General features: G+C 35.6%; 4 protein-coding genes across 5 annotated transcripts; 3 read left to right on the top strand and 1 right to left on the bottom strand.

Annotated features, from left to right (window-relative positions):
* Positions 1-23,200: 23,200 nt before the first annotated feature.
* On the bottom strand, positions 23,201-69,569 carry LOC142341452 (solute carrier family 15 member 2-like). Of its 2 annotated transcripts, none has more exons than XM_075392405.1 (16): positions 69,093-69,569; positions 53,775-53,911; positions 52,563-52,789; positions 47,517-47,709; positions 46,207-46,344; positions 45,037-45,228; positions 39,567-39,823; positions 38,847-38,928; positions 34,862-34,993; positions 32,668-32,859; positions 29,269-29,315; positions 28,304-28,414; positions 27,775-27,904; positions 25,604-25,747; positions 24,487-24,597; positions 23,201-23,564 (listed from the first exon to the last, which is right to left on the bottom strand). In XM_075392405.1, the coding sequence occupies exons 1-16, from the start codon at positions 69,154-69,156 to the stop codon at positions 23,331-23,333; spliced, it is 2,391 nt and encodes a 796-aa protein (XP_075248520.1). In that variant the 5' UTR covers positions 69,157-69,569; the 3' UTR covers positions 23,201-23,330. The 2 variants fall into 2 exon arrangements, with proteins under 2 accessions (XP_075248520.1, XP_075248521.1); XM_075392406.1 differs by lacking the exon at positions 69,093-69,569 and adding an exon at positions 63,529-63,701.
* Positions 69,570-77,934: 8,365 nt separating this feature from the next.
* Positions 77,935-82,187, top strand: LOC142340721 (uncharacterized). The gene is made up of 2 exons (XM_075391420.1): positions 77,935-79,644; positions 81,778-82,187. Exons 1-2 carry the CDS (start codon positions 78,902-78,904, stop codon positions 82,046-82,048), a joined length of 1,014 nt encoding a protein of 337 aa, XP_075247535.1. The 5' UTR covers positions 77,935-78,901; the 3' UTR covers positions 82,049-82,187.
* Positions 82,188-83,361: 1,174 nt separating this feature from the next.
* Positions 83,362-85,511, top strand: LOC142340659 (uncharacterized). Its single transcript, XM_075391349.1, has 3 exons — positions 83,362-83,725; positions 84,268-84,363; positions 84,876-85,511. Exons 1-3 carry the CDS (start codon positions 83,681-83,683, stop codon positions 85,509-85,511), a joined length of 777 nt encoding a protein of 258 aa, XP_075247464.1. The 5' UTR covers positions 83,362-83,680.
* A 37,398-nt stretch (positions 85,512-122,909) lies between these two features.
* LOC142340720 (polynucleotide 5'-hydroxyl-kinase NOL9-like) lies at positions 122,910-139,676 on the top strand. Its single transcript, XM_075391419.1, has 3 exons — positions 122,910-124,492; positions 124,757-124,840; positions 139,422-139,676. Exons 1-3 carry the CDS (start codon positions 122,911-122,913, stop codon positions 139,601-139,603), a joined length of 1,848 nt encoding a protein of 615 aa, XP_075247534.1. The 5' UTR covers position 122,910; the 3' UTR covers positions 139,604-139,676.
* Positions 139,677-144,179: the final 4,503 nt, after the last annotated feature.

The following is a 144,179-nucleotide window of genomic DNA, read 5'->3' as shown; positions in this document are numbered from 1 at the left end:
GCTCGGAAAATTTATCTGTGGAAACGTTTTCCTGACTACTTGCAGCCAATAATTTGCAATATTTTCGTTGACGCACCACAAAAAGTTCTCTGTGCTTGCAATGTTTTGCACTCAGCAAGTGTTTGATGTACACTCAGTAGTTGAGCTCTGCACTATCATCGGCAGAAATTTCAGTTGTGCTGGCTAATGGGCTCGCATCAAAATGTGTAGAGTCTTGAATGCTTCTCGGAGAGGTGAACCTAGCCGTTGAGCGATATTGTGGTTGAATTGAGCTTTGCTCATCTTCTTCTTTCTAGGCATTCGCCTCCTGCGTGGTGGCATGCCCTCCCTTCCCTGACAGCCTCGCAAGTGTTGGGCCATATTTGTTGCTGATTGGGGTACTTCGCAGTATACACACGGTACGTACTTCGCTTTGTATACTCGGGCCTATCTCTTCTCGATTCCTCCGGTGGGGATTTTGGATAAGCAGCTTTTCTCATGATTGCGAAGTGCACTTTCCGTTTTCAACTCTCTCCCGCATCTCCTCGAGTGAAACTGCGGGAGGAGTCTGGTTTTTCTTAGGGGAGGGTTGTGACTGTGAAAATGCGCTCTTTTCTTTTATTTTTGTAAATGTGTCATTCTTTCTTTGATCATCTTCCATTTCTTTCTGTCTTGGGCTTGGTCTGCAGCTTCCTGCAGGTTTACTCCGGCTTCTTTCAATAGTTTCTGCCAGATGAGAAGCTTCTTCCGTTTACTACCGCGGGTTTTCGGCAGCTTTTCGAGTTCTGTCAACCATCCCAGGACCGCAATCTTCGTTGGTCTCTGACCATCCATTCGTAGCACGTGTCCCAGTCTTTCCAGGGTTCGTTTCTCCACTTTCCTCCACCTGATCGATTTGACATCTAGGATGTTTTGTATGTCCTGCATATTTTTCCCTTGTTCCATTTAGATGAGTGGAGGTGACTTCTGTGTACTCCAAATATAGCGGTTAATTATATCCATCCAGGATTGCAATTACTTTATTTCCTTGTTGTACCAGGGACGGCCAGCGCAGTCAAACAAGAGACCGCTTTACACACAGGTTTGAACAATTTGCGCCTGCTTTGTTTTTGGTAGTTTACTTCCCAGTAGTTGAGCTCTGCACCGCGACCACAGCATACCAGCCCTCTTCTTTCTCTGTTTAAGGTCTGCCGTTGGTCCTAGCCAGCTCCCCAGCATTCTTACCTCGTCAGCTGAGTTTGATGTCATCAGCACGTGTTCTTCTTTGTCGTTATTTCGTTCCTCAGAGCGGTTCATCACCTCTTTTATAATTTTCACACCTTGCGCCAATTCACTGTGTTCGCCCAGTATCGTCGTATCGTCTGCGATCAGGGAGAGAAGGTAAAGTACAGAATTTTTGAAATTATTTGCCCAGAAACGTTGTTTTGGAACTGCAGATGGCCCTTTGGACCGTTTGTTAGCAAAACCGAAAAATTTTATTAACTTTTTGATATTTAGTAGGTTACCGTAAAATCCATCTATGGCGTTTTATGGTTGGTAAGTTTCTTTTATGGTGGTCAACCCGGGTTTTCGTTAGAGTACATTTCAGTGATGGTTTTTCATTAGTGGGTCGGATGATATCCTTATGGGATTAATTTGCGTTTAATTTTCTAGGTACATTAATGTACTATGAATTTGTAAATAGTGAGAGATGCGTTTGCTGCGCCGAATGAACTGCTATCGCTTAATGAGAATTTGGATCGAATTTGAAATCAGAATCTTAATCTTTGAGAACAGTTTTTTGCTCTATGTCTTTGTGGTCTTTTAGAGGGTCTCAAAAGTCTATTTAGCTGCTATTGTCCTTTTTGAACTGCCGGAGTCTTATGTTTATGAATATTTATGTTTACTACGTTTCAATTTGGTGCAGAAAGTTTGGCATACTCAAGATTTTCTAGTTCGCTGTCATCGGTCAGAGAGCGCTATTGTTCGTGCAGTAATTTAAACTATAGCAATTTCTTCTCGATTATTTATTTTATTTAGTGGAACCAAGTTTGAATTTAAATTTACTATTTTTGTATCTACAGAAGTATTTTCAAGAAGCGGGAAGAAGTAACATTTGTGGATTTTTCGTCGAAAAAGATAGTTCTTCCATCAATGAATGAGATGTCTGGTAATTGAATATGCCCAATTTGGGCAGTAAGCTAAAAAGCCAATAATGTAAGTATGATGGAAGCAGTTCAAATCAACAACTCTATGATATGTCTCAACGCGGCGACATTTACATGCGCTTGCATTGCAAATTAACCCGACATTTCTGCTTTCTCACTACGCCATCCATAATGCAGTCACGTGCTTTCATTTTTGCCAGAACTCTATTTTTACAAAATTATGCGAACGAATGCGGAACGCTATCCGTTGTCATGCCTCTCACGGGTTATCAGGTCCAATCCGGAAACATCAGGTGTAATCCATTTTAAACGACCACTTGGACAATGCTAGATTCTTCTTTTACCCAGAATAATGTATTTAATTGCCCTCGAACCAAGTTTGAAGCAATTATTGTAAGCGTGCGTGTCTTTTTATGCAAAATTTACTCTTGACCATTTTCTTCACATTCTTAATAGCCGCCCTCATCTTCTCAGCCGGCTATTATAGCGCTCCTATTTTTTTGTACGACTCGAAGAGGTGTATTGGTTTCCTCTCGGTCTTTTCACGACTCGAAGTGGAGTATTGGTTTTCTATCGGTTTTTACAACTCGAAGAGGAGTATTGGTTTTCTTACGGTTTTTTTTTACCGGAAGTACTATTCGTTCAGACGCTGTTTTAACCTAAAAGCGAAAGTGAGTAAAATTGCCGTGTGAACTATTTTTTTCTGAGCGAGAGAAGATTTTTGATCATGCGCTGCGTTTAGTGAATGACTTTTTGACTTTGAAAAGTAGTGTTTGACTGAATGGCACATATAGTTAACCGTTTTTAGCCATTTTTTCTGTCTAAGTGGCCCAGTTTTTTTGCTTTTAATTTGGTTTTTTTGTAGAAATAATATTTATTCGATGCTATATTGAAACGTAAGCCTCGGCAATTGTTACCGCAGTGTTTTGCGGAGCCTTAAAATGCGTTTAAAGTTCAAATTGGCACAAATTTCTTGAATTTTCAAGTTGATTTTTGGCTTTGTTTCTGTTAATTTCTTCATTTTTGAATGTTTAAGCCGTGTTTTGGTCAAAAGTCATTTAATATGGCAACTCCCTTTTGATAATTCATATACTCAACGCCTCTTTCTACCTCGATGTAATTTTGTTTTATAAAATTGTACATATGCTAATGCGATTTTGGTAGCATTTTTTTCAATTTTGTCAGTTTTTTTGTTTTATTTTGGTTTTAATTACTAGGAATAGTCTTTTTGTGCAACTTGAGGGACTTTAATTTCGTTCCAATAAAAATTCATTTATTTTTTAGCGTTATGTTTTTTGAAAAACAGTTAAAATTGTTTAATTGTTTTCATAAATGCAGTCTTAAAAGTTTTTTGACCGTTTTTTTGCAAAAGGTTTCGTATGTTTGATTTCTGCTTTTTCTTTTTTTGTTGTGTTGATGACTCGTTGTCTTTTCGATGTCTCGAATGCTGAACAGTGAAATGTATTCGCGTTTTTCTTGATTTTTTAATTTGATTTTATTTCTTCAAAAATCAAGGTTTAGTCTTTTTGTTACGGTGTTCTTTACATTGTGTCCTTATTCTTCAAATTCTAGTTTTTTTCATTCTAGCTTTGTCCTTGCACCTACATTTACATTCGTAATATTGATTTTTTCAGTTGTTATAAAATTGAATGATTTCGGTTTTTTATTCGAATTTCGTCATTTTTTTGGTTTGCAATTGGTTTCTTTCAATATAAGGCAGATCTGAGAGTTTGCTAGAAAGTTTTTTCCGATATTTCTACCTATCAGTTTTTAATGCAATGTTTTCCGGACTTGGTATTGTTTTAAACGGCTTTTTGCCTTTGAATATTATTCTGTTGCTTATGTCTTTTCTATGATTAATTTACTTTTTGAATAAGTATGAAATCATGTTGTCGAGCATATATACAACAAGGAAGAAATATGTGTTGTTTTTGTCCTAATTGTAGTGATTAGAAATCTTTTTGTAGTGGTTCTCTGATTTTTAAATTTGAGCTTTCTTTTTGTGAAAAATTTAACTTAATTTCTAAGATCATTATCTGCCGTTTGCTTTTGCGCTCTGTTTGAGATTGAAATCATGAAATATTTGAGTGCAATTGATAGCCCTGTAAGTTTTTTCAGCCTATCAGTATTTTGACCATCCTATTTATTGGACTTTTTTAACGTTCCTAAATGTTTTCAAAAAAAATTTTGCTGCATTTTGTTTCTCTTGGTGACAGTGGTTAAAATTTCAACTTTTAGATCAGACCTGGGGAGGTAATGAGTTAGTGGTTTAATGTAAAAGGTAATGGCTTCAGCTGCAATTACGGTTCTTTGTAAAAGTTTAACGCTTCGGTTCGCTTCCGGAATTCTTCCGGCTATGTTTTTTTTACAGGAAGTAGATTTGTTCACGCGGCATTTTGACCTAAGAGCGAAAATGAGAAAAGCTGTCTTGGTGAACAGATTTTCTCTAAGCGAGAGAAGTTTTTTGATCATGCGCTGCGTTTAGTGAATGACTTTTTGTTTTTGAAAAGTAAATTTTGACTGAATTGCACATATAGATAACCGTTTTTAGCCGTTTTTTTTGTCTAAGGGGCCCAATTTTTTTGCTTTTAATTTGATTCCTTGTAGAAATAAATTTTATTCGATACTATATTGAAATGTTGACTTCGGAAATTGATACCACAGTGTTTTGCAGAGCCTGAAAATGCGTTTCAAGTTGAAAATTGGCACATGATTCTTGATTTTTTAGTTAATTTTTGGCTTTTTTCTTTTAATTTCTTCTTTTTTGGATCTTTTTACCGTCTTTTTGTCGTAAATCAGTTAATATGTCAATTTCTGTCTGATAATTCCTATACTCAACGCTTTTGTCTACCTCGATGTTATTTTGTTCCATTAAATTGTACATATGCTAATCCGGTTTTGGTAGTTTTTTCCGATTTTCGTCAGTTTTTCGTTTGTATTTTGGTTGTAATTGCTAGAAATAGTTTTTTTGTGCAACCTGAGGGACTTTAATTTCGTTGCGATTAAATTTCAATCATTTTTTGGCGTTAAGTTTTCGAAAAGCAGGTAAACCTTTTTCATAAATTCAGTCTTAAAAGTTTTTGACCATTTTTTTGCAAAATGTTTCAATGTTTCGTATTTATGAATTCTGCTTTTGCCTAAATTTTTTCTCATCAGGAGAATAGATCTTTGTATCGGATGACTAGTTATCTTTTCTATGTCTTGAGTGCTGAAAATTGAATTGTATTCCTTTTTCTTGAATTTTTTAAATTGATTTTTAACTTTCAAAAATCAAGAATGTCTGTTACGGTGTTCCTTACATTTTGCCCATTTTCTTCACATTCTAGTTAGTATCATTCCAGCTTTGTCCTGGCACCTATATTTCTTTTTGGTATATTGATTTTTTTATTTGTTTAAAATGAATGATTTTTGCTTTTTCTTAGATTTTCGTCATTTCTTTGGTTTGCAGTTGATTTCATTCAACATACGGCAGTACTGAGAGTTTGATAGCAATCCTTTTCCAACATTTCGAATTATGACTATTTACTGCAACTTTCTTTCGGCCTTGGACTTTATTGAAATGATTTTTTGCCTTTGAATATTTTTCTGCTGCTTATGTCTTTTCTATGATCAATTTAATATTTGAATTAATATGAAATCATGTTGTCTAGCATATATGCAACAAGGAACAAGTGTGTGTGGTTTTTTTGTCTTAATTCCAGTGATTAGAAGTGTAATTATAGGTGTTTTCTTATTCTTAAATTTGAGCTTTCTTTTTTGAAAAGATTTAACTTAGTTTCTAAGATTATTATCTGCCGTATGCTTTCGCGATCTCTTTCAGATTAGAATCATGAATTATTTGAGGGCAATTGATAACTTTGTCAGCTTTTTTGGACTATCTGTTTTTTGACCACATTAATTATTTGACCACACCAAACGTTTTCAGTAATATAAAATTTTGCTGCATTTTTCTCTTGGTGACAGTAGTTCAAGTTTCACCAATTTTTAGAGCAGACCTGGAGAGGTAGTGAGTTAATGGTTTAGTACAAAAGGTAGTGGCTTCCGCTGCAATTACGGTTTTGTTAGTGAAGTTTTGACGCTTCGAGTCGCTTCCGGAATTCTTCCGGCTATGTTTTTTTCGTTCAACTTTTTTTCGCTTTACCATTTGGCCGCTTTTTCGACATTTTGCGTGAAATCTTTTTGACTTCTTCAGGCTTGTTTCTCTCTTCTCTCATTCTGCTAAAAGTGAATTTGAACATCAGTTGCTCAGCAAAGTAATTCAAAATGAACAGAGTCAGAATAAAAAATGAAGTCAGAAACAAACGGGATAAACCCATAAAGCCCAATTTTAGATGCCAGCTATTTGAACGTCGTTCCTGTAAGTCTTAGTTATCATCTCTTCTGCTTATTGGTATTGATAGTAGCCCATGTAGCCTTTCTCTAAGAAACAGAAGTATGTTCAACTACAAAGAAATGTCATCAAAATAAATTGGACTTAAAAATGTTTTTGAACAAAAATCTTTTTTTTTCAATGTATTTCGATCCCAATCATGCTTACTGGAATCAACGGCGGCTTTTTTCCGGCAATCTGCCGGGTATGTTTTCAATTTCTTTTAAGTGATTACTTACATGTTCTCACACGAAGTTTGTAGCACTAACATTAGTCCTGTGGTCTTTTTATGCGATTTTTACTTGACCAATTTTTTGTCTGACCATTTTGACTTTTTCCCTCTAAAACAGGATAAACAGGCAAAGCCAGGAGGGCACTAGGTGGCTCAGTTGCTCTCCTAGAGCTGGAAGCGTTTCTAATCTAAGTATGCAATTCGCCGAAACTGAGACAATTTCATGGTGTGAAGGGCGCAGCTTGAACTTGAGCTTGACACCCCCCCCCCGCCCACCCCCCCCCCCCCCCCTAACATTGCCCCGTCCATTCTCCTCCGCCTGGTGATTTGGACCCCCCGTCGTCTGGCCCTCCTCGCTCTTTCACTCATCCAACCCTTCCCCCTACTCGCTCACCACCATCAAATGCTACCATTCCTGATCCCCAGCTGGCTACTACTAAAACCAGCCACTCGCTGGTCGTTTGATAGCAATTCGGCCGACGTTTGTCGGTTATATTTCACAATTGACGTTTTAAAGTTTTGACTGATTTGAATTGCGCGCATTCAGTTAGAAACCCTCAGCTGGTACAAGTTTTCATTTTTTGCATCGTTATTCGCTCGCGAGCAATTCGTTCGACGTTAGTCCTTTTTAATAACCGCCGTCAGCCTCTCAACGGCTATCACTTAGGCGCTCTCCTTTTTTAAGTTTGCTCGATCACGTTTTTCGTTTTGCATAAGTCATGTTTTTCACGTTTGACTTCTGACTTACTTCGCTCACTGTTTTAAATTCTTTCACGCATTGAATTAAGCAACGTAGTGAATCCGATCAATATCAAAAGAGCAAAATCAAAAGAAACGAGATTTACATATAAAGCCCGGTAATTAAGTCATAATGCATTAAGTTATCAAAGTTAATTAAAACAATTGCTAGCTGGAATTAGTATTATGCTTAATAGCCTTCAGTTTAGAACCCGACTTAAGTGTAATTTAACCGAATATGCAAAACTCCCACACCAAATAAGGTCACTTTTTTGACACTTTCTTCAAATTCTTTCATTTTCTATCTCTAATTTTTTCTGTTTCAATTCCATTGTGGGTCCACGGCTGATGTTTGCCGGAATTTTGCCGGCTATGTTTATGATTATTAGCCGCCCTCATTTTCTCAGCCGGCTATTATAGCGCTCCTTTTTTTTACGTCAACAAAAAAATGTTTCGCTTTACCTCATGCCGCTTTTTCAACATTTTGGGTGAAATCGTTTTGACTTCTCTAGGCTAGTTTCTCTTTTCTCTCATTCTGCTAAAAGTGATTTTGAACATCAGTTGCTCAGCAAAACAATTCAAAATGAACAGAGTCAGTATAAAAAATTGAAGTCAGAAATAGAAACGGGATAAACACATAAAGCCCAATTTTAGATGCCCGCTATTTGAACGTCGTTCCTATAAGTATTAGTTACCTCTCTCCAATGCTTATTGATATTGATAGTAGCCCCTGTAGCCTCTCTCTAAGAAACAGAAGTACGTTATGTTCAACTAAGAAGTGCCATCAAAATAAATCGGACTTTAAAAATGTTTTTGTATAAAAATCTTTTTTTTTCAATATCTTCTATTCTTTCAATCCCAATCATGCTTATTGGAATCAGCGGCGGATATTTTCCGGCAATCTGCCGGGTATGTTTTAATCTTTTACCCGGTTCTCAAGCTCATGGTCATTAATAGTAACAAAATAAGTTTTTAATTGCTCTCGAACGAAATTTGAAGCAATTATTGTAAACTTGGTCTTTTTTTATGCAAAACGTTTGCAAGTTATTCATAGATTTTCTACAAACTTTTCTTTAACGCGGTTATTTACGGGGTTGAGCTCCTGTTTGACCAAGCTCTCATACCTGCTTGGCACACCCTTGAAGATCAAGAGGTTGAAGAGGGTATCAGACAAATTTTTGAGCAGTTTTGTCGTCTCATGAAGCAGCTCTGGAAATACGCATGTTCCTCTAGACGCTGTTTCAAAAAGTCACCACTGTCGCGTTTTAAATCTTGTCACCGAAAGCTTCCAAGTTCCTCATTTATTTCTGGTGAGCTCATCTAATAGTCATTTGTCATAGGCACGTAAGTTGTCGAATTTTGAGCTATTTTCTAATGACACATTTTGTTTATATCTCCGACTGCCTCCTCATGCATGTCTCGTAGTGGTGATTGGCAGAGAACCTTTTTCTGCATCATCGCTTCAATCCGCGCACTGCAGGTAGGTAAGATCTTTGCTTGTGTTGATTTAGCGTTGTCATTGTCTGCAAAACAGCCCAGGATGAAGTCCGCGACCCAAGACAAGTATGGGCCAGACGGACCTGGGTCGCGGACAGGGGGGTCCGGTGCGACCGAGCTCATAGTCTAGACAAATTTTCGGTCGCGCTGCTCCGTCTGGCCCATACCGAAATTGGGTCTGTTCTGTCTGGCCCATACTTGAATTGGGTATGCTCGGTCTGGTCAATACCCAAACATTGGTCTGTTTCGACTGGTCCATACCCAATCTTCGGTCTGGCCAATACCCAAACATCGGTCTGTTTTGTCCGGTCCATATCCAATCTTCGGTCTGTTTTGTCTGGCCCATACCCAGTCGCGGGTCTGTTCGCTCTGGCCCGTATCCAATCGTTGGTCTGTTTCGTCTGGCCCATACCCAGGCTTCGGTCTGTTTGGTCTGGCCCATACCCAATCCTCGGTCTTCTTGTGATAAACTGGAGATCTCGAATTCTCTTATGGAAAGCTGTCTAAACTCATCCATTGAGTCAGAAAAATACACTAAATGATATACTACATAAAATTTGATGTCAACAGTTGGGTTTTGTTTTCTTTGGCAACGCATTCATAATTGGTTTTTCCTTAGATAAACCAAAGAGTGCAAACATTAGTTTTTATGAAATGAATATATTATTGCAAAAGGGTAATGCAAAATGAATATATACATCCGGCCCAGGTCTTGGGTCTGTTCGGTCTGGCCCAGTGTTGGCCTTGGGTCTGTTCGGTCTGGCCCAGGTACTGAGTCTTTTCGGTCTGGCCCAGGGTTGGTCTTGGGTCTGTTCGATCTGGCCCAGGTACTGAGTCTTTTCGGTCTGGCACAGGGTTGGTCTTGGGTCTGTTCGATCTGGCCCATGGTTGGTCTTGGGTCTGTTCGATCTGGCCCAGGTACTGAGTCTTTTCGGTCTGGCCCAGGGTTTGTCTGGGGTCTGTTCGGTCTGGCCCAGTGTTGGCCTTGGGTCTGTTCGGTCTGGCCCAGGGTGACCAAGGTCTGTTCTGTCTGGCCCATACCTGAATTCGGGTCTGTTCTGTCTGAACCCCCTGTCCGCGGCCCAAGTCCGTCTGGCCCATACCTGTTTTGGGTCGCGGACTTCATCCTGGGAGTTGCAAAAAAGTTTGTCTGAAAAAAAATTGTCTGGTGTTTTCCATGTTGAAGTATGATTTTGAGAGCCTTAATGCAGCTAAAGTTTATTATGGACAGCTTTTATGTTACAGACTGAGCTCGAAGTGCAGAAGGAATCCACGAACTACGCTCTAACTTATTTGAACCCAAATATTTCCATGTCTCGACGTATGTAATATTTGTTCACGATATTGAGATACTTTGGTACTCAAAATTCCAGCATAACCAATCGTAAATCAGTTTGCTCTTCAAAAAATCAAATTTGAAGTAGTCACGCACTTTTTGAGGTAGCTGAGTTTTGTCGTTATTCATGTGTTCTTTCAGTGGTTTTACAATGATGGTCGAAATCAGAATTACGCTCTACTTTCTGGAAAAAAATTACGCTAAAATCAATACCGGGAGAATGTCAGTAAAAACAAAGGATCACTCAAGGGCTTTTGTAAATCTTAAACCAATTTTAATTTCAATTGGTCTTGCTTTAAGGTTATGTTTTTCCAGCAAATTTTGTCCGATTGTGTCCTCAATTTATAGCGCCGGGCTTACCAACCAGAGTGTTTCAGAACTGAACTTAAGTTTTTCAATATTAACTTGTAAAACCAGTACTGAAACAGCTTATTTAATCAAAAAAGTAATGTGATTATGCCTGTGGTGCGATGCACATTCAGCGCTGAAACATGTTGAAAACAGTGTGTTTTAGCCTGGCAATCAGATCTGAAACAAGATTGAAACAAAATGGTTTTACGCAGACAAGAGTTATACAACAATGTTAATTAGGCTGATAATCGCATGATAATAGTTAGGAACAGATCAAAAACAGGATAAAATCAGAAGTACAATTTTATTCTGAAAAAAGACTGATCAGTTTTGATTTTGTTTTGAACAGAATCTGTACAAGTCTAATTAAGTCTATACCGTCTTTGGATTTACAAAATGGACATAAAGTTTTGGATGTAATTGTTTTAAAAAATAAACACTCTTTAGGTTTGCATTCTTGTTATTTTTGTATATATGTTACCTAGTCCCGTTAGTTACAGGTCACAAATAATCTATACCGTCTTTGGATTTACAATGGTTCAGTACTGCAATGCTCTGGGTGCTCAGACCGGGACACAACTTGCAGTTTTGAAAACTTCTTAGAGGGATCACCTGTACATTAAAATGCCGAAAGTCTCCAGTGGTAGAAGTTAAATTACCAGAAACTCCTACTTATCCAGAATTTGACTTCCATTGACTTCCGTCATTCTAAAACGTTTTAGTTTTGTGTTTTTAGGCATGGTTACGTTTTTAGGCATTCGAGCTCATGGCTTTTATGACTTTAAAATATTTGCTTTCGAAAAACACAAAAGAATTTCTTGAAATTACTACTTTTTCGCTCTTTGTCAACTGTTTACCTAGTCTCATTAATGAGAGGTCACAGACCACATCACTAGCATTCAAAGTAGGTGCAACTGAAGAAACTGAACATTTTTTGAGGGGCAGTATATGGCTTTGCGGCTTCAAAATCGTTTTCTCACAAGTTCCAATTGAATTTTTGTTTGTTGTCTCTGTTTGTTCTTTTTGTAACTGCAAAAAATGAAAAAAATAGGTCATAATGCCCTCCAATATATGCATGGATGATTAAAAAAAGATTTGAATAAGATCAGTTGATATCTAATGTTTTTCATTACTTTGAAATTAAAGGTTTTTAAAATATAAGCGAATTAAAAATATAAGCAAGTTATATAAGCGAATTAAAATTATAAGCGAATATAAGCAAGTTAAAAATAAGCAAGCTGTTTTTGTTCTCTTTTGTCTAATTGTAACCGAACTTTTATATGGTTTAGTCCCATATGTTTTCTACTAAAATGCAAGTTATTTTGCTCAGTTTTAGTTTTATCTGACGCTTTATTGACTTTTTCAACAAAATGGACATAAAGTTTTGGATGTAATTGTTTTAAAAAATAAACACTCTTTAGGTTTGCATTCTTGTTCTTTTTGTATATATGCTACCTAGTCCCGTTAGTTACAGGTCACAAATAATCTATACCGTCCTTGGATTTACAATGGTTCAGTACTGCAATGCTCTGGGTGCTCAGCCTGGGCCACAGCTTGCAGTTTTGAAAACTTCTTAGAGGGTTCCAGTGTACATTAAAATGCCGAAAGTGTCCAGTGGTAGAAGTTAAATTACCAGAAATTCCTACTTATCCAGAAATTGACTTCCATTGACTTCTGTCACTTTAAAACGTTCGCGTTTTGTGTTTATAGGCATAGTTTCGTGACTCGACTCTGCAGATGTGACCTTAAAATTCAGATTTAATATCTCGACCCGCTTCGTTGTTTTCGATAAACGCCAGAAGTTCATTTACTTCAAGCAGATACACGTAATCCTTACTTCATCGCTTTGATAATCTGTGAAACTTAGATTTAAATGTTCTGGTTCAGTTGATTGTGGACTTTCAATAGCAGTAAAATTGGGGTTTTTTCTTTTTATACTCTCATTAAGAAGCGTTATTAAGCATTGCTATCAAACCCAATCAGAACAACGCGTCTTTTTTTATTTTTCCTGCACGCTCGTTTCAATCAGAAGTGGATTATGGCTCTCAATCTTGCTTGGCTGATGTCATCTGCTCCGAGACTTTTGCTACTTTTTGGTTCTTGATTTTATCAAATCTTCAAGTACCTTCTGAATATGCATGTTGTTCACAGTATTGAGCTGCTTCATTGTTTCAGTTTCACTTTTCAATGACTTTTCTTTGTTAGAAAAACGAGTAACCTCATTTTTGCCATACATGTTTCTTTTAAATTTTTTAATAGGTTTTGTTCGAAACTGCGGTTTGTATGCATTGACTGAACGAGTCATAGTCCGAAACTGATGGCTTATGACTTGACCAAACCAGCTCCTTATGACGCGAAGTACTGAACTCATCTCTCGCATTAAGGCGTCAAAAAGTATGGTCCAGTCCATGTTTTAACCTCTGGGAAGGTAGCTACCCACTGGCATTGAATTTTCATATTTCTACCACTTCTCCCCAGGATTTAAGCGCTCTGTAGTAAAATAAAATGTTCAAGCAATTTTTTAAATTTTTATGTGTGTGTAGCAAATCCACTCTTGTAAAGGAGTACCCAGTGCAATCGACAAGACTAGCACATTTTTTGTGAGTCCACCCCACCCCGTCCCCTCCAATAGCACGGCCCTATTAGGTACTTAATTAGGGGTGATTTGCGATGTAATATAGGATGTGTTATAAGGATGCGTAGATCGTAATAGAAAGCTAGATGCTGAATTGATTCAAAAAGTTGATAATTAATTGATAATTAATAAAAGTTGATAATTAATAAAAATAGTCCCAATTTAAACATCGAAACTATTGTAAATATAATCTACAAACAATTGACGAACATAATCTGTGAGTTTAGCTTCTGAATGCATTGTTTTTAATTGATATAAATTAGGACAAAACCACAAACTTATTTCAAAATACATTATTTGGCGGAAATTTTGTTTTAATGAGCTTAGTATTAAGGGGTTTCTTTGTTAATTGATGTGCATGTGTTTGACTCTATATTTAGTTCGGACTATTTTGTCTGAGACTGTTTTGTCTGTTTTCTTGGGACTTTTTTGTCTGGGACTGTTTTGTCTGAGAAAATTTTACTATTTGGGACTGTTTTGTCTGGGACTGTTTTGTCTGTTTTCTTGGGACTTTTTTGTCGGGGACTGTTTTGTCTGAGAATATTCTACTATTTGGGACTGTTTTGTCTGGGACTGTTTTGTCTGTTTTCTTGGGACTTTTTTGTCTGGGACTGTTTTGTCTGAGAATATTTTACTATTTGGGACTGTTTTGTCTGGGACTGTTTTGTCTGTTTTCTTGGGACTTTTTTGTCTGGGACTGTTTTGTCTGAGAATATTTTACTGTTTGGGACTGTTTTGTCTGGGACTGTTTTGTCTGTTTTCTTGGGACTTTTTTGTCTGGGACTGTTTTGTCTGAGAATATTTTACTATATGGGACTGTTTTGTCTGGGACTGTTTTGTCTGAGAATATTTTACTATTTGGGACTGTTTTGTCTGGGGCTGTTTTGTCTGTTTTCTTGGGACTTTTTTGTCTGGGACTGTTTTGTCTGAGAATATTTTACTGTTTGGGACTGTTTTGTCTGGGGCTGTTTTGTCTGTTTTCTTGGGAATTTTTGTCTGGGACTGTTTTGTCTGAGAATATTTTACTATTTGGGACTGGTTTGTCTGGGACTCTTTTGTCTGAGAATATTTTACTATTTGGGACTGTTTTGTCTGGGGCTGTTTTGTCTGTTTTCTTGGGACTTTTTGTCTGGGACTGTTTTGTCTGAGAATATTTTACTATTTGGGACTGTTTTGTCTGGGACTGTTTTGTCTGTTTTCTTGGGACTTTTTTGTCTGGGACTGTTTTGTCTGAGAATATTTTACTATTTGAGACTGTTTTGTCTGGGACTGTTTTGTCTCTCAGAGTATTTTACTATTTGGGACTGTTTTGTCTGGGACTGTTTTGTCTGAGAATATTTTACTATTTGGGACTGTTTTGTCTGTTCACCAATTAACTAAAGTAGACTCAACAGCATAAAATTACGATGGGAGGTAACAAAAGCAAGTTTAAAAAAATACTTTTTTTCAGAATTGAACATGAAATTGAATTTGATTTGAGACGATTTTGAACAGTTTTCAGTCTAAGAAGAAGTAATTTTGACCACAAATGATTCTGAAGAGAACCAATTTCGAATGTATTTATGAAATATAAAAGATTTCGAGTGCCTTTGAGTGTGGTCGGCACAGTGATTCTAAATTTCTGATCAATTAATATGTGACAAATTTCTCTCAAATTTGTCTTATCAACACTTATCGAATGACGCATCGCCTGTCACATTCTTCGTAAGACACTTTTGTTTGATTTCGGAAAAAGACTAAGTTTAAAAGTTTTTTGTTGAATATTGAATTGTTGCTGAATATGGTGAACTTTCGTGGAAGTTGTGGTTTTTAGCCATGAATTTTGATCCCCAATTAGATGTCGTTGATTCCACTGTGAGGCCAGGAAAATTTGCAGAAGAGGAAACAATTACAAACTTTTCATAATATCAAAACATGAAATCTTTATTTTCATTTCCGCGTTTAGTGGCAAATATAGAGGAGGAAAAATACAAGTTGAGGTGTTAGGTGCTGCTACACAGGAAGAGAGAAAGAGCAGGCTGGGGAAACTTAACTGGCTTCAGGCTGCTCTGAGGGTGGGGGTAGTATCGGAGGTAGGTCTACATATGAGATCGGATGCAGGGAACAGCATTGGAGGCTACGGTGGCTAGGGAGGGTTGAGGGCGGAGGGTAGGGGGGGGGGGGGGGGGTGTTGTAGATGTGAGATATGGATTAAATAGTGTTGTTTTGGTAGTTAATGCGGCGGTAATTAAATTCCATTATTTGGTGTTGGGGTGGGTGTCGAATTTAGGATGGTGGTGGTAGTGGGATGATGGTGGGAAAGATGGGAAGAGAGGAGAGGGATAAAGAGGAGGTGGAAATAGGATGAAGAAGGTGTTTATTTTCTCACTTCCTAACGGGTAGATTTGGGAATTTTAATTACTAACTTGTCAATTACTTGACACATCTTGGGGGAATTGAGCTGTGCCGGATGAAGAGGGGCATTAACACAGGACGTTCTTATTAAGGAGTAGGCAAAGCCAAAGGCTTTAATCAAATATCTTCCCCATCTTTCTAGATCTCCCCCCTACCCCCCCCCCCCCACCACCCAACCCCCTCTCATTCTGATTCTGACACTTAATCTTGTACTCACTCTAAACACACTTTCAGCCGCAGTTCCTCAGCTAAATACCTTAACTAAATAACTATATAATTAGATAAAGTTAAATTGAAAAGGTATAACCCTTTCACTTACTAATCACAATGACAAAGTTGCGTATTTAGTAATACACACTAAATTAGCCGAATTGTTAAGATAGAATAGCAAACAAATAATTATTTTCTGTTTTAAGTGTCTAGAGCTACTTTAACCAACAAATAGGAATCTTTATGAAAAGACTTTGTAAATCTTTTTGTGAAGTCTTTTCATGGGCACAGTGAGGGTCTCTTAATATCAAAATAGGGTTGATCGTTGTCTTTTCATGGGCAAGAGTTTCTTATCAGACAAGGAAATGATTGCTTTCACATTATTATTTATTGTTTCACTGCTTCAATTTTTCAAAAAAAATCTTTAAAAAATTAAATTCTTGAGTTAAATTATTTGTTGCAAGTAGGCTATATTACTTATTTCTTTGGCTGAGCAGAACAACGTTCGTATCGTAAGCGATGATTTTAGTCGCCTATTTTTCTGTCATCACAATAACCGCAACTTCTGATAATGATAATAATATCAGCACAATTACCTGATTATTTAAAATTTCCTGAAAATTGGAACTATTATTGGACTATTGAATTATTGAATTGAAAGCAAAACTTTAGGTCCAGCATAAATGTTTTGGGTCGAGTTAAAACCATAACTGCAATGAAGTCGACCTAAAAGCGAGCAGTGGAAACTTGGGTCAAGCTAAAGTCTAAAAGATCAATAAATTTGAACTAAAATCTTTTCATGGACAATTGTAGTCGAGCATGATTTTTCCATGCTGCTTTTGGGTCAAAGATTGTCTTTTCATATGCCGAGCTGAAACCTGGGAAAATCAATCTTTCTAGAATTGTTAAGATGTTGGGAAAAAGTTGAGTTGCTTAAAAAATCTTCAAGAATTGGACAGTTTAACGCACAGGAAAATAAAATGCTTGTTAGAAATAAATTCTCCATTTGTTGGAGTGTCAAGGTATTTCTGTGTTTTTTGTCTTATTCTCTGTTCTGCTTGTAATTCTTTATTAGCAAGAAAGACTTCTAAAGTGAAAACTTTGCAGTTTGTAGTTCTTTCTTTTCGGGATTAAGAGTATAATTCTAACAGTAATTCTTCGGCCACCGTGGAATTAGTTAAGTTTATCTTAATCCTGGTGAACCATTATAAACTATTTAAAGCAATCATATATAAACAACGTAAGTAGTCTGTGCAAACTTAAAAAATGTCGGCGACATGCTTTACAATAGACTCTGTTCCGGTCAATACGCTAAAAACTTTATTAGTACAATTTTTTTTACTGAAAAAGATTTTATGTGATTTCCCATTTTTCCTCAATCTCATGGATAAGACGTGAAAATAACATGCGCAGAATTGTAGAGCCATTTGTATCTTTGTATCACAGATTGCAAAAAGTTAATTTACTTCGATAAATTAGAAGTTGGCAAATATTTTTGCATAATTTATCAATTTATAAATTTTAATTATAAACGGCCAGGAATTTTGTGTTTGGATTCTACTGGAGGGCTGCAGGTGTATTTTCAACAAATTTTGGAATTATTATAAAAACAATTTTTGATTACACAAAAAAATTCAACAGTCATAAATTGCGAAACATTTATTATGATGACATAATTCATTATCTAAAAATTTTTTATCCGAAATGATAGTTTTCATGCTTGGAAGAAAAATTCGCAATCAAAATCTGCTGAAATAGTTATTTGTACAAAAAAACAGACTGGACTGGTTAAGATGTAGGATAGTACCTAAAAATCGTACTGCAAATTTTTAATAAGAAACTGAAAAGCCGAATGAATAACTAAAAATGGTTGCTCACTGAGCTCAAAAAAGTAAGAATTTTTACCTTTTTGCTTTCGAACACTGTTTTGGCACCGATTAATTTTCTAAAACGGACTGTTTTTCAATTTTTCACCTTGGTTTTTCAAATAAAATTTATTATTTTTTTCCGTTATCCAAACTTCTGGTAAACATTTGGTAACCTTCTAGCAAATTATAGAGACTATTTTGGACAAAAGAAGAGGAAACGTTTTCAAGAATGAGTCTGACATAGAGAATTGATGTTTCTCAACATTTTTCAGAAACTAATGCAAAATTGTAGACATACGAGTGACTCAATTTTGAAATATGCGCGATTCAAGTCCTTTTGATAAAATGCAAGCCTGCTCACTATTATATGATTTTAGTATTTAGCTATTATGAGATATCAAAAAATGAGTACTAAGAATGAACCATCAAATTTGTAAGCTAAACTTAAGATGCAGTTCCAAGATTTCCCAAAATTGATGATGTGATGCCGCGTAGACATTTCGTCTCTCTCAGTGAAACAAACTTTTATTTATTTCACATTTGTGACATGTGGCAACAATTTTTCACACGGAAATCGCAAATTATGTTCTGCGGAAATCAGGCAACCCAAATATAGAATATTCATAACTTTTTGCACCAATTGTGCCTCTGAACATGATTATAAAACTGTACATATAATTAAATTTAAGGTATTCTTGTTCCTAGTGGTTGCAGCTACAATTTTTTCGTTTAGTATTGCAGAAGAACACAGAAATTTAGCAGTTGCAGAGCAGTTATTTTCTGTAAATGAATCAAGTCGAAATCTTCCAGGTGCAGGCTTAACTTCCCAGTAGGTATGCGGACCCTATCATTCGCATAACCCTTTTAAAATTTGTCCAATTAAATAATTCAACCTGTCAACTTGTGTTTGTATAAGTGATTTGTTTTTAGTGGAATGCGTTTTAAACGCTACTTTTATAGTCCTATCAAAAGTATGCTAAATAGAGCATGCATCTGAGCGGAGTTGGAATAACTACTTGTTTGCACTGTACAAAATGTTAATTTTCACTTCCGCTCGGGGCATACACAAAACGTGCACTTACTTAAGGAGGATAAAGGGGAAGAAGAGGGGGTGAATTGAATGAGGGGGGGGGGGGGGGTTGGGGGTAAAATAATTGGGAATGGGAAGTGTTTGTTGGGTGTTCCGACAGTTTGCGGAAGGGAATTGATGGCTAACAGGTTATGGCTGGCAACCCGACACCCTAGCCCATCAAGAGACCTCCCCACCTCCTCCCTCTATCCATCTGTCTGTTCACACCTAACAGGCAACCCACTGAGAGAAGAGAGATGAAGATATACAGAATTACAGCAACTGTTGACAACCACATCCTGTAATTAAATAACTGTCTATTCACAGTCTCACACAGAGCCAGTGCCACAGAAGAGCAACACATTTTCGATTTGTTCAAACATCTCAATTTGGTCTATCTATAGTCAGTCGCATAAAGTTGCGACGCTATCGAACGTTTCAAAGGTCAAAGTTCACATTTAAAACATGCAGATATCTAGCAAAACATTGCCCATTTGCATGCCCCGAGCTTTTCGAACGTTCGCTTGCGTTGCAACTTTATGAGACTTACTATAAAAATGCTCTCAGATCGCAATTAGAACTCTTCTAAGGTCTCTATTAATTTTCCTTCAGGCCCAAAGCTGTGCGAATGGCGATGAATGAGATATAATGTTATCTCAGAAAAGGTATCGAAAAGTCGCCAAAAAAATTGTCTACCTCGGTAATTGTTGCTTCGAAATCACCCATAATCGGATTCCGATCGGGATTATTTGCTGATCATTCTGATACTTCCCGCTCATTTTCATTGAAACAAACGTCACAATCTTTGATGTATTTGCGAGCATCACCTTGTTGAAAAATAAGGTCTTGAAAATGTATGTTTTCGACATAATTTATTAAAATTCCCGAGTTAACTAGAACTGTCAGCTTGTTTGTACGTTTCTTAAATAGGTTCCACTAATCTGATTGTATCATACCCCAACACATAATTGATTGCTGGTCCGAGCTTGAATTTTTTGTGTTTTTTTTTCAAGAAATCTTGTTCGATTTCTTCGAACAACTGGCACCGTTCCTTCGCTGGAGACGCCTGGAGCTTGTTGCTTTTTTTGATATCATTGGAATGTATGCTGTTTAATAGATCGTGATTTTAAGCCGAGTTACTTTAAATTTCTTTAGTGAGAATGGGACGTTTTGAAACGCATGAGCTTGGCAAACAGCTGGAGAATGAAGCAACTTAACTATCTTATCTGTGTAAGCGGAGAAAATTAGAATAAAATCTCGTTTTGAACTTCAAGATATCACGTATTTTTTCAAGATTTTGCGCAAATCAAATGTCTTCACGCTTAAAGAGCACAAAGTGTGCTGAAAGTAGCTTTTTAGGATCCATATTGCATATTTGACTGTGCGGCGTGCATTAAGGTTTCAATGATCAAATTGATTTGAAAACGCCAAAAAACAATAGTCTTGAAGAAAAAAAGTCACTGATGAAATTCAAAAAGGTGAAGATCATGGTGTCTGTTTAGTTTAATGTCGTGGAATCTCTAGTGATAAGCACATTCGAAACTTGCAAGAATTTTGCAGGATAATTCAAAACTTGCAACATTTTTGCAGGAAATGAATCATGTCTACTGAATTTAAAGGCCGTTTATAGTTCTGAAAAGGGCTGTCCAAGCGGAATTCAAAATCTTGCAAAAAACCTCAACATTTTGCGTTCCCAAAAATTTTGAAAGTATTTTTTCGCAAGAATATTTTTGGGATAAAAACAGATTGAAAACCTCTGCAGTGTCAGAGAAAGTTCACATTACTTTCAAATTTGACTAGTTTGGAAATCAAATCTTTCAAATGTTTTGCATAAATAATTGACAAGCACTGAAAATAACATGAATTTAACGTGTATAAATCTGATTCAAACTGCTTCCACAAGCCTGCTTGCCATCTTTCAATTTCATATGGTCAGAATGGTTTTTTTGTCGCAGACGACGTACTTTTAAGGTGTCATAAATTAATCTAAAAAACTAAAAACCAACCGATTTGTTTATTATGCTCAAAAATAGATGATCAACTTTGTCAGGACTATACACATCACTCAACGTCAATAATTTGCTTGGTGAATAACGATTTCAGTTACAATGGCAAACCACATAAAAAATAGATTTGAAACTTTGTTCTCATTTTCTGAAAAAATTACATATATGGAAAAAAAAACTGGGACGAAACTGCTTCCTTTAAATTATCGCGGAAACTTTTCAAAGGAATTAAACTAACAAAAGTTCCAATTGGAGGAAAAATTAAATCAATTAATTTAACCTGTATACTCTTTTGCAACCTCGCATTGGTTTTTCCTTTGTCTAGTACGTTTTTGAATTGGAAACAAAATAGAAGCTTGTTGTTCGAAGAACTATTCTCCGAGAAACTCCTTGACCCATGTCAATGTTGTCATCTTATATTTTTGAAAAATACATCTTTTAGAACTGCTTTTGGTAAAGGTATCTGTCAATCATATTGCGCTAATTAAAAGCCCTAGAGCAAATAATTTGGAACAAAATTAGCGTTTTTAACCAACAGAATTGAGGTCACTTAGTGAGCTATCTTGTAAGTAATAAAATTTTTAAAAATGTAAAAAACAGACGATATCTTTGAGTTTTAAAACGATTATGACTTCTAAATTGTAAAACAAGATGTTTGATGGTTTTGCAGATATATCGAGCGTACTCGAGCTTAACTTAGGCCGCTTCTTTCAAAATGGCAAAAAATTGAGAAAAAAGTGCCAAAATTTAGAGTCACAATTTCAAAATAAAAACTTTGTAAAATTGTAGACCAATTTATAATCACGCATCTTGTAAACAGATATAACTAAACATGATTTCCAAACGTGATCTTTTCATAGACTCTTTTGCTGTGCAAAAAATATACCTGAAACAATAAACTTTCAAAAAATGTAAGCTTAATAGGTTGATTAACATCACCATGAGATTAAAATGTTGACTCAAGAACGTTTTTCAATTTCAGATGATAAACTGTAGATGTTTTGGAAATATTTTTCAGCTACCATGAAGAAAATAAGAAAAAAACCAATGAAAGAAAAATTGAATGTTGGTCCTGCTTGTACGTTTAAATGAAGAACCAAATGTAAGTTATCACTACAATTTAAACTTTAAATGTGTGATTAACTGTATAGTAATTGGAATTAACGTATGAGTAATAAATCTGGTGGTTATAATATTGTTTTTTTTACGATAGCAAACATATTGGCTTGCGGGCCATGGGTACTCTTTAGCAGACCTTGGGACTTAATACGAAAATGTCACAATACAACTGTTGTATTGGCTATCTCCGAATACTCCTATAGATCATGGCCTTAAGGACTCAACACTTTTATCTCCAGAACCACAGCCTGACATGCTACCATTGCACCAAAACTCTATTGAAGTATCAATTTTGTTAACTTGATATACCACAATCTGGTTTTTCACAAAAATATTGCTACCAAACAAATTAACACAACCGAATTTAGATTTCAATATGGGGGTTTCTTTGCCTTAGAGTTTATTTGCGTGAGGGTTTTTATTCCTATTAGAGCCAGACTGCAGTTTTTCTGTGAAGAGTAATTTCCCCAGACCAGTTTGCAAATTTGAAAAAAATTGTGTAAAATCTCGCTGAAATGCAATAATTTTCAGAATTAGTTTTTCAAGTACATTTAAGGTAAAAGTTTTGTGCAACACGTTTCATTCCATGGAAACAAAATGCGACAAAAAAAGAATTTTTAAATTGTAAATTGAACTGCCCTCAAAACTATTAAAATTTATTTAAAATTTGAACAATTAAAGCAACATTATTATGAACTAACGGACAAAATTAAAAAGATCTATAATTGAGACGTAAGATTATTTATCATATCGTTTTGTTGATGATGAATTAAAATGACAGACTGTTGGTACTTATGTAACTTTTGCGACATAAGTATTTTGTCATGCTTGTAACAATTTTTGTTATATGAATTGAAATAGTGAGGCTTAAAATCAGCAGCAAATTATGGTCACAAAAGCTAGCAAAGCTGCCATTTCGTTCAACCAACTAAGAGTAAGGGAGCAATTTCACGCGTGAATAGAGCTCCCTTTTGCAATTTGAACTATTCTACAGAAACTGGAACAGTTTTTATAATCGCAAGTTAGTATCCATCAAAATAATTGTACTATTTCGGGTAATCATGATTTTAATTAATGCAATCTAGTGACATTGTTACCGCTTTCTTACTTTCTCACTAGAAGATCTTGTGAGATAATTGTTGAAAGCCATAATTTTTTAATCTAAAGACTGTTTTGAGTATTTTTCAAGAATATAATGATGTGTACGAGACCACATAAGAATCTGGCAAAAAATTTAAAAGACAGCTAGGTTTTTTCGACCACTGTGCTGTTTTTATATCTCACCTAAGCTTCTAATTTTAAGAAAAGAATGAGGTTGAACGAAAAATAATCGTAATCATTTTAGGGTTGTGATAATCCCAATGCGGTCATTATAAGTTATCAAGACGCGGAGGACCCGTATGGCTTGCTGTCCCCGTAAGAACTCGAATCGGCCAGTTTTCCCTTCACATTGTTCAACTCATTAGCAGCCATTAAGTTTGACTCCATAATCTCGTTGTAAACTTCAGTGCTAGATCTGGACTGTGGCTCGTAGGGTTGGTAGAAACAGGCCAGAATTATGAACAGAATGGCCCCAAGTAGAATGATACCGGCTACTACGAAAAACTGGATCACCTGCAACAAAAAACAAAGGAGACGTGTATCCAAGTTTTAATGAGATATGACAGAAGTTCTTATCAAAATTCGATTTTTGCTAAACGAAACTTTAATATTGTTTTGTATGTTTTAGAAAGGTTGTAAGTGGTAGAATGTAGATAATAACATAATGTAAATTGTGCATAAGATAGGCTTGGCATAGCTTGTCAAGATGCTCTACTTGTTCAACGTATACTTGACTAGAGAGATGAAGCCTCGAGGAACAAGAAAGAACGAAAGAATGGGTTATAAGAGATGCCCAAGTTCGATAGCTTAAGACTAACTGATGTATTTTTACCACACGAGAACCGCAACGAAGAGATGGAGGTTCGAATCCAGTACTTGTCCATTTTGACTGTAGTTGCGCCTGCTTAGAATCCTCTAACCATATATAATTCTTTTTAATAACTATGGGTTGTGTTATCCTTTGGGATTGAATTACTATAAATCTTGCAAATAGTCTACTATATGATGCGTGGAGTATTTCTCTGGAATCATGGCATCACAATGTCTTAGCATCAAAGCAAAGAATGTCAACCAGGGTTAAGAATACGCTAAAACTCAATTGAGGCGGGTTTTCTTTCGACAATTGATTGATTATAATATTATGCATAATGGAAGCCTCCATGTGTGAGGACAATTTATAATCAGAGCCAACACAAACAATCTCATAATTTGCTAACAAATATCTAAAAATATCGGATTACTCCTACTAATCTAAAGTTGCGAAAGACTGTTGAGGAAAACAGTGGCTAACCCAGGCTGAGATCCCAGACAGAAATTAGAACTCAGCCTGGGAAGTTAAGTTTCAGAGCAAAAATAGGGTAAAGTGTCTCTGAGCAATTCGTGCACATTGGGTTCTTGATATTGGGTAAATTGTTAAGTATCTTTGTTGACTGACCATTGTGAATTGTCCGAGAATGGAGCTGAATAGAACAATGTCGATGAGGTTGCCCACTGCGTCTCCTAGCAACCAAATAGCCTGGGCACATGACTTCACTCCTGCACCCGCCTATAATGAATATAATAATTCAAATCGAGTTTAGACCTCCACTTACGAAAAACGTGAAACTTCCAGTTTGGAGGTTGGTTCGTTTTTTGTCTCGTTTTTTTCCATTTTTTGTTTTTTTTTTGTCTCTGAAGCAAAAATATTCGTTACTCAGAAAGACAAAATTTATTGACATTGAAATAAACATTGCGACCGTTTGCTCGTAAAATATTTAGGCTAAATAGTGACTTTCTCCTTGTATTCGAAGTCCAGATCTAGAGAATGGGTTTAAAAAATTCATCATATCTGGTGTATGATTCTTGATCGATTTTTTTTTCTATCAAATATAAGTGTGAAAAATATGCCTTATTAGCTTTCAAAGCTTCTGAAAATACAATTGAGAGAATTCGAAATTATCCAAGATTAATATCACAGAAAATTTTTTTAGATATTTTCTCATATAATTTCAGCGCTTTTCAACGCAATATTTTACTTAAGTTTCGATAAAATCCTCTACCCGGGTGAAGGCGCTCCTTACTAGAGCCAAGATAAGTCCTAACTAATAAGTGCTATTTGTTTTTTTATAATCGATTATTTGCAAAATATGATCCAGGAATGTTATTACAGCAATATCTGTTTAGTAGTGAAAAAAAAGTTTTGATGTCTAAAAATTAAATTAAAAATATATATGGTATTGGTACGGAAATATTAATGATAAAGCTGCGAATTTTGAATTAAAGCAATCTGTGTGGTCTTCATTATTAAATAATCTGGTTTATCTTGACCTAAAATTCTGCTGATTATTGCTGATTATTGCCAATCTTAATGATTTCTCCTATCTTTGATGTTTCTTCCTCTCTCCCTCAGCCTTTTAACTCTCGTTTTTTTTAATTTCCTCGCGTTAATGAACAGAGCTGAAGTCCCCTCCTGTTGGATGACATTGCTTAAGAAAAGACTCCCTCTCATTGGGTGAGTTCGATAATAATTCGGGCGTGTTTTAATTTCGGTCTCAATGATAAATGTAGCATACCTCATTATAAGCGAAGTCGAGTCCAGTTACAGACACGAGTACCTCTGCGAATGTGATGATGACATACTGTGGAATCTGCCAGTAAATCTTCACACTCTCTGCCTCCAGCACTGGGAACACTTGCACAATCAATTTGTCATCATCCTAAACACACAAATGATTCAACACAAACCCTCACCCCCCCCCCTCTGTCACCTCATAGCCCCCTTTCATACTACTAATAATTAGATTAAGTTCATTGCGTTTTGAAAACCACATTTGCTGAAAGCGGTGACAAAGCGAACATTGCAGAAAAAATGTGAATAATCGAAACTAAACTTGTTAAATCCTTGATGCGAATTTTAGTGACAGTAGCAATGCATAAATTGGCGACTATTCCCCCCGAATCGAAGGACTAATTAAGAGTCGGCGACGAGATCAAAGGATTAGAATCAATAACTTGTCACCATTTTTACCCACACTTAGGATGCAAAAACTACCGAGGTAAATACCTGTGTTTGAGCGTGTCCGCGTTTTTGCACTCATTTACTTTCCTGATCTTAAAACATGTGAGCTAACAGCAATATGCGCAGTAAGATGTGGTTTTAGTTTTCTAATGCCCTTCCTGAGAGCACTGGAAACTTATGAAAACTTTTGTTCGTCATTTCGAGCCAAATATACATTACAATACAAAAAGCACAATTGCTCGAGTGTATATACTCGGTTCGTCATAGTTTAACGCATGTATCTTAAGCACATGTAATGGGATCGTGCAAGTAAGCGAGCGTGAAAAGATCCTACTCTAATCTAGTCCTTTGATTTTTGGGGACTAGTCGCCAATTTTTGCAGTGCTATTTTCACTGGAATTCGCAGCCGAGATTAGCAAAGAGGAATGGCAATTGGATCGGCGGTTTTCGCATTGTCGCTCATTTTGGGCAAATTTTCTTAAATACGGAAAACCAACGAGATGTAAATGAAGGGTTACTTTTTCAGGCAGAGGTAAAAGCGAGAAAAATTTGACCAAAATTTACAATTGGCTTCAAATTGTAAAAAGTAAATTTGGCATTCAAATAGGCAAAATTTGCGAATTTAGCGTGCCCTCTCTGATCCTAATGGTCAAACACAAAAAAAACTGTGATAAAAATTATCAACCAATTTGGCAAAATTCTTAAAATTGACCCTCGTAAAAAATGGTGCTGAATTAATTAAACACTAACTCCCTAAAGCATATAAAATTAGCAATTCATTTTATTGAAAAAAATCTTGTTTCGATCCCTGTGAGGCAGTATGAAATGAAACCCGCTAAAAAACTGCGCCTCGCACCACTTTGACCTTATGTCGTCTCAGAAGCTTTGTTTTTTGTACACTTAAAGACTGACAAAGCTCTAAAAACAACTGCGTGGGGACTTGCTGCTCTGCAAGTTTTATCTGTTCATCTTGTTTTTGAGGTCGGAAAGTCGACTTGTTGGAAAAACAATTATCAAACGAAAACTGTTGGCACAAAAATACCAGCAGGGTTAATTTGGTTTGTAAAAATAAAATAATAAGAACATTCTAAAACAGTTTTTCCGAAGAAGCAAGAGCAGTTAATAATTTTTTGGATTGCATGCATGTAAATTCAGGAAACATGATCAGATGGTTACTTATTTACATGTTCATCTATAAATTGATAGTAATTTATTTAGATAAATCTGTAAATATAACTGCACATTTAAGGAAATATAAGTTCATCATTTTGGTTATTCGCATTACAGGTAAAAGGGGCTAAATCACAAATACCTGTCAATTCAAGGGTATTAACTTATGCTGATTTAGCAAATTGGTTGTTTAAGTTTGTTTGAATGTTAATCTCTGTCACAAACGTTAGATTGCAGATTTGTTTGTTGGTTCCATTTCTGAATACTTTTCAATGTCAATAGTCCTTTGCAAAAAAAGTCGTTCGGAAAAATTTGAATTTGACTGTCATCCAATGACAAAATTTTCTCTTTAATTAACTTTTAAAAGCTGCTCTCAATTTTTGGAAAATAGTCGCATTCTCCTCAAGAAAATTGACGATCTATGCTCTCTGAATAACTTATAATGATCTCAATTTCAACATCAATTTTTTGGACCCAGACAAAAACAATTTCTGCAGAGTAGGAAATTGTCGATGCATTGGTCATAATAGAATTTACCATAGTGGGTATACTTACAGTAATGGTTTTGGGGTTTCGGGTCATTGTGAAGAGATAGATGCCTCCGTATTTGGCATTTAGAGGTTCGTTAGTTTTACTCTCAGCCGGAATGAACTCATCGAAGAATGCCTCAGCTGACACCGATTGACTGAAAACAATTAAATTACCATTTCTTACTTCATACTAAAAATGACCGTCGGGTAAAGTGCCGATATATCATAAATACGCTCCCTTTCTGCAACTATTGCAATCGTAATTGAATACTTTTTTCGGTAGATTGTTCGTTCCATTACGAAACAACTTACAGTGTTAACATAGTGTTCTGCAATGTTGCAATGTTAAAATACAATTTCAAAATACCGATTAAAATATAACATTATTTCATGTTTTTTCAATAGAATTGGCGTTTAAGTCTTTTCTCACTGAATAATAATAGTAGAATGACGCATAAAAGACGCAATAGTAGAATGAATTTCATTAAGAGAGTTTTAAAACTTAAAACTTTTGAGATTAGCTCAAACCCTTAAGTAACAAAAATTGAACTGACTTATTGCCACTTTTGCCCTCCTGGTCGCCCAGCAGCATTTGGTCCTTATCCACTGTGAATGTCTCATCGCCCACTTCAAACTCTGTACTTGCATTCAACGGAGAGAAAAATCTAGAATAAACAGTACTACTATTGTAAAAGTAATTAAAGTAGGCTGATTTTGTTTCATAGTTTCTTATCAGTATACCACGCAGGGATAACTTGTAAGAGCCTTATAAGATGGAATATTAAACTTCTAAGAACTTATAACTTGGATGGTTGACTTCCAAGAACTTGTAAGGTTTAGTTAGAAAACTTGTAATAACTTATAATTTCGTTGGTAAACTTATAAGAACTTGTAAGTTAAACTTATATGGTGATGCATAAACTTATAAGAACTTGTAAGAAACTTGCAAGTTCTTACGAGATAACCATCCGGTCTCGACCCGGGACGTAAAAAAACAAGTCTATTTTAAAAAAAAATGGCTGCGACTTAGACCAATAAAAACATTCTATATAATCTAAATAATGTATAGGTAAACTCGCCTGCACATTGTGATGAAAGGTGGTGTGCAGGCAACGCATTTACTAGTTTAATTTTGCTCAAAATTGTTTACCTCCATCGCATCCAGGTTAATTGCATGAAAATTTTATTTAAATATGCCAGTAATTTTACTTCATTTTTCTGTTGTGCAGGTGGGTAAATTAAATTGCACGCAAATTGTACAGGAAGACTGCATGGAAATTTTCAGGTAAATTTACAGGCAATTGCAGTACGTGCAGGTGCCTTGCAGACAGCGTGCAGGAATGACAAAAAATATTGCGCAGTTCAGGTAAGTGTACCATGAATTTTATATCATTTTACCTGCGCTTTTGGGCGTTTTAAAAATTGCTTGTGTGTTTTAATTGCTAATTGCTATTGACAGTACCGGTTGGGGGGGGGGGGGGGGTGAGTGAGTTTCTTCATGTTATGTGAATGAACTTACGAGAAGTAGCAGTCGGCAGAACTGGGTGAACTTTCCGCGCTGTTATCCTAAAAATACAAACTTTTAAACGCTCTTAAGATACTTTTTACAGCAGCAGAACATATTTTCATATTTTAGCCAAGATTCATAACTCGCAAAAAATGCAAGCTTTGAATCGTGTTGCACGAATCTTACAAGTTTTGAGTCCTTAATCAATTTTTCATCCTGTTGAGTTCAAAAGCAGACAAAAAGTTAATAATGTCAGTGGCAAATACAGAATTGAAGTTCATTATGTTCATATGAAATTCAGAATTTTACTATGAAATTTCTAATAAGTGTCATGATCAGAACCCTGGTCAAAATAAAAATCATAATAGAAACTATAATTCAGTACTGAAATATTATGACACACAGATCTGCTAGCAGATGATAGCACTGATAATTCAAAAGGATATCAAACATATACAGGTTTAAATTGAGCATTCGGATAATACTTGATTCTAGGATTACAAATAAACACAACGTTACCAAAACTTTTCTCTCGCTTTCGCGTTTCATCGAAGGTTCTATTAAATTTTATGCTCACGTTTCTGTTAATTAATAGATCTCATTAGTTATTGTAACAGTTTTTGGAGCTATCGCAGTTTTGATTTTGATATTCTAACATTTTGCGAACTTGTTGAAAATTACTGCAACATATGCATAACTTCTCTTCATTTATTCAATATATTTCTTCCGTTAAATTTCTTATTTAACATTTATTGTTCCAACCAAATTTAGTCAATTTTGGCCGATCGATTCATTCATCGTACATGGTTGTGAGTGGTATCATTAGACAGCTTGTTAGTCATAGAATTTCAATTTAAAGATCTTTTTTGTTGAGTTCCGCTTTTTCCGAGGAGTTTCGGAGTTTTAAAGATTTGTGAACGTTAACCTAACTTCTTTTGTTTTGTTCACATTTTTTGTAGCTTTTGCATAAATTTTGGTCAATTATTCTTCGAATTTGATAGAGTTTATAACGATAGTCTCATTGCGTTTACGCTTAGAGATAGAATAGAGTCGATGAATTGCTTGAAATAACTGTTTTGTCAAAATTTTAGGCTAAGTCTTTGAAAATTCGGCTGCTTTTTTCCTCTTTTTTTTTCATTAAGAATGGCTTAAATTATGCCTATTTGGCCCACTTTTTCCAGTTTGACCGGTAGCGCAGACAAATAAGATGCTGACACAGTCTTTTTTTACTCGTATATGGGCTAATTGTACCTCCAATTCTTAAAAAAGTTATCTAGAAATATCATTTTTGCAGTCTTTTGGTAATTTAATCCCACAATTAAAAAGAAATTAATTTTGATATATTAGGATTTTCGTTTGCCAAAAAATTAATCAGCAATTTTAAAACAAAACTGTGTTTTAAAGGAGTCACGCGGCAATACCGAGGCCAGTTGTGGTCTCATCGACGACTTTTGCAAGGAAAAATTTTTCAGATTGCATTTTGGGTTCGTCTTTTTTGAATTTGTTTAGCATTTTCCATTTTTCACCTCAATTACAAGAAAGTCTTTTTGTTCATATAGAGATTAACTTAATACGATGTCACTTTATGTTGCAGAAAACTCCATTAACACAAAATTTGGTATGGTGAGTAAAGCTTACGTTCTTAATGTCTAAGACATATTGTTGTCTTAAATTTTTAGTGATTTCTCTAGTTTTGCTAGCATTTGATGTTCTTTTTCCAGTCTTATGACTGGGCCTATTAATTAAAAGTCTGTTTTGTGTCAGAAGAAATATTGAACAAATTGTCCACTGATTTAATTTTATACAACCAAAATAACCATAAAAATTGTAAATCGATAAGTAACCAAAATTAGCCATGTATTTTTGATATAGTATTTTTTGGTATAAGGTATCAAGCTATGTTTATAAAATCTGCAACATTGTATTGAAATTGCACAAGAACGAGTAGTTTTTGTCTAGTTAAGGAGCAAAGTGATGCCACAAAACATACAAAAGAGTATCGTGAAACATACATTAAAAAGCGTATGGTCTTCTGTCTTCAACATCTTTTTATATAAATTTATTCTCGAATTTTTGAGTTCTTCATGTATTCAGTGTCAATGTGTACTCTTTTGATTAAGTCTCAGAAATCATTCGCACGATTGGTTTATTAAGCACTAAGAAATTAAATCATTTATCTTTTTTATTTGAAAGCTTTCTGTTGTTTTGTCATAAGGTTTTAAAAAAATTATTTAAAAAATAATTGTTTTTTCTCAGATTTACCACTTTTCAACTTATTTTTGCAACCTTTTAGCATAACCTTAGCAAAAGGAGAGGCCGTAGTGTTTTTCTCAAGTGAATGATACTTAAGTTTTCATTGCTGTTTCATTTTTTTAAATAATGGTTTTGTTGCGTTGATACTTCGAGTTTTCATAATTTTTCTCAATACGTTTTTGAATGTTTACAGCGCTTAGAGCTTAAAGCAATTTTTTACTTGGATCCACCGATTAAGTTCGAATAATAAAAGATGATTTTTTTGACGGTTTTCTATCTTTTCCGCATTTGGTTCACAATCAAGCCAAAAACGTAGTTGAATGGGTCGGAACATTATGTGCCAGGGCACATTAGCGAGCCTCCTTGTCAATTTTGTCTTCGAATCCAATTCTTATCTGATAGTAAGTACAATTGTCGGTCACTGCTTATCCCTGCAACACAGGATCTTGCTCTACTATCTATCGACAAGGCTTGTGCAAGATTTTTCAAAAATGTTGCAGGATCATGCATGACCGCCGGTTTTCTTAATATTCGTGCAAGATCTTCCGTGGTAGCAGTGAGTTTGACAAACGATAGGCTGTTAAAAGACATATACCAAATAGTAATAATAAACACAGCTGGCAGATTGCCGGAAATTAGCCGCGATAGACGCTTGTGGCCTACCATGAATTGAAACAACTAAATAAATAAGATTGAGAGATCGACTGCCAGCTTTTTAATAGACTACTAGACTTTTTGGGTTAGATTCGGACTGTCATTTTTATGAGACATATTTGCTCTACAAGAAAAAAGCCCTAATGGAGCTTTTTCAAAATTAATATTCGATGGGGGGCTGTAGCCTCGAAAGAAAAGTGTGATCAAGGAGGGGTTTACGAGTCAAGCATGAAAAAGACCATTGTGACGTGATATCAGAAGAGCTTTCTGGAAAAACGGTTAAGAAAAAATATTGCATAAAATGAGTATTGCAGCAATACTTCGTTCAAGAGGTACTCCGTACAGGCAGATTTGCTAATGTTTGTTGACACTATAAAGACCGTACGAATTTTAATCAATTGTTTTGTTTCCATGTGCCTAATATAAGAGATATGCACAAAATTAGAGACTTTAGTGTCGTCAAATGGTAAAAGGAAATTAATCCCCCCTATTTTTAAAAATTACCTGTTGTTCGTAGAGTATACTTTTGAACTGTTCATCTGTGTAGAAGTAGAAGTAGGAAGTCCTCTCTGAGACTGAGTTTGACTTTGTTATGTTGAATGGGTCTGCATTCTCAAAGTAAAGACTGCAGTTCTCACCTGGCGTGAATTGCATCAGTACCTCCGCATTTTCGTGGTACACGTATCTTATCAGGTTCTGAAATCAGAAAGACTAAATTTATGATGTTGGTTTTTATAATTATAATTAAATTTGCATTTTATTTTTAAAAAATCGGAAAGATTTGTCTTAAAATAACCGCATGGTTAACGCTGCATGCTGAGAATTATTGAAAAATGAAAGATTAATATGTTTTAAAAAGTTTCTTCTGATGGTATACAGTTTAAACTTATGAAATTGATCTATAATCTAGCTTAGATGTTCCGGTTTCAATCGAAATCTTTATCGCTTATACCTTTGCTCCTCATTGCAAAGAATTATCGATTTTGAGGGTCTGTGATTATTACATACGTTCAATTCGCCGCATTGCAATTGAGACATGGAATATTTTGAAACTAATATTGGCAAAATGTGTATTTTACGTAATTGCTATTCACATTTACTTTAAACCGCGGAAATTACATCCAATTAATGGTAACAATTCACACATATTTCAGAAAAATAATATTGGTTTCATAGTAACAATTGTGCTGAGAGAATTCAAACTTGAGAGAGTTCAAAAATTATGAAAAATACTATATACGAAATGAAATAAATATTTTGGTGATTTGATTTCGTGGTTGAAATGAGGTTGATAATGCTTGCATGATCTATATCTATTTTTTTTGTTTTGAAGATATCATTATTCTAAATAAAACAATCAACGGTAAAACGCCTATAAATGCTGAGGATTATTGGGAAATCAAAAAGGGATATCACAGAACAAAAATGAGGCTTAGCAATAAAATTTTTTACAGCCAGAAAGATATTAGTCATAACAATTATCAAAATAATTTTGGTCACTCGCATAGCCAATTGAACCTCGTCATTAAAGAGGTCAGATACTGATGGTTACGATCCTTTTGTTTATCTAGCCAAATTCAATGCTGATCTACGCACTGTTTTGATAAATGAATCGACGTCAATTTTCCGATATAAACTTTATCCACACTGATGGTCACCTTTCGAAGATTCACACGATGAAACCTAATCATCAATATTAAACCCCAGATACCCCATAGATGGGTTTACCAAGTTAAAGAAATCAAGTTTGGCTTTATTCATTATTGTTTTTGTTATTATTGACTTCGCTTAAGTTCATATTGTCAATTATGACTTGTCAAATCTTAGCAAATGTAAGAACATCGCAAAAATGCTGTGTAGAATTCTGCTATACCCTCCTATCCACAGTGTCTGTTGAGCGCTAAAGCTTTACCCCACTAATATTTGCATTAAAAAGCAATTGTCAAGCAATTGTCAAGTGGAAGCAAGGTGACCGGACAATAGATCGAAAGGACAACAGATCGAAAACAGAAAAATTGTGACAATAGATCGAAAATTAATCTCTGTTCTTATTGGTTGAAATTAAGCATTATTTGCGAGCTTCAATATAATTATCACTTTACGGCCATGCCTTAGCGGCCCGTGGGACTTGATATGAAACTATAACAACCGAACAAAAAATCACAATAGAACATGTTATATGGTGTATAATAAATTAGCGCTTAAATCTGATTGGCCGCTACGCAACTTGAATTATTTAATTTTCAATCTATTGTCCCAATTTTTGCTTTTGATCTGTTGTCTTTCGATCTATTGTCCTAGCACCGGGAAGCAAGACTTGAAGATCCAGTTGCCCCCAATTTAAACTTGGAGTTTGGTACGCAGAAGAAAAACACATTAGTCTAAAGGGCTACATGACAACTTACTCAATTCCATTTTACCCTATGCAGTTTTACCCAATTCCATTTTACCCAATGCCAACTTACCCAATGCTCGTTGATTCTTTCTTTCATTTATCCGATGTTCGGTTGTGATAGTTTCATACCAAGTCCCATGGGCCATTTAACTATATAGTTGGCCAAATGGTCGTTCTGCTAATTTTAACAAAAGGGTAAAATAAAATTGACCTTGGGGAAATGACCTTGGGTAAAATGACATTGGGTAAAATGGAATTGGGCAAACTGTCCTGACACCAGTCTAAAGATGGATTCAGAATTACCTGGTGAGGAACTCGGATCTCCTCTTTGAAGTGTCCGTCTTGGTGGAATCGGATGTCCATGTGACAGGGGAGGGTGTTGACAGCCCACAGAGAGGCCTCCTTACTCGTCAGGCGGGTAAAAGGAAGTGTACTCTAGAAAAAATGAAAGTTATCAAACGTGTAACAGATTTAATTAACACTTTAAAGGTAAACATTCTATAATAGCTGGATCCATAAATTCTTGTAGCCAAATGTGAAACGGTTATCAGCCAACACGAGTTAAGATGGGGGCCAGAACGTAGCCCAACCCAACAACCCCCATTAACATGAATACCTTTCACAGCAGCTCGATTTTAGTGGCGAGGGGGGGGGGGTAAAACCTCTAAACTGCTAAAAAACCATAGTCTTTCAAGCGGCGGGTACTTCACTTTTTTCCGCGAGTTCTCAATATGTAACTTAGTAGACACTGATCAATTTTTGCAACGAAGCCAGAAAAAAGCAGTTCAGTTTTTTGTTCATCCCATGATAGAGGTCAGGAATGACAAAATTCCCAACAAAAGCAAAAGCTACAAAATGGCAAAGTTTGAAGCTTTAATTTAAAGCAGTGAATAATGAGTTTAGTATTATGGTCGGATCTATGCTGCCCTGCTGCCCCCCCCCCCCCAGTTTAGTTGGAGGATATGTTTCATGACCCCCAGGCGCAGGTACATTATTTTTACATAGTGACTTGCTATATAACAACACATAATTTGTAACTGGGGGTCATAAAAATACTGACAGAATCGATCCTTATGTTCAATCAACTCTCGGATCTATTCTGCTTCGTCCCCCCCCCCCCAGCTTAGTGAGCAGAAATTTTTTATGACCCCCAGGCGCACGTGCTATTTTCATACATAGTAACGTGCTATATAACAACATATGGGTCTTTCCCATTATAGCCCCCCCATGAAAATATAGCCCCCCCCATTATGGTATATTTACCATGATTGGGGGGGCTATAGGTTATCTGACCACTAAGCTGGGGGGGGGCTATAATGGGAAAGACCCCAACATATAATTTGTAACTGGGGGTCATAAAAAACACTGGGGGGCCGAAACAAAATAGATTCCAACTCTCATTGGGATTACAACAGTCGTAAAAAATACACGTCTCTATCAAGCTTATTAGGCCTTTTCTTCTCACAACTTCTCTCTCGTCACTCTTCGCAGCAGTGGTGGGAAAAAACGGCGAGGTGAATGTTACCACTCGGTTGTTATTGTCAAGCAGAAGTTGCAAACAACGAGTCGGGGCTGAATTGTCGAATAACTTTATAAAGGTGATAAGATAACAACCGCCGTGTGATGATTTCTTTAATCAACTCCAGTTTCAGTTATAACACTTGCATAACCTTAAATAGAATACACACTCCTCACCCCTCCCTCCCCCCCCCCCCCCCCCCACTTTTTCTCGCCATTTTTCATATAGCGTGGCGAGAACAGTGGAGAGAAAAGAGTGGTGGAACAAGATAGTCTTATACACAGAAACAAGCCAAGTTTCTTCATTTATTCAGATTTTCGTCTGAGTTAAGCGAATGCTAATATTTATATCTTAACAAGAGTTGTTCAAATATTAAAGCAAGCGCTTGAAACCCACTAAATTTGAACGACAAAAAAGTGAGATAATTTCAGCGACAGAAACGTAATTTAGCCTTTTCCTCATCTTCAAAGGACTCAGTTTCAATTTGAATTACACTGAAAGAAAGCCAGTAGAACACCATACCAAAAAAAAACTATTTTGTTTTTTTTGTGTTTCCCTCCGCAGCACTAAAATTAATAATACAATCTACCCAATGCTAAAAACTTAGCGGCCGCATAGAAGCATTCCAAAATCATTTGTTCACGACACGCATACTGACAACATGAATAATTTGTATAACAAACAATAAACAAGAAATTGCTGAAGTGTTTGGTTCGCAATCGTAATATAATCAATAAACGGAATGAGAATCTGATTTCTCAAAATTATAAGCATTACTACCTCTCTAGTTGTCTAGAACAAAATATGATTTGCAACAATAATACAAAACATAAAAAATACACTGGTCTAATAATAAACTTCCACAAAATAAACACATTGGGAATAAAAATCCACCGAAATAAAACCTTATGTTAGCATTAAACTTCAGTCGTGATAGTTTGTTCGGTTGTGATAGTTTCATGTAAAATCTCAAGGCATAGTCAAGGCGCGCAATGCATGGCCAGCTGGACGCGCTAAATGCAAAACCTCAAGATCGCCTTTCCAAATTAAAAATTTATATACATGTCTCCGACATCAAGATCCTGGTTTTCATCACATTTTCAAACGCATTATCTTATTCAATTGCAGACTTAATATTTTCTATGCATGAATTAATTGTCTGTCGGTGTTCTCGGTTTCTTAGATTCGGTGTTTGGTTTCTTAGATCGGTATGTTTGATTTCAATCGTAATGATTCGACTTCATGTTTCATCTCGTAGACTCGTCTTGATTGGTTTCTTAATTTCCGTAGGTTCGGTTTTTGAACGTAAAAAAATCTTCTGTATATTCCGTTTCCTAGACTGGGTATGTTTGGTTGCTTAGATATGGTATGTCCAGTTTTAAGCGGTAGACAATCTTTGGTATGTTTATGTTGCTTGGATTCATCATGTTTGGTTTCTTAGATTCGGTACGTTTGGTTTTAAACGTAAGAGATTATTTGTATCAAACGTACTCTTGCAAACAATTTCTTTGAAAACAGTGAAAATTGGTTAATTTCACCTTCCACCATCTATAAAACTAGTTAACCAAAAATTAACTTTTTGTTAGTTTTTCAAGAAGAAAATTTAACAGAAATGTTGAACATTGATGGGTATTCAATTCAATAATGGCAAATCACACTCACTGAGTCTTGATATTATCATGAGAAATCGAATACATAAGCTATTTTCTCATGATTTCTTGTGGTTTGAAACCGACATCGTCAACTGTTTCTTACCTTTAAAACCAAACATAACGACAAAAAACTGACTTAAAGAACTAAACATCCCAAATCCAAGAGTCCGAACATGCCCACGGTTTGTTACGTTTAAAGACCGAACAAACCGACAATCCAGAAAAAAAAGTAAGGGTTGTCATCGTTTTGTCTAATTAAATCAGAAAATTCCGGCTGTTATATTTTTTCACAATTTTACAAAAAAACTATTTATTCAAAAACATAACCTAATTTAAGCAAGTTTTTGTAAAGGTTCGTCTTCTACCTGTCCGAAGTAAATAATTTTTTAATTGCAACTGTAGAATACAAGATGTTTCAAATATTTACTCAAACTGTCGGCTTTTTATTGGCTCCACTGAAATTGTTTGTCGACTTCTAACTAAAATAAGAGCTGTACGAACCTAAGAGCTGTAAGCACTTTCAAATGTTTACTTTGGTTCTTAATTGATCTGATTTTAAATAAGCGCAAAATAGTTTGTTGGCATTGGGTAAAAAGACAGGTTGTGTATAATGCCATTGTGCAAAATGGTATTGGGTAAATTAGAATTCTGTAATTTGTCTTGACACCTTAAGTTACACTCTAGATCTCCTAGATTAGATTTTTTGGAAATTAGTTACCTAAAGTTTGCTAAGAATTATTATATGATTTGCACCGCTTTGTTACTCGTTCCCGTAAAACAGTAATAGAAGACTTTTCAGAAACTAGGCTACAAAGGACCTACTTTCCACAATATTACGTAACTTCTTTGCGCGTGGGCAAAAGTAGCCAACTTTTATTTTGTTTTACCAATATAAAAACTTTTCTCAAAGTATTCCTCGACCCGGGTGACTATTACCTATATTCCCGAAATAGTTTTTTTTTGTAATAAAATCCGGCTAAACATGGTTGGTGGGTCAAAACTCGCTGAAATTTGACAACTTGAGAGAACTAATTGTTATGATCAGACAATGATCACAGTATAAAATGCAGTCTTGAGACACACTGAATCAGTACTGGATGAAGGTTTGTAAACTTACATCTATTTTGAATTGCAACATGGCAGCCATGACAAATGCACCACAGGCTAGCAGCATTCCCACACTCATCTTCTGCAGTCGTCTGAAACAGCAAATTAGATCTATGAATTTTGTTCTGATTCAGAGATAATGCAGAAAAATTCCAGTTTTCAAGTTGTTGAGAGTGAACTCATAAAACCTCAATTCACAGACATTGAGAGGCGCTATGAGTCTTGTCTTTTGAAATTGATCTCAGCCAAAATCGAGTTCCCATTTTTGAAATCACTTTGAAACTGAGGGGAAAGACTACGGAAATCTTTTAGGTATGATTAAACAGGCATATTTTCCGCAAATGCATAATATTCGTTAAAAACGTATCATCCCCCAATTATCGCAATTACCGTAAATATAGCATAACGGGGGCTATAATTTCGTGCGCGCTATAATGGAAAAACCCGATTCATCATAGAACAAAAAATTTCTGACATGAATCGCATTATGATTCGGTAACCATTCTATTTTTACAGATTATTATATTGATAGCAATACTGATTAGTTTATTTAACATTTTAAAGCATGCATGCTTTATAATGTTAAATAAACTAATCAGTATTGCTATTAATATAATAATCTTTAAATTGTGGCTGTTCGTTCTCATAGGTAAAAATAGGATACGAAGGCTCCTATTTGTCTATTCTGTGGATGTAATTGGCTAAGAGATTAAACGAGAATAAAACTAACGTCCGCATGATATGGCACTTAGCAAGTAGAGGGTACACAATGTTGTAAGTGATTGGCACTAGAATAATGACAAGGAGAGAGTTGAAGAACTGCATCTGGTCAGGGTACAGGGTGATGAAACCCAGTTTGCCATCCATCTGCTGTGCCTGGATAGTCCAGGTGGAACCCTGCTGGTCGAAACCCATGAAGAAGATTGCAGTCGGCATCGTCATGACGAAGATTCGACCCAGTTGTATCAACTCATCCAGAAAGTGACGCTGAAATTGAAACAGATCGAACAGTTACGAACTCTGTGAAGTAACCATATTCGGATCTAAGATTTGATCATACGGTGCGGAAGAAGCCTAAAACTAAATAGTCACTAAGCTTTTTTTTTGGGGGGGGGGGGGGGGGGTAAGGAAGTGATAAGATGTGCAACTACTAATAAAAATGCTATCTAAGAATGCTTGCAGAACAGATCTCAACATGTCAAATTCCATTATTATCAGGTGGTAAATTATGCAATTATTCAAATGAAACTTGAGCAAAAGATGCAACGGAACCTATCGCGTCACCAAAATCTCGTTCTGATTAGGGGGAACAAATAGGAGTTTCCAGTGGCCGCTATAGGGGCAACTATAAATCAAAATATCCCACCATTACCCCCCTTGTAATCTTACATCGTTTTACCCCACATAAAAAATTACCCCCCTACTCTTACATCAGTTTTGGGGCGATCAGTTGGGGTAATTTCGACACGGGTAGTCTCCAGGGGGTTTCTTAGAGCTTAAAAGAACAGTCTCAATAACGGTTAATTGGTGCAGCAGGGTTTCCTATGGTTTTATCTTTAGTCCTAGTTCAAATTCAATTAAAACATCCACGTGCACATTTTAAAATGGCGAAAGTCTGCAGTGGCAGAAGTTAAAATGCCAGAAGTTGATACTTAGCCAGAAGTTGACTTCCCTCGACTTTCGTCATTTTAGATCGTGCGCATTTCGTGTTTTTAAGCATGGTCCGAATTTAAGCATGGTCCGAAAGCATGGTCCGAATTCGTATAAAACAATGCATTCGAAGCTTAACTTATAGATTATGTTTGTTAATTGTTTGAAGATTATATTAACAATTGTATCAATATTTTATTTGGGACTATTTTGTTTGGGACTGTTTTGTCTGGGAATATTTTGCAATTTTGGACTGTTTTGTCTGGGACTGTTTTGTTTGGGACTGTTTTGTTTGGGACTGTTTTGTCTGGGACTGTTTTGTTTGGGACCGTTTTGTCTGGGACTGTTTTGTCCGGACACGGGTTACCTGACTCTGCAGAAGTCACTTCGAAATTCTCAGTGACTTCAAGCAGAGTGGGACGAAACCATTACGTAAGTGTGATTTGATTTTGAAGTTAAGCATCCAATTGCGTTAGATTCGCCAATTATTTTTTGAGTTGTCAAGAATAATCAGTTGAGTCTTGGTTATCTCCTGTCAGTGGAGGAACATCTCTTCAATTGTCTTGATCTTCCAATCAAGTTTAACAATGTTACGAGCAATATGACACGACCTAGCAATAGCATTTATTCAGATTTTTGTCTCTTTTTAGGATCAAGAATCCTGTTCTGTTATTTGAGCCCTATTTCAAGCCTGCCCTGTTTCAAACTGCCCTATTTCAAACTGAGCACAATTTCAAACTGCCCTATTTCAAACCTAAGGTCATGTTTGCAGAAATTTGCAATTTCATTTACACACTGTTTAAAATAAGGAATGATATTTGCAAAGAGAATTTGAAAAATTGCGGTGGCCGCTAGTCAGACCAATAAACTTTATCTAGCAAGATCTTCATTTTTTCCTATAACGGTTTGATTGTTCGCACTGTTGTTTAGCCGCAGTTTTTGTTTTATTGCTGTTCAACTGTTTTCTAATCATCCATAATATTGTCCATAGTTTTCACATTAGTCCCAAAAACACGCATCGTGAACTGCAGCGCCGCCGAGAAAGGATTTATCTAGAGTATTGGATAGAGAAAAACTTTGTTGCCTTCACCAAACTCGCTTTCAACAGCATCAGTAATAAACCGCTGGTTAGTGGGGAGCAGTTTTATCACTTTTCTAATGTCAGAAAAAAGCGCAATCATGCTCTGACGTAATTGGTCCCGTTGGTTCAAGAGTATGTTTAGCAATGATCCGATGTTGTAATTGACACAAATCTCTGCCGAGAAACGCTTCTCAACGATTCTGAATTGTTTTGGTAGTTGAGTCGCCGGAACTTTATGGGTCCGATGTTAAACATCCAGAGTTGACCCAATAATTCAAAAAGTTATAAAATTACAATTTCATATTATGGCGTCTATGCAAAACCACCCAGGATAAGAATTGTCAAATTTTTAGAATTTATATGAAAACTTGTAAAATAACAAGGCGGCTCGGTAATGTGCGATCGCACATAAGGTTCCGACCCCGCTCATCCACAATTTTGGCATAATGGTCTACAAAATGATGAAAAGATGGAAAAACACAAAAAATTCAAGTATTTTTCAAAAAAAACTGGTGTATGAACGAAAAGATAGCCTCCAAATCAAATATTTCAGTGGAATAGAAATGATGCATTAGATTGATGAGATATGCCGATATTAAGAAAGCGAGCAAAGACGAACGCCAAAATCAAACAACAACAACAAACATTAATTACATCAGAAAATTTATGTCCAATTTAAAAAACAAAACGTAATAACAAAGCCAAAATAGCGTCAAATAAAACTGAAATTAAACAAAAAAAACTTGTAATTTACCAGAAAAAAATGGCTATTCTCCAGTTCATAATCAAGCTTGGTAACAATTAGACAAAAAAGAACCGAAACTTTGAAGTTAGAAAATTCGCTGAATATTTTTTAAAAAAACAATTAATTTCAAAGTAATGAAAACCATTAGGAATCAACCAAAATATCCCATAGGTTTACAATTACCAATGCTTCTATAGACGGGAATTAAGGACTCTTGGTATTCAATTTTTGTGGAGCTACAAAAAGAACAACAAATAGACAACAACCTAAAAATCAATTAAAACTTGCCAGAAAATGCTTTGGAAGCCGTAAAGCCATACTTTGGCTCCAAAAATTATGTTTGATTGCACCTTCGTCGAACACCGATAATGTATTATGTGGCCGTTCTTTATTGAAAATATGCAACAATTAGACAAAAATGAAAAAAATGCAAAAACTATATAATACTTGTTTCTTTTTCGAATAAAATTTATTTCCAAAGACATAAAAGTCATTAATTCAAATAGAAAAATTAAAATTCGAAAGGAAGCCCTTGAGACCTGCAATTTTCCAGAATGTGTCTTACGTCTACAAAAAGAGCGTCAAATATGACAAAAATCAAAAATTCGTTTATTTTTTTGTGAAAAACCCGTGTGGAAGCCAGTAAAGTCATAACGAATTCTCCTAATACATTAGATTTTGTGACACGAATCCCTTTTGACACCTTCCCTTGAAATGTATTATGTGACCTCTCATTAATGAAACTAGGTAACAATTATCTGAAACTAGGCAACAATTAGACCAAAAAGAAAAAAGGCAAGATTACGTAATACTTGTTTTTATCGAAAAAATTTTTTTCCAAAGACATGAAAGCCATTAATTACAAATTGAAAAAAATGAATAGGTTCGTTTATTCTTCCAAAGGAAGCCCTCAAGACCTGCAATTATCCAGAACAAGTCTGATGTCTATAAAAATAACGTCAAATATGACAAAAATCAAAAAATAATTTACTTTTTTTTTGTGTGAAAAACCATTGTCGAAGCCAATAAAGTCATAACGAATTCTTTAAAAACATTAGATTTTGTGACACCAATCCCTTTGACACCTTCTCCTAAAAAAATAATGTCATCTTAAAACATTAATTAAGAGACCCGGTAACAAACAGACAATAAAAGGAACAAAATTGCGAAATTGAACGGTTTTTTTTTTCATTTAGGAAAACAATTGTTTTCAAAGTCTTGAAAGCCATTATCTATCTTCTAATATCAGAACATCGGCTCATCTACTCTTCCAGGAAAAGCCAATCAAACCGGGTTAATGAACAGGAAATTAAATATGACTAAAAAGACAAAGTAAAAACGACAGTTAAAGACAACATTAAAAAATTGAATTAAATTCTTCGAGAAAGTACTGTCAAAGCGGTAAAGAACCGCAATCTATATCTTTGAGGATTTAAATATTATCAATAGTGCGTTATTTTGAAACTGAAAAATGTGTTATGTGAACTGACAATAACGTGATAATTTGACAAAACTAGAAAACATGAAAAATGGGCAAATACCTTAAAATTAAAAAAAGTGTCAAACCTAGTAGTATCAAAACCAGAACACCATAACTTAAGGCGTAAAACTGCAATAAAGGTCAAATTTGTCTCCAGCAGAAAGAACGAGCACTCTTTGCACATTGCTGACACGAAGCTACAAGTTGACCAAAGTAAGAGAAAAATGGAGGCAAAATTCAATAAGCCATTTTTCATTTAAAATTTAAAGATTTCGAAAGTCAAAACGACCATAAGCTTTCAAACAATTAACTGGATAAATTAATTCCGAGGTAATTAGGAAGCCAATAGGACCTATCACTAGTGAACTTTGATTTGAAATGTTCTATTATTTAATTAACATAAAAAAGATCGAATTTTTTTTGTAAAAAACCGACTGACGACAATCCGAATTATTTTTGGATTTTAACGGTCCAAGATTGGTACATAACTAGTCCTACTAATGATGGTTGTCAATTAGGAATAATTTTTTTGGAATGTCATTTATATAGATATTTAGTTAAAAAATCATAAATGCTGCGTTTTTGATAATCAACGAATAAAGTTAGCAAAAAACGGCAAAGTTTTTTTATAGAGCACTCTTAACGGAAGTTGAAGTGGAATTAGCCCCTTTTTCAGTCTACAAAGATTGTGTTAGTGGTGTTTGGGTGTGCACGTCCTGCAAATTTAATCAGAGTGGACTAAAAAACTTATTTCGTGCTGTTTTTGATGAAAAAGTCTGAATTTGTGAAATATTTAGCCAAAATTTGTGACAAAAAAATTCAATTAAAACAGCCGACAATATATTTTGCCTTTAAACGTAAAATCAACAACATTTTTTTGTAAAATTGTTTTAAATTTTATCAAAATTGGCAAAATTTTCGTCGAAAATTCCGAAAAAAGGAGAATGAAATCAGCGGAATTCACTCTATTTTCTCGAAAGTTTAAACCTCGGTATCTCCCTGTCAAAAACGAAAATCAAAAAAATCTTTTTAATTCCATATTCTACGCTGGACAAGCTTTCTAATGATACCAGTCTCAACTCTCTACGATGAATATATCGATCGGCCAAAATTGACTGAACAAAAAAAACCCATTTGAGTATATAGTTCCTCCCCCCTCAAGAGGGGTCGGAACAATTATGATATTTCGGAGTGAAGAGAACGAAATTGAGCAGGTTATGAAAAAAGATTTGAATGACACTTACATCATATTTAGGAGACGCGTGATAAAGGAAGTGTTCCTGTCTTTTCCCACCCTGTACTCTGTTTTTGAAAGCTGAGCCAATAGCCCCAAACGCCCTCACAATCATACTCTCTCCTGTTACCTTCTTAGCCGTGTAAAGAGGAGTCCCAATCACGAACAGCACTGTAGCTACCAGGAACAACCCAGCTGGAACCTAAAAAAGTTGAATAACCTGCTTTGTATTTGTTAATTGATAATTAATAATCAGAACTAGTTTTAGGAGTTACAATATAATGCATTAACATAAACAAAAGATTTGAGAGAAGAAAATTGATTTATGGAAAACAGTTTCAGATTGAAGTAATTCCCCAATGAAATGAACCCCCTTAAAAGTTAAAGAGTTGCCGATTTGGCGCATTTTGCCATGCTTCGCAGGCGATGGCCATGCCTTAGCAACCCGTGAGACTTGACGTGAAACTATCACAACAGAAAAAAGTATTGAGAGCGAAGTTCAGTGTTAGGATGGTGGTTTATTTACGCGTGGGTTTATTTCCTAGACGCGATGAAAACAAGCCTGCTTGCCGTAATTTATCCCATTATAAAAATATTTTCAAAGTAATTAATAATTTTGTGTTGTTTACACACCTTGTGTAAAACTAGTATAATAAACTGCCCGGAACTATACATAAAACTGTAAGTACTCGGTAATTCTGTGGTTCTTATATAATATGTTGGACTGAAATGAGCTGAGATAAAAAGTAGTATCTATCTTAATTCTCCTCTATGAGGTCTTCCTGGGTTACCACGTGATGAGATGTACGTTTCTTTGGTAGTACCTCCAGGCAGTTTTTATCGAATTATTTTGATTGATTGTTGCTGGTTAATTTCCGTGTCCGGACAAAACAGTCCTAGACAAAACAGTCCTATGAGTTAATTTTCTGAATGTTTTGTTTTTAATTGATATGAACGAGGATTATACCAAAAAGTTGTTTCAAAAAACATTTTGGCTAAAACTATGTTGTAATCAGCTTAATATTTGTTCAATGAATTGCAATTATATGAATAACTTAAGTGGTTCCTGTGTTAATTGGTGTGCATATGTTTAACTCTATGTTTAGATCGGACTCTTTTGTCTATTCACCGTTAATTTCAATTCAAATTCAAGAAAAAAAGAGCAAAAAATGTTACTGACTCCGAATGCGAGAGTGTAGCAGTCTTTGTCGAAGCATTGCACGTCTTCTCTGAGGATGGGAGTGATTACCATGGAGACAAAAGCACCTATGTTGATACTGACGTAGAACACCGAGAAAAACATGTCCTTCAGGAGAGGCTGAAACACAATTCACAAATTCATTCACAACGCCAATAAAGCACTATTTGATAGTGATAATAAATAAAATATTCTGGAAAACTGCCAAAAAACATAGCGTAAATATATTGGTACAGACTTCAAAATTTATGGTTACTATAATCTGAATAATATCATGCGATCTAAACAGCAAACAGAAACAAAAAAAATACAGAGACATTTCTCTAAGTTGAAATGCCAAACATGCATTTTATATAGGAGAGTATACCGTTGTTGGTTTGCACAAGTTTGCGACTAATTTTGTCCCATTTGAAGCCGATTTTTTTTACTGGAGTTGCGGAAATAGATAGCTTGTTTAGTTTGCCTTCCATAAACAATCGTGAACAAGAAATGATGAAGTATTTTTTTTAAAAAGGCTTTGTATCTCAATATTGATTCCACATGAAGGTTGATTCCCTGTCCAATGAAGGTCCACTAACAAAATATTTACAAAACTTTTATTAAAGGATTGTTGGAGAAGTTTGTAAACTGTCATTGATGATTTATTTTCAGCTAAGAAAACAACAATAATTTTTTTCGAAAATTATGATTGAATTTTGCTTAGATTTTCAATTCTGTTAGATTTTGAGGATCGTGAGCAATTTGGCATGAAATTGTAGTTATAAGTTGGCGGATACTGGGTGAAATTTTTGAAATGCAATTATTGGCTAGTTTGTTATCCAATAACTTATACCTTGACCAGAAAAATGTCCTCGTAGCCTCAGATATGAGCGATGTCAGAAACAATTTGTATGGCAAACCTAAAATGATTCTTCGCCGGTATAAGTTGTTTCGCTTCATTAAACGATATCATAATGATGAACGAGAAGAAATAGTCCAGCTATCATAATGTTTCTCGACCAGTTTTGCGAGGTCGCCTGGCCTGATGAACGATTTTTTTTTCAGTTTGTACATCTCAATTTCCCAGACGTTAAATTGCGTAAATTGAATCCGAAACCATATCTAGAGACGATCAGGCCTGATTGAGAAAAATGAGAGAAGGTCCCAGGCCTGATTCAGATTCTGATCAGGTCAAATACAATGCTGCTAAGAGAACTCAATAGTTAACTCATTCCCGTCAGATTTCTCTGCAGTTCCCACCTTTATTTGAGATGAATTGAAGCGATTATTCAATTAGAGTCGCAACAACAGACCTTGTCATTTGGTATCTGGTCCCCTCCGAAGGCACAAACACATGGCTTGATTCCTCCAGTGCCGAGTGCTATCAGACTGAGTCCCATAACTGTTCCAGCCACCATCTCATTATGGTTGAACCACACTGGTACTGTTGAGACAGCTTTAACCACGTGACCAACTGCATACACCAGCGAGAAGAGAATTATCGTTCTAAAATGCATTAAAATAATGATAAATAAATTTTAAGTAATTAAGAGAGTTTAGTTTTTAACCCACCTTAACCCCTGAAATTTGACTGAAAGTAAAAAAAGATTCAGTATTTTTTGTATTCATTATCGCAGACTAAAAATTAATCAGATGTTTTACCCAAAAATGTCCCTTTCTGTCCCTATTCAAGTAAGCCAGTATTGAGGGCTTTTGTTACCACAGTTTAAAATACCCGGCAAAACGCACCCTTTCTGCTTCCATATTCTTGAGAACTGGTTGTAAAATCTTTGTGGTTTTCTAGATATGTCCCACGGGTTGAATTTCCACTAGTGTCCACCAGAGATACACTAGTATTCCATTAAACTCCCGTTCCCAACTACTTTCACTTCTATTCCTCTATAATTTCATAGTTTTAGATATTTTGAATCAAAAATATTGAATGACCTCAAATTTCAGTAACGTGTCATAATTTTCAAGTTTCTGGCTGTAAGGCAGTGTCAACTCAATAAGAACACTTTTTTCTTGTGAAAAAAGACAAATGTTGCAATTCGGAACGTTGCAATTTGTTAAGGAAAGCAGAAACACTGGCCCGAAAGCGGTCTCTGAGGTATGGGGGCTTGTTTTCTAGAATTTTGCAATATTCCACCATGAAGAAGAGGAATGCAGTCATTTTTTTCAGATTGTTGTTAATGAGCAAAATGGCTAGCCAAATAATGCCAAAAACATCTGGGACGCATCCTGTATTACCTGTTGTAAGTTTTGATGTCGAATTCAGGAAAAAAAGGCGATCGAGCACATGAGCCGGAAAAAATGGGTCCAGTAGGAGAATACATGTTTGCTTTGATTCCTTAAGTACTTAGAGAAAACACGCCATGGTATATATGGTTTTAACGCTCGTTACAAGAAGGATTTGATGAGCTCGTTAAAATCAGTTCAGTGTTTGAATTTTTTCCGTTTGTGCCCCCCCCCCCCCCCCCCCGGCTCAGTGGTTGCAGATTATTTGTAACCCAGAAGCACGTGCCAAAACTTTACATAACGATTTACTGTTTAATAACACGTGCTCTGTAATTGGGGAACAGTAACGTACCGGAGGGCACAAATGGAAAATTTCCCTATATTTTAAAAGTTATTAACCTCATACCTCTGTAACTGACTCGAGGCTCACTGCTCGATCGTTAGTTTTCTTTTTAACAGATATTGGATCTGTTTTGTTTGGGCTCCCCCTTCTTTTTTATGAACCCCAGATACAAATTATTTGTTGTTATATAGCACGTTACTATGTAAGAAAAAAGCACGAGCGCCTGGGGGTCATAAAAAATTTCATGCTAACAAGGAGACTCGGTAATGTGCGTTCGCACATTAAGTTCCGACCCCGCTCATCTACATTTTTCACTTAATAGTCCACCAAATGAGATAAAAAAATTAACATATCAACATATTGTTCAACAAACTACTAATAGAATAAAACAATCTATTCTAGAGAGCCTATGAGATCTGATGGCTGCCATTATATGACTACCAGAATAGACGGCAATAAAAATTAATTAGTTACAAATATTAATTACGACCATAACTCCTTGTTCATTTTTTGAAAACCATTAATAACCAAATCAAAATGGCATCAGATAAAATTTATACAAAGAAGATTAACCGGTACTTTTTAGGAACAAAATAAGGGACTTTTCCTCAATGCGTTTATTAAAACATCGCTTTTAAAAAAAAGAATTAAATTAGAACTGATTAGAAACAATAGGCATCAAATGAAATCATTCAGAGAGTCTTTTATACCTCAAAAGAGAGCGACTGAGGGCTTTCATTATCCAGTATATGTCTTACGACTACAAAAAAAACGACAAATACAGGCAAAAACGAAAAGTTTTCACGAAAAATTATGCACGAAAACGATGTCCCCCAATCAATTAAATATTAAGCTGATCACTAAAAACAAAAAAAATCTTCGTTTGCATTTTTTGCAGGTGACATCATTTGTAAATCAAATGGCGTCCATTATTGTGATACTATGAAAAGAAAACAAAAACCTACAAAAAAGGGGCAAAAATGCAAAAATCACGAAAATTGGTTTTATGAAAACTGGTTGTTCCAAGAAGATAATTTATTTGAGGAAAATAAAACCGTTATAAAGAGCAAATTGTATTTCAATAGATAAATGATGTGAAATGTATATAGAGATGCTTAGCTACAATTTAACAGAATTAAAATTTTCAGATCTCAAAAATCGTACTCTTTTTTTATTAGAAACAGATATTTTCAAAATTCATAGCCAACAAAAGCTTTCGACTAAAAGAATAGACAGTTTGTCTTGCAACTACTAGGAAAACTAATTATGATTGTTTCAATGATACTAAAACATAAGACTATAAAATAACATTAAATACAAGCTGAACTAATAGGTTTCACAAAAAAATTTACGAAACCACAGTTTTGAAGCCATTAAATTTATAACATATTAACCGCGAGAATATAACATCTTCTTTTCTGTCTCCTTTGGTCATCATAACGTCTTTTTATAAAACGACTATCACAAAATGACAACAAAAAGAACCACAAATCTGAAAAGTAAAAAAACTTCACAAAATTCTTCTGAAACAAAATGTCTAAGCCCGGAAGACATCATTTAAAACGTTTACACAACAGAAAAATTATTGTTTGATTGAACAAAACAGAATAGCTCTAACATAAAAGCTCTGAGTAATTAGGCTAGTTTAGGAAAATGATACAACATTGAAAAAGTCGAAAAAACGCAAACCAGGACAAAAAGGGATAAGCTGAAGAATACTATTACTCTTTTTTTAGAAATTTAATTTGAAAGTCAAAACAACCATTAGCTTTTTACGATATCAGTTATGAAGTACAATTGTTTATCTATAGTTGGCCACTGAGACCTTTAATTAAACAATATTTGGCATATGACAACAAAAAAATTACCACAAATAAAGGGCAAAAATAAAAAAAACGCTACCAAATTCTGCAAGAGAACGGTGTCGCAGCCCTTCAAATCATATGTTATGAAAACAAAAAATATGTTCAGTTTCAATTGTTGTAAACCATTTAACAATTAGATTGTCAATTAATGTGACAATTTACAAAAGAAACAAAAACAACAGCAAAAATGGACAATTATGCACAAAAATCTGAAATTTTTGTATGAAAACTGATTATTCCAAAAGCGAGAAAACCTTCTGTTAAAACAATCGGCCACAATATTAATTTGTATTCTACAAGGAGGAAAAGTTGACCTGTACTTACTGGGAATAAGCAAAATATTGACTAAAATAATATAAAAAAATTGACGTGTTCGAAAAATCACAGAAATTTCCTTAAAACAAATACATTCAATAACATTTGAGACATTAGGTAACAACCGAATTAAAAGAAAAAAGTTCACTCTCACTTCTTGAGGAAGAAATTTAGATCTATGAGTGGTTGAACTTAAAAATCAGACTGCCAAAAGAATAACAATTGAAGGCAAAAGACAAGAATTCAGTTAAATTTTAATAAAACTCTTTCTAAAAGCCATAAAAACCCTTTGGTTCTCTGAAAACAAACTATATTTGAATTCCGCCTCAAATTTACTTAAATTGGTGCTGTCATCAACGGAGCCGTCATAAATTGGTGCTGTCATAAATTGGTGCTGTCATCAACAAAAAATATTGTCAGTAATTAACATTAAAAAAAAACAATAGCAAAATATTTTGAAAGGCAGCATCAAAATAAAAACCAAAAAGTCTCTGTTTCTAAGAACCCATGATATTATCGAACCTCTCCCTGATTTTGTCGGGCGCCAAGCACACCGACCAGGTGTTCCAAGTGTTTGCGAATTAGAACAATTGTTGAGTGGAATTCTTCAAATATTGAAGAAGAATTCAAAAAACGATGCTTTTTGTAAAAATTATCGAGTTAAATCTGCAAAAAACTGGAAAGTTTTAATTCCAGGGGACTTTCATACGGCGCGCAATTGCAGCTAGTGCTCTTTTTGAGATTAGGGAGTCTGTGTTAAGATTTTTCGGTCACTAAGTCTTTCAAACTTTAACAAAGTGGACCAAAAAAGCATATTTTGTGCCATTTTTGATGAAAAAAGTTTGAATTTTGAAAATTTTATCAAGAATTTTAGCCAAAAAACTACAATCAAACAATTTAGCAACGCTCTTCTATCTCTAACGGTAACAACAACACTTTGCCGTTCTCTGAAAATGTGAACAAAAACAGTCGAACTTTCACAAAACTTTAAACCTCGATAACTCCCTGTAAAAAACGAAAAATCGAAAAAATCTTTTTAATTCCGTATTCTACGCTGGACGAGCTTTTTAATGATACCACTCACAATTCTCTACGATGAATATATCGATCGGCCAAAATTGACTGAACAAAAAAACCCATTTGAGTTTATATGTGGGCAAAACAGAATAGATCCCAGATGTTTTATCATCATAACTGGTTAATATGAGTTACCGTATCAACGCGCCAAACTTTTAAGCCCATGATGAACGTCAGGTATGCACTGTTCGAGAAATGATAAGCCCCTCCTGGCAGCTAATGCTTTTTATTCAAACTTATGTCAACAAACTAATGCTTTTTTACATCAATAATGCTTTCTGCAGCATACAATAAAATGAGGTTATCATTAATACCCGTATATAGAGGGTCATATAATCTACCTGAGTGGGACAGTTTCAATTTATTAAACAATTTATTAAACTTTTAGGAAACCACTTCCCCAAAGGGAAAACCCAAAAACGGAGAGAATTTCGTTAGTTTACCGTAGTTGAAATCCTATAAATATACCGAATACCTTTTTGGTAAAAGCAGAATAATTAATGAAATGATTTTGTACTCACTTGTATTTACCCCACCAGGTGTCAGCAATGATAGCCCCGAATATGGGAGTGAGGTAGCACATCATGGCGAACGTGTGGTACACACTGATAGCTGTTTCGTGATTCCACATCAACACTTCCACAAAGTAGAGAGTGAGGATGGCTTTCATTCCATAGTAGGAGAACCTCTCACACAACTCATTCAGGAAGATGAACCAAATACTCACTGGGAAATCCAGGATCGATTTCTGGGAAAAAAAATTATGAAAAGTTGGATCTATTCTGTTTTGTCCCCGAGAGGTTTTATGACACCATCTTACAAATTACAAACAACAAATTATGTGTTGTAAAATGACTTTTTGCGATGAAAAAAATAGAGCGTTCAAGTTAAAGTTACTGGGGGTGTAAAATTTATATGACCACTAGACTGAGGGGGGGGGGGGGAGTGGGAATGGATCCGAGAATGCTTTTTGTTTTATTAAGATCATGCAGTTATTTAGTACTTTATTCGGGTTGAGGTTTCATTGCAGAATTATGTAAGAACCTCGGAAATATTTGGGTGAAATATGTAAGAAAAAATATTTTCACCCAAATATCATTCATTTTTTAGCTGTGATTTTTACACAGTGAAAGTAGTCGTGATATTTAAAATGGCATTGAGACCAATTAACCGTAATTGTAATTCTTGCACCGAGCTTGTTACATTTCAGTTTTAACTGAATCTGATACTGAGTTATATGTCAAATTTGCGCTTATCACATCAACTTGAAAAGGCTCTGGACTTGAAAAGGCACAGAGTGAAACTCTAAATTAGATATGATTACTTTAGAGTTTCACTCTGTGCCTGTTCAAGTTCAGAGCCTTTTCAAGTTGATGTGATAAGCGCAAAAATGACATATAACTCAGTATCAGATTCAGGTAAAACTGAAATGTAACAAACTCGTGCAAGAATTACAATAACGGTTAATTGGTCTCAATGCCATTTTAAATATCACGACTACTTTCACTGTGTAACAATCACAGCTAAAAGATGAATATTTGGAGTAAAAATATTATTTTTTTTTCACCGAGGTTCAACCCAGTATTCGGTACCAGAATCAAAAATCAATTATGTTGAGGCCCAAAAAAAGAACTCACGAGGGGGCATCATGCGCTCAAAATTACATGCTAAGAAAACCTCGAAAAAGTCGCGAAAGTGAACATTTTTGGGTTAATCATCAAAGGGGTGCTTACACATCCGGCGCCCACTTCTTCTCGCTGGATCTCTGCCTCCTCTTCTGGTGTTGAGGTGACACCAGACATCGTGAACTTGTTACTGGACCTTCGGGACTTGCTGCCTCGTCTACCGCCTCCCATCTCACTCTCGTCATCTGTACATAGCGCGTGCAGTGAAATATCAGTGTAAATTCAGTGAAAAAAAGTCTGTGCAGTGAATTATCAGTGTAAACTCAGTGAAATAGTGTCTGTGCAGTAAAAATACAGTCAAACATTGGTGAAAATACACCAAAAAAACAGTAAAAAATACTGTGAAATATCAGCTAAGACAGTGAAAAGTCTGAAACTGCAGTTAAAAATCAGCTTGAAAAACGGTAAAAATTTGCAAGCATGGTCTAAAAATCCCACTAAATACAGTGAAATCAGGGTTATTTTAGAGTAATTTATAGGAATAATTACTATGTCTCTGTTATGTCAATTAATTCGTGAAAATCTGCTCGACGGGCACTGATGACAAATGAACTATTTGTAATTGAACTAATAGTCAATAATCAAATGAGTAAACTAACAAATGGCTCTTTAAAGACTTTTTTTCTCTCATGAAGAAAAGCGCGCTGAATAAAGCAGGTCACAAAACTTGTTTTATATTGAAGAACTTTCTGCTTTTGCATTTTAAAAAATTTAGAAGTCAAAATATCAAGTAGCAGACTAATAAAATATAAGCAAACTGATGTATCAAAAATTGAGAGTTAAAGCTGTTATACAAGAGACTAACTGCATTCAGATTTGTGTACTCTTTTTTGGTGAGCTTGAAATGCTTTCAATAATAGCAAAACTTAAAAACGCTAATTAGTTTGATTTCATATATGTTTAATGTTGGGTTATGGACTTTCGCAAGCGGAATAAAAAAGCGTTTTTAACTAAGTAAAAGAATTAATTTCTCAAAAATGAGAGAATAACAAAATGATATTTTACAGTAGAATTTAGAGATTTACAGGAGAGATCTGATTATTAGATCAAGATGGTGATTTGAAATTGGGGATGAAAAAGGACTCAAAAATCAGCTGTATATATACCCATTATCAGTGTGAAAAAGTCAAGATACAAAACTAATCTTAGCACCGTGATTTATAGTGGGGGTCTCAAGGGTTACCCAATATGGTTTGCTTCTGCAAATCAGTCGCAAAGGGAACCATAAATGGAATGCATTTGCACTTTTCTAAGAATTCATTCACACTTCCGGAGATATCATCATCATTTAATACATGCTGGGAAGATTTTACATCAATTAATCTAACTCTAATAATAGTTATCTAGATTCACCAATTTGAACCGAATATTGATTCTCAGCACCATTTCTTGACGGTTCATTTATATAATTTCTTTGATCAAAATCAAATTGCTTGTCTTTCTAATCTGGTAAGTCAAACTTTCTTTCTAATTCTCACTAAGTTTAAGACTATAGTTTGATCGAAATTCTAACACCCCCACTCAGACTTGAGCTGATTGTGTAGAGTCTGTTCCCATCAAAACTGCTCTGAATGTTTCCACTTTCGAAACGGGTAAGGACTTTGTGAAGATGTTCGCTGCCATTTTGTCTGTAGGAACGTAATGAATTGAAATAGTCCCATCCTCCGTCTTGTCCCGGATGAAGTGAAACTTTGTTTCGATGTGCTTGCTCCTTTTGTGCATGACTGGGTTTTGGCAGAGTCTGATACAACTTTGGTTGTCTTCTCCAATTGCTATTGGACGTTTCTGTTGGATGCCAAAATCCTCTAGAAGTTGTTTCAGGTAGAGTGCTTCCTGAACTGCTGCTGCCATGCCCTGATATTCTGCTTCTGATGAAGAAAGAGCAACTGTGGCCTGCTTCTTGACACCCCAGCTGAGTGCTGCGCCACGTCCGTTGAGCTTGAAGTAAAAGCCCGTTGTTGATTTTCTGTCGTTCACGTCTCCTGACCAGTCTGCATCACTTTCCCCCACTAAATCATAACTAGCCTCTTTTGTGTAAGTAAGTTTTAAACCTTTTGAACATTGAAGATATCGCAGAAGTCGTTTTCCGCACATCCAGTGTTGATTGGTAGGTGCATTCATGTGTCTGGACAGAATGTTGACTGTGAACATGATGTCTGGCCTCGTCTGTTTGGCCAGATACAGAAGTGATCCAACCAAGCTTCTGTAGATCCTCTGGTCCACTTCTTCGTCTCCGTTCTGTGCTGTCTGAAGTTTCAAATTCAAATCAGCTGGAGTTCTTGAGGGTTTGCATTGATCCATTTGAAACCGCTCAAGCATTGTTTCTATGTAGCGTTCTTGGTCGACTGTGACTTTGCCCTCTTCTCGTCTGATTCTTAGACCCAGAAACCAGTGTAGTCTCCCTCTGTCTTCCATGTGAAAGGTTGCTTCTAGTGCCTTCTTGACATCAGAGACCACTGTCATACTTCTTGATGCTGCTATGATGTCGTCAACCCAGACCAAGATGAAGGTGTGATCCTCTGCTTCTGATCTTGCGAACAAGCAGTGATCGTTCCTGCTTCTGGTGAACCCCTGTCTCAGTAGGAATTTTGCCAGCTCTTTGTACCAGTTGTTAGCAGCCTGTTTCAAACCATAAATTGATTTATTTAGTCGACATACTAACTTCTCCCCATCTGATCCGCGTTTTACAAACTCCTGTGGCTGTTCCAGATACACTTCTTCCTCGATTGGTGAGTGCAGGAAAGCAGTCTTGACATCAAATTGGTGCATCACATGGCCCTGCTTCGCTGATAGCTGAAGTAGAATCCTGAATGTCTCTGGCTTACAGGTAGGCGCAAAAGTCTCAAAGTAGTCCAGTCCTTCCACTTGTTTGAAGCCTTTCGCCACATAGCGCGCTTTGTATTTGTCCACTTGACCACTGGGTCCCAATTTCACTTTGTAAACCGATTTGCCCGGTATGACGTCCCTGTCTGTGGGTGGTCTCACTAGGTTCCAAGTCTCGTTTTCTTGGAGTGCCTTGACCTCGTCCTTCATTGCCCGGTGCCACTGGTCCCAATCGTCACCTTGCTTGGCTTCGTAGACTGTTTTGGGTTCCACATAGTCGCCCTCAGTCACAGCAAGATGGGTCCTGACTTCTCCAAAAAATTGCGGAACATTCCTTGCTCGTGTCCCTCGTCTGGGCTCTGCTCTGTCCGCGTGTTCCAGTGCATCTTCATTGAAGCCAACTGTCTCTAACTGTGAGAAGTCTTCTGTGTCACTGTCTTCCAGTGACTCTGAGTCTCTGTGACTCCCTCTTGTTGCTACTAGATCCTTCATCTAGTGCTGTTTCTCCAACATCCGAGGCCTCTTGTCTCAGTGTTGTTTCTTGTGTATTCACGCTCCCTGCGTCATGCCACTCCTCCTTTATTGCAGTAGATGTGTCCTGTCTGTCTCTGTTGTCATCATCTTGATGACCATCATCTGGGTGCCAGATTCCCAGTTCCGACCCATCATCTAGTAGGTCCGCCGTTTCTTTGTTGTCAGGGATTGAGCCTACTTCAGACTCCTTGATGATCACATCTCGAACTGCCATCACCTTGCGTGTGTTGGGTATGTACACCAGGTATCCGTTTTCTCCTTCAGTGTAACCCACAAACTTTCCTTCCAGTGCCTTGGGTTCAAGTTTGCTGACTTCTCTGTCCCTCTTCCTCATGAAGACTGTGCAACCAAAAATAGATAATTTACTAATTGAAAGCTTAGGTTTTATACCTCTCATCAGCTCTGCTGGGCATTTTTCTTCTCCTCGTCTCACTACCAAGTTTCTGATCCTTGCTGCGTGAAGAATTGCTGCTCCCCACATCATCTTGGGAAGTCCTGAGTCAATGAGCAAACATCTTGCCATCTCCAGCAGTGTCATGTTGCACCTCTCAGCTAACCCATTCTGTTGTGGCGTTTCTGGTATGGTCTTTTCCTGTAGAATGCCTGCATCTAAGCAGTACGTCTCAAACTGCTCTGAGAGAAACTCCTTCGCATTGTCTTGCCTCAGCTTCTTGGGCGTCCCCACACTGAGAACAAATTTCTTCAGGCTGGCCAGTGCTTCACTCTTTGCCTTAAGCAAGTCCACAAACACAAACTTCGTGTATTGGTCTGCAAACACTATGCAGAACCGGAACCCTGACAGTGACTCTACTCTGAAAGGTCCCATCACGTCTGTGAACACCCTCTCCAGCTTCTCTTCTGCTTGGGCCTCTGCCACTCTTGGTACTGGAGTCTTTGTGATCTTGGCCAATGCACACACATTGCATACATCATCGAGTTCCCCCACTGTCTCTGGTGCATTCCTGACCACATCTGCTTGATTCAAATGACCCAATCGTCTGTGCCACTTCCTTGCACTGTCAAGTTTCACGCTGTTGGAACTCATCTTGAATTCTAGAACGCTGCAGGGTAAGTAAAACAAGTTATTTTCTTGTGTTAGTTTTACCCGAGTTCCCTTCTGGAGTTTCATGCAGCTGTTTTCTCTCTCGAAAGTGCAGCTATGTCCCCACTCCGTGCATCTTGAGACTGATAGGAGGTTTGAAGAATAGTCCGGCACACACAGAACATTTTTGAGTTCGCATTGGAATTCCCCTTTGTTTGAGGGTATGCTGATCCTCACACAGCCTCTGCCCACCACTCTGGAAGCCTCTCCGTTGGGATTTCTGACCACTGATTGAATGGGCACAAAGTCCAGGAACGCATCGATGTTCGTCACTATGTGATCTGTACAACCACTGTCCACTAGCATGCCTGCTGTCTTCCACTGGGTAAGAGCTGCCCAGCATTCCTCGTCTGGTGTAGCCAATGCTGGACCCATTGCCACTGACTCATGTTTGCCTCCATCTCTTTGTCTCTTGCATGCCCTGTCTAGGTGACCCTTCTCACCACACTTGCTGCATTGTGCTGTCTCCTTCTTCCTGAAGTCCTTGGCAAAGTGTCCAGGGATCCCACACACAAAGCAGTTTCCTTTCTTGGGTCCCTTCTTGAAGTCACGCTTCACTGCCAGTGTCACTGAACCACTTTGTCCCTTGTGTCTCTGCACCGTGCTCTCATGAAAGTTCTGCAGCCTTTTTCTCAACTCTGTGAAGTTCGTTGCCGGGTTGAAGCTTTCCTGTATTACAAATCTTTCATACCTCATTGGCAGACCATTGAGGACCAAGGCGTTGAAGAGGGTCTCTGAGACTGCTTCCCCTGCTTCTTGTAGCCTTGTGAGCAACTCCTGTCCTCTGATGAAGAAGCTGTCCAAATCCTCAGAATCCTCGAGCTGCAGTCGAGCAAGCTGTGCCACTAAAGTCACCACTGTCGGCGTCTCCACACTCTGAAATCTCTCTTGCAAAAGCTTCCAAGCCTTTGCTCCATCTCCAATGCCGTCATCTCCCACACAGTCATGTCTCATCAGCATGAGGGTTGTTGCATCTAGAGTCAGTGCCAGATGGCACCACACATTGTTCCGTTTCTCCTTGATGTCTGCAACTTCCTTCTCATATGCATCCTTCAGCACCTTGTGGTTCTTCTTTTCATCATTGGTTGCCCCATTGGCCAGTGGCGCAGGCTCATTGGGTTGCTCCTCTGTCCCCAGTAGTGATTTGTAGAGTCCCTTTGTCTGCATCATCGCCACAAATCTTGTGCTCCAGATTGGAAAGTCCTGTGCCTTTCCTGTGTAGGTCAGCAGCTTCACTGTCTGTTGATCCATTGAAGTTTGAGCAGGCAAAACAGTTGTGAAAAGAAAAGGTACTAAGCAGAAAAGGATTATGACTGTCAACAACAAATTAGTTTTGTTTTGGAAATTAATTTTATGACTTAAAAAATTGCTGGGCCCATAACCTGTTAGGGGGTCTATTCAGGTGCAACTACTGTGAAAATGGACCAGTACTGGATTCGAACCAGCATCTCTTACTTGCAAGCCTAGTGTGCTACCCAATTACACCAACTGGTCTTAAGCTCTCGAACTTGGGCGTCTCTTATAACCCGTTCTTACGTTCTTTCTTGTTCCTCAAGGCTTCATTTCTCTAGCCAAGTATACGTTGAACAAGTAGAGCTTCTTGTCAAGCTATGTCAAGCTTATCTTATGCACAATTTACATTAGGTTGTTCTCTTTCAACCTTCTAACACTCCCCCTTAAATTGCGCATCCTCTCTTTCACAGTTTCTAACTATATTGTCTCTCTTTTGCGGTTAGCTCAGAGACTAGGGTCATGAATTTTTTATTCATTAATGACAAAAAGTCTCCATTTAAAATTTAAAGCAAAACTTTGCTTGTTCTCAAATTTAAAACAAAATGTATGAATGTTTTTGAAACTTCAATCGTTTCATTTCAGAGTTTATCCACAGTCACTTTTTTGGTGGTTTTGACCAGGTTTGTTTTCAGAAGAGGGAAAAATTTTCAATGGAACGAGTGAAAAATTCAAGACTAAAAAATTTTCTGTTTGGCTTTTTATGAAAGCACTGAAACTTTCCAAAACAGAAAATTTGCAGAAACTGACAGAACGAATGGACAAAAAAGTAAGGAGGCTCGGTCAGGTTCTTCGTATATATTCCGTCTCTTTCTAATTTGCAAAAATGAGATTAGTTTTTCTTCAGAAAGAGTACGGAATATGCATTTTTCAAAATAAACACAGGTTCAGTCAGGTGTGAGACTCAAACCCGGTAGCTTCTCTGGAAATAAAAATCTGAAAAGCAGTGAAAAATTTTTGTTTTCGTTAACAGGGAACAAACGAAAAAAAAACTAAGCATTCATGAGCATGATGGACAAGTTTGCTACTAAAATAGTCAAATATCAGACTATATAAAACCCCTTAAGCAAATAAGTGAAAAAACTTCGGGTTTTTGTGGTTTTTAAATTTAAAAGGCTTTTTAAAAAATGACAGATTGTCAATTCAACTCTCATTAAGGTCTTTGTTTTTCGGATCAAGTCAAATCAGTATAAAAGTTGAACTCATTTAGCAAACCTGATGTTCGCAGGAAAAAATATTGTTGAATCAAAGCAAAGTACTACTATATTCTGTTCAATTCCCTATCTAGCATTATTGACATTTTTGCGGAAATAAATTTTAAAAGTCATAAAAAAAGAAAAGAACGGGCTTCACCTAACATGGTTGTTAACTATCAAGGAAAAAAAGCAGTTACTGTTTTCATGCACAGTGAAAAACAACCGCTGTCAAAATATAAAGTTAGGTATTGTAATTACGACCATCGATTCTAAAAAGCAATTTTAAGAAATCGAATTTATATGACCAGTATTTTTAGTAAATGATTATTTCACTCCACGATTTCTGACTAACACTGTCAATTTCTAAGTTAGGTACATCAGTTATCATTTATTTTGTTTTGACTTGCTAATTTTAATTGAAGACACAGGATGAGCAGGTTGTCTGCTAAATTATTAAAAACAATTTTAAAGCTAAACTGCGCAATCAATTTAATTCATCAAAAATATGTTCCCTTGAAAATCGTTTGATTTTTAATAATTGCAAGAAAACTGACTACCTTTTCCCAAAAAATATGTCATAAAAAACAATTTTATCGTTTTCGAGTCGTGGCTCTCAACGTAATTGTAATAGTAAAATATCAACTCATTCAGCTCAAGTTGTTTAAATTTGTGTTGAATTATCCAAGACTTTTCTACATGGGTTTAAAATGTGACATTTTCAAAGATAGGGTTCTGCAAAATAAAGTTTAACACTTTTTGTAGCGATTGAAAAATGAGTGCAATAGGGGTCAACTGAATTTTATGGATGAAAATTTCAATACTGCCTAATTTCGACAGAAAAAATGGGGGAAATGTCTAAACTCGGTCAATTTTTGCCTACAATTTGAACAGCAATGAAAAATAAAAATAAATCTAAAATAAACCCAGTAAAAACAATCTGATTTTCCCATTAAAACACTCCAAAGGTTATTCTTCACTTTTTGTTTTCAAATTTTTTGAGCCACCACAGGAATTGTGATTAAAAATGATTAGAAATAATCAGATTACCTCGACTGTCCGAAATGTAATGAAATTGCCGTTGGTGATAAAAACTAATTGTTGTACTGTTACACTTCCCTAACCTGGATTCGGAATTTATTACTCAAAAATCCGCTATATTGTTTGGGTATGTCCACAAGTAGGCTGCAATAACTATTTCTTCACTTTTACTAACTTTATTTTATTTCCAATTGAATCTCAAATGTTGTTCACAAATTTGCAAGGAAGTTATTACTTTAGATTGAATTTATATGCGTGTTGTTAATGACCATAGATTTAATCACATGATAATGAGTGCGAAGATTGCAAAATACAAGAAATTATATCTTGACATCATTAGGGGGCATTGTTTTTTGCCTATTGTTCAAAATTAAAAATGAAATAATGGCCGACTAGATTTAATAAATATACATACCTAAATAATTCAAAAAGACTTCTGAGACCAATCCGTTTAAATTAAATCATTTCGTCGAAAATGGGGTACAATTTTTGCAATTTCTACAAAACTTTCGGCAATGTTTTTTTTTGTTGTTGAATCGGCATCATAGTTCTGTTTAGCGAATCATTAAAAATTCGGTTAAGATAAAGCCAACTACTGCTTTATATATGTTAAATTTTATATCTAGCAAAATTGACAATTTTGCGGAAATAAGTTTTAAAGTTCATAAAAATAAAGAACAGAACGGGCTTCACCTAAGATGGCTTTTAACTATCAATGCAGTAATTACGGCGATTGTTTTTAAAAACCATTTTAGGAAAGCCAGTGTATTTGACCGCCATTTTTAGTAAATGGTAATTTAGTTCCAAGCTGTCTGACTCACACTGTCAATCTCTAATTCAAATACTTCAGATGCCGTTTATTTGGTTTTGACCTGCTAATCTTAAATTAGGGCAAAGGATGAGCAGTTTGTCCGATAATTCATTAAAAGTAATTTGAAAGCTAAATTGTGCAATGAAATTAATTCAACATTGTAAATATTTAATTTTTGATAACTGCAAGAAAACAGAGCGTAATCCGAGAAAGATAAATTGAAAAAGATCAATCTCATCGTTTTTGGATCGCAGAAAAAAAATGTCGCAAACGGTCACCTCTCAACCTCTCAGCATTTAATAGCATAAAATTCTTTTTTTTTACTAAACTATAAACTATATACGGTCAAACTGGTCATAAATATTGACTGCATATATTGAATATTTCCCCCAATTTTTTACCTTGTTCGACTGATACCTTGTTTGACTGATAATCTCAAATGAAAGTTCAAATAAAGTGCAAAAGATTTTCTTTTTGACCTATTGAAACATGACCGTGGCTCTAAAGGTAACTTTAATTGTAAACTATCAACACATTCTGCTCAAACTGTTTAAATGTGAGTTGAATTATCAAAGATTTTGCTAAAGAGGTTCAAAATTTTCCCTTTTCAAAGACAGGGTCCTGCAAAAAGATTTTAATACTTTTTTGCAACCATTGGAAGTTGAGTGCAATAAGGGTCGATTGAGTTTTCTGCATATAAGTTTCAACACTATGTAAATGTGACAGAAAAAAAACGTGAGGGGGAAAACTGTCCAAAATCAAAAATCAGCCAATATTGTTGGCAAAAACAGAACCTCAAAATCTTTGAAAAAAAAAACTGAAACCACCCCAATTCAAGCAATCTGATTTTCCAATAATACCACCGCAAAAAAATTGTTTCACCTTTTGCTTTCAACTTTTTTATGCGGCTACAAAAAATGAGATTAACAATGTTTAAAAATAAACATGGCACTTCGACGGTTCGAAATATGACGAAGAACTAATTTTGTACTGTTACACTTTTCTTACCTGGATTCGAAATTGAGCCGTAATTACTCACAAAATCCGCCATACTGTCAATGTATGTTGACAATTAGGCTGCTATAACTATTTCGTCAACTTCACTAAATTTAAGTTATTTCCAATAAAATTTCAAAAGTTGTTCACAATTTTGAAACAAAGTGGTTGATTTAGTTTGAATTTGGATGCGTGGTATTGTTGACCTTCGATTTAATCACATGATCATGAGAGCGTATAGATAGTAACGATTCAAGAATTTATAACTTGTCGTCATTAACGGGGGGTATCAACTCTATTCCTATTGTTCCAAAATACTGAAAGAAGTGATGGCCAAATAGACTTGATAAGAATACGGCAAATGATTCAAAAATTGGTTTGAGACAAATCGGTTTGAACTAAAATAATGCATCTAATTGGGGGTACAAGTTTTGCAATTTCTACAACACTTTATGGAAATGTTTCTTTCGTTTTTGAATTTGCTTTATAGTTCTGTGTTGCAACTCCGTATTAACGACATTTTTACACATGCTTGAAAGTTACTTGATTATGATTACTTGAAATCATGATTAAGTCAAGATTACTTGAATTATGCTAGCAAAAATAAATCTATATGATATATATCTATATATATCTACATATGATCGGCTGATGAGTGCCCAAAAAACTTTTAATATTTTCTGTTCTTATGAATGTTCCTGTTCTTTTCGTTCCTGCTCATATGGAGAGCCAAAATTGCAAGCACACGACACTTTCTCCAAACAAACAATTGAACCAGTTTATTATATCTAACCGTGTTTTTATTTCCGTTTTTAGTTTTTAGGCAAACTAGGACCTTAAGCCGAGTCAATTTCATTGTTAAGCAAGTCTAATAGCAAGCCTAGATATCGGGTCTGATTCGGAACTAAGATGTTGCTTTTTTTGCACTTGTCAATCTTGGGCAATTTCTGATAAAATCTGGTCAAGTATAAAACCTGGTGTTGACCATATTTTGGCAAGTCTAATTTCAGGTCAAAAATTGTGTTCTTCCTATTTCAACTCTCAAATTTAAATGGGGCGAGGAACTTTATGCTACCCTTTCTTTTGTTGAGTCAATTTTGGCCAATCAATAACTTTAGCCGAGATATTCCAAGAGTGTTACCATCAACGAATGCTCGTATAAAATTTAATTGATCTTTTAATTTTACATTTTTCGAGGAGAAATGGAACATGAAATTTCAATCAAATTTCACATATCCGACTTTTTCACATTTTCTAGGTTTACGTGCTTTAGAGAACCTAAAAAATTTTTTTTTAGGCCGATTTATATCTTTTTTCTATGAGAAATGAAAAATGCTCCCCTCGAAAAATTGAATTTATCTGTTCCAAGACATTTTAAAATTTGTTCAAGGAGAAATGGAAAAAAATAAATTTTGAAAAATTTCACAAGTCAGACTTTTTCCCGATTTCTACGCGTCTATGCTTACATATCCTATAAAAGATATAATCAATCAAGGACCTCGTGCAAATACTCATGTGAGTTGCTAGATTATCAGGCAGATTAAAAATGAAAACATAACATGGCAGAACACAATAAAACACTTTTATAGGAAAAAAGTGTAAGAACCTTACTCATTATTTTAAATCAGTTGAGTGTTTTTTGATCAAGAAGAGCATGCATTTCGCAAAGTATCTGAATGTTTCAAAATTGGAGACAGATTTGATATAATTGAAGCAGTTTTATGGGTTACTTCTATTTGTTATTTTCAAGAGAAAAATATTAGTTTGGATGCACTTTCGAATTAAACTGTTTCTAACCAAACAGAGTTATTAACAGCATCTGCGCTACCTGGTAATCGACTTTTAAGTGTTTCGTCAGTTGTCTGAAGACCAGAACAAAATTTAGAAAAATTAACTGGTCTAATTCCATGAAAGATTTTAATTAGTCATGCAACAAATTCCTTGACATTATCTTCGTTGCCTTTTTCCAACAATTTAGGTGAAATTTTTGTGAACATTTTAAAGTAAAATTTATCTGAAATCAATCTTTTTAACCTGTATCTGAAGATCATTTGCTATGCAAAGAAAAACGAAAAGTTAAAGCTGAAAAGCGAGATCAAAATTGAAAATGAAAAATCTATTAAAATCTATTTCAGATGACCGTTTTTTAACTTGTTCTTAGTTATCTGGTCTAATGTTAATCAATATTCGATTTTGACCATTTAGGGAGCGAAATTAAAATTAAAAAATTCAAAAGCTATTAAAACCTTTTCAGATGACCGTTTTAAATATTTACTCTTTGTTATCTTGTCTATTGCTAACAGATATTCATTTTAGATAGTTATCTTCTTATCAACTAGTAAATTTATTCTCCAAGTTCAAATAGAACGTTCCAATTAATATAACGCGAACAGTGATTATGTTACCTAGGAAACATTCACATTTTCTATAATTTAACAGAAAAAAAAATTCGAAGACCTAAAAAACGTTTCTAAAATTGTCAGATTGTTCCTTCTCGAATTAGCTATTGTTGTTATTTAAATCCAGTAAAAACAATCTCGCAAGTTTAGAAACGGTTGTTTGTAAAAAACTATTTATCTTTTAAACTATAAAAAGAAAGAAAATGGACAAAAAATTGTTTGGAAACAATCGGTTTGAGCAATTTAAAAATTTGTCAAAAGTTATATCCTTACGTTCTGATATCTAAATTTGACAATAACATTTGGTTGTCAAAGTTACCCAGAACCTAGAAATGTATAAGCTTCTTGCAAAGCTCAACTAATTTTTCCATTTATCATATAATATGCATTGTTCTTGCCCAAACTTGAGTCTCAAAGCTTTTTAGCATTGAATCAGAACATTTCGAGAGTTAACACTCAATTCAGTTCTGAAACGTTGCATATCCAGAGTATTATAAAGTTTACTTATGCACAGTTTTTCTTCATTGTGATCATATTGACGTCTTAGTGTTCACCCAAGATTAATTTATTTTGTATGGTCTGAAAATTGCTCATGCACTGACGTTAAGTCTGAGCAACATAATGTCATACTTTTATTGCCTATAACTGGTAATTACTATAGTAGTCTAGACGATATTTATTCTTAAAAATGATTGTAGGTAATTACCTCAAAATCTTTTTAGCTCAGTGGTTAAGATCTGTTACGCAAAATTGATGTTACTAGTGACCACGAGGAAATTCGAATAGCATATTAGACAAACCATGTTGGCGGGAGTTTAGCAGAATATTATTCTCATGATATAAATTTAATTGAAAAATTAAGACTAGCCTGTGTTATAATCAGAGTACTGGTCATCTAGAAAAAAACATTATGTGTACTGATTCGGCGCCGATTTGCTCTGCCACTAACTAAGTTTCTTCACTGCTAATACGTTTTCCCCTAACACACACCGATAAATAGATTGATAGGCTGGATTTCTTCATGTGCAAAGCAAAGCGAGTGCTGAGCTCCCTTCCCTTGTTGTTATGTTTTTTACAGATGAGCACTTTCATCAAACAACGAATGGAAATTTTAGCATGTTACCGTAAAATAATCACTTATAATAGGTCTCAATTTATGGCGTCTTCCAAAAAGAATAAAATAGTTAAAAAAGTACAGATTTACTTCATAAGACAATCAGTCTCAAAATAATTTCGACAAAATTGGCTAACTAAGCCTACGCAAGCAATCGCAAAAAAATAACACCTAGTATTTTTGATTTGTCAAATAATTAGCTAATTTTAATTAATCATGAACCAAATTGAGGCACAATATTCCCAATGATAGCGGTTTTTTTAATTTTATGATCTCATCAGACGTCTCATCAACATCCTTGTATGAAATATCATCAATTACTAAACAATAAAAATCCAACAGATGTGGATTTTATCAAGATCTTGTTGGCTTCATATCAGTCATTATATTCCCAATTATTAATGCAAGATCTTATATACTTTTTATACAAACTGTTGATTCTCATAAGCTTTTATCAAACAAACTCACCGCCTTGAACAACAATTGAGAACTTCGCTAACAAAACTATTAATTGCTTTTGCGTAGACTGAAGAGAAACTTTGCCTTTTTAATTCAAAAAATGAAAAGTGAGTAACAATGACTTCACAAATAACGTACTGATGCAAAATTAAAGTTATATTTTGCCCAAAACTATAACCGTGGTCTGTTTATATACCAAATTACCCTTATTAATAACGCTGGTGCATTTCATTTTGTCAATCCATTAAATGCTTAATTTAAGATCTGAGAAATTGCTCTTTTGATACAGAATTAAAAACAGGTAAATATCTATTCACCTGGATCTGATATGGAAATCAGTTCAAATAGTGCGCGCTAGAGGCAAAAGAAAAGAATATGGGATCATTTTTTTCGGGAAATGGCTATCTAATTTTCTGATTGTAAGTTGATAGAAGTTGCTTGCAACTTCTTAGCTCGAATTCACCAGCAGTTGGTATATCGAACTTTGAAGAAGCAAAATATCGATTTTTCTTAATGATTTCGTTTTGTCCAGTAATTGCGCAAGCAACTAGGTAAAGATATTGAAGAACCAATGTTATTATGTTGATTATAGTTTTAAACTGTGTTTTTGATTGCTAAAATGTGTAATAGATAATATTTTTGTTTTAGTCATGTTTGCAAACAATTGTACATTGAAACATAGTTAATGTTAATGAGAGAAATGAAAATTACAAAAAATGATAATTAATGCTATCAATACGTTGAATTAAATATAAAGTTGCAGCATTTACGAACTTAAATAACATTTCTATGAAAAAATAAAATTGTGATGTAAGAAAAAATGAGTAACATTTCTTAACTTCAAAAGATATTTTTCAGAATTGTGTTTCAATTAGAAAATGAGCTTTCTTTTTTCCTTGCATATAAGAAACTAATGAATCAGACTTCAAAAATGATGCACGGATGTTTTGTTTGAACCCAGGTTTCCCAGAAAAGAAATAGGTTATTTATTAACTCATTCGATTAATGTTGAGTTATAACACCTTCTTTATTTTCTTAAGCAGCCTTGGTTGAACAAAAACGATTCTTTCAACATCAAATAATCTTTTATTTAAATCAGAATTTGGGTTTACGTGAATTGATTTTATTCTTTACCAGAAATGGGGACATATTTAATTTGTCAAAAGAACTCTAAGATTAGTGGAGAAATTTTTTGGAAGGCATCATATTTTGATAATTCTGACACATTTTAGGTATTTTTGCAGATTGTCATTGTTCATCTCGACTGTGATAGCCAATGTTTTAGGACCGTTGACAGACCATAACCAGCTAATGATATTTCAGAGAGCAATTGCTGAACATATCCTGTTCTACAAAGTATTACCTTAATACATTTGGTCAGCTGATGTTCATTTTTAAACGCGTCCTTTAAGAATAATATTCTGTGGAAAACTTTAACTCAAAATCATCCTAAATTGATTACAACTGATTATTCTTGTATGAATAACATTTTTTGCTCTGATACAAAAAAAGAACATTGCAGAAAAATCTCGAAATGGTGCTGCAATGTTGTCAGTTTAAGTTTCACCACAAAAAATATCAAAATAAAATCTTATCAAGTTAACCTTCGAAATCCATAGGCGAAATTGGTGACCCCACAAAAGGCAACTTCTCGTCATTTGCAGGCATATTTCTCAACTAATTTGAATAACTAAAGAACCCTAAAAGCTTCGGATAGGTTTCATAGAATAGTTTGAGTTAGTTCGTTTTACAGTTAATAATCAATTCTCATCAAAGAAAGAATAGTAAAAGATTCTTGCTTGGTTTCAAATCTATGTCAACACTTAGTTGCTATTTAACCTCAAGTCAAATATTTCGAATAATGGTGGCCCATCTTTCAAATTATTGTTGACTCACAAATAATTCGGGAATAAACAATCTTTTGTAGAATTCTATTGCAAATAAACAAACTTTTGCTGTTTCAAATTAAAACTATTCTGAACTTTTGGTCGTTCTTTGGAAGAATGTGAATTTGAGCTCATCAAAAGTAAATAAATTGATTGGCCAAAAGAACATTTTTGAAATTTTTCAAAATATTTCAATCGGAAGCATATACCAAATTAGGTCATAGCTTAAAGTTTCATTAAATTACGCAATTGAAATATAAAATTTGAAATGAACTTCAAATTGCGGTATAACTGTTAAATTTTAATTATTCCATTTTTCGCTAAAAAGTGACACAATAATTTTTCTCCAGCAAAATGGCAAAAAAAACGGCTTCCAAAAAAGTTTACGATTCTGAAGGGTAAAAAGTTGGTAAACAAATGTCAACAACTTCGGTAATATATTGATAGAATAATTATTGCAACATTTTTTTGTTCTTTTGTAAATAAAAATAACTACGCGTTAATTAAGTATAACTGCTACCCATCAAATAACAGCTCATGGGAAATCAGAATGAAAGAGAGAAAAGCGCATATAGGTTTGAACTTATGGTTTCAAATAGATTTTTTATTTGATAGTTTTTGTACAAGAATACATTGTGAATTGACTGTATATATTGCTAACAGATGGCTTGGTAGGTTAAAATGTCAGAACGTTTTCCGTATAGAAACCAGCACTAAAGTAGTGTACTAAAACTATTATATGTGAAAGAAACGTGAATGAACAGAAAATACGGTTCAGAGAAATAAATTCACGAGAGGAGAATTTTCTGCTTAGCATTTTTAGGAAAAAACTGATGAATTAATGAATTTTTCCAGCATTTTTTTTTACAAAGGTGACGAATTATTGCATTAAAGCAAGCCTCAAATTTTAAACTCAAGGTTATTTTAGCGCTTAGAGTTTCAATTTTTCATGAAGTCTAAAAACTTCATTACGGATAATTCTTTGAATTAAAAACTTTGTTGAACTGAGTGCAATTGAGGATGTTTGAAGTGTTTAAATTTGAGAAAAGAAAACTTCCAAGTAGGTCTTTAATCAATGGTTTTTTATTGCATCAAAACTGGCAACGCAATTTTGACCAAAAGATTTGTTGAAAAAAATTTTCGACAAATTTTTTTATTGTTTTTGATTGTTAACAAGTTCCGGATTTTAAACAAACATCATAGTATTAATTGCCTAAACTGCTGTGTAGTGGATTTCAGATAAACCATATCAGGAACTTAAGTGTAAAGATGAGCGGGACAATAGTAGATGAATCTAAAATTGTGCTCATTATTTGTTTTCTTAGCAGTTTGGTGGTTAGAATGTGGGGAAGGGTTTTTTAAGAAGGGTTAGAATGTGGGGAAGGGTTTTTTAAACTGACTGTTTTTAATCTCATAGAGCAAATTAAAAAAAAATGGGCAATGACTGATTGACTTATCTTTCTAAAACAACATTTAAAGAAAGCCGTAATTTTAGCGTAACAACAGTAATAAAATATAGATGAGGAAACTTTGAAAGCTCTGAAGCTTGTGATAAACATATATCAGGCAGAATAAATTGGTGTTCCGAATAAATTGGAGATCCGACCAAAAATATTGTAAACGATCACTGAGCACCAATAGATGTATGCTTGGAGATCTATTGGAGGCTATAAGCTTCTGAGAAAGTGTTAAAACATACACTATAGTACCAAAAAACTACGTTCATCTAAGGAATTAAAAAGACAGCCACTAAGAAAAAATTTTAAGCTCAAAACAAATCTGTAGTAACTTTTCAGCAGTTTTTCTGTTTTTTTTTTAAACTTCAACTAGACGGTTTGTTTAGTGCTCATACAAGTTTTTGGCGACATACGAGTCAATGTTCCTACACTTTTTCTATTGAAATGTTTATTTTCCTAATTGTTGCTTTGAAGTTGTCTGTGAGTTTTCAATTGGATAGAGATTGGGGCTCCTTGCTAAGCATTCTTCACCATTCTGCCACCAAATATCTGAAAATCGACAATTTATTCACAAGAGCATGACCTTGCTGCTAATGTGTTTTTTGTCGTTCTTTACGTGTTTTATTCCTTTTGAGAAACTCGGACAATTCTTTCGCTAAAACGGTCTTGAGCCTGTTGATTTTTGTTGTTTACTAGATATTGATTGAAAGTTGAGTTGATTTTGGTTTTTGTCCTGGAAAATGGGATTTATTAAATTGCATAGTTTTGTCCATAAATATAGGTCATTGCAAGTCGCGTTGCAAACAGTGGACGAAGACATCAGTTTAGCCATCTTTTCATTTGAGAAGAGTGAAGGAAAAGGAAACCTTGTTTAAAACTTCAAAAGTTCACGCATTTTTTCACGCCTTAGCACAAACGTTTTGATCAAACATTTCGCTTAAAGAACACAAATTTTACTGTTTTTACATTTCTGTCACCATAATAAAAATCTCAACTAGAATTGCAAAACTGAAATCTATCTACTGAATTGAGAGAAAACAAGGCGGCTCGTTAATGTGCGTTCGCACATGATGTTCCGACCCGAGCTCATCTACATTTTTGACTAAAATGTCAACCAAATCAAGAGATAACAAAAATAGATGTTTGAGTTTAAAACAATCGTTACACATTCTATCTACTAATTGAATTACTAATGCCATGCTTCATTACAGCACCAACGTGACCTGACATTGAAGAGACTAGAAAAAAAATAGCACCAACAAAATTTTGGCGGCAAAAAATGAATATCTAAATTTAAAAGCACCTGGTAACAACGTCAAAATGCAGTCAGATAAAACCTTAACTACACAAGTTTACCTTTTACTAACTATACAGCAGATGAAAAGTTTTCTTAACGAGACTAGGTAACAAGCCGACAAAAAGAACGAACAGTGAGGCGAAACTTAAAAATTAATCAACATTTTTTGCACCAAGAAAATTCAAAAATCTTAAAAAACATGAAAAGCTATTCTCTGAAAACTTTCTCTGTGATCCACTGAACGTCCTCTCTAAGCCAATTGGATTACAATAATCTTTGGATAATGTGATAAAGAGTTCAAAAGTGACCAATAATTCAAAAAATCCAAAAAAAAAAATTTAAAAAAATTGAAATCTTTGTCATTGAAGTCATATAACCAATAGCTAGAAGATAAAACAGCTAAACAGAATATTTTTAGTCGCAGTAAAAAGCAAGTGGGTCCAGTCAATACTGAAACTCACTAACAGTTCAAGAAAAATTTAGGAATTGTTATTGTTCAAATAAAATTTTCGAAAAATGATTTTTATTTTAACAGACATTAAATTCAATAGCTTTCAACGGAAGTCAATAAAAACGCTCAAAGATGCCCCGGTGGCAGTACATTTATGTTTGTCATGCATAGGTATTCATTATGAGATCACAGTAAGTATAATGACTATTAAAACAACAAAAAAAAACAGGAGAAAACCAAAAAATCAGTAGAAAAGTGCAAGAAGAACGTGTCGAAGCCATTTAAACCATAAATTTTTGTTTAAAATTTTTATTGGTCATCCACAGAACATCGTTTTTAAGCTAATGGGAACTGTCAATATTTGGATAATGTGATAAGATTTCAAAAGTAACCAATAATACGTAAAAATCCAAAAAAAATTTTAAAAAATTGAAATTTTTTGTCATTGAAGTCATATAACCAATAGATAGAAGATAAAACCGCTAACCAGTTTAATTTTGGTTGCAGTAGGAAGGAAGAGGGTGCTCTCACCCCTGGACTGACTTACAATTCACTATAATAAGATTATGATTCTTTAATATTCAAAAAAAAATTCGAAAAATTATTTTTTAAGTCTTAACAGCCATTAGCCGCCCCCTCAATGAAATAGACATGTTCACTTAATGCTCATTATGGAACATATTGCACTGTTAGTCAATGAATCCCTACCATAGGACTCCAAAAAAAATAGTAAAACTTCAAAAAGAAATTCAAAATTTCATTCAAAATTACGAAAACTCAGAATCGAAGCCAAAAAAAAAACATGAGCAATTCCTTGAAAACGACGTTTTTTGTTCATTGCGCTTCATTCGACTATAAAGGAGTTTTGTCATTAATAGAACGTCGATATAAAATGTGACTTGTCTCTAGGTGACTTAAAAAAGCAAAAAAGAGAAAAGTTTTATTAAAAAAAGGGCTCTCAATTAGAGTTCGATTTTTTTTTGATAGTGAACTTCCCTATGAGACCAGAACTAGTCTTTCTATCGCCTTGCATTCAACTTTTACGAACTCAAAATTTATTCTTTTTATAGAAATTTGAATTAATGTTTTCGTAAAAAAGATCTTAGTTTGAAGAAAATTGTACTAAAAGTGAACAATCATGCTAAAGATCCCATTGTTCACACAAAACTTCAATCCTCGATAACTCCTCGAAAAAAACGAAATTCAAAAAAATCTTTTTACTTTTGAATTCTACGCTGGACCAGCTTTTTAATGATACCACTCACATTTCTCTACGACGAATATATCGATCGGCCAAAATTCACTGAACAAAAAAAAAAAACCCATTTGAGTATATAGTTCCTTCCCCCACAAGTGGGGTCGGAACAAAAATTTTTCCTATAACTTTCATGTGAACAGCATCAAGAAAAAACGTCTTACCAAAGCTTTTCGTTACCTCAAATCATCAAATTAGGCCATTTCTATGCACAGATTTGGAGCCTAGCTAGGTATTAAAAGCAAAGCAGTTATTCAGCAAACGACTCGCCTGAGCTTCAACAACTCAAGCAGTTCAACAACTGGTTTACTTTGGAACATCCAATTTAATTTTTTTTTTGTATTTGAGATGTCATAAAATCCACAGTTAATACAAAGGTCACGAGCAAAAACGGTTTTAAAGGATTCTTTTGAGCATGATGCGGAGCTCGATTTTTTTCAGGTGGAATCTAAACCTCAATATAGTACGCTCCTATAGTTTTTTTTTTAAAAATCCGGCATTAGTTGCTTTACAAAATCTAAGCGATTATTGAAGTTGAATTCAATAATTAGACCACCGAAAATCAGGTGTCAAAAATTGATTGATTGCAAATTTAAAGATCATAAAAGTAGTAACATTGAATCGGTCATATTAGAAGAAAAGAAATTTTGTATTGATTGAAGATTCCCTTTCAAAAATTGCACAAAAATGTTTCAAGTTGAAGATTCTACACTGATGGCGGACATTTGATTTATTTTATCTGATTGATATCTCATTATATTAGCGGAGTTTATAGTTTCCGTAAATGATAGAAAATCATTTTTGGGGCTCATGTTTAAATATAGATATTTTAAATTACATTTAGGAAATTTGGGTGTTTTTCACGACAAAAAACTGAAAATATTCTGTGAATGTTATCTGTTGATGTCTTCTATCCATATTTTACAAAGATAGCCCAAATAAGAAAAGTAACAGCGTTCTCCGTTGAGACATCAATCTGGTTCATGTTAAAATAAAAATTTATTGCTGAGTGAAAAATACGGAGATCAATTGGTGTGCTAATTTTTCGCCTGTCTCAATTTTTCGTCTAGCTTATGTTTTAGTTTATTATGATTGTAGCTTAAAAATTATCGCTTATAGAACTGGAGATACCACTTGCTTTTTTGTCCATTTCGAAACATATATATGAAAAAAATATTACAATATTGTTATTTGTGACGGTTTCACAAGGTCGAAAAACAATTTCTTTTGTTCAAACCAGATCCAAAATCGGAGTTAGAATCCTTATTGATCTTATTTCAAGTATTGTAGTTGTGTTTGAGCAGGAGAAAAGCCAGACTTTTTTATAAACCCCTTTTTCCGACGGTGAATACGGACTTAATGGTTATACATTATGAATCTGCGTTTTTCCAAAACATTTTTTTCCAAAATTCTGTAATACATTTTTAAAGCGTGTCTATTTACCTATTATGATTAACAAGCTTTTAATTCATTTAGCACGATCCTTGCTTCTGAAGGATTTATCGACAACTAATAGGTGTCTTTAAAGAAAAATGATATAATATATTTCATCCTTCTGAAAAATTGTTGTGCTAGAAGATATGGCAGTATAATAAATAGATGAGTGCTTAACAAATCGAGAGGAAATTTTTCTTTGGCGCAATAATGCACAAAGACATACAATACAAACTCTAAAAATTTACCCCACCTGGCTAGAGGAAATTTTTCAAATTTATACGTCATATTTCATTTCGCTGATGGTATGTATAGGTTCAAACAAATGTTTAATTTTGGCAAATTGTGAAAACGAAAACCTCATGAAAGAGAAAGAAACAAGTGTGAAATGAATCCTAAGACGTGATCTATGGATTACCTTTTGTAAGGAGACTCTAGATAGTCTTATGGGAGTCTCAATACTAATTACAATCCTAAGACTTGCCTGACTAATTAAACTTCTATATCTCTATTCTTTTACTCTTCGATAATGAGTATTAGTAGACGGTACACGGGCCCCAATGCTACGGTCTAAACTATATCTGAATCTTAATTCAAGAGAGGAGTAGAGTGAGAGAGAGAAATATACTTTATTGTTACATCACTTCTGACTCAGATAGTAACCAACTAAAAGAGTGGAAGGGATGAAGTCAGTAAAATAGAAAGGGGAATATTCACATATCCAACCAATCTGAGTAAAGTATTTCAAATTGATTATATTCATATATAAACCTTTCAATTTGATATTGGATGTCGATCAATATTGACTCCAATCCAAAAATGATCAACTCATTGTGAAAAAGATATGGTGTGGTCACAACTGATTATCCTCTAGGTCCTTTTGGCCAATGATTGCGAACAAGAACCTCAGGTTTTGAATGTGACAACGTGCAACCTAAGACGTGCAGAAAACATATAAACATATCAGGTCAGGTCCAGAAATAAAGTTCAAAGAATTTTCTTTGACTAAACAAAACTAGACTTAGAACAGAATATGAGTGAATTGGGAAAACCAATTCTAATAAAATCAGAAAAAAAATTTAAAAAAAACGAAAAATCAATTTCAAAATGCCGCTTGTGAAAAAAACCACTAACAAGAAATTGAAATTTGGTTCAAACAAAAACTAGGCCTAGAATGAACTATGAATGGACTAGGAAAACCATTTCAAAATTTCCAAAAAATCCGATCCAAAAAATCGAACAGTGAAAAATCAAAGTGAAATTGAAGCATTTGAACGAAAAACCACTGGCGCGATTTTTGTTCAAACACCGTTTTTTCACTCTCTGATGTTAAATTTAGCTCAAAAAAATTTTACGCCGCAAAACCACTCGCTTTTTTTCGCTCCACTTCCTGTTTCGGCGTAACCAAAATCACTACTCCACAATTTGACTTCAAAAATCATGAAAATGTGTGAACAGATCTTAAAAAAACGACAGCGCCCAATACAATTCAAATTCTTTGAATTGTGAAAAAAACTTTCTCAGTGTATGAAAAAATAGAAAATCGAGCTGTAAATGACATACAGATTGTAAGAAATAAGTCCGAGAAACTCTCAGAATTATTTTGAGAAAAATGTTCTGACAAACGCAGAAAAAAAATTCAGAGAATATATAGTACAATTTGTTTCAAAGCCTTTTTCAAGAAACTCAATGTTTTCAACGCATTTAGTGGGTACGTAAGACTTAACGATTGAAATTTTTGACCGCTTCTAAAACTTAAAGTCATTAAAACTGGGGACAAACCGACAATTCAAATTTTTTAAATCACTGATTCACGGCATTCATCATTATTCAAAATCACCTCTTTTCTTTCCATTTTCAGTTATTCGAGCATTATTTATGACGATCCATAATTTTCATCTTATTTTTTCACACCTTTTGATGTCCATTTTTGCTTAAAAAACTTGTTTTCCCCGACAATAACAACAAAAAGAGCACATTGTGTAATTTAGTACAATTAACTTAACATTATGTTCAATATGCCAAAGGGATTCTGAATGTTGTTCACAATTTTATGAATTGATCTAACATATTGTTTGAAGTGAAACAATTGCAACTGAGCTCAATTCTTTCTCGGGCGAGATGAGAAGGAATCAAAGAGATGAAAACAACACAGGACAATAATTGTGTTGTTCAGACCCGTGTGATAACATTTCACGTTTCCTGAAGATAGGCAACAGGGCGAAGGTATACAAAAAGTATTGTTAATCTATGATATTATTAATAAGGTGGCGATAGTGAGTTAATAGACCCGGGTAACAATGCCCCCATTGTTGACTACTAATGAATACACAAGGTTAAGAGAATTGCTATTATTGACCTGTTATTAAACCGGTTGTATTATTGGGCTAATTAACATTCAATTTCAGGGAATACTAGCCGTGATCTTTTATCCCAACAACTTGCGGGGGTAAATTAACCCGAATAAAAACTCATTCCCCAATTTTCAACCCGCACCTCATTTCTGAAAAATTTAACCCGCGCCTGACGGAATTTAACCCAATCTAGTCAAAAATTTTCAAATTGAAAATTTTGAATACTTTCTTTCATTATTTCGAATTTTTTATTTAAAATATTGTTGTTTAGTTTCAAATTGCCAAAATTTAGTTATCGTTATAATAGATAATTTGCTTTTAAGAAAATGTATTCAAATTTTTGACTATTCGATAGTGTTAGAGAGATTGAAAAAGTGATGTTGACAAGTTAGAATTAGTGCTAGTTTATAACTAGAGTGGTTATAACTGTTTATAAAAGGTTAAAGTAGACGGGAAGCAACCTGGTGGGAAGATAAATCAATTAAAGGGTCCATTACCTCATCCGCTTTTCCTATATACCTGTTGATTAATCACTCCATCCCTCGTTAGACACAATTTTGCACCCTCACATTATAAATTGCATTTGGGCAAACCCATTTATAACTAATTTATAAACTGGTAATATAGTAGTTAACAGCTTTTACCGTCGTTCGTGGCTACAGTTTTTTTGCAGCAGTATACGTGTATGGTTCTTGTTTGAGAGTCGGTGTTTGTTATTTTTTAAAAGGAGTAAATTTGTTACTCAATTCTTTCTAGTAGGTGAAATTTCAATTTTTCAATTCACAAAATCCCGTCTTTTGTTGAGGTCCACTGTTTTCTTTTCAATTCCCAGTGGCTAAAAAAGTATCCAATTAATTCGTCTGTTATCACAGCATAAAAGCAAATACAATATCACATTATCATTATATGTAAACTCACGTAACTACACTGATTTAGTTATATAAGTATAAATATTTACACTCACCTTAGCTCGTTAGCACCTTGTAAAATTATTTGCTCAAAAAGTTTATTAAACCCATTTTTTGAAAAAATATCTCCTCTACTTAAAGTCTACTATGGACTCTCAATTTAAATTGATTATACTGCTCGTTCCATAAGGACAGTTCGAAAAATTTACAGAATTACTTAAATTTAATTTTAGTTACAAATTTCTTTCTTTACAAAATTTTACTTTAGACCAGGACATTTAACTTTTATTGTTGTTTCTGCGCTTAACTTTTGCCGCAAATTAATAAAAAATAAATATATTAGTTTAAATTTGGATAAACTATCCATTAAAATGTCCAACATTTTTAGACCTTGGGAAGCCAATAGTCCAAAATTGACCCCGAACGACATATCTTCAATTGACCGAGACCAAATTCCGAGAGACAGTTCACTTATAGTCCAACATGTTCCTCGGTCTGTTCCAGTTTTGCATCAAAACTGTCACGCGAATGGGGTGGTTCTCGAAACTTCATTTAATCAACAATTATATGAATATGGTTTGATTTGTCTTCAAACAATTGCAAGTAATAAAATTTTAACATCGAACGTTAATAAGCAAGAAAGCAACCAGAACATTATTGACAATTCTCTTTTTCTCAACAATTTGGCTGAAAATATTTTCCTACCAACGAATAACTCGCTTTTGTTTGACACTCAAAACCAGAAGTTTCTATCAACTTTGTCACCAGAAAATCATTTCACGTGCAGTGTTAATAAAACGGTTCCACTTTTGCGAAATATTTCTAATAATCTGGGGAGAAAATGCGAAACGAAACGAAATATTGGAAATGCCACAGCAAGAAACCTTCAACATGACGCTTATTTCCAACTCAAGAAAAACTGGACGGCCGAAATTTGTTCAGAGTCGCAGATTCAAATAAATGATAAGAAAGTTTTCAGCTGTAAAATATGTGAAAAGACTTACAGTTCGCTAGGAGCGCTCAAAATGCACATTCGAACACATACATTGCCATGCAAGTGTCATATTTGTGGAAAGGCTTTCTCAAGACCGTGGTTGCTACAGGGTCATATAAGGTGGGTTTATACCGACAATTATTACTTCTGTTAATGAAAGTTCAAACTGTATTATAAATATTTTGTCAATGAAGTCAATGAAGAAAAAATAGGTGATCGACGCAAGAGTTTATGTCAAAGTTCGTTGGGTCTAGGAAATAAACCCCCACGGAAAAAAACCCACCACATAAATTTAGATAGGAATTAAACCCCCATTTTAAATCTGAATTTTGGTCGTGGTAATTAGTTCGGTTGTGACAGCTTCATATCAAGTGCCACGGGCCGCTAAAGCATGGCCATGGCCAACTGCGCTAAATGCGCAGCTTGTTAAAACTCAAGTGGGGTTTTATTTCCGCCAGGGATAATTTCCTATCTAAAATTAGGTGGGGGTTTTTCCCGTGGTTTTATTTCGGAGACCGAAGTTCATTGTTTCTGATAAAAATGAATCAAGAAAACGTGAAAGTTTTTTATTATGCCTTCTATTTGAGATCAGCATTATCAGTCCAAACTGATTTTAGGATCTTAAACGGTTCCAAATAAAAATGAACAAATGGAGTCTTGTTTCAGCTCCTGCTAAAAGCACATCTATTAAAAAAGCTACTAAAATGATTTTCCAAATAATTCAGTACACTTTTTTGTTAAAAACAAATGAAAAATTGTTCAAAATTGAATTTACTGCCGAAAATGCAGCATTAGTTTTTCATAACACTGCAAACTGGCGCTTTTTAGTCAGAATCTATCACTAACTATCAGACGAACTCAGAGAATAACACAATTGAAAAGGACAAAAACTTTTAATTAACTATCACTTGTAAAACCCCCGAAAAGACAAAAACACTGCAAAATGCTAAAAAGTTACACAAAAAACTCATTTAAGGATTTTGTGAAAAGCAAAAATCCGGTTTGAAAAACAAAGAGTTTCACAAAAAATTTCACAAACTCTCAGGAGCTCGAAAAAGTTGTTCGCAGTTGAAAAATAAACATGAAAAATGTTGCATAACTCTAAATAAAGAATCATTATACTATATTTTTAACTATCTATATAGCTTATAGGCCTTTGCATGAAACGGGTAAAATTTAGGAAACAGAGAAAATGCTACAGTACTTTTGCTTTAAATTAGCATTGTCTTTTTCAAAATTCATCCAAATATTCTGGAGAAATTGAATCTCTGAAATCGCAAACATCTTGTGGTATGAAATTGGAATACATTGTTTTAGAATACCTTGTATAAACATTGATTCGCTCATAATACGAACAAAATTTTAAGTTAAAATAAACAATTTTTTTTAAAATGTCTACAAAATATTTACAAAATTTAAAATTAAAATTTATTTGGAATTAAAGCTCTTGTTGCATTGCAATGATTTAAAGGACAAATGTTGAAGACGAAACAAAATGTGGAGCTATCACTACTTGCCGCCAATCATTCTCTCAATAGGCATAAACTTTTAAGTTTCTATCTTTGAAATGATTTTCTGGCAAGGAACACCTAAAAACTGAAAATACTAATATATTCTTAGGTGATATGTTAATCGCAACTTTATTGTTTTTTTAATACTGTTACAAACTTTTGACGCACTGAATTTGTGCACGTTAATTTTTAAATAAAATGAAATTGAGAAATTTTATGCCAGGTTAACTCGAATAAAAGTATCGGTTTAACAAAATGTCCTATGGTCCTCAATATCAATCATAATTTAAAGACTTGGATGTCAATATCTTGCCTTTTTCGAACAAAAATATTTCCATAGATGATTAATTCAGAAAATGAATTCACAAAAAACCAAGCTATATTCAATCTGTCCACCCATGTTAGAGACACTTGAATGGATCGTTTGCTGACCCAACTGTGTTCTCTCCTTTAAATTGTGCTCTTGTGAAAACATATCATCATCGGTTGTGCATTTATGAAAAAGTGAAATAATTTGTCCTGTTATTATTTTAAGCCGTTATTGGCTCCATACTGTTATTTCTTTCCCATGAATACAACATCAATGAATCCCGAAACATTGAATCCGATGAGCTCATGAATTATTGATATTTTTTTTTCGTCAACACAAAAGTCAAAGCAATTTCTTTGCTTAGATTTCTTGACCAAATTTTAATTCAGGTATCTTTGTAATCAATCTGATTGTTGCTCATTTCTATTTCAGAACCCACACGGGCGAAAAACCCTTTGTTTGTAACCAATGCGATCGGGCTTTTGCCGACAGAAGTAACTTAAGAGCCCACTTGCAGACACACGAAGACAAAAAGAAGTTTGCATGCAAACGGAAGGAATGCGGCAAAACATTCTCCAGAGCATCACTACTCGACAAGCACTCCTGTCCGATCAACCAGGGTTCGAGCCCCGGCCAGGACGTGAAAGAACAAGCGGAGCAAAATAGTCTTTCAACTCAAAGGAAAAGTGAAACCTGTAATTAGTTGAAGGAATTGCTGCAATGGATAATTTGTAATTTGAGAACTTAGTCTCTGCTCGTAACAGAAAGCATAATTATGAACCAGCTGCCATAGACCTAAAACTTCAGTTTCAGAAATAGAGTTAATATAATTATTACCCGTTTCTTTCCCTCGCTTAATAGTAATTTAATTTAAACCCATAAATTAAATTACATATATCGGTTTAATTTTATAGGTATTAATGAACGCTAGTACTGCTTTTTATTCTACTAGAAACCAATTTTTATTGACAAAACAGCACTAAGTTTACGATAAACTCGTATGACAACAGTTATTTTGTTCACGGGGAAAGGAAAGAGGTCTCATAGTTGTTTCATTGAGCTGTTTGAATTGTTTCTTTTTGCTCTAACTATCTATGTCACAACGAAGCTTTCAAGTTTACAAAATGACTCCGAATAAAACTGCATTTTCAGTGAAGTCTTTCAAATTTTTTCATTTATTTTCTAAAAATTTTCTAAATTTCGATGACTGTGTAAATCAATGCACACATTTTGAAATGATTTATGATGATGTTATTTTAAAAATTAATTGGAAACCTTTTTCAAATTTAAATGTAGCTTTATTCAAATTTATAAATAAATCTATCATTCAAAGTCGATTTTTACTCTAGCTAACTTTTGCTGAATTCGGGAATGCTGAAAACTTTACAAAACGTCGAAAATTGATACGAAAACACACAGGTTGAGGTACCATACGGAATTGACCTCTGATCAGACCACCCCCAGACCAAAGTGACCTCTGATCATATTGTGCGCTCGAACCAACTCACAGACCCTGTAATTTTGGTCTGGAAACAAACTGGTGCATTTGAATTGGGTCTGATCAGAGGTCACTTTAGGATGGGATCTCAACATGTGTGTTTTTGTATAAATTTTTAACGTTTTGAAAAGCTCTTGTTTTAAACAAGTCTATCGCGAGACTAAAACTGATTGCGTAACTTTGAATCGCTATTGCATAACAATCCGGTGTGTATTGCGTAATAACCCCGAAGGCCCGTGGTTTGTTATTACAAAACAGAGATCAGGGTTTACACGTTTGTTTACGAAAGACGCTTTCTGAGTAACGATAGGTCTGCTTAGAGTACTGAAAGCTACGCTTAGAAGTCTTATCGGGACTGTCAAATAAACAAAGTCAGTTTACACCAATTGCCTGAGGAGCTTAAAAGCCCGGATTAGGGATGGCGCGTGTAGCGTTTATAAGTCATAACCAGCGGATACTTACCTAGTTAGTATAAATTAGATAACCGACTTATGTTGGTATTTTGTTAATTAGACGGTATAGTTAATCTTGTTGACTTAACTTAAGGATAGTTTGGTTTTAGGAATATCCAATTTACAGTTATTTCACAAATTAGCTAATTTGAAATTAGTTGCGCCCAAAAAGGAGTTTTCCGAATAGTTCCCAGACACAAATCAATTTCATAAACAGAACAAATGCTTCTTTTTGACGACAGCAAAATCAGAACAGTGATCATCTAAACGCAATCGAAAACAACCCAGCACATAATCCTATTATTCATTACAAATTGTAACTTATAAAATTACTAAATAACTTCTTGAAAAAAAAGCGCCCAGTCATTTTAGTTTTTGTAACGCAATGAAGAATTATCATGTTGCTGAGCACGAAAACAGCTACAAAAAGGTAAGTCTAAAAATCATAAAAAATGTCAAGCTCAATTTTTAAGAAAAACGGAAAACGGTATAATTCGTATCGTTTTTGACATAAATACAGAAATTATTGTTCATTTTTTATAGAAATTTTTCATATTCAGCAAACTGGCAGAACGCGTTTTTCTTTAAGATTTCACTGACCAACTTTTGTATAAATCCATAAAGACTAAAGTCTTCTTCATCCGAAATGAAACCTCATCATCGATTCTCTCAAAAAATTGTATTTTCAAAATTTTATAAACTATATCAGAGAACTTATGCCAATCTGTTTTATTTGTGCCCCCCCCCCCCCCTGAGTACGTTATGCACCACTCAGTTACAGAGCGCGTGTCATTACGTCATTACATAGTAAGCCATTACGTAAAAACATGGCACGAGCTTCTGTGGGTTGCAAATAATCCGCACACGGGGGAGGGGGGGTACAAACAGAAATTTTCTGTCAACAGCCGAGTTTTTAGAACTTTGAATATTAAATAGTTATCCGCTGTCAATATGAATTTGTGTTGTTAACAGTTGCGGAAGCCTTTGGTTGAGAAGCAGAGACGTCTGAGAATCAATGACAACCTCAACCAGCTCAGAGACGTCATTCTAAGAGTTCTCGGCAAATCGGTAACTGTTCTAATTTTTCAAAAAAAAAAAAATAAATTCCATTTTTGCGGATCCCCTCCCTTCAAGTAGATTATTATACTCCATATTTATTATTTTCCACTTTTCTATCGGTATATGTAGTTTATAATAGATATTGCAATGGTATATCATCTCTTAGGCTATTAAAACTCATTAGTGCTATTATCACCCAAAATACTCATTAGTTTGTTCACAAACAGAAACAACAAAAAACAAAAACAAAAATTTTGCTCACGGAAATGGCGCAAACAGTCTTTTGTTTCAGGCTAAATTTTTTGGTTATTTGAAATCATATTTACTGCTGGGAGAACCTTAAAAACAATACAAGAGAAAAGATGACTGCTTTGAAAATGGCCGTTCTTACGCAACACAACACAACACAACATAAGCTATCAGTTTCTTGAGAAAACAAACTTTGAAGCCCCTAAAATTAGAAAAAGCGTGAACATTTTGATAAATAAGTTTGTCTATTCATAAACAGTGTAAAATTTCAGGCATACACGAAGCTAGAGAAAGCGGATGTGTTAGAAGTGACAGTCCAGTTTCTAAACGACTTCGTTTCTGCCAGACAATTCGGATGCCTGCCTCCAACGTACCCAACCTTGGCAATCTCCCCGCCCACACTTGGGCACAACACCCCTCAAGCGCTAATGGACCACAATGAATTGCCCCAAATGATACCAAATCTCAATTCAGAACAGAATTTTAGAAACTCTAGTCAACCTGCAGTTCCCGGAAATGGCGCGCTGTTTCAAACCTCAGTTGCACCTGAAAGCTCTAGAGCAGTTCATGATCTAGATTGTTCTAGAATGTCGAATCTAGATTGTTCTAGAATGTCGAATCAAGATTGTTCTAGAATGTCGAATCTCGATTGTTCTAGAATGTCGAATTGCTCGCAGACGTTCATGAATTCCGATGATGAGACACGTTGCATAAATGGGAATAGTAATGGATTGAGCGTTTCTATGACGTCATGTTTTCACGAGGATGATAGTTCCAACAGTAATATCAGTAGAGACAGTTCTGCCTTGTCAATCTTGTCGAGCAGCTTTTTGACTAGCTCACAAAATGAAGATCAAAATTGCCCAGATGAAAACAGCAAATCTAAACTAGTTTGGCGGCCATTTTAGATCAATTGTAACAAAACCGAGAGATTTATCTCTAACTAAATTTCTTATTTCAATTTTTTTGTGATTCTTGTGTCAATTCACTTTTCTTCCAAACGGAGTTTTCATTCAATTTCTGGCAAAATTTTATTAAAATTCCAAAAAAATAATTAGTTGGATATTAGTAATTAGTTACAATGAATAAGATTATTAAAAGTAATTTAATTTGAGCAATTAAAAAATCTACAAGTAATTATAGTCAGCAAAACGGTGTTCCAACAAAATATGTGGTCTTTGGAACCAAAAATACATCCATATTTCAAAGGAAAAGTGATCCTGTTGCAACGAATTGCGATTGAAACTAATGAGTTTTCTTCCAAAAAGGGTACACAAATGGGGGGGATTCTGTAAATTTGGCGCTTTCTTTCAAATAAACTCAAACAAGAATCACCAGCAGCGGAGTAACGCAGGAGCAGAAAACACCTGTAGAAAAACCAAAAATTTAAAATTGTACAGCCGTTTAAAATATGGCATAACAAATGGTATTATGAGAAGTGAATGAAGGGTGGGTAACAAGAAAAGTGTAAAACAAAGAAAGCCAAAAGGTAACCTGTAGGCTCAATATCATCAATCAAGCAATGGTCGCTTGACCCGTGGATGGAACAAGAAGACGCATATTAATTCCAGCAATCATTAACATAATAAGTAGGCACCGGTAGCAGGTCACGTGCGCAGTTACAAAACAAGGCCACTCGGTAATGTGCAGTTGCACATAAGGTTCCGATCCCGCTCATCCACAATTTTGGCATGATTGTCTACTAAATGAGGAACATAGAAAACTTTTTTTAAATTGGGGTATGAACAAAAAGATAGCCTCCAAAGCAAATAACTCAGTGGTGGAGTGAATAATGGTGCATTAGACTGATGAGATGTGCAAAAATTAAGAAAGCGAGTCAAGACGAACAGCAAAATCAAACAACAACAATAACAAAAATTAATTACATCAAAATTTTCATGCCCGTTTTGAAAACAAAACTTAATAACAAAGTCAAAATAGCGTCAGATAAAACTGATAATAAACAAAATAACTTTTAAGTCACCAGAAAAGATATGCGACTACTCAATAAAAAGGCTTGGTAACAATTAGACAATAAAGAAAAAAACAGTAAAATTGTAAATTTCGCTTATTTTTCTAAAACAATTAATTTCAAAGTAATGAAAACCATTAGAAATCAACTAAAATATCCCATGGGTGTACAATTACCAACAATTACCAATAACAACAAATAGACAACAAACAAAAAATCAATTAAAACGACATAAAACGTTTTCGACACCGTAGAGCCATACTATGGCCATCAAAGTATGTTCGATTGTACCGGTAATGTCTTATGTAACCTCTCATTAATGAAGCTAGGTAACAAAGAGGATAAAAACAAAATAAACGCAAAATAAGTAACAGTTTTTTCGAAAAAATTATTTAAAGACATGAACGCCATTAATTACAGAAAGAAATAATTAAATAGGTTCGTTTATTCTTCGAAAAAAACCTTTGAGAATTGAAATTATCCAGAATGTGTCTTCCGTCTACTAAAAGAACGTCAAACATGAAAAAAATCAAAAATTTATTTTCGATTTTTTTCCGTGTCGAAACCAGTAAAGTAAACGAATTCTTTAATAACTTTAGATTGTGTGACACTAAATCCCCTCGAAACCTTCCTTTGACTACAATAATGTCATATGTGGCTTGTATTTATCGAGAGTAGATAACAAACAGACAATAAAAGGAGCAAAATTGCGAAGTTACAAAGTGTCTCTTTTTAATTTATATAACAATTGTTTTCAGAGTCATGAAATCCATCAGCTATCTACTAATATCAGAAAATCGGATCATCTATTCGTCAGTCAAAAGCTGATGAAACCGGATCATTGCAAAGGATTTTTAATACGACTAAAAAGACAACGTAAAAACGACAGTTAAAGACAAATTTAAAAATATCAATTAAATTCTTCCAGAAAGTAGTGTCGAAGCCGTTAAAATCATAATCTAAATCTACAAGGATTTTAAAATTATGCCTTATTTTGAAAGCCAATAAGGAGATATAAGAACTGCCAATAACGTGACAACGTGACAAAACTAAAAAATGTGAAAAATGGGCAAAAACCTAAATTTTTTAAAAAAAAATCTGAAATCTAGTAATAGCAAAGCCAGAAAAACATAACTTAAGGCGCAAAACCGCAAAAAAATGAAGCTAATTTCAACAAAAAGAAAAAAAAGTCTTTCACTGCTGACAATAGCTACAAGTTGACCAAATTAAGAGACGAATAGAGGCTAATTTCAATAGGTCATTGTTTATTTAAAAACTAAATACTTTTAAAAGTCAAAACAACCATAATCTTTCAAGTAATCAACTAGATACAACAATGTGGAGCTATTTAGGAGTCCAATTGGACCCATCTTTAGTGAGCTTCGGTTTGAAATGTTCTGTTATTTAATTAATGTAGAAAAGATTGATTTTTTTAATAAAAAAGACCGACAGATTACAATCCGATTTATTGTTGGATTATACCAGTCCAAGATTGGTTCAAAACTAGCCCTGCTAATGCTGTTTGTCTATTAACAAACACCTAATTATTCGAATGTTCCGGATATTGATATTTTTTTAGTCAAAAACTTAAAAATAGGTGCTGCGTTTTTGATAATCAACGAATAGATTTAGCAAAAAACGGCAAAGTTTTAATTACAGAGCACTCTCAACGGAATATGAGGTAGAAAAAGCCCTATTTTGAGTCTAAAAAAATTGTTTTGAGTGGTATTTGGGTCTTTACTTGCTTTAAATTTAATCAAACTGGCTAGTGAAAATTAATTTGTGCTGTTTTTGATGAAAAAGTCTTACTTTTGAAATTTTTAGCCAGAATTGACAGAAAAATTTAGAAAAAATAAGCATCAATAATGTTTTGTCTCTTTACAAATAAAAATTAACAACACGTTCGAAACAATTAACAAATTTTAGCAAAATTGGCGAAGTTTTAGTCTAATATTCCTAAAAATGTGAATAAATTCTCACCGGAATTCATTCTATTTTCTCAAAAATTTAAACCTCGATAACTCCCTGTAAGAAACGAAAATTAAAAAAATCTCTTTAACTTCATATTCTAGGCTGGACAAGCCTTCTAATGATACCAGTCTCAACTCTCTACGATTAATATATCGATCGGCCAAAATTGACTTAACAAAAAAACCCATTTGAGTATATAGTTCCTTCCCTCTCAAGAGGGGTCGGAACAAAAAACGTATGCAAAAATAGGCTAATAATGAAAATTTCGTTGCCTGGAAATATAGGGAAAATTCCTACTTTCCACATTGCAACCGACAGTATTTCTAATAGAGGTTATTCCAGTCAACGAAATTGCAGCCGTATCTGGCCTCCCCGGGTTGCTCATCATACACAATTTTTAGTTGTCATACTAGGTCATATATGATTCCTAGTATTCACAAAAGGTCATATATGATTTGTATGATTTCTTAATAGACATGCAAGGATCATATATGTTTTCCTAGAAATCATACAAGGATCATACAATAAAATTCGGGTCTTTCCCATTATAGCCCCCCCCCCAGCTTAGTGGTCGGATAACCTATAGCCCCCAAGCATGGTAAATATACCATAATGAGGGGCTATATTTTCATGGGGGGCTATAATGGGAAAGACCCAAAAATTCAAAACCTAAATGTTGTACATCTTTCATTTTCTTTTGATGTTGAAAAAATTTCCTGGAATTCATACAAGGTCATATATGACACATAAAACATTGATTAAATTCACAAATTTCCGTATAATGTAGTCAGAGGGCATAATAAATTATTATATCGCAACTGCATTCCACATTTGATTTTTTGTGTGGGCGGAAAGGATAAAATTTAAATACATTCAGAAAACGAATTTGAGGTTATCTGCAAAAATTTTTCCAAATATTTTTTTTTATTAATGAGCATTTATAGGTATAAGCTGACTTCAGAGAATATCAGAAGTTTATTTATCTATTTGGACTTACTCATTAATTGCGTGCCCAGCTTTGCAAATTATATTGTACGTTTGGGTCTTTTGGCGGACCACAAAGTGATGCCAGGGAATCACACAAGTGAGTCCTTGACGGATGAGTATTTTAGAGAGATAAATGGTTTAAATGTTTATGAAAATAGATGTATGATTCTTGGTATTCTTACTAGGATCATATGTGATTTCTTTGTAGTCAAACAAGGTTCATATATGATTTCCTAGTAGTCATGCATGATTTCTTAATAGTCATACAAGGATCGTACTAGGAAATACGTTATAATTTGTATGATACCATATATGATCCTTCTATGACTACTCAGAAGTGGTGACCCGGGTCTGCTTTCATGGTCTTGATCGTGCTTGACCTCTTCACCCTCCCTGTTGGTTTTCTCCGCTGAATTGAAGGCACAGTATATTGGTCGATCCTTCTATTCTGTTCATTTGAGGAGACCGCAGTCAGTACTGATCAAATACGAGGTCTCCTTGGTTCTCTGAGTGGTTTGGGAGTCACTGAGTTGGAGCTTGAGAAAATAAGTTACAGCTTTTGAGTCTACATATGTGTAGAAATAAACATGAGTTGAATTCTAACAGCAAGCAAACATGACAAACGAATCGAACGTTGGATTGCGAAGAGTAATTGAGAAAAAGAGTGCTTGATAGCATTATAAATTAATTATATAAACCTTTTTATTGAAATACTTTTCCTCTCGTGAATTAGTAGCAACTCATAGTAACAGATTATTTATAAGTAATTAACTAGAAAATGGGTATGCGATTATCACTAAAACTTTCATGCATGAATTGCCTGTACTTCAAAGATCATGCTAAATGAGGTATGTACTACAAAATTAAAACAAGAACGCTAAGATCAAAGATTTTGATCGGCTCAGCTTAAGGTTGTTGAAACATTGGATGTGAGAAGGATTTTTAAAAAACGGAACCCATATTTCTCGTTTATTTGGAAATCGAATTCAAATTGGAACTGTAACCCACTCTGCTCATTGTCTCCATATGCAGAAAGATTTTCAGTTAATCTTCTAGCTGCCCAGCGAGGTGGTAGACATATAACTCGACAAAACGTCGTCTGGGGGGGGGGTGTCATTCCGGGGGTGTCATTCCGGGTCGTTAAATACATGGTCCCGGAAGAAGTTCGCACACCATGCGCCTGTCCGTTTCTTCTGAAAACAGTATTAACAGCCGAAGTGGGGTTGTTAAGAAACAATGCACAGGAGTATAAGAAAGTAGTCAGACAAAAACGCAAAGGCTTGACAGGACTCGCTTTTGAGAAAAAGCTTAAGTGCGACCCATGCAATACTACACTTTTTCCTCCCCCCAGGCAAACCTGCTAATTTTACATAGTAATTTGCCATACAACATCAAGCAAAAAGTAACGGGGGGCGTAATAGAAAACGCGCGGGAAGGGCAAATAGATCCTAAAATCTTCATGAGCACAAATATTCCCTTACCAAAAACTTTCCGTAGTAACTGGAACGACGGAAATATAAATACGGGCCTGGCGTTGTTCAAATGGAGTGATTTTGGGCCGCAAGAAAAAAACGCAAAAACCGGACAAACATGAACGTGATCTCAGAACAGAGACAGCATAAACGTCAGATCAATAAAGTCAAGCTGTGTCCAGAAGCGTTTTTGAAAATGAAAATTAGAAATCAACTCATATTTTACGCATAAACCGAGAAATATTTTTTTGGTCAGCAATAGCAAGGTTCTAGCTCACAGTTTAAAAACAAATCAGAAATTTTTAGAAAGGTTTATATTAGAAGCTGGAAGCTCCTGTTTCTTGCCCAGGTTTAAACCTCGACTTTTGCAGAAAATCGATAACTCTAGCGGAGGAGAATTTTAATATCTTAAAATTCACAGTCGGTTTTCCTACTTAAACTTGAAAACAAGTCTTTCCATGGATAGAGAAAAGGATTTTTTGTGGGAACTATGGGCTCAGATTGGTTCTTCATTTTTCCAGCGAAGTCTTTTTCATTGGTTTGTTTTTTCTCATTTCCTGAAAAAAAATATTTTTTTTTTGACCGAAGTACCCATTAAGGTGGCTAGTGAGCAAGATTTAAAAAATTTCCAGCAGAACAATCCAATAAAAAGAGATGTAGGAAAATTGCAAAAAATATAAAAACAATGAAGTGTTGGAATAAATGAGTTGTTACAGTTTGACTATGTTGCCACCTTGTTTTAATTGAATGCAACTAAGTAGTTCAGTTGCAATGGTGCTTTTTAGTTCAATAAAAAATTGTTATTTTAATGTGTTTCTTTTAAAATTGCGAAAGACGAAGGATCATACTTGTTGATTAAACTATAGGAATTCATGAGCAATAGAGTGGAGCTTGGAATTTTTTGTAGAAAAACAGACTAGTAAAAATGGTTTTCTTTGACTCAAAATTTCGGTTGATGCAAAGTCGAACGCAAAGTTTGGCTGAGGTAAAAGTTGATCATCGAGCTTGGCTGGAGCTAAAATCAAGCACTGAAAAAAATAATTCTGGCAGAATTAACCAGCAAAATGTTGTGTCGAGTTAAAATTGCGATGATCATAAAGTCGAGCTAAATCATTCATGGACTGTATGGGCGAAGTGTTTTAATTTCAATTTGTGTTCCAAATTTGTGCAATCAGATATCGGACCTAAACCCAGTTGATAACAAGCTGTGTTTAAAAATTGAATACTTTACCGGCGCAGAAACCTATTTAATGTCATTTCAAAAAATTGTATTTTCCGACGTCAAGAATATTCTTAGAAGTTTGTAACTTTTTTAACGCTTGATGTTCTGCAGTCAATGACTTTCTGTCAGTTACCGTTTTCTGACGTTCTGCCACGGATTTAAACTTAACGTAACTGAGGTAGATTTTACCTGTGCTGTTGTTGTGCGGGAAGGAAGTCTTGACACCAAATTAGTGTAACGTAACTCAAACATTTTCATGCCGTCCATCTGGCGTTCAATATGCCTTTTGCGGCAAAATTACATATGTTGTTGTAAGGTTTCAGTTGTTGTAAAGCGGGGACTCACTGTTCCGTCCCTTATAGATCAATACTCCTTTTTAAACATTTTTTATATTCTTTAAATTTTTAATGCAATTCAAAATTTAAGTGCCAAAGGACGGTCTTGGCTGCATATTGAGGTTTTACTAACTATGAAACAATTGGACCTATTTCATGCCTCAATTTTGCCGATGTTATACAGCTAAAAGTATAAACAAAAAGTTGAAGATGATTGAACAAGAAATATTTAGAAATCTTGAAAGCCTCTGGGAGGGCAATCAAGAAATCCTGTAATCAATTGAACTATTTTAGTGAAATCTTGGTGGCTTTCTAAGCGTAATTGATGTCTTAAACTATCCATTTTTATATGTAGAGTTTCATGTGTTGTAAAGCGGGGTCTCACTGCTCCGTCCATTAGTTAGATAAATACTCCTTTTTTTCATTTTTAAAAAAAAACTTTTAAAGACAGACTTCTAAAAACATGGCTGCATTTTGAGGTTTTTGTCAAGTATGAAAAAATTGGACCTATTGTATGCCCTCAATTTTGCCAATTTTAGGCGCGTAAAACTTTAAACAAAAATTAGAAGATGATTGAACCAGAAATATATAGAACTCCTGAAAACATCGGTGAAATCCAATCGTCAATTGAACAATTTTATTAAAAAATTGGATGATTACTAAGGGTAATTGGTATGTTAAACTATCCATTATAAACTATCCAAATAAATCAATATCATGATCACCAAGTATATCTGTCTAGATTTTTTGCGTTCTGTCATAACCCCATTTTACCTAAGTTCAGCCTTGCCCACAAAATGTCAAATTCAAATTCCAAATTTTGAGTTGTTTAAAAAAATGAAGATAGTCAATTACTTTTGTCTCAAAATTGACTAGAAGAATTTTTCCGCCTCTAAATAGGCGAATCATAGCTTTTGAATTATTTTTTATTATCTTCAGATTAGGGCAAAACAGCAAAAAAAAACGAACGTTTTTGCTTGAACTAGCATTGTCAGGTTATCAACTTAGCTCTATGTGTGTTTTCAACCAAAATGAAAATATATCAACAGCATTACAAAGATTAAAGCACAGTAAACTGAAATTCTTTGATTTGCCATTTCCGAAGCATGTCAACAATTTTTTTTCGTTTCTGAAATTTTAAGTATTTTGATGTCTCATCTCAACTTTTTTTCTTGCACAGAAAATCCACCCCGGAAGTGGCATCAAAAAATTAAGAAACTTGAACCTTTTTTGACTCCAGACAATTTGATGAAGCAATTTTCTGAAGAAAACACCAACAATTAAAAAAAAGACAGCGTATAATGCGTTGCACTCAACGCCACGTCATGGAGCAACTATTTCATCGCAATCAGCCTAGTAACCTATCATTTATGCTGCGTCATCTATTGCTCATTCTATAAAAATAATATTTAAGCACCAAACTTTCAGGAGTTAACAACTGAACTTGTTTGTAATGAACAATATTGATAATCACATTATATTGCCCAGTTTTAGTTTAGTATTTCATTTGTATGAACTTATTGAGTATCATGATCATGAACAATTAATTTCTTTATTAAGTTTGCTGTTTTTGAGACGTGCTTGCATCAAATAATTATTTCAACAGAGGAATTATAGTTTTGTAGTATATATATATATATATATATATATATATATATATATATATAAATATATATATATATATATATATATATATATATAAATAATATATATATATATATATATATATATATACCTGTCATGTCAGGTGAACTTATCATATCATTTAGAACGTACTCTGTAACTGGGGAGTGAGAAGTGCATAACGTTATCGGGCGGTCAAACTGAAAAGATCCAAAACATTAGTATCGAAAAAAGTCCCTGCAGAGGGCATTGCAGCCCTAGAGGGCACAACTAAAGTAGAGCCCATTTATATGGCTATGTATAGAGTCAAACAGCTCGCTGAACATGTTAGCAATTTTGCTACAACTTGAAGCCACCCTTTCTTTGCCCAGGCCTGTCCAGAGTAGGTGAAAGTCGCAAAGATAGTACACAGACAACGGCAGCGCAGTGGGATGTTCGTAGAACTTAATCTTGTTCTTCAAACAGCAGGCTGATTATGTTAGCAATTTTGCTACAACTTGAACGCCCCGATATGTCCATTATTTGTAAAAATGGCTTCAAAGATCAAAACTTTCAGGTTGTTTGAGGAGACGGCAGTTGAATTTGTTGATGGCGTCTGTAATTTAGGATCTGTAATAAGCAATGAGAAAGCCTAAGAGACCTTTAGGGTAACCATAGCTTGAAATTATGCCGATTTATTGAAATATAGGGCAAGTTGCATGAACTTCTCCTCAAAACGCTTATAAATGCCTCACAAGAGGTGTGCAATAAACATTAAATTTCGATTTTAGGACAATACCAAACTTACGGAATGTCTTCACGGATACGGAACCCAACATCGAAACGCACGTTCTACCGTCGTTCTTTGACTCCCAGGTGTCTCAAAAGGTAAGGTGATTGTATTCGCGTTAAACTTGGGAGAGCTGATACAGCATCCATTGGTCAACAGATGACAGAGTACGCTAACCGTATAAGGTCCTCTTGAAGATGAGGATCGGGCAATTGCACATCTCACCCAAGAACGCATTACGTTCAACCAACAAACCGCACGCCTGAATACAAATCGATTGCGTAAGAAGGATCTTATGGAAAACTATCAGTCCGAGCAAAGCCACGTAATAGAAATGGCTGCGGAAAAAAATGATTCTCAAACTGGCTCACAGCTCTACCGCTTAAACGTTACAGTTTCACGCTAACGAATTCGGAGACGGGCTTTGCATTAGATATTACATGGGGGCCAAAATTACGCACCTTAATTGTCCATGTGTAGAAAAATTTCAACATGTCACATGCTCTTCATTGTGCAAAGGCTGGTCTTACACAAAAGAGACACACTGAGATCGGAGACAACTTTGCTGAGGTCATACAACTAGCGGCGATTGTATTTGCGTTAAAATTGGGAGAGCTGATACAGCATCAATTGGCCAACACATTATAGCGTATGCTAATCGTTTAAAATCCTCTTGAAGACGAGGATCGGGCAATTGCACATCTCACCTAAGAACGCATAACGCACGACCAACAAACCGCATGCCTGAATACAATACGATCGCGTAAGAAGGATCTTATGGAATGCCATCAGCCCGAGCAAAGCCATGTAAAAGAAATTGCTGTGGAAAAAGGATTCTCAAACTGCCTCACAGCTCTACCTCTTAAACGTTACGGTTTTACGCTAACGAATTGAGAGACAGGCTTTGCATTAGATATTACATCGAGACCAAAATATTACATTCGCACCTTAATTGTCCAAGTGTTGAAAATTCCAACATATCACTTGCTCTCCATTGTGCAAAGTTTGTTTATACCCAAAAAAGACACACTGAGATCCGAGACAACTTTGCTAAGATCATACATGACGTTTGCTATGATATCGAAGTTGAGCTGAATCCTCAGTTGCTACACTTCGAGTCTTTTATAAACAAAGCTACCAGCTATGAAAAAAAGGCGCGATTAAACATTAAAGCGAAAGACCTGCGGCTTCCAAGTTGATTCATTAATTCTTCGATGTGAAAATATTTAACCCACTCACCAAGTGATGTTCGAAAAACGCCGTAGAAGCGTATAAAAATCATGAGTCGTCGAAGTGTCTCATATATGAGCAACGAGTACTTGACGTCAAAAAGATTAACTTCGTTCACCTCGTTTTCTAGTGCATGGGGTGCAGGACGTTCCAAAACGCGCACTACAAAACAAACAGCCGGCAGAATTGCTGAAAAGAAAGATCAATCATGCTCGGACGCAGTAACACTCATACGCACGAGAATAAGTTTTCATCTCCTTGGCAGCGCCTTGGTTCAAAAGAGCCAAATGGCATTGATAGTTCGTGTAGTGCCAGAGTGCGAAATGGGCGACTATATTCATAATAAATTAGTTTAAATAATTGTGACTTTGGCAAAGAAAAACAGAGCATATTAAATAAAAAACATTGCGTATGACAAAATAAAATTCGCAAAACCCCACACGACGTATAGTTAGGGTTAACGAAAATTCTGAAATTAAGTATGAAATAAGAAAAAATGGCCGGAATAGAAGAATCCGGATTAGTAACGTTTTTAAAAAAGGACAACAGATGTAAATATGATGTTGTAAATAGCCTAAATATTTTAATCAATTTTAAAGATAATCACGAGAATTGTTTTAATTTTGGTCTCAGACAAATCTCAATACATTTTGAATTATCTTTTTATTTGTGAAACAATTCTCACCTGACAATGAATGTTAGTTTCAAAATCGTTTGTTTTAAATATCAGACTTATTTTTAAATTGACAGATTTGTCTCTTCTACATCATGTACTTTGTCAATTGTTTGAAAACAGAGCCTAGAAAAGGGCTAACTGCAAAACAATATGAGGAGACGTCATCATTATTTTAGCGTTTTAGCAGATATAAATTTTATAGATTTACCGAAGTGACGCACCTTTTGGCTGCGAGCTGGTTTCACAAGCTCGCTGTAAATAGTCTCCCATAATCAAGAAAAAATTTTTTAGGGAAAGTGACATCAGTTCCCGGATTCACCGTCAACAGAAATTTCAAAAATTGGTTCAAAAAAGCAAAAAAATCTCATTACTAAGGGTTATCTTAGAAAGAGGAAAATTTTGTTGGTTTAGCACGATCTGATAAAAAACTTGATCTCAAGTCACAATTCGAACAACTACCAACCTTGCATCGTGTTGATGAAATTCCTATGAAGAAACAAAGACAGTTTCAGTGGGTTTGTCTACTCTCAGCGGACTGGCACAGAACGTTTTTCGTTTTTTAGGAACTGCTGAAATCGAAGCTACTGGTGCTAAGCGAAGCATCTAATTTCGAGGAGGAAAAGCAAAACAAGGCACGATAAATTTTGTGAGCGGCATCGGGACTCTGGATTGGAGATTAAAACCTTAGAGACAGTATTATGCTAAAAAACAATTTAAGGTGTTTGACCAGGAAAAGGCAAGAACTTTGGCGAAAAGAAGAGGAAAGCTGTAGCCAAGGCAAAGAAGGTGCAACAGAATAAGACTGAGGAGCAGCTCCTCAACAGTCGGGTTTCATTACCCATGTCTTTGAGCTTCTTCTACGTATCTGCTTGCTGCTGTCAAAGACGTGACTCTAGTATATTTTGAATAAATCAAACTGTTAAAAACTCTATCTTGATTACTTCAAAAACCCTAAACCAGGTCACTATCTGTAATTTTTGAATTGAATATCCAAAACAATGATGGAACAGTGATATATTTCCGGATATTTATAGGTTTTCTGCACTTAAAGACGAAGTTTTTGTGAACAAGCTGTGCACAGTTTTCAATTAAGGATCCTGACAGATAGGAGCAAGTTTATGGAGAAGGTGAGACCACAACTGATGCCATCCGTTGTTTGTAGCATTAGACGTGAGATAGGGGAACAATCTAAGAATGGTTCACAGCAGACTTTTCTGAAAACTATATAACTGTCAGAGAAAAAAGATAGACCGCGGCGCGGGGTAATGGCTTTCATAGTAATGTTGTTATAGTGGATAGTGGTGAACTTCCAAAATTTGTACTTGAAGTCATATCGTTAGGACCTAAACACCCTGTGAGAGACGAGTTTGATGAAGTGCATTTCCCCACAAACATTGACAAACATTGACGAACTAAGCGAGAGTAACACGGAGTGCAAGAAGCTTTACGAAATTGAGGGTTCTGCAAAATGGTATGTAAAAATGTACAAAATAGTCCAATTAAAAGAGGGGTGAAAAAAGTGAATGATTACCTAAAAACAGGATTTGCTGGCGGTACAAATTGACAGACGCTGCAGTTTCAGTATGATGTTGAGGTCAACGTACAGAGAAAAACTAGAAGATAAGCTGAACTCAGCTTAGATCAGTTTGATCAGTTTCAACAAATCAATGGAGCAAACGATTAAATTGTGATCAAAAACGAAATAAAGATTAATTACAGACCACAAATTATCAAAACTCAGATCAACTGGTACACAACAAGCGAGGCTTTACGGCCTTGCAAGGATACAACAGAAAGGTACAACTGGAGGGTTTACGGCTTTTTTGATTCTTGAAAGCGGTTATGAAACTTTTAAGAGAGTTTTGGCATCGTTTTTCCGGAACCTACCGGGCGCAAACGTTGACTGCAACACGCAAGATGCCAGAAAAGCTTAAGGATAAATCTCTCCTTGTGATAACGAACAGATAGCATCTCTTGACGTTAAAAGTCTGTACAACAACGTGCCAGTTGGAGAGGCTACAGGAATTGCTCTACGATAACTTTATTCAAGCAAACTAGCTCCAGAGATTCCAATATGCGCAATGAAAATTTAATTAAGGCTAGTGGTGACAAATTTTCATTTTCACTGTATCGCGTTCTGCCATGCAACATCAGATGGTCTAGCTACGGGCGTATCACTGGCTGCAATAATAGCGGAACTGTGGTTAAAATCCGTTGAGGCATGACTGCAAAAACCACAGCTCAGTTAGAATATCTGAAAAACTGTTACAAAATCATTTTTGATTTTTGAAAACCCTCAATAAAGTCATTATCTGTAATTTTTAGATAGAATTTAAAAAAGAATGCATTTACAATGATATCATTTTGGTTTTTTTGAGATTTCACGTTCCTAAAAGTGACGTTTTTTGAATATTTTTCAGGGAGAAGGATATAACAGAAGTGATGCTATTCGTTGCTAGCAGCATTAAAAAAACAATACGCAAATGTTCAAAACAGAACTTATGGAAAACTTGATAACTGTCAGACAACAGGATAGACCGCTGGAGAATGGCTCCCATAGTAACGTTGTGATAATGGATAGCGGTGAACTGCTAAAATATGTGCTTGAAGTCCTATACATGGGAACTAGGCACCCTGTGAGAGACAAGTTTAATGAGCTGCACTTCATCGCAGATGTTACAATACTTTTACGTTATATACGCAAGGATAAAATGGCGAGATAGGCTTTGTGAAACTCAGACGTCCGCAAAAACATATGTAAAAAAATATACGAAATACACCGATTGACAGAGGGATAAAAATGCATGAATACATAAAAGACAAGGATTTGATGGGGTTACCGTTTCACAGAGCCTGCGGTTTCTGTGTGATGTGGAGGTCAACGTACAGAAAAACGTGAAGTTTTGCTAAACTCTGATCAGTTCTAATGAACTCAATGGGGCAAAGGATTAAATGGTGATCAAAAACAGAAAACGGATAAAAAACAGTCAGCAAAAATTGGAGAAACAAAATTTATCAAAGACTCAGATCAACTGGTGCACAACCAACGAGGCTTTATGGGCTTGCAAAGATTCAACAAAGGCACAACTGAAAAGTTTATGGCCTTCTTGATACTTGAGAGCAGTTATGAAAATTCGATGAGAATTTCGGCACCGTTTTTCTGGAACTTACCGGGCGCAAACGATAAAACCAACACGCAAGATGCTAGAAAAGCTTTAGGGTCACTCTCTCCTCGTGATAACGAGCAGATAGTATCTCTTGACGTTAAAAGTCTGTACACCAACGTGCCAGTTGGAGAATCTGTCAAAACTACTCTACCTGAACTTTATGCAAGCAACCTAGCTCCAGAGAATTCAAGATCCGCAATCAAAAGTTAATTAAAGCTAGTGGCACTTAACGATCATTTTAAAGGTAACGGGATCTGGTATGTAAAATCAGATGGTCCAGCTATGGCTGCATCACTGGCTGTAATACTAACAAACACGTTGATGAAAATGTTTGAGGAATCACTGTAAAAACCAGTGCTCAGTGGGAATATCTCAAAATTTGATCAAAACGGGAATTGCAGAGACCGCAACCAGTGAATGAATTTCCGCGGAAAATGAGTCGGATGTGAGTTATACAACAACTGATTTCATAGAAAAAGCCAAAAAATAGCGAAGAATTTCCAAACATGCAGGATGTTGTCTGGATTTGCACTTATTAAAGCAATCAACAAACAGAGGGGCAAGTTGAGGGGAAACAATTGTTCGAAAGGTATGTGGTTACATTATCTGCACAGTTCGTTCTGAACCGGACATCTAATTAAAATTCGCAAATTCATAACACATAATCCTGTAAGTTACCATTAAAAAATAAACATGGAAGTCGATTTAAATGTTCTTGATATCGACGTAATTGTGATCAACAAAATTAAAATTACATATCATAGGTAATAAAAACAAACTGACCGAGAAATTATACTGAATTCTCGCAGCTTTGCACGTCTTCAGAGGGACAGTTCAGAGGGTTTTCAACGCAGCAAGTAATTGGTTGTCCGTCAATCAAGCGCTCGCAGAAAAAGACATACTGGACCAAAAATCAATATCAATTGGAATGGTCTTCAAAAAGTGAGCCAGATCTTAGAAAAGGTAATAATTGGCAGTAAAGATCAATTGAAAACAACACCAAAAGAACATCAGAAAGCCAGATTGGGTCTCATGATATGCCAAGAATTTTTTTATAATACAGAGGCAACCTCGTAAAAAATTTTTCCAGCAAATTGGAGAAACTATATGAAATGCAAGTGATATTCATAACGCAAAAATTACGATCATTCCTCTCCACCTTAAATTTTTTTTTCGATAGAAACCTGAAATCCCAGGTGGTATATGAGATGAAATGTAATGCAAATGGATCCATCTATGATGGGCAGACAACTGGAGGGTTTACGGCTTTTTTTGATACTTGAAAGCAGTTATGAAACTTTTAAGAGAGTTTTGGCATCGTTTTTCCGGAACCTACCGAAAGCAACACGCAAGACGCCAGAAAAGCTTTGGAATAAATCTCTCCTTGTGATACCGAACAGATAGCATCTCTTGACGTTAAAAGTCTTTACAACAACGTGCCAGTTGGAGAGGCTACAGGAATTGCTCTACGAGAACTTTATTCAAGCAACCTAGCTCCAGAGATTATATATGCCCAATGAAAATTTAATTATGGCTAGTGGTGACAAATGTTCATTCTCATTGTATCTTGTTCTGCCATGCAACATCAGATGGTCTAGCTACGGGCGTTTCACTGGCTGCAATAATAGCGGAACTGTGGTTAAAATCCGTTGAGGCATGACTGCAAAAACCACAGCTCAGTTAGAATATCTGAAAAACTTACAAATTCATTTTTGATTTTTGAAAACCCTCAATAAAGTTATTATCTGAAAATTTTGGATTAAAATTAAAAAAGAATGCATTTACAATGATATCATTTTGGTTTTTTTGAGAGTTCACGTTCCTAAAAACGACGTTTTTTGAATATTTTTCAGGGAGAAAGATATAACAGAAGTGATGCTATTCGTTGCTAGCAGCATTAAAAAAACAATACGCAATTGTTCAAAATAGAACTTATGGAAAACTTGATAACTGTCGGACAACAGGATAGACCGCTGGAGAATGGCTCCCATAGTAACGTTGTGATAATTGATAGCGGTGAACTGCTAAAATATGTGCTTGAAGTCTTATACATGGGAACTAAACACCCTGTGAGAGACAAGTTTAATGAGCTGCACTTCATCGAAGATGTTACAATACTTTTACGTTATATACGCAAGGATAAAATGGCGAGATAGGCTTTGTGAAACTCAGACGTCCGCAAAATCATATATAAAAAATATACGAAACACACCGATTGACAGAGGGATAAAAAATGCATGATTACATAAAAGACAAGGATTTGATGGGGGTACCGTTTCACAGAGCCTGCGGTTTCTGTGTGATGTGGAGGTCAACGTACAGAAAAACGTGAAGATGTGCTAAACTCTGATCAGTTCTAAGGAACTCAATGGGGCAAAGGATTAAATGGTGATCAAAAACAGAAAACGAATAAAAAACAGTCCGCAAAAATTGGGGAAACAGGTGAAAATTAGATACAAAGTTTATCAGAGTCAGATCAACTGGTGCAGAACCAGTGAGGCATTATGGGCTTGCAAAGATTCAAAAAAGGAACAACTGAAAAGTTTATGGCCTTTTTGATACTTGATAGCAGTTATGAAAATTCGATGAGAATTTTGGTACCGTTTTTCTGGAACTTACCGGGCGCAAACGATAAAACCAACACGCAAGATGCTAGAAAAGCTTTAGGGTCACTCTCTCCTGGTGATAACGAGCAGATAGTATCTCTTGACGTTTAAAGTCTGTACACCAACGTGCCAGTTGGAGAATCTGTCAAAACTACTCTACCTGAACTTTATGCAAGCAACCTAGCTCCAGAGAATGCAAGATTCGCAATCAAAAGTTAATTAAGGCTAGTGGCAACTAATGATCATTTTAAAGGTAACGGGATCTGGTATGTACAATCAGATGGTACAGCTATGGCTGCATCACTGGCTGTAATACTAACAAACACGTGGATGAAAATGTTTGAGGAATCACTGTAAAAACCGGTGCTCAGTGGGAATATCTCAAAAATTGATCAAAACGGGAATTGCAGAGACCGCAATCAGTGAATGAATTTCCGCGGAAAATGAGTCGTATGTGAGTTATACAACAACTGATTTCATAGAAAAAGCCAAAAATAGCGAAAAAATTCCAAACATGCAGGATGTTGTCTGGATTTGCACTTATTAAAGCAATCAACAAACAGAGGGGCAAGTTGAGGGGAAACAATTGTTCGAAAGGTATGTGGTTACATTATCTGCACAGTTCGTTTTGACCCGGACAACTACTTAAAAGTCGCAAATTCATAACACATAATCCTGTAATTTACCATTAAAAAATGAACTTGGAAGTCGATTTGGCTGTTCTTGATGTCGACGTAATTGTGATCAAAAAAATTAAATTTACATATCATAGGTAATAAAAACAAACTGACAGAGAGATTATACTGAAATTTCGCAGCTTTGCGCATCTTCACAGGGACAGTTCACAGGGTTTTCAACGCAGCAAGTAATTGGTTGGCCGTCAATCAGGCGCTCGCAGAAAAAGACATACTGGACCAAAAATCAATATCAATTGGAATGGTCTTCAAAAAAGTGAGCCAGATCTTAGAAAAGATAATAATTGGCGGTAAAGATTAATTAAAAAAAAACATCAAAAGAACATCAGAAAGCTAGATTGGGTCTCATGATATGCCAAGATTTTTTCTATAATATAGAGGCAAACCCCGTTTAAAAAATTTTCCAGAAAATTGGAGAAACTATGTGAGATGCAAGTGATATTCATAACGCGAACATTACGATCATTCCTCTCCACTTTAAATATTTTTTCGATAGAAACCTGAAATCCCAGGTGGTATATGAGATGAAATGTAAAGCAAATGGATCCATCTATGATGGGCAGACAACTGGAGGGTTTACGGCTTTTTTTGATACTTGAAAGCGGTTATGAAACTTTTAAGAGAGTTTTGGCATCGTTTTTCCGGAACCTACCGGGCGCAAACGTTGAAACCAACACGCAAGATGCCAGAAAAGCTTTAGGATAAATCGCTCCTTGTGATAACGAACAGATAGCATCTCTTGACGTTAATAGTCTGTACAACAACGTGCAAGTTGGAGAGGCTACAGGAATTGCTCTACGAGAACTTTATTCAAGCAACCTAGCTCCAGAGATTCCAATATGCGCAATGAAAAATTAATTAAGGCTAGTGGTGACAAATGTTCATTTTCATTGTATCGCGTTCTGCCATGCAACATCAGATGGTCTATCTACGGGCGTATCACTGGCTGCAATAATAGCGGAACTGTGGTTAAAATCCATTGAGACATGACTGCAAAAGCCACAGCTCAGTTAGAATATCTGAAAAACTGTTACAAATTCTTTTTTGATTTTTGAAAACCCTCAATAAAGTCATTATCTGTAATTTTTGGATTGAATTTAAAAAAGAATGCATTTACAATGATATCATTTCGGTTTTTTTGGAGATTTCACGTTCCTAAAAATGACGTTTTTTGAATATTTTTCAGCGAGAAAGATATAACAGAAGTGATGCTATTCGTTGCTAGCAGCATTAAAAAAACAATACGCAACTGTTCAAAATAGAACTTATGGAAAACTTGATAACTGTCAGACAACAGGATAGACCGCTGGAGAATGGCTCCCATAGTAACGTTGTGATAATTGATAGCGGTGAACTGCTAAAATAAGTGCTTGAAGTCCTATCCTTGGGAACTAAACTCTCTGTGAGAGACAAGTTTAATGAGCTACACTTCATCGCAGATGTTACAATACTTTTACATTATAAACGCAAGGATAAAATGGCGATATAGGCTTTGTGAAACTCAGACGTCCGCAAAATCATATGTAAAAAATATACGAAAAACACAGACAGGATTGACCCAAACACGATTGACAGGGGGATAAAAAGTGTATGATTACATAAAAGACACGGATTTGATGGGGGTACCACTTTACAGAGCTTGCGGTTTCTGTGTGATGTGGAGGTCATCGTACAGAAAAACGTGAAGATGTGCTAAACTCTGATCAGTTCTAAGGAAATCAATGGGGCAAAGGATTAAATGGTGATCAAAAACAGAAAACGGACAAATAACAGTCCGCAAATTTGAGGAAACAGGTGAAAATTAGATACAAAATTTATCAAAGACTCAGATCAACTGGTGCACAACCAGCGAGGCTTTATGGGCTTGCAAAGATCCAAAAGAGGAACAACTGAAAAGTTTATGGCCTTTTTGATACTTGAGAGCAGTTATGAAAATTCGATGAGAATTTCGGCACCGTTTTTATGGAACTTACCGGGCGCAAACGATAAAACCAACACGCAAGATGCTAGAAAAGCTTTAGGGTCACTCTCTCCTGGTGATAACGAGCAGACAGTATCTCTTGACGTTAAAAGTCTGTACACCAACGTGCCAGTTGGAGAATCTGTAAAAACTGCTCTACGTGAACTTTATTCAAGCAGCCTAGCTCCAGAAAATGCAAGATTCGCAATCAAAAGTTAATTAAGGCTAGTGGCAACTAATGATCATTTTAAATGTAACGGGATCTGGTATGTAAAATCAGATGGTCCAGCTATGGCTGCATCACTGGCTGTAATACTAACAAACACGTTGATGAAAATGTTTGAGGAATCACTGTAAAAACCAGTGCTCAGTGGGAATATCTCAAAATTTGATCGAAACGGGAATTGCAGAGACCGCAACCAGTGATTGAATTTCCGCAAAAAATGAGTCGGATGTGAGTTATACAACAACTGATTTCATAGAAAAAGCCAAAAAATAGCGAAGAACATCCAAACATGCAGGATGTTGTCTGGATTTGCACTTATTAAAGCAATCAACAAACAGAGGGGCAAGTTGAGGGAAAACAATTGTTCGAAAGGTATGTGGATGACATTATCTGCACAGTTCGTTGTGACCCGGACAACTACTTAAAATTAACAAATTCATCACACATAAGCCTCTAATTTACCCTTAAAAAGTAAACATGGAAGTCGATTTGAATGTTCTTGATATCGACGTAATTGTGATCAACAAAATTAAAATTACACATCATAGGTAATAAAAACAAACTGACCGAGAAATTATACTGAATTCTCGCAGCTTTGCACGTCTTCACAGGGACAGTTCACAGGGTTTTCAACGCAGCAAGTAATTGGTTGGCCGTCAATCAGGCGCTCGCAGAAAAAGACATACTGGACCAAAAATCAATATCATTTGGAATGGTCTTCAAAAAGTGAGCCAGATCTTAGAAAAGATAATAATTGGCAGTAAAGATCAATTAAAAACAACATCAAAAGAACATCAGAAAGCCAGATTGGGTCTCATGATATGCCAAGAATTCTTCTATAATATAGAGGCAAACCTCGTTAAAAAATATAGAGGCAAACCTCGGCAAACCTCGAAACTATCTGAGATGCAAGTGATATTCATAACGCGAAAATTACGATCATTCCTCTCCACCTTAAATTTTTTATTCGATAGAAACCTGAAATCCCAGATGGTATATGAGATGAAATGTAATGCATATGGATTCATCTATGATGGGCCGACAAGTCGGCAAATTGACACTAGAATATCCGAACTTCATGATTTTTGAAAACCCTCAATAAAGTCATTATCTGTAATTTTTGGATTGAATTTAAAAAAGAATGCATTTACAATGATATCATTTCGGTTTTTTGAGATTTAACGTTCCTAAAAATGACGTTTTATGAATAGGTTTCAGGGAGAAGGATATAACAGAAGTAATGCTATTCGTTGCTAGCAGCATTAAAAAAACAATACGCAATTTTTCAAAATAGAAATTATGGAAAACTTGATAACTGTCAGACAACAGGATAGACCGCTGGAGAATGGCTCTCATAGTAACGTTGTGATAATGGATAGCGGTGAACTGCTAAAATATGTGCTTGAAGTCCTATCCATGGGAACTAAACACCCTGTGAGAGACAAGTTTAATGAGCTGCACTTCATCGCAGTTGTTACAATACTTTTACGTTATTTACGCAAGGATAAATTGGCGAGATAAGCTTTGTGAAACTCAGACATCCGCAAAATCATATGTAAAAAATATACGGAATACAACGATTGACAGAGGGATGAAAAAATGTATGATTACATAAAAGACAAGGATTTGATGGGGGTACCGTTTTACAGAGCTTGCAGTTTCTGTGTGATGTGGAGGTCAACGTACGGAAAAATGTGAAGATGTGCTAAACTCTGGTCAGTTCTAAGGAACTCAATGGGGCAAAGTATTAAATGGTGATCAAAAGCAGAAAACCGACAAATAACAGTCCGCAAAAATTTAGGAAACAGGGGAAAATTAGATACAAAATTTATCAAAGACTCAGATCAACTAGTGCACAACCAGCGAGGCTTTATGGGCTTCCAAAGATTCAAAAAAGGAACAAGGTGGATGAAAATGTTTGTGGAATCACTGTAAAAACCGTTGCTCAGTGAGAATATCTCAAAATTTGATCAAAACGGGAATTGCAAAGACCGCAACCAGTGAATGAATTTCCGCGGAAAATGAGTCGGATGTGAGTTATACAACAACTGATTTCATAGAAAAAGGCAAAAAAGAGCGAAGAAAACACCAACATGCAGGATGCTGTCTGGATTTGCAGTTATTAAAGCAATCAACAAACAGAGGGGCAAGTTGAGGGGAAACAATTGTTCGAAAGGTATGTGGATGACATTATTTGCACAGTTCGTTGTGACCCGGATAACAACTTAAAATTAGCAAATTCATAACATATAAGCCTCTAATTTACCCTTAAAAAATGAACATGGAAGTCGGTTTGGTTTGAATGTTCTTGATATCGACGTAATTGTGATCAACAAAATTAAAATTACATATCATATGTAATAAAAACAAACTGACCGAGAAATTATACTGAATTCTCACAGCTTTCACATCTTCATCTTCACAGGGACAGTTCACAGGGTTTTCAACGCAGCAAGTAATTGGTTGGCCGTCAATCAGGCTCTCGCAGAAAAAGACATACTGGACCAAAAATCAATATCAATTGGAATGATCTTCAAAAAAGTGAGCCAGATCTTAGAAAAGATAATAATTACAGAAAAGATCAATTAAAAACAACACCAAAAGAACATCAGAAAGCCAGATTGGGTCTCTTGATATGCCAAGAATTTTTCTATAATATAGAGGCAACCTCGTAAAAAATTTTTCCAGAAAATTGGAGAAACTATGTGAGATGCAAGTGATTTTCATAACGCGAAAATTATGATCATTCCTCTCCACCTTAAATTTTTAATTCGATAGAAACCTGAAATCCCAGGTGGTATATGAGATGAAATGTAATGCATATGGATTCATCTAGGATGGGCAGACAAGTCGGCAAATTGACACTAGAATATCCGAACTTCAAAAGAAGTAGTCACAGGTGGGTTAACATATTGTTGAATGTAGTGTTTCCGCGAATGACGTTGAATGGGAAATTTTTGATGCTTGTCGTACAGCAGAGAAACTCATGACCACCGAAGCTATACGCATCAGCAATTAAATTGAAGCCTGGCTTAAACACTCGCAATGAATATAGTGGCGGGAACTCACGTTAAAATTTTAGTTCAAATCATAACTATGATTTGGAAAAATTCAGGCAAAAATTATTAAAAACATATTGTGCATGACAAAGCGAAATCTGCGGAAGCCATACAAGAAGGATACTTAGGATTAGGCCAAATTCGTAATTTCCCTAGAAATACAAAAACATGACCAGAATCAAAAATCCGGAGTTGGAACGTTTTTAGAGAAATTGATAACAGATGTAAATATGATTTTGTAAATGGGCTAAATATTGTTTACATGAAAGATTTTCAATTTAGTTCTTAATGTAACTCCTGGAATTATTTAATTTGTGATCTCAGACAAAAGTATTTTTCATTTTATTCATTTTATTCTTTAACAGATTGTGAACCAGTTTTCAACCGACGATGAACGTAATATTCAAAAAACTTAGTTTTAAACCTGAAAATGAAATGAACGTAATGTGACAATGAGCACTAAAAACGATGAACGTTTTAAACGTGACTATGAATATTATTTCAACAGAACAGTTTCTTCTACAATCTTTTTATAGAAAATCAGTTCTCATGACGCATCTCCAGAGAGTTATATTGCCTTGTCTTTAAAATTATGTACGATGCAGTGATGTCTCAATTTAAATAGAAATTCATGTTTCACGATGCAGCCCTAAATAGTTACTGTGCCCTGTCTTACCAATTTGATGCATTAAGGTCTCATATCAGGGAATCACCACTCGTCCACTGGATTGTCCTGCGCGACTTAAGAGCAAACCCCTATTCTATGTTTTTTGGAAAAAAAGTACCTAACAAACACTAAGTGAACGACGACATCGAGAATAACTAATAATGCACCGCTTCTTAAGATTAAAGTTTTTTATTGGAAAGTTCGAGAGAAATTGCAACCGATTCAGTTTTTTGGTCTTTCCCATTATAGTCCCCCCGCTTAAGGTCATATTACGTACGGTCTAACTATCCGTAACAACAATGTTATGGGCGGTTAATTTCTTGGGGGCTTTATTTGGAAATAGTTGCTCTGAGTCTACTGCTGTGTGATCAAAACAGTTGTTTAAATTTTCTTTATGCCATTATTGAGCATTAGTCTTCTTTCTTCCCACTCTTTTCTCGCCGTTCGTAATAATGCAACAAGAAATACGTTTATTCCCAAAGCACAATTTTGCTACCTTTTCAGAATTTTGCTGTAATTTGTTAACTAGTATTAACAAGTTAACAAGCTATTTCAGCAAAATTTGTTTCTGCAATAACAAGTTAACATCAAGTTATTTTTGATGTTTCTGTGTTTAACTATATTCTTTCTTTGCACTGGAAAAGTACCTATATGTGTTTCTCATATTGCGTAAATATATTATGTTTCTCTTCGCATTACATATGTATATATGCGGATGATAAAATTAACTTTTTTGTATTTATTTATTTTAGCAATGAATTATTGAGACGTGAACAAAATTAAAGTAAGTTGCCACTTTAGCCGAAATTCTTGTTCATTTTTGACTAGGCTCATGTAGACGGGACTACTTTTTAAATGGTTGGATCATTCCATTATAGGCACCTCCCAAAATTATAATCCCCATTTTGTTATTTTTTGGTTTTATACGGGAGGCTCTATGTTTTGTTTCCAGACGGGCAGATAGTATCTCTTGATTAAAAAAAGTCTGTAGACCAACAATGTTAGAATATCTGAAAAACTGTTACAAATTCATTTTTGATTTTTGAAAACCCTCAATAAAGTCATTATCTGTAATTTTTGGATTGATTTTTAAAACAATGCATTTACAATGATATCATATTGGTTTTTTTTGAGATTTCACGTTCCTAAAAATGACGTTTTTTGAATATTTTTCAGGGAGAAGGATATAACAGAAGTGATGCTATTCGTTGCTAGCAGCATTAAAAAAACAATACGCAATTGTTCAAAATAGAACTTATGCAAAACTTGATAACTGTCAGACAACAGGATAGACCGCTGAGAATGGCTCCCATAGTAACGTTGTGATAATGGATGGCGTTGAACTTCTAAAATATGTACTTGAAGTCCTATCCTTGGGAACTAAACTCTCTGTGAGGGACAAGTTTAATGAGCTGCACTTCCTCGCAGATGTTACAATACTTGTACGTTATTTACGCAAAGACAAAATGGCGAGAAAGGCTTTGTGAAACTGAGGCGTCCGCAAAATCATATGTAAAAAATATACGAAATACACCGATTGACAGAGGGATGCAAAAATGCATGATTACATGTTTTGTTTCCAAGCGGGCAGATAGTATCTCATGATTTAAAAAAGTCTGTAAACCAACAAGCCGTTCGAAGAGGCTATAGAATAAAGTCCAGAAAATGAATTTCCACTGAAAAAGAGTCGAATATAAGTCATGTAAAAACAGCTATTATAGAAGAACCCCAAAAAAAACAAATCTGCAAAGTTCGTTGTGACCCGGACAAATACTTAAAGTTCGCAAATTGATAACACATAAACCTTTAGTTTACCATAGAAAAAATGAACATGGAAAACAATTGATCTTTGCTTGATATCGACGTAATTGTGAGCAACAAAAATAAATTCACCTTTCATAGGCATAAAAAAACCGACAGAGGAATTATACTGAATTCTCGCAACTTTGCACAATTTCAGCATCAGATACAAGGGACGGTAATACAAATCTGATACAAGGGAAGGTTCACAGAGTACCACTAAGATAACAGAACATCGAAAGTAAGGTTCGCAGTTGGGTAAAAATTTTGTTAGGTGTGGTGGTTCCACCAATGAGATTGAAAGAAAAATTCTGAGTGCTTTTTGCATAGTATAGAACCTCATGCCCATTTTAAGATAAAGCCGGGACTAAACACAGGCAATAAATAAAGGGTTGGAAACTCACAATAAAATTTTAGTTCAAATCGTAGTCTTGAATTTGGAACAATTCGGACAAAAAGTATAAAAAATATGTAGAGCATGAAAAAACAAAATTTGCGGAACCACCACAAGAAGGATTTTTGGTCTTAGGGCAAATTCGCATTTTTCCCTAGAAATACAAGAACACGGCCAATATCGAAAAATCCAGAATAGGAACGTTTTCAAAGAAATTGATAATAGATCTATATATTAAGTTGTTAATATGCTATATATTGTATATATGAAAAATTGTTATTCAATTCATAAGATAGTTTCTACAATTGTTTTACATGTGGTCTCAGACAAATGTGAGTACCTAATCAATATATTTTTTATCATTTTGTTAAAAAGTTTTAACCTGACAATGAACGTAAAATTCGAAAAGTTTGTTTTAAAAATCAGAATTAATTTTAATTTGACAGTTTAGTTTCTTCTACAACATTTATAAAGAAATTCGACTGCCGTGACGCTTGTCTAAAGAGTTACAGTGCCTCGTCTTTAAAATTATATACGCCGCAGTGATGTCCCAGATTATTAAGAAGTCATTTCTCATGACACAGCTCCAAAGAGTTAGAGTGCCTTGTCTTCATAGTTTTATACAATGCAGTGATGTCTCATAGCAGTGGAGCACTACACGTCCACTGGATTGTTCGGTGCTGTTTAAGAGCAAACCCCCATTCTATTTTATAGTAAAAATATTTAACAAACACTAAATGAACGACGATATCGAGAATAAATAATAATGCCACAATTATAGAGATGGATGTTATTGTTATGTAGGACTTCAAAAGAAATAATAATTGTACCACATCTTACTTTTATTTATAGCGAATGCATTAATGGAAACATTTTTCCAAACTGCCCGAAAAAACGGAAATCAACCCTATCTACAAAAACTTAACCCTTTAGATGCAACCAACCACCGCCCAAAATCAATCATAAGTGCATTTTTTAAAAATTTTGAGCGATTCCTACATCAACAAATGACGAATCTAGTACAAAAACTTGAATTTATGAACCGGCTTCAATTTGGTTTTCAAAAACATGTTTCTAAAGCCGATGGTTTTTTTCTCACAGAATCAATTTGTAAAAGTATTGACTAAATCAATATTGTCCAAACTGTACTTTTGGATCTCTCAAAGGCGTTTGATTCCATATCTCATGATATCCTAATAGAAAAAACTAAAAACACTTGGCTTTCAGAGCGATGCACAGAACCTCAAAAAAGCTTACTTTCTAACAGACTTCAACGTGTTAAAAAAGGTTCAATTTACTCTAACTGGATAAAAATTGTCAGAACTGTACCCCAAGGAACCGTATTAAGACTTCTTTTTTTCAAATTATCTGTAAACTACCATTGTACAGCTATTAATACTGATGTAACAGTGATTTATTTTACTGATGATTGTCTGTTTTTTGCTTCTAAGCAGGATGAAAAGATAGCAAAATGTCCCTGGAATCAAACTTACAAAATTTAGCAAACCACTTCAGAGAATATCATTTATATTTATATTCTCCAAAAACAAAAGTTCGTTTTTTTTCAGCGAAAATGTTGAAAGAAACAAAAACCAGGACACAATTTTAGTAGATATTAAATTATTCAAAAAGTCTAAATCTTTAGAACTGACAATTGATAGCAGACTCAGTTTCATGATTCATATTAAGCAAAGGATGGCTTCGGGGATAAAAACTATAGACTCAATTGGAACTCAACTACCTACATCACGCTTAAAAATTTTACATCATTCAGTCGTTTCGTAACATCTCAACTTTTCTGTTCTGTTTATTCACCGCATTAGAAAAACTATGATGACTTCTTTAGAAAAGCATCTGAACTGGGGTCTTAAAAAGGTGTTCTTCCGCTCCAATTGCAAATGGTCACGGCGTTTATGACGTAAAAAACAGGTGATCGGGGTTGAGCAGAGAATTGGTCAACTTTCTATTTGTTATCGTAATAATTATAATGTCAGTGCAATAAACGTTAATGCCCGATCGACACTGGAAAAACTTTTCAGCATTAAACCCCGAGTTTATCACTCTTTTATCGCCACTGTTACTAAGTAAACAGTGGCGATAAAAGAGTGGTGATAAACTCGTAGTCTAATGATAGAGACAGTTTGATAAACATGTAAATTAAAAAATCTTGTAGGATGTATGTTGTGTGTGTGCTGTGTGGTCTGGGTGTTGTGTGTGTGCGTGCGTGTGTGTCTGTGGTGTGTTGAGTTTGTGGTGTTCTGTGTGTGGTGTGTGTTTGCGGGCGTATTTGTGTTTGTGCGTGCGTGTGTTCGTGCGTTCGTGTACGTGTGTGTGTGCGTGCGTGTATGTGCTCGCGTGCGTGCGTGTGTTTGCGTAAGTGTGTGAGCGTGTGTGTGTGTGTCTGTGTGTGTGTGTGCGTGTGTGAGGGGTGGCATGAGGACAATTAAGAAAAGATCTAAAGAAATGTCTCTTACCTTTGAAAATGTTATTGTCCACAAAAACAAAATGAAAAACCAATAAAACTGTGTTCATTTTTGAAATAATCGCAACAGGTGTTGACTAAAAAAGTTACCATACGGTTGTTATCGCCCTCGAAGTCATCATAACACCTCAGCTTCGCCTCGGAGTTTGATAAGTTCCCGGTGGCGAAAACAACCGTGTGGTAATATTCTTTCGTGGCGTGAGTTTCGACTAGTTTAATCTTCAAAAACCTAACCGTGTAATTTTGCCACAATTTTTAACGTAATTGTTTTGTGATTCATAGTTTTAAGTGTACACTTTAGCTTTGATAGCGTCCCACTTCAACAATTTGAGTGCTAAACAATAAAGTGTCTTCTTTGCACTGGACAAATATTTGGGCGTAAGTATTTTATGTTTCTCTTCATATAACGTAGGTATATATGCGGACGCTTTAATTTACATTTTATATATTTAGTTATTTCGGCAATGAATTATCAAAACAAGAAATAATTAACGTAAATTGCCACTGCAGCCTAGATTTGTATTTATTTTTGCCCAGGCTTATGTAGACCGGGCTGCTTTTTAAATGGTCGGATCATTCATTATATAGTTTCAGGTTATAATGTTTGTTCAGGGCAGTCGTGGTGGCCCTTGTTTGTAAATGGTAATTGTTTTTGGAGCAAGTTCTCTTCACCATTCCTTAAAGTGGTGGACAAACATCAAGAAGCAATTATCCAGACAAGTGATCACGAAGCCAGGATACAATCTTCACCGAGGAGCTCAAGATAAGTCTAAAATTATTCAAAAACGACTTCGATTGATACCGAAAAACGAGCAGTTGAGTATTTGGCACGATCTAATCAATAACTCTGTGACAAGCCCCCGCAAAGACCCCAGAAAGCCACTTACCCCAGAACAACTTGTGAACGAAATCAAGATTATCAAGCATAAAGTAGTTGGAATAGTTTACTGCGTAAGAGAAGGAGCACCAGACGTTTACAAAGAGCTGAAGGGAACGGGAATACCTGTTCTACACATCGTAAAGGACCTTCTCTCGAGGCGAAAGCAAAAGAACAAAAAACTTGTTCGCAGCTACAGCCAACTACATCTTGCACCACACCTCGAAATCAAAACCCTAACTATTGTACGAAATCACGGCGACAATCTAAAAGCGATTATCAAAAAGAAACACAGCCCGTCTCATCAGCAACGAAATTGATCAAAACCAGTTTTCAGTCCCAGTCGTCAATTTAAGCAAAATCGTTTAGCTTTTGTTAAGCCCTATCGCAATTTCTGTTCAAAATTTTTGTGAAAATCCTATTGATTCAGTTTAGTTGGAATCGATCAAAAATTTAAGTCTTCATCAAATTATTTTGTGACAATCCTGTTGATTAAGTTCAATTGGTCTTGATCAAATTTTTAAGTCAACGTAGTAAGTTCTGTGAAACTCCTGCTGATTAAGTTCAATTGGAATTGATCAGAGCTCATGAAACAAATGGGAAAAAATTGTAAGACCTGTAACAAGCCAGTACAGGCACAAGAGAAGACATATACATGCGTTGACTGCAACTGTCATATACACATGACGACAATTTGCACAGGACTTTCCTCGGCCTCCCTCAACGGGATAATAGATCTTGGAAACAACATTATGCTTCTCTGCAATGAATGCGTGGACAAAAACGAGCGAGATAAATTCATAAGATGCAGAACAATGGCGAACATGACTGAGAAGATAGAAAATTTGTACTTTAGCAATCAACTCAAAAACATGGAAAAGAGGTTGACTGAGCTTGTAGACAAAAAGATAGAAACCGCCATCAAAACAACTTGTGAAAAAGTTGATAAAACGTATGCTGCCTTGGTCTCCGTGGAATCCACACAGGAGACAGATAGGAAACTTGGAAAGTTAATTAAGAAAGAGAAAGGCGTCGACAACATCAAACAAAGTTTCAGAATACAAGGGATCCCTGAAGATCATAACAAAACAAAAGCTGAAAATCTTGTCCCCACAATTGACGAAGTAAATGAAATACTGAGTGAAATAGGCGTTAGGCCTGAAGTGAAGGAACACAAACGACTAGGTGAATTCAAGAGAGAACGGAAGAAACCAAGAATTCTTTTAGTAACGGTCGCTAACGAACATTAAGCCAGGCTAGCCTTAGCCAAAAGTATTGAACATCGAGAGGAATTAGCAAAGGGAAATATTTACTTGCTACCAGCTCTCAGCAAAGAAGATGCCCTCAAAGAAAACCTGATTCTGAAAAAGAGAAAAGAACTGTTGAAAGAAGGAGTTCCTCGAGATAAACTCAAAATTCGAAATTTAGAACTATTCAACGATGGTGCGAAAGTGGAGATTGCCTCCGAATAAAACCAGGTCAAACTGACTTGGTTTTGTTAACATTCTGCAAATAAACGTAAGGAGCCTTGTGAACGTAGAGAGGAGAATTAAGTTTGCAAATGCTGTAATAAACTCAGACTACAACGTTATATGTCTCTGTGAAACTTGGCTCAATGATAACATTCCATCATCTGAACTATTTCTAAATGACTATTGCATCTACCGACAAGACAGACAAATGGATCAAGACAAAAATACCCACGGAGGCGCCCTCATAGCAGTAAAGAACTCCTTCATCTCCGAAAGAGTCATTTCTGAGCAACCGGATTCTAGTCTTGTCTGCAAAATACAATTAGCCGAGAACAAAATTTTTATTTGTGCCTTTTACAACCCCCCAAGAACTAGCCCGTACCGTTACGAGGTTAACGATTTCAAAAACTCCTTAAAATCATTCCTAAATCAAAGACGACCATTTTATGTGGGGATATAAACTGTCCTGATGTTAACTGGAAAACTCTAGCAAGTACAAATGAAGAAGAAAACGAAGTCATTGAATTGTTTGAGGAATCCCTATACAGACAAATCATAAACTTCCCCACCTGTGGGCAGAACACTCTAGATGTAGCCTTTTACAAAAATTGTAATTTGGTGGCACATCTCGACGAGAAATTTTCCTCAATTTACGACTGCTCGGATCATAAATCAATCCAGTTAACACTAGAATGTCCACGCCAAGACGCCAAAGAAACTCTTGGAAATTTTAAAAGTTTCGGAAACGCTGACTACGAAAGCATAAATAATATTTTAAGTACTGAAACCTTCAAACCAGTTTGCTTCACTAACGTAAACAACATGTGCGAAAAATTTTACCAGTACATGGATCAAATATTCGAGGTCCACGTCCCCAAAAGAAATAGACACCGACAAAGTCTACCTCCCGGGATATCAAGTTTCACTTCTTACAACATGAAGAGACTACAAACCCAAAAACGACTCTTATCCGAAAAACCCACTAGTTATCGAAAACAAGAAGTTCTTAAACTAGAAAACCAATTGATAGAATCATCGGAACTGGACAGGATTGTATATCAGAAGAAAATCATACGTGCAAGAAATACCGGTACAATCTTCAAACACTTGAAAAGCCTGAAAAAATCACCCAGCCTTCCAAATTTACTAATCAAAGAAAATCAACAGAGCACAAAAATGCAAGAGCAAGTCAGCATGATGAACGAGTTCTTTCACTCAGTGTTCTCACCCAAAATTCCTTTCAGTATACAAGATGTAAGATTGAGAAATCCTGAAATTACAAACTTCGAAATCTCAAAGAAAGCAATCTACGAAATACTTCTTTCACTAGATGCCACAAAGTCGCGAGGCCCAAATGGCATCCTGCCTGCATTTTTCCAACGTACAGCACGCAAAACAAGTAAGAATTTAAATGTACTTTTCAAGCAGATAAAACCACTGAGAAAAATCCCAAACACCTGGAAAATTGGAGCTGTGACACCAATCTACGAAAAAGATGACCGACGGAAAGTAGAAAATTACCGAGCAGTCTCTCTTTTAGACATTGACAGTAAAGTTTTTGAGAAATGCATATGTTCAGCTTTATACGCTCACTTCGAAAAATTCCTAACAGAACACCAACATTGATTTGTTAAAAAACGCTCAGTTAATACAAATATGCTATCTTTCTTGAAATCAATTCACGACGCACTCGATAACGAATCAATCACCGAAATTGTAGCATTCTACACAGATTTCTCCAAAACTTTCGACAAAGTACCGCATTTTGAGCTTGTACAAAAAGTTGCAAATATTGGAGTGGGAGGTTGCCTATTAGAAATTATCATTGACTACTTAGACAATAGGAAACAATTCGTTCGGGTAGACAACACAAGATTGGAAACTTTAGATGTAACAAGCGGGGTACCCCAAGGTTCTCTTCTCGGACCACACCTGTTTTGCATTTTCATCAATGACCTACCTGATGTGTTAGTTTTCTCTGACCCATTTTTCTTCGCGGATGACCTAAAAATTCTTGCAGTGAAGAAAACGTTTTGGCAAGTTCAAAACGATCTCAATGGTATTGAACAGTGGGTAAACGAAAATAAATTGAAATTAGCCATGGACAAATGTGCAAAGCTGAGCATAAGAGGTCAAACACAAAATTACGAGCTTATGGGCACTAAACTAGAGTCATCCAAAGTCATCAAAGATCTCGGCATCTATGTTTCCCATGACCTGACGTGGAAGAGACACATCGAAGAACGACTGAAAAAAGCGAACAAAGTACTCTACCTAATTCGACGAAACATAGCTCTTCAAGTAAGACAAGAGATCAAGCTCGGACTCTACAAGTCACTAATTTTGCCAGTACTCTTAGTTTAGTTGGCATCGATCTAGTATTCAGTTTAGTTGGAATCGATCAAAAATTTAAGTCTTCATCAAATTATTTTGTGACAATCCTGTTGATTAAGTTCAATTGGTCTTGATCAAATTTTTAAGTCAACGTAGTAAGTTCTGTGAAACTCCTGCTGATTAAGTTCAATTGGAATTGATCAGAGCTCATGAAACAAATGGGAAAAAATTGTAAGACCTGTAACAAGCCAGTACAGGCACAAGAGAAGACATATACATGCGTTGCCTGCAACTGTCATATACACATGACGACAATTTGCACAGGACTTTCCTCGGCCTCCCTCAACGGGATAATAGATCTTGGAAACAACATTATGCTTCTCTGCAATGAATGCGTGGACAAAAACGAGCGAGATAAATTCATAAGATGCAGAACAATGGCGAACATGACTGAGAAGATAGAAAATTTGTACTTTAGCAATCAACTCAAAAACATGGAAAAGAGGTTGACTGAGCTTGTAGACAAAAAGATAGAAACCGCCATCAAAACAACTTGTGAAAAAGTTGATAAAACGATAAGTTGATAAAGTTATCGAAAACAAGAAGTTCTTAAACTAGAAAACCAGTTGATAGAATCATCGGAACTGGATAGGATTGAATATCAGGAGAAAATCATACGTGCAAGAAATACCGGTACAATCTTCAAACACTTGAAAAGCCTAAAAAAATCACCCAGCCCTCCAAAATTACTAATCAAAGAAACTCAACAGAGCACAAAAATGCAAGAGCAAGTCAATATGATGAACGAGTTCTTTCACTCAGTGTTCTCACCCAAAATTCCTTTCAGTATACAAGATGTAAAATTGAGAAATCCTGAAATTACAAACTTCGAAATCTCAAAGAAAGCAATCTACGAAATACTTCTTTCACTAGATGCCACAAAGTCGCGAGGCCCAAATGGCATACTGCCTGCATTTTTCCAACGTACAGCACGCGAAACAAGTAAGAATTTAAATGTACTTTTCAAGCAGATAAAACCACTGAGAAAAATCCCAAACTCCTGGAAAATTGGAGCTGTGACACCAATCTACGAAAAAGATGACCGACGGAAAGTAGAAAATTACCGAGCAGTCTCTCTTTTAGACATTGACAGTAAAGTTTTTGAGAAATGCATATGTTCAGCTTTATACGCTCACTTCGAAAAATTCCTAACAGAACACCAACATTGATTTGTTAAAAAACGCTCAGTTAATACAAATATGTTATCTTTCTTGAAATCAATTCACGACGCACTCGATAACGAATCAAGAACCGAAATTGTAGCATTCTACACAGATTTATCCAAAACTGTCAACAAAGTGCCGCATTTTGAGCTTGTACAAAAAGTTGCAAATATTGGAGTGGGAGGTTGCCTATTAGAAAATATCATTGACTACTTAGACAATAGGAAACAATTCGTTCGGGTAGACAACACAAGATCGGAAACTTTAGATGTAACAAGCGGGGTACCCCAAGGTTCTCTTCTCGGACCACTCCTGTTTTGCATTTTCATCAATGACCTACCTGATGTGTTAGTTTTCTCTTACCCATTTTTCTTCGCGGATGACCTAAAAATTCTTGCAGTGAAGAAAACGTTTTGGCAAGTTCAAAACGATCTCAATGGTATTGAACAGTGGGTAAACGAAAATAAAATGAAATTAGCCATGGAAAAATGTGCAAAGCTGAGCATAAGAGGTCAAACACAAAATTACGAGCTTATGGGCACTAAACTAGAGTCATCCAAAGTCATCGAAGATCTCGGCATCTATGTTTCCCATGACCTGACGTGGAAGACACACATCGAAGAACGACTGAAAAAAGCGAACAAAGTACTCTACCTACTTCGACGAAACATAGCTCTTCAAGTAAGACAAGAGATCAAGCTCGGACTCTACAAGTCACTAATTTTGCCAGTACTCTTATATGGCTCTGCATGCACAAATCCGAACCGAGGTGAGCTACAACAGCTTGAAAGATTTCAAAAGAAAGTAGTCAAATGGATCCTTGGACAAAAAGTCATGCCGTATCCAAATCAACTGAGACTTCTTAACATACTACCACTACCAATGTTCATGCAACTAAATGACATTCTACTTTTATCGAAATCGAAAGAAAACGATAGCTTTTTACCAATGCTGAAACAAAATTCAGAAAAAGGGAGAACAAATGAATTATTCAAGCTCCCGAAAACCAGAACTGAAAAAGGCTAGAAATGATTTCTTTTTCCGTACATGCAGACTAGCAAATCGAATAGAAAAATACATTGAATTTAATACGAAAAAAGTCGAGTTTTAAATTTCATGTGGAAGTTTGTAAACGAGCGATTCGACGAAAATAACATCTGTAGCTGGCATCTATGCTGTGACTGTCAGATCTGCAGAAATAATAGGACAATTTTCTAAGACGACGACTGAGTCAACATGATGAACGAGTTCTTTCACTCAGTGTTCTCACCCAAAATTCCTTTCAGTATACAAGATGTAAAATTGAGAAATCCTGAAATTACAAACTTCGAAATCTCAAAGAAAGCAATCTACGAAATACTTCTTTCACTAGATGCCACAAAGTCGCGAGGCCCAAATGGCATCCTGCCTGCATTTTTCCAACGTACAGCACGCGAAACAAGTACAGCACGACTGAAAAAAGCGAACAAAGTACTCTACCTACTTCGACGAAACATAGCTCTTCAAGTAAGACAAGAGATCAAGCTCGGACTCTACAAGTCACTAATTTTGCCAGTACTCTTATATGGCTGTGCATGCACAAATCCGAACAGAGGTGAGCTACAACAGCTTGAAAGATTTCAAAAGAAAGTAGTCAAATGGATCCTTGGACAAAAAGTCATGCCGTATCCAAATCAACTGAGACTTCTTAACATACTACCACTACCAATGTTCATGCATCTAAATGACATTCTACTTTTATCGAAATTGAAAGAAGACGATAGCTTTTTACCAATGCTGAAACAAAATTCAGAAAAAGGGAGAATAAATGAATTATTCAAGCTCCCGAAAACCGGAACTGAAAAAGGCTAGAAATGATTTCTTTTTCCGTACATGCAGACTAGCAAATCGAATAGAAAAATACATTGAATTTAATACGAAAAAAGTCGAGTTTTAAATTTCATGTGGAAGTTTGTAAACGAGCGATTCGACGAAAATAACATCTGTAGCTGGCATCTATGCTGTGACTGTCAGATCTGCAGAAATAATAGGACAATTTTCTAAGACGACGACTGGGACGAAATTCCCCTCAGTGAAAACTGTAAATCCCCAGCAACAACAACAACAACAATATAGGCGACTCACGAAATTTTAACCCCCATTTTTGTATTTTTATGGTGGTATGCAGGGGGGGGGGGCTCTATGTTACATTCCCAAGCTTGGGGGACGATAACGGGGAGAGGTAGATAATTAGTCTACTGAACAATTAAGGCAGCTGAAGTTAGGGAATTCGTTAAGCTAATGAAAATTACCACACGTTTGTTTTCGCCACCGACAAGTTATGACTCCTGGGCGAGGATAGCAACCATGTTTTTAGCCATTTCTTAAGATTTCAACAAGTGCTCAACTTAGGCCATACTGCAATCGATTAGACGAGCTTTTGAGCTACTCTTTTCTGAGCACTTTTCATTTTGAAAAAGGCGAGAAAAGATTCATTGAAAATGCCATCTTTATGCTCCCCCCAATTACAGAGCACGTGTGATTACATGGTAAATTATTATGTAAAAATATTGCACGTGCTTCTGGGGTTGCAAATTAATATGAACCCACTAAGTTGAGGGGGGGGGGGCACAAACGGAAAAGATCCGGAAAAAGATAGCCTAATCCCGAATAATGGTTTCGCCCTTGTTCCGTTTTGTAGTGTAGTATTCATCGAGGGCTATCAAGTTATCTCATAGGGAAGTTATGCAACTGTTTTTTATCTCAACGAGAGTTGATTAATGTTATAGAAACGCAATTTTAATGAAAAGTTTCTTTGCCAAACTTAGTTGCCCTAACTTATTCGCTCTCTCGAGCAAGCAGATCTCTTCACTTATCGACGCCTTCTCAACTGTTGACCAAAAACGCTGCTCAAATTTAAATTTTTAGTTCTCTAAATAAGTTAACGTCCTGATTGTCCTGTGACCTTGCAGGTGCAGGCTTCGTAGCATCTCGCATCAGGGCACTAAGTCCCTCGGGTGCCTATGGTTTATGATCCAAAGGTGTGCGAAGGGAACTTGGGGAATAACATTACCTATCATCTGGTGTTATTAATGTCTTTTCAGATTCAATGAAAAAGAAAATTGTTTTGAATCAAAAGCATGGAGTTGCTCATTCCACTGACAAAATTTCAAAAAAGAAAAAGAAACAAGAGAATCGGAAGTTAAAATTACTTATTGAAGAAGCTAAGAACATTTCCAAGAAAAACAAACTGTCTGTTTCTGATGAGTTTTTGCCCAAAAGAAAGATGACAGAATTCGAGGATGAGGAGAAAAGCAGTGAAGTGGTCAAAAGTTCAGATACTGAAGAAAAAATGCAACCAATGTACAGCGAAGTGCCATCAAAGAAGCACAAGTCAACGACATTGAAGTTGGAAAAGGGCCAATGTATAACTTTACGAGGCATGTGCATTTTAAAGTGCATTTCCGGATGTCTTGAGATAAATTGCTACCAAGCGACTCCTGGCAGTATTTTCAAGATGATCTGTCCAAACTATGGGTGCATGCAAATTAATTTACGAGCAGTCAAGGAAACTTCGTTCCAAATATCACCGCTTGAACGAAGAGTATGTGACGTGTTTCGAGCCCTAAGTTTGTACAATACGTTACAAAATTTGTTCATTGAGCACGAAAAGTTCACATGGACAACTGATAGTGATGTTTACGTCACTATAGACAATCGAATTGAAAATTTTGTTACAGAAGCTTTAGGAAAATCTTCCAAAAGTTATCGCTCTAAGATTTGTGTGTGCGGGACTAAAAACTCTGGAAAAAGCACCACCTCTTTGTTTATTGTTAATTTGTTACTGTGTATTATATCTGAGCCCCGTGTTTTATGGCTTGATGTTGATGTTGGACAGCCTGAATTCTCGTTACCTGGGTCTGTATCTCTGCTGGAGCTGACAGAGCCAGTTTTTGGGCCAAATTTCTGTCACTTGCGGAAACCCGTGCGTTCCATTTTTGTCGGTTGCGTTAACATCGTTGACGCATTAGTCATATACCTCAATGCAATCGAATCACTGATTAATTACGTTGATGAGAATTATTCAAAAAGTATTCCAATAGTTTTCAACATGCCTGGTTGGTTAGAAGTTGGTTTGGGTTTCGAAATAACTTCCAATCTTATGCGAATCTTGCAGCCTTCACATACTGTGCAATTCTTAGTGAATGGTACAAATGTTGTAGAAATGAAGCCTGAAACAGTGTCCTCAGCCTGCAATTTGCGACCTGGTTCAAATTTGAAAGCAGTCGATTATGATTTACTTATAATTGATTTAGATAGTCCTCGGAAGAATGCGAAAACTCAAAATGCCTCTAAAGAACGGCAGATTCGTTGCATTGTCCACTTTAACGAAATGTTTGCTAATATCAGCCCTTCTGTTAATCACATACAACACACTTGTGTAATGGATTTTCCTAGGAAACCTGTTTCTCTCATCGGCAAAGTTCTTGAAGTTTTTCCCACAAACAGTAGTCTGAACCCAAAATTAATTCTGATGGCATTTAATATGAGCATCGTGGCTTTCTGCAATCTACAGGCTAACGAAACCTTTTTCGAACCTATTGCAGTGAATAACAGCGAGTTTTGTGTTGCCAACGAGAAATGTCAGAAAAGGAGCAAACGGATTGTTCTTGGATATGGAATCGTTGCCGGTGAGTGGGGGGGGGGGGGGGGAGTACTGCTTCTTAATACTTTTTAAAAATGTCATTTTTAAACTATTTTACTGGATATAAAGGATTATATTGAAATTGCAGACAATGCAACAGATAAGAGCTCCAAAATGTTTATCATAATTATAAATACTGAAACAGAATTTTGCGATGAGGGAGTACTTAATTCTTGAATTTGCACCCCCCCCCCCCCCCAAATTCGTGACTTTTATTGATGAATCTGTTAGTTTTGTTTTTGTGTTTCAGAGGTTGACAAAGAAGGTTCGAAGATGTCAGTGATCACCGACTTGACAGAAGAGGAGCTGAGTAAATGCAGTCTCATCAGCAAAGGTAAAGTGTTAAGCAGTTCTTCATTTAATAAGATGCATAATCAAAATGGTACATCTTAGTAGTGCACCCGGAACAACCCCGGGTCTTTCCCATTATAGCCCCCCATGAAAGTATAGCCCCCATTATGGTATATTTACCATGATTGAGGGGCTGCTATAGGCTATCTGACCACTAAGCTGGGGGGGGGGGTATAATGGGAAAGACCCACAACCCCCTATTGGTTGCAAAATGTATTCTGTGCAGTAGATTTATTGGAACATATGGGCCTGTGATGATTTTGAATGTCGGATTTCTGAATCGCTCTAAGAAGTGTTCTGATTTGATTAAAGGCCGGTGAGAATGATTACCTTGTGAATGGAGAGCTGGATGATGAAATTTTCATGTTGACTCGTGATTGTTGCTAAGAAGTGTTCTGAAAAGTCGACTTTTGGTTGGTCACTCGTGAATCTTAGTTGATAAGTAAACAACATGACTTCGGGAAGGATTTTTTTCTTGTACAAAGCAAGGAACCGTTTTAATTTTCAAACTAGAGTCTAACTTGAAACTGAAATTCTCGATGCGGTTTTTCAAATTGTCTGACAAAATTGTTGGGATCTATTCTGTCTCCCCCCAGCTTAGTGGGCTAATATCTTTTACGCCCCCATGCGCACGCGCTATTTTTTTCTACATAGTAATGTGCTATATAACAACATATAATTTGTTACTGGGAGGGCGTAGAAAACACGGGGGGGGGGGCAAAACAGAATAGATCCAATTATTATTTAAGTTAATTTCTGTTGATTTCTTTAATAGTGACTCGTGATTTAATCACAAAGAAGTTCTGAGCTTTTGACGCGCATGTTCACATGCATTATTTTGTTTTCAGTCCGGTCGTTTGAGAGCAATTTGCCCGACGTCAGTCCGTTATATCTGATCATTTCATTTGAAGAATTTGGTTTTAATTTCTGCATGATGATTGTGTACCAATTGACTCATGATATGTTCTCTAAGAAGTTCTGATTTCTTCATTAAGCAAAAATTATGTATTGAAGTTTTTGTGTGATGATTTTTCTTGATTTGACTCCTGATGTATTCTCTAAGAAGTTCTGAATTGACGTGGAAGCTGACTATAAGCAATGAGAATTTGTTGGGTTAATGTAGTTTTTAATGGTTTATTTTCATAAATTGAGTTAAGAAAGGGTGCTAAGTTTTCACTCTTACTTTTGAGTAGCAACATATTCACTGTTTTTCACAGGTTTGTTCAGATGAGCAATTGTGAGCGACTGCTTTAATGCTGATAGTTGTCTAGAGGTTTTTTTCTGCTCATATGTCAGTTTTTAATGATGAAGCTTTGATCTTGTGATTCCTGATTCTTTCTAAGAAGTGTTCTGACCCCATTAACTGTTTTCTTATCTTGTTCTTTACATTCAGTGCTGCTTTCTAAATGTTTAATTACTCTCAAACGAAGATTGTAGCTATTATATTGCCCCTGTACTCTTTTTTAATGCAATTTTTTCCTTGACCGATTTTTTATCTTCACTTTTCGTCGTCAATAACGGGATAAACAGGTAGCGCTCAGAGGGTATTAAATTCTCTTAGAGCCCTAAGCTCCCAAGCGTTACTAAGCTTTAAAAAATGTAATTCACCTAAACTGTTTTGAAGAGACAATTTCATGGTGTGAAGGGCGGTTCTTAATCCTAAAAGTTTGACCACCTCTGTTCCCCCCCCCCTCAACTTCCACTTGTCCACCCTCCTCCACCTGTCGATTTGAATCCCCTCTCATCTAGCCTTCGCAGCTCCCATCGTTTGTCATCCCCCCACACACTCACACTCCGGTCACCCCCTTTTATGCTAAGATGCCTAACCACCAGCTGGCTACTACCGAAGCCAACCGCTCGCCTGTCGTTTGAGAGCAATTCTTCCGTTAGTCGTTGATGTGTTTGTTTTCGGTCCTGTCATAAGACTTGCTTTTTGATGGCTGGCATACGTTTGGCTTCGTTTCTCCGAGTGAAATCATGACGATTGGTTTGATTTTTAATTAATAGGGTCTTTTATTGCTCTCAAGTGTAGTTCGATTTATTATTGCTATGCGTGCGTTTGCCAACTGCTCGCCCGTTGTAGAGCAATTTTCCCGACATTCGTTGGTTTTGCTTGATTAATTTATTTGAAGAATATGGTTTTAAGTTCTACGTGATGATTATATACCTATTGACTTATGATGTGTTCTCTAAGAAGTTCTGATTTGCTCATTAAGCCGAAAATAAGTGAGGTTTTTGTTTCAATGAGACATATTTCCCTGATTTGTATTTGGTTCCTGATCTTTTGTAACACATTTGAGATCTTCCCCCGGGTCTTTCCTATTATACTCCACCATTAGTGGTCATATAATCTATAGCCCCTCCTCCTCCCCAATCATGGTAATTATACCAGAACGGGGGTTAAAATAAGATTCGTGTGTGGGCCTCCTATGGGAAAGATCCTCAATATTTTGTGTGCACGTGGGATACTATGTAATGCACGTGCTCTGTCTGTAATTGGGAGGTGCATAACGCACGGGGTCACAAATGGGTAAAAATCCCACATTTTATTTTAGATTAGAGTAATCCTGAGCACACTGTCACGCTGCTTTGAGTTATCAAACTGCTGCCAGTGGTTGCTTCAAAACTAAAATGTAGCTATCACTATAGTTCTGCTGGTGTTTCGTCTGATTTTTCACCTGATCAGTTTGGCTTTTCATATAGAGGAGCGGTGAACTGTTAATGAGCAAGGGCCTGAAGTTGCTCTTTAGTTCTATGAGAATTTGACTTGTATGTGAAGTGTAATTTACGGATACTTTTGAGCGAAAATTCGAGCTGTGTAGTAAATCGCAATTTCGCAAGGCAGTTATCCCCTTACACAGCTACGTTAGCCTCCCTTAGCTAAGCTTGCCTATTTTACCCGTCGTTTTAGAGCAATTATTGGTATTTCCTGTTATCGTCTCAAAATTTCAGTGGTCTCACAACGTACAGACCTACAATTGTAAACATATCGTAAGGGGGGGGGGGGCTAGAATGGGATGGACCCCAGATTCTTCCTACGTTAGTCGTTTGTTTTCCTGTGTATACTTCAACTCTTCATGATGAAGCTATAATCTAATGATTTCTGATTCTTTCTAAGAAGTGTTCTGATATCTGTGCTCCCACAGTTTTTTTTAAACTGAAGTTTTGTACTCAGAGTGAGTGTAATAGTTATTAATTGCTCTCAAACGAAGTTTATAGCAATTATATTAGTCCTGTCGGATTTTTAATGCGATTGTTCGCTTGACCGATTTTTCGTCTGACCCATTTGACTTTTCGTCCTCAAAGACGGGATAGACAGGTAGCCCCAGCGGGCATTAAGTGCTCTTAGAGTCTTTCCGCTCACTAGTCTTCAAGTATGCGATTCACAGAATCTGGTTTGGAGACTTTTACTTATGGTGCGAAGGGCGGTTCTTTAGAGATTGACCCCCCCCCCCCCCCACTGTTGCCACCCCCATCAGCCCCCCCCGCTGTGCTCACTTACGCGCCTTCAATTAAGCTAAAGTAGCCTCACTAAGCTGTGCCTAGCTTGCGACGAAGCCAACCGCTCACAGGTAGTTTGAGAGCAGTTCGCCCGACTATGTTACTACTAATGTGAACAAGTGTCGTGTTTCTTTTTCTTTTAGTGATATGTGAAGCTTTATTCAACTTAGATCGTCGTATTTAAATGTTGCATTCAATTTTTCATCGGCAAGATTTGAACCTATTTTGTTCTTCGTTTTAATCGATTATTTGCCTCAGGTTGAGAATTTCTGCTAACTGGAATGAATGACCAATATCATGGGACAGACTGCCTGTAACCATTTCTATCGAAGTGGTCCTCTAATAGTGTCACAATATCTGTATCGTGAGAACCTCTTGCATACTTCTGAATTGCTGTTTTTTGTTAATTTGTGAGGTACTCATATTTAGAAACATTAAGAGTTCTCTGAAGTTGACCAAAATCTAAAATGACTACAAATTCGGTATTGAAGTTTTTAGTGATGATGTTTCTTGACTTGACTCCTGATGTGTTCTCTAAGAAGTTCTGAAGACTATAAACAACGACAATTTTGTAGTGGGTGTTTAATGAGTTTATATTTTCCTAAATTGTGTGAAGAAAGTGCTAATGTTTCACTCTTACTTTTGAGTAGCAGCCAGATCAATGTTGTTTTTCACAGGTTTGTCCAGAGGAGCAATTTGGAGCGACTGCTCTATGCTGATAGTTGTCTAGACGTTCTTTTTCCTGGTAATTTGTCAATTTTTGATGATGAAGCTCTGATATTGCGATTCCTGATTCTTTCTAAGAAGTGTTCTGAACCCATTAACTGTTTTTGTTATTTTTTTCTTTACATTGAGTGCTGCTTTCTAGATGTTAATTGATTAATTTGACTTCTAATGTACCGGTACATGATTGACTGTCATTTGACGTTTGATCGTATTTTATGATACAAAGTTATCATCGCTTCCGCGCTGTTTAAATTGAGATCTTAGTTTTCGTTGTCAATTGATGCTCAGAATACCGTTTCCCACATTTCCAGAGCAAAGTTTCAAATTATTTCTCAATTTTGAACTCCGTCTATTTAATTATCATGAACTGGCTTAAACGATGGAACCCGCTAGTCGTACTGTTCATTGAAGCGGCTGGTACTAACCTTTTGCATGAATAAATTGGCTCGTTTGTCCGGCAACTGTAAGCAAAAATTGGTTTTTGTGCTTTGTGGGGTGCTCTAGTCAGTTTTTGCGAAGTGTCATAATGCTTAGGAATCAGTTATATGGCTTGGAATCAACATTTAGTATTACGTTTCTTATTTGTGCTATATTTTGGTCGTCGAGTTTCGTGTCATTTATGTTGCTAGTTTGTTCTCGGAGCCTAATTTAGCTGCCCCTTTCAAAAATTGTTTTTTAATATTATGAGTTGAATTTGAGCTTTTGATTTTTTGTATCTTTGGCTCTACCTCTAAAGTAGTCGCAGTGTACTAAGTTGCTCACTAGTTGTTGCGTTTCGCTATCAACGACATACAATTGCTTTCCCAAAATTTTTACAACTGATAGTGCGCAAGGTTTAATGATTAGTTACCTCTTTGACGAATTATTCAAATTTTCTGAGATGTCGAATTGAAATTTGTCCAATGATGTTGTCTTTCATTTGACTAGTGATATATTCTCTAAGAAGTTCTGATATATTTTTGACTTCAACTCACAATGTTATTTACAAGGTTTTTGAACAATGTTTGATTATGAACAATGTTTTTATTTGCATTGTGAAGCCCTTGTTTTCACAGTTGGAAAAGAAGTTTGTGATGAATCTGCTTTCTTATGACTTGTGATTCTCTCTAAGAAGTGTTCTGACAAAACTAAGTGTTCTGACTCTAAGAAGTGCTCTATTTTCTAGACTTTTTTTGCGCACAGTGATTCTGTCTGAGATTCTGTCTGTGATTCTGACTTCGTCTGTTTTGTTAAACTTAACCGAAGTTGGAGTGAGAAAGACGCAACAAACCTGAATGAAAATTTGAAAAGAGCTAAGGGTTAATTTTAAATTAATCGCTAAATGGTTCGTTCCGGTATTTATGATATTGAAATAATTTTCTCAAAAATTGTGACAATTGAATGTGTTTGAGGTTTTATGGTTCTCTAAAACACTATTCGAATTGTACAATTCATTGCCCTGCTTACCTAACAACTTTTCAGTTTTCAATGTTGTGTTTCTTTTGTATTAGATAATCATTTCTCAAGTATTCGTTTTTCAATTGTTCTCATATCTCTAAATTTTTTTGTCTTTCTTACTGGCCCCTAGTTTGAGAGTTTCATTGAAATACAAGAAAGATCTTCAAAGGATCGAAGTTAGCTAAGATACGAGTTTGAAATTTGTTCCTGATGATTTCATCAACACAAAACTGTCTTTTTATTCTTTTATTTTTATCTGAGATAGCCCTTGTTATTTATGTCGGTTGAAATGATGTCTGCAATGAGTTTGCAGCCCTTTTTCCTGATTTTTTCTGAAAAGTGTACTGATAAATTGCTCGCACGTTTTTTGTCTTTGAAAGACTTGAAAGAGAGCATGTCTGTTTAAGTTTGCTTACTACTCTGTCGTTGACACATTCGATAGGTCAAGTAGTTTTGCCATATTTCCTTTTTATATATCTTGTCAGGACATCTAATGGCTGGTTTAAATGTGTGCACATTATTCGAAAACCTTGTTTTTTTGCTCGCGTTTCAGATTGAACTGAAGATGTCTGAACTTTTGCAAAATTTTATTCAGGTGTCTGTTTTTTTAAAAGTTTTGTGATACACCTTAAGTTGTGATCTTTGATTTAAGAAGTTCTGGTTAATGGTGGTTTTTCGAACGAGTTTTTGTCTAAATTGTGTTAAAATTTTTGCTATCTTTGCTTCACTGAAATTTTAACTGTTTTGGAATATCAGGTAATCGCAGATTAGTTCATTCAGATGGGAGCGATTATAAGCCAACTGTTAATTAGTAGCCGCCCTCATCTTCTCAGCCGGCTATTATAGCGCTCCTATTTTTTTTTTACAATTCAAAGAATTTGAATTGTATTGGGGCGCTGTCTTTTTTTTTAAGATCTGTTCACACATTTTCTTGATTTTTGAAGTCAAATTGGAGTAGTGATTTTGGTCACGCCGAAACAGGAAGTGGAGCGAAAAAGCGAGTGGTTTTGCGGCGTGAAATTTTTTCGCTCTAATTTTAAAGTAGTGTGAGAAAACGGTGTTTGAACAAAAATTCGCTTTCTCGCTAGTGGTTTTTTTTACTGTTTTTTCAATTTTTTGGATCGGATTTTTTTCTAAATGGTTTTCCCAATCCATTAATAGTCCGTTCTAGGTTTAGTTTTCTGTTTAGTCAATGAAAATTCTTTGAATTGTACGTCAGGACTTGTCCTGCTATGTTTTTTTTACTTCGTCGATCTTCTTTTTCGCTTTACCTTTTTGCCGCTTTTTCGACATTTTGCGTGAAGTTTTTTTGACTTCTGTAGGCTAGTTTCACTCTTCTGTCATTCTGCTCAAAGTCCTTTTAAACAGCAGCTGCTCAGCAAAGCAATTCAAAATGAAGAGAGTCAGTATAAAAAAATCAAAGTCAGAAATAGAAACGAGGTAAACCCATAAAGCCCATTTTTAGATGCCTGGTACTTGAACTTTGTTCTCATAAGTTTTAGTTACTACCTATAATGCTTATTGGTATCCATACTAGACACTGAGAGACAGGAGTATGTTCAACTACGAAATGACATCAAAATAAATTGCACTTAAAAATGTTTTTGTACAAAAATCAATTTTCGTTGATATTTTCTTTTCTTTCAATACCAATAGAGTTATGGGAATCAACGGCGGCTAAAATGTTTGCATATTGAATATAGCAGATTTTTAATGGAATTTTTAATCTCGGGGTGTTCTTTACTGCTCAGATTCTTAAGCAGCTGAACTAAAATGTTGGCCGTCTACTCAAGTTTATGCCAAAAGTTGCCGAAATTGTTCTTTATCAGTAAAATTGTTGTTTTTGATTTCTTTATAATACTATTCAAGTACATGGTTTGAAAGTTATTGGCTTAATCATATGCCTTGAATCAAAGGCATTTGACATCCGTGGTCGGTATTGTGTTTTTGAACTTTTTTACGGAACCCTCTAATGAAACCTCCCTGTGAATGTGTTTTTTAGCCGATTATGCAATGAAAATTAAGGTTCAGTTCACTGTCAAGCTCGTATTGAGAAAAGTTACCTTGTAATGTTGATTGTGACTATATTGCATTTCGGTATACCTGAATTCCTAGTATGTTTCACATGTTTCTTTACTTCGAGTGTATTTTTCTAGCCCTTTGCTGTTGTGAGTGTGATAGTAACAAAAACAATTATGAAAGTTATTGGATTTAAAGTTATTATTATAAAAGTTACTGGAGGAATTTTTTATTTTATGCTTCATGAAAAGTGCATAGGTGTCAATTTACGATTTTTTGTGATGATTACTGTCGCTTGACTCCTGATAAATTCTCTAAGAAGTTCTGAAATGTTCTTTACGTAAACAATGGCTATTAACAATGCTATTTGCATTGCCAAGCCCTTGTTTTATTAATTTTTGAAAGGTAGTTTGTAATGAACCTACTTTTAGTGATTCCTGATTCTATCTAAGCCGCGTCCCAACTATGAGCCTAATTATCATTATAATTATAATTATAATAAAACTAATAAAAATGGAAACCACTATTTCAATAATGGTGGCTACTACGGTAACACCAAGCAAACATACACTTATGTCAGAGTCGCAAACAGGCCCTGATCTTTCCTAAGTCTAATGTCATTCATCTGTAACTAAGTTTATTGATGTTATCCTATTCTCTCCTTGTTCGGGTTTTCTTATTATATCTTTTAATTTCTAATCTTAATTACACAGTTAACAGCAACAGGGTAATCAAATTAGGTAAAAAACACACCAGAAACGTCGCATATTTTCTCACACACCTTATTTACATAATATACCAGATAGCAAAGACCCTACTACTATGTGGGGACGTGGAGACAGACCCCGGACCAGCAGCAATCGGCTACATGGACCTTCAACATCAGGTTAGTCGTTCTCCTTCTTTACTCAAATTTTTTCACGTCAACACACAAAGTGTTAGAAACAAAGAACACACTTAATGAAACTCATCCTAAACTTGACACCAAACACAATCTTTGGCATTACTGAAACATGGTTGACACCTGAGGATGATGAAAAACTCAGGGACCTCGATCCATTGTATAGCTCTTTCAGAAATGATCGGAAGTGCAACACTAAGGGCGGTGGTGTTCTTCTAGCAGTCCCAAAAATCCTGTCTCCTAAAGTGAGACCTGATCTGTGTACACATTTTGAGCAAACGAGTTTTGAAAGCATGTGGGTTGAGTACTCATCCACTGGAAGTGGAACTAAAGCTGTTGTTGCGGTTTTATATAATCCATCTAAAAGTCTAATGGACAACTTTCTGAATACACTCAACCGTTCCATTGATATTGTTGCTGCTGAGGGAAAATCCCTAACCATTATGGGAGATTTCAACATAAATTATTTCAAAGAATCTGGAAGAACCAATCTAAGCACTGTTCTCAATCCTTATGGTCTTAAAGTCTGTAACACTTTTCTACCTACTAGAATTACTGAAAATGGGTCGTCCATAATTGATTTCCTTGTCACCGACACTTCCTTTACTGATTCATTCGTATGTGATACAATAGTTAAATCAGATCATTTGGCTCAGTTGGTGATATCCCATTGCAATATTAAACCATCTAAAGAAGCTGTCCGAAAGGTTATATTTGATAAGCGTTACTATTCTATACAAGAATTCTGCAAAACCCTCTCACAACAAAATTGGGGTTTTCTATGGACTCTTGCTGATCCACAAAAACAACTGGAGTATTTCACTAATACTTTCGAAAGAGTCTTAAGACTAAGACTTCACGCTCCTTAAAAAGCAGTCTTTGTTAGGACTGCACGAAAAAGTCATTTAAAAGGCTGGTTTAATGACGAGTGCAAACATGCCCTGCAAGAAAAGCAAGATGCTTTCAGAACATTTTCTGAAAACCAAAACGAAACAAACCAGAAACACTACCGGGAAAAACAAAGAAATCTTAGAAAAGTTATTTCAAGTAATGAAGCGAAAGTGAATAAAGATCTCCGACAATTGTCTACAGACAAAGACAGATGGAAGTTCATAAATGAACAAAGAAACTCGGCCCGTCCTAGCGTGAGTATTGATAGTCTTAGAAATTCATTTGGCGACGTTTTAACTGGTCCCATGCAAATTGCCGAACTACTCAACTATAAGTTTTCCAAGCTTGGAGAATACCTAGGCAGCAGCAGGAGTGCTCCACCAAACTTCAGAGAGACTGAACATGAGCAAGATTTTAATTGTTTTGGCTTTCGCTCGTTTGCTGTACGCGAAGTAACCGATGAATTACTGCGACTTAGAAAAGACAAACCTCGTGGGCCATCACCCATCCCACCTTAGGCATTGATTGACAGCGCTCATATTGTGGCACCCGTACTAACTTTGATTTTCAATAATGCTATAATGCAATATAAGTTTCCCAAAGCCTTAAAGACCCAATGAATTATCGCCCCCTATCCGTGACACCAACATTATCGAAACTATTTGAAAAACTGCTGTTCCGTCAGCACAGTAAATACCTCAATGATAATAATGTTTTATCCCAAACTCAGTTCGGTTTTAGAAAGTCCAGATCTACAAAAGATGCTCTGCTATACTTCACCGAATGTGTACGTCAAAACATGGAGGCTAATGAAAGCGTCTTTTGCGCTGCACTAGACCTTTTGATTCCAAAAGGCATTTGATTCCATTTGCCACCATCGCTTGCAAAGTAAGCTAGTCTCCATTGGTTTTGACAATTTTTCTTGTGCTTTAATACACGATTTTCTTACAGACCGCTTACAAAGAGTTTAACTTAGTGGCATCAGCTCAAACTGGATCAGCGTTAAGCAAGGTGTTCCGCAGGGAACCATCCTTGGTCCGGTCTTGTTTCTCATTTATGTCAATGAAATGAGAGATTTAAGAATCACCTTCAAAATAGTTCAATATGCCGATGATACACTTGTTTTCACATCCAATGTATATCCTCAAATGGCGAAGCAAGAACTTGAACACAGCTTTGAAAAGTTAGTCCATTTTTTTTAATACAACCACCTTCAGGTCAATCCTAAGAAAACCGAATTCTTAACTTTTTCCAAACCATCGTTAGCAAAAAGAACCGAATTGATGACATTAGATTTATGCAACGAACAAATTGAACCAAGTCACAGCATCAAATACCTAGGTGTACACTTAGACAAACACCTCAAGCATGTTATACAAGTGAAACATACTCTTAAAAAAATGGCGACAAGTATTAAAACTTTAGCCCAAATTCGTGGTAGTTTACCCAAAGAAACAAGGCTGTTACTATATCGGTCTCTGGTAATCAGTCAACTAGAATATCCTATTCTTCTTTTAACAAGCCTTTCCAAAGAGGCGATATCTTCAATTGATCGGCAATTAAACTGGGGTATCGAAACTGCCTTTTCCACAAAAAAGTTTGACCGGTCATTAGACCTGAAAAGAAAATACGATATACTTTGCTTTGAAAATTTTCTTGCTTATTCGTGTATCAACTATTTAGTTAAACTCATTAAAAATCAGCTGCCATCTTTCACTGACCTTTCGTTTCCCACTTTGGATCTTAAGCTTTATTGCCGCACTCTCAAGTTCTCCAAAGTAATCACTTTCAAAAGTCTGTATATTAAAAAATCCTACGGAAGCTTTGCGGCTAGTCTTTGGAATGAGCTTGATCGAACAACAAAACAGAAACTTCTCAATTCAAAACAGAGCAGATATTCCCTAAAACAATTGTTACTGAAAACACAAACAACATTGTTCTAAATCAGTCAATGATCACTGGCGGTCTTGTAAACTTTAATCTGCTATACAATATTTAGGTTTTTACTAACTTCTAGGTTTATCTTAAGTTCTTATTAAACCCGAACAAGGAGTGTATTACATTTGAGCTCCTCAACTACTTTAAATTACCCTTTTTTGTTGTTCATCTCCCCATACACTTTCTGTCATAATAATGTAATGTTGGCTCTATTTTTCTGGTACTTGTACCTGTATGATAGTAATTCAAGTGTCTTTTCTCTAAGAAGTGTTCTGATAAATTGTCTGTTGTAGTTTTTTTTCGGATTTGAAGATTTTGGCGGTTTTATTTTTCAAATGACTCACGTAACGGTTATTGGCTGCACATGGCTGGTTATTTTGCTGGCGTTGCTATGTTCGATAGTCTTGCAATAGTGCAGTTTTTGTGTTCTCTCTTTCTAAGCCTTGTTAAATGTGGACAAACAAAGTTTTTGGCAATTATATTAATCCTGTGTTCTTTTCAATGCAATTTTTGTCGATAGATTGTTCTTCTCATGCTTTCAACTTTTGCCCGCAAAAACGGGATAAACAGGTGAAGCTCCCATAGTGTTATTTCGCTAGTCTCTTAAGTGTACACCGAATCTGCTGACAATACACAAAATCGTGTCGAAAAGGGTCGTTTTTTTTGGCGGTTTGGACCTCCTTCACTCTGCTCCCCTCCCCACTGCAATCCCTCCTCATCTACTTCCATCGGGAACCACAGCACGCTCGACCCCCTGCGCGCTGCTCGTTTAAGATAAATTCGCCCAACGCTGGTCGATAATGCTCAACATGTTTAAGGTATAACCTCACTTATTGCTGTTTCTGTTGAGTTTTGTGAGATATATTGGTTTGAATCCTGAGATATTTTATAAGAATTTTTGGTTTTTCTGTTTTAACAGCTCTTGCCTAAATTTCTTGAAAACGTTTGCTATCTTAAGTTTCATTAAATTTTTTGGAGCTTCATTTGTATTTTTAGTTTTGGGTGTTCTTCATTGCTCATAAAAGCAAGTAGCTGAACGCAATCAGTAGCAGATTTTTTTCCAGGAGATTTAATCATCATCATGGTGGTCTATAATAAGATTGATGTGTCATTTGAAACCCCTATGCCTTGTCAGCTAAAAAAAGTTGCAATTGACCCCCGAGCTGTTGATTTCGATGATTCACTGGCGTAGTTAGTAATATTTTATAAATGCTTTTAAAAGAAACCTACTCTCAAGTTTCAAGTTTTTGGAAGCCAAGTATACGTTGAACATTTGAAGAATTTTTAGAATTCTAAATTTTTTTGCGGTTTTGTTCTCTTTCGGAACGGATTAGTTTTGTTGTTTCCTTCTATGAGCTTCTCGCATTTCTGTTGGACTGAATTTCTCACTTGTTTAATTTAAGTCAATTATTATTGATAAAATTTTCAACACGTTGTTTTGGTCAATGAGTTTTATGTATGAAAACCGCCTTTTAGTCAATTAGTTTTATGTTTGAGAGTTATTCAGGATTATGCGGAATTAATCTCCAGTTAACGGTGTTAACTGTTCATGGAGGTCTTTGGAAAGCCACAATGCTTTTTTCGTTCCAAAATTTTGAGGCCCATTTACTGGTGATATAAACTTATTTTGTAGTGAAATTTGCTATTGGAGTTTTTGTCATTAAGTTTTTTTACATTTAGAGGAAAATAAAATTTTTTATGCTTCAATTTTGTTGACCAGTAAATTGCATCAGTATAAAAATGGTTTTGAAATAATTAGCTTAAAGAATTTCACAGTTTTGTTATTTCTGCTAACAATTTCGATATATTAATTTTTGTTGATTTTGAGTGCAAGTGGTCATAAAAATTTGCAGCTGTGCTCTTCAGTAGATTTTAGAATTACAAGGTTGTTCTTGAAGACATTAGTACTTAGCAAATTTTGTAGCGAATCTTCGTTTTTCTAATTTTAGTCTGACAATTCTGTGGATTTTGCCTGGCATAACATGCCAAGAAAGATTCTCCTGCCAAGAAAGATTCTTTCTTGGCAGAAGATTCGTCTTTTATATGCCAAGAAAGATTCTTCTGAGATGCTATTTAACCTGTTTTTGCTCACTGATGGCGTTTATATGCGACAAATTGGTATCCAAGTTCTTAACATCTAAATTATTTGCAGTTTCGGTGCTGTTTTAAAATTATTTTTATCCGAATTTGTGAAATAGGTGTTTTTTTTGCAGCTGAAGCATATCTGTTCATGACTTGAACTTTGTCATCTTTCTTTTCGAACATTTGCTTTTGTTAGTGAAAGTTGGGCATTAAAATTTACAGTGCGCAATGCGATTTTGTTGTTCAGTCGTTAATCGCTCTCAAACAATGTTTTTAGCAATTTTATTACTACTGTGGTCTTTTTTCGTGTGTTTTTGCTTGACCGATTTTTTGTCTGACACTTTTAACTTGTCGTCCTCAAAAACGAGATAAACATTTAAATCCCGGAGGGCATTGTGTGGCTAATCAGCTCACTTAGAGCATCACGCCTTGCTAGTCTATAAGTACGCGATTCACCAAAATTATTTCGAGGAGGCAATTTCTTGGTTTGATGTGCGGTTCTAATCTTATAAATTTGATCCCCCGTAAGAGAGGGGGGATCGTAAGAAATAAACTCGAAACATAACAGATCCGCTTTTTCATTGGCATTGGTTTTTGTTTTTTTTAATGCTTTGGTTTAGGTAAAGTTACTTCAAAGTATATTACTTGAAGTTTTTGTAATATAAAGTTTTTTTAAACTGAAGTATTTCTTCATGACTTGATCTTTCAAATTTTCTCCTGTTGCATTGACTTCTGTTTTCTGGCTTTGAGCATTGACACTTTTAAATCTTAGTGGTTTCTGACTCCTTATCAGTTTGCCCTCCCTATCTTATCTACTGCTACGCACTACCCTACCCACGTGAACCTCCCTTTCATCACTCAAATTGACTAACTTAAAGCTGTAGAAATATGGACCAGCTGAGGATATTGATGTCTTATTAAAATAATTGGAAGACAACTTCCTGAACTATACCAAAGTTGTTTAGATAGTAAAATTATTTAAAGGTTTTTATTTATTTCAGGCTCATAATTCTTTCTGCTTGTCAAAAAATATCTGCATTTTTTGGCAATCTGTGAACTATCGTTTCAGGAAGCCTGCCGATACCCGCATGTGCCTTGATCAAATCAGACACCCAATATTGGAAATCGTTTGAATCCTGTTCACGTGAAGGAGTTCCACCCTATGTGACAGGGTTGCACCCGAGAGAACTAAATGCTTCTGGCATGGCTTCTAGGAGGAACTTCGAATCCCGTGCTAATAAAGCTACATAAGCTGGACTTGTGAAGGATTCTGTTATCTTGCTAAAACTTTGAAAAAAAATCGGAAATTCAAGTTTTACTGAAACTAGTTTTCCAAATTTTGACCAATCAATTTAAGTTACGAACCTACGGCAGATCAAAGTATGACAAACAAAATAAATTATTGGAGGACGTATATTTGTTTTTGATTGCTCTCAAACGAAGTTTGTTGTAATTAATAGCCGCGTCAGCTATTCCAGGCGGCTATTGTTGCGCTACTAATTTTTTACTTTGTCTAGCAGAGATTTGTTTCGTCTTACCGTGACGTCACTTCTGCTTTTAGGTCAATTGCGTGACTTAACTCACTAAAACAATGATTTCTGAACTCACATATGGAACTTTAATTTTTATGAAATTTACTCGAACGGTCTGTTAGATACAGGGCCACTATAAAAATAGCCGGCAGGATGCCGGAAAATAGCCACGAGAGACGCTTGTGGCCTTCCATGAATGGAAACAACTAAAGAAACAAGATAGGCAGATTGATCAAAAGTCCTTTAGTAGACCACTAGATTTTTAGTTCCATAACTTTAATTTTTATGAACATTTACTAGGTAAAGATCAATAGTGTGCATCTAAGTGGTACCAAACTTTTATGCCCTAATTCTTGAGTATTAGTCTTGAGTTCTCATTTTCGAATATCAATTTTGAGAAAGCTCTTTTAGGGCTTTTTCCTTATAGACCGTATGTGTCATAAAACTGACAGTACGTATCTAACCCTAAAAATCTAGTGGTCTACTAAAGGACTTTTGATCAATCTGCCTATCTTGTTTCTTTAGTTGTTTCCATTCATGGAAGGCCACAAGCGTCTATCGTGGCTATTTTCAGGCAACCCGCCGGCTATTTATAGTGCCCCTGTGGTCTTTTTTAATAGCTCTCAAAGGAAGTTTGTAGCAATTATGTTATTACAGTGGCCCTTTAATGCGATTTTGTGTCTGACTCATTTGACTTTGCGTCCTAGATAAACAGGTAGCGCTCGAAGTGCATTACGTTCTCTTAGAGCCCTAATCCTTAGTACGCTCGAAAAATGCGACTCAGCAAAACTAATTTGAGTAGACAATTTCGTGATGCGAAGGGCAATTCTTAATCTTAAAAGTTTGAGCACCTTAAGCAACACCTCCTCCCCCCCCTACTGCCATCACCCCCCAATTACCCTTACCTCTCCCTTTGTCTACCCTCGTCCACTTGTTTATTTGAACATCCCTCATCTAGCCTACGCAACCCTACCCCCAATCGCTTAACCCATACCCCCTTCCACCACACACACTGCGGTCACCCCCTAATGCTAGATACCTAAGCCTCAGCTGGCTGCTACTAAAATGAATCGCTCGCCGGCCGTTTGTGAGCAATTCGCCCGATGTTAGTTGGTTATATTTATGCAATTCTTGACTTGACCGATTTTTCGTCTGACCCATTTGACATTTTGTCCTCAAAAACAGGATAAACAAGTAAAGACCGGAGAACAATAAGTAGCCGAGCATAAATCTCACTAGAACTAAGTATGCGATTCGCCGGATGAGACGATTTCACGTACAAGGGGTTCTTAATCTTAAGTTTGACACCCACTCCTCACCCGTAGCAACGCACGCTCAACCCCCTAACCCACGTCGAGCACACCATCCGCCATATTCAGCACCCGGCCCCTTCAATGAAGCTAAAGCTAGCCTCTCCAAACCGCTGCAGTTGAATCTAACCGCTCGCCAGTCGTTTGAGGACAATTTGCCCGACGTTAGTCGGCAATGTTTTTTGTTGTCTAATTAATAGCCGCCCTCATCATCTCAGCCGGCTATTATAGCGCTCCTAATTTTTTTTACATTTCAAAGAATTTGAATTGTATTGGGGCGCTGTCTTTTTTTAAAGATCTTTTTTTAAAGATCCAAGTCAAATTGGAGTGGTGATTTTGGTCACGCCGAAACAGGAAGTGGAGCAAAAAAGCGAGTGGTTTTGCGGCGTGAAATTTTTTCACTCTAATTTTAAAGTAGTGTGAGAAAACGGTGTTTGAACAAAAATTCGCTTTCTCGCTAGTGGTTTTTTGTTCACATGCGCCAATTTTACTTTGGTTTTTACTATTTTTTTTTCGATTTTTTGGATCGGATTTTTTTCTAAATGGTTTTCCCAATCCATTCATAGTTCATTCCAGGTCTAGTTTTTTGTTTAGTCAATGAAAATTCTTTGAATTGTACGTCAGGACTTGTCCTGCTATGTTTTTTACTTCGTCGAATAAAAAATGTTTCGCTTTACCTCATTTTGCCGCTTTTTCAACATTTTGCGTGATATCTTTTTGACTTCTGTAGGCTAGTTTCTCTCTTCTTTCATTCTGCTAAAAGTGATTTTGAACATCAGTTGCTCAGCAAAGCAATTCAAAATGAACAGATTCAGTATTAAAATTGAAGTCAGAAGTAGAAACGGGATAAACCCATAAAGCCCAATTTTAGATGCCCGCTATTTGAACGTCGTTCCTATATGTCTTAGTTACCATCTCTAATGCTTATTGGTATTGATAGTAGCCCCTGTAGCCTCTCTCTAAGGAACAGATGTACGTGATGTTCAACTACGAAATGCCATCAAAATAAATCGGACTTAAAAAATAATTTTGTACAAAAATCTTTTTTTTTTTCAATATCTATTCTTTCAATCCCAATCATGCTTATTGGAATCAAAGGCGGCTTTTTCCGGCAATCTGCGGGGTATGTTTAAACTACCGACAATATTGACGCAGGTATGTTATAGCTGATGCAGGGGCCTGTAAGTAAGACAAGCATCGTTAAAGGAAGTTTTTCTGGTAGGAATTTGGGAACTTTTCCGTTTGTGCCCGCAACCCCCAGACTCGCGTTTCATTTATTTTTATAGTGATTTACTTTGTGATGGCAAATGCTCCGTAACTGGGGATGCATAACGTACTGGGGGCACAAACAGAAAATATCAAAGCTTTGCAAGATATTGTCTTGTAAGACTGTTAAGATTATTCATAATCTTCCAAATATCTTGCAAGATAACCGCCGGTATTAGGCTAGGTTCGGATAGTAAATAATTCCGCTCAAAGAAAGTCGGTAGAGATTTTGTTAATCCTGTGTTCTCTTTCTATGCAATTTCTCGCTTGAACGATTGTTCTTCTGGCCCATTTGACTTTTTGTCCTCAAAAACGAAATAAACAGGTACCGCTAGGAGGGCATTAAGTGACCGAGCAGCTTTCTTAGAACCTTGCGCCTTACTAGCCTCTTAAGTATGAGATTGACTGAAGTTGTGTTGAGGAGACAATTTCACGGTGTGAAGGTCGCTTCTCCATCTTTAGAATTTGCCCCCACTCCACCGCCCCAGTCCTCAATACTCCCCCGTCCCCCGCCTACACCAGTTGTTTGAGAGCAATTTACCTTACGTTCGTTTGCTATGTTTTCATTTGACAGTATCAATACTGTGTCCATCCTGTTTTGACGCGATGCCTGGAACGTTAACTCTGGAATACAAGCCACAGAGTGTGAGAAGAAATACTTAACAATGGTCCGCTACTGCTACAATCAGCTCTGCTCAATTTATTTCTATGTAAAGTTGATAGAAACTTTATCCATTTGGTTTTTTTTTATAACTTTCCGCCACCGCGCCGACCACAACCTTTACGACTATTAGGCACCTTAATTGACAGTACAAGAAGATCTCTTTTGTTTCAATTTTATTTTCAAATTGGTTGAGCTCTAATTTTTTGACGCATTTTACTTGACAAAAATCAGGTCTTAGTCCAATGAACAGTAATGAAGCCATAAAATCACTTTTTAAACCAATTTTCAGACAAAATTCAATTTTTCAGTCAATTTTCACGATATTTTTTCCTCCATTCATTCTCAAGCGCTATTTTCAGTTCGAAACTCTACTTGAAACTTCTCTCCGGGCTTGAAATTCAACAAACTTCCAATTTCATTACTTCGCACTTGCTTGTTAATTCAAACATATGGGCAATCAAACCCATAAAATTAATACCACTTGTGCGGTCTCAGACTCGCAAAACTATTTTTTAATATTGGAACAAAAACTTATCAATTTTAAACTATCTTTTTCTTCCCTTACCTCAGTATTCCATCAGGTTAGTCACTTCTGCTTTTCAGTCCGTCATTAGTCTCATTAGACTAGGAAAAGGAATCAGAATTAAAAAAAATTCGCAAAATTTTCGAAAAATGTTAAAAGTTTTACTCATTCAAGGCACCAACTTTTTTCCAAAAATTTTACAAGTTGCACCACTCTCACAACACCAAACTCCCAAAGAAATTACAAGTCTTTGCCAAACACGAGAAACAAAATTTTTGAAAAATTTTACAAGTTTTCGACAAGGACACCTAAAAAGGCCATGCCGGTGTTGTAACGGCGGGGGGGGGGGGGGGGCAGGTCCCCCCGTTAAAATACAGGCATTTTTTCACTACTACTCATAAAAATTTGTCAAGCTTAGCTGTGTACTAGACTTGGTGATGGAGAAAACAAAAAATAAGGTTTTTAGAAATGTGGATCTGAGGTTCTTAGAAAATAGATATTATTAAAGGAAGTAAGGCGATAGTTGAGGCAG

This window comes from Convolutriloba macropyga, chromosome 6 (assembly GCF_964194025.1).
Source record: "Convolutriloba macropyga chromosome 6, txConMacr16.3, whole genome shotgun sequence".
Classification (NCBI taxonomy): Eukaryota; Metazoa; Xenacoelomorpha; order Acoela; family Convolutidae; genus Convolutriloba; species Convolutriloba macropyga.
This window is presented reverse-complemented; position numbering and strand designations above follow the sequence as displayed.

Bases quoted from the DNA above. Each gene is read 5' to 3' on its own strand.
- LOC142341452 (XM_075392405.1), bottom strand. From the start codon at position 69,156: ATGCCTGCAAATGACGAGAAGTTGCCTTTTGTGGGGTCACCAATTTCG. The intron at 53,912-69,092 runs GTTAACTTGATA...CGCTATGTACAG, and splicing joins TTCGCCTATGGATTTCGAAG to ATGACGAGAGTGAGATGGGA. The intron at 39,824-45,036 runs GTAAGTGTCATT...TTTCAATTTCAG, and splicing joins ACGCGTCTCCTAAATATGAT to CGTCACTTTCTGGATGAGTT.
- LOC142340721 (XM_075391420.1), top strand. From the start codon at position 78,902: ATGTCCAACATTTTTAGACCTTGGGAAGCCAATAGTCCAAAATTGACC. The intron at 79,645-81,777 runs GTGGGTTTATAC...TTTCTATTTCAG, and splicing joins TTGCTACAGGGTCATATAAG to AACCCACACGGGCGAAAAAC.
- LOC142340659 (XM_075391349.1), top strand. From the start codon at position 83,681: ATGAAGAATTATCATGTTGCTGAGCACGAAAACAGCTACAAAAAG. The intron at 83,726-84,267 runs GTAAGTCTAAAA...TGTTGTTAACAG, and splicing joins ACGAAAACAGCTACAAAAAG to TTGCGGAAGCCTTTGGTTGA. The intron at 84,364-84,875 runs GTAACTGTTCTA...GTAAAATTTCAG, and splicing joins TAAGAGTTCTCGGCAAATCG to GCATACACGAAGCTAGAGAA.
- LOC142340720 (XM_075391419.1), top strand. From the start codon at position 122,911: ATGAAAAAGAAAATTGTTTTGAATCAAAAGCATGGAGTTGCTCATTCC. The intron at 124,493-124,756 runs GTGAGTGGGGGG...TTTGTGTTTCAG, and splicing joins TGGATATGGAATCGTTGCCG to AGGTTGACAAAGAAGGTTCG. The intron at 124,841-139,421 runs GTAAAGTGTTAA...CTATCGTTTCAG, and splicing joins ATGCAGTCTCATCAGCAAAG to GAAGCCTGCCGATACCCGCA.